The sequence below is a fragment of the Gopherus flavomarginatus genome, chromosome 2, assembly GCF_025201925.1.
Source record: "Gopherus flavomarginatus isolate rGopFla2 chromosome 2, rGopFla2.mat.asm, whole genome shotgun sequence".
Lineage (NCBI taxonomy): Eukaryota > Metazoa > Chordata > Testudines > Testudinidae > Gopherus > Gopherus flavomarginatus.
In genome coordinates this window covers 152,219,796-152,349,010 of record NC_066618.1, presented here as the reverse complement: position 1 = coordinate 152,349,010, position 129,215 = coordinate 152,219,796, and the positions used below count along the sequence as shown (strand labels likewise).

The 129,215-nt window shown below is 50.7% G+C and overlaps 4 protein-coding genes across 5 annotated transcripts in view; 2 read left to right on the top strand and 2 right to left on the bottom strand.

The window, feature by feature from the left end:
- The first annotated feature begins 8,555 nt into the window (after positions 1-8,555).
- ITPRIPL1 (ITPRIP like 1) lies at positions 8,556-10,166 on the top strand. The gene has a single exon (XM_050937482.1). It carries the CDS (start codon positions 8,556-8,558, stop codon positions 10,164-10,166), a length of 1,611 nt encoding a protein of 536 aa, XP_050793439.1.
- Positions 10,167-19,942: 9,776 nt separating this feature from the next.
- On the top strand, positions 19,943-40,238 carry NCAPH (non-SMC condensin I complex subunit H). Of its 2 annotated transcripts, XM_050937439.1 has the most exons (18): positions 19,943-20,008; positions 20,748-20,988; positions 21,248-21,341; positions 23,968-24,060; positions 27,326-27,464; positions 29,202-29,323; positions 29,712-29,901; positions 30,493-30,584; positions 31,451-31,656; positions 33,254-33,402; positions 33,991-34,097; positions 34,921-35,043; positions 35,399-35,506; positions 36,346-36,507; positions 37,165-37,281; positions 37,839-37,927; positions 38,605-38,680; positions 39,643-40,238. In XM_050937439.1, exons 2-18 carry the CDS (start codon positions 20,753-20,755, stop codon positions 39,700-39,702), a joined length of 2,163 nt encoding a protein of 720 aa, XP_050793396.1. In that variant the 5' UTR covers positions 19,943-20,008; positions 20,748-20,752; the 3' UTR covers positions 39,703-40,238. The 2 variants fall into 2 exon arrangements, with proteins under 2 accessions (XP_050793396.1, XP_050793397.1); XM_050937440.1 differs by lacking the exon at positions 19,943-20,008 and having other exon boundaries at positions 20,658-20,988; positions 37,842-37,927.
- A 6,858-nt stretch (positions 40,239-47,096) lies between these two features.
- LOC127043522 (serine/threonine-protein kinase 10-like) lies at positions 47,097-95,450 on the bottom strand. Its single transcript, XM_050937386.1, has 18 exons — positions 94,870-95,450; positions 82,031-82,195; positions 80,499-80,547; positions 77,121-77,270; positions 73,921-73,993; positions 72,910-73,104; positions 72,171-72,252; positions 71,775-71,891; positions 68,311-70,845; positions 63,673-63,803; positions 62,427-62,550; positions 60,878-61,057; positions 59,309-59,438; positions 51,445-51,569; positions 50,689-50,874; positions 48,912-49,037; positions 48,470-48,583; positions 47,097-47,823 (listed from the first exon to the last, which is right to left on the bottom strand). The coding sequence occupies exons 1-18, from the start codon at positions 95,014-95,016 to the stop codon at positions 47,716-47,718; spliced, it is 4,737 nt and encodes a 1,578-aa protein (XP_050793343.1). The 5' UTR covers positions 95,017-95,450; the 3' UTR covers positions 47,097-47,715.
- Positions 95,451-121,165: 25,715 nt separating this feature from the next.
- The window catches only part of NEURL3 (neuralized E3 ubiquitin protein ligase 3), a 15,976-nt gene continuing 7,926 nt past the window's right edge, over positions 121,166-129,215 (bottom strand). The window contains exons 2-4 of the mRNA XM_050937530.1: positions 124,753-125,253; positions 123,884-123,958; positions 121,166-123,267 (exon numbers count right to left, since the gene is read on the bottom strand). Coding sequence (XP_050793487.1) covers positions 122,735-123,267; positions 123,884-123,958; positions 124,753-125,253 — 1,109 coding nt within the window. The 3' untranslated portion in view covers positions 121,166-122,734. The remainder of the gene's footprint in view (positions 123,268-123,883; positions 123,959-124,752; positions 125,254-129,215) is intronic.

Below are 129,215 nucleotides of genomic sequence, written 5' to 3'. Positions count from 1 at the left end.
CCCCACAACCTCTCCCATCTCATCTCAGAAGCACCCCACAGACCAGGACACTCAAATAACCTACTTTTGTTTTATTATAAGTGCTACAAGGGCTGTGTGTTGTACGGAACAGTGGATTTATGGTCAAACTAATTAACTGGGCTACCTGCTCCTTTGGGGGCGGAGGAGCTGGAATTCTGTAATAGCCAGTGTTAGGTGCTGAAGATCGCGGGAACAATTCAAAGGGACTTGGTATTAGGACTGGGCTAGGGTAGTCTTGCCTAATGGCCAGGGTGGAAGGCTGGCCTAATGGTTGGACAGATTGCCTAGCCTAGTGGCCAGAGGCCAAATCAGAAGCCAAGTTTGCCAAGTCCAGGAAGTGAGTCAGAGCCAAAAGCCAGGAATCAGGACCAAGGGTCAGAGCCGAGTATCAGCTGGAGCCGGGGCAGGAACCAGAACAAGGGGAAGAAAACAGGTGTGAGAGTCAGGAACAGGAGGTAGGACCAGAACCACGCTGGGGGTGTGGAATGCTATTGAGCGTACCAGGGACCCAGGCCTGCTGCGGTTTAAAATTTGCTTGCCTGTAGTCTACAGACGGAGAGCAGGTATTAAGTTTTAACAGGGAGAGGAATTTGAAGATTGGAACATGTACCAAGGGGTGGTGCATTCACCATCACTGGCAAGTTTTAAATCAAGACGGGATGTTCTTTAACAGATCCGTGCTTGCTAGTCATTACTCTGGGCAGGTCTCTGACCTGTGCTATGCAGAAGGCAGACTAGATGATTACAAAGGTCCTTTCTAGCCTTGCAGTGTATGAACCTGGGAGGGTGGAGATCTGACTTCAAGTGTCCTGCCCAGTGAGGGAGTTCAAAACCTGGGTCTCCCACATTCCAGCACGTGCCTAGCACAGACAGGGAGTTTGCTGATGCTGACCCAGAGAAGTTTTTCTAGACAAAACTAATTGGGTCAAATTCACAAAGTTTCGGTTGATCACAACTGCAGTTTTCAATGATAAATCATTTATCTGCCGATGTCATCAGCTATAGCCAGCAACCTCTCCTGCCAGGCAGAGGAGCCCAGGACTGAAGTTTGCACCTTTATTATGCAATTCCCAGTCAGCAGTGATCAACAATGGGAACATACTGGGTCTGCGCTCGCTCAGTGGAGAACCCAGAGTATCTGCACACAGACAGATGTGGAAGAAGTGAGGGAGCAAAGCCAGCACCAGACAGCTACATGCTCTGGTTGTGTACATGGCAAGAGAGAAAAGCCCAAGTCAGCAAAAGGCTGAAACCCATTCCTCTTTAGCTCACACTGGAAATGAGGGAATTCCCACCGACATTGCTCTGTGGACTGGAGGAGAATCACTGCAACTCACCAACTTTGTCCTGATAATAGAGGACAGGGCAAAACCGAATCAGATGAAAAAGTGAGACTTACTTACTGATACAACTGCTCACCCCGTGAGCCAGGGACCACTAGATGTCAACTGCAGAGGGCTGCGTAGGATTGTACAGGTTCCTGGAGTCAGGTATCTGCATAATAGCTCACTAAAGAGGAGCGTGAGGTCTCTATGGAGAGCCAGTTGTCCACTGGTCATCATAATCCTTGTGAAATGTATGTACGGCTCATAGTTAAGACGTTCTGTATCTTGACTGCAAATGATGTTCTTAAGGTCTGTGAGTTAAGGTCCCCAGGAGCAATACACCTTGGAGATGTCCCTTTCAGGCAGGAGGCATCTATCTCCCTGTCTGGCCGTTTGTGTACTGTGATGTTGTAATGCCTCCCACCGTAGGCCTGTTTGCACATTGAGCCAGGTGTGAACTGAGACATTGCAGAATCTACAGAAGGGAGTGAGTGACTGTCATAAACAGATAGCTAGGGTTAATGTCTCTTTCACCTGAAGCACCTGACCAGAGGACCAATCAGGAAACCGGATTTTTCAACTCTGGGTGGAGGGACGTTTGTGTCTGAGTCTTTGTCTGTCTGCCTGCTTTCTCTGAGCTTTGGAGAAGCAGTTTCTACTTTCTAGTCTTCTGTTTCTAAGTGTAAGGACAAAGAGATCAGATAGTAAGTTATATGGTTTCTTTTCTTTGGTATTTGCATGAATATAAGTGCTGGAGTGCTTTGATTTGTATTCTTTTTGAATAAGGCTGTTTATTCAATATTCTTTTAAGCAATTGACCCTGTATTGTGTCACCTTAATACAGAGAGACCATTTGTATGTATTTTTCTTTCTTTTTATATAAAGCTTTCTTTTAAGACCTGTTGAAGTTTTCTTTACTGGGAAATTTCAGGGAAATTGAGTCTGTACTCACCAGGGAATTGGTGGGAGGAAGGAATCAGGGGGGAGATCTGTGTGTGTTGGATTTGCTAGCCTGATTTTGCATTCCCTCTGGGTGAAGAGGAAAGTACTTTTTGTTTCCAGGATTGGGAACAGAGAGGGGGAGTCACTCTGTGTAGTTTCACAGAGCTTGTGTCTGTGTATCTCTCCAGGAGCACCTGGAGGGGGGAAGGGAAAAAAGGAATTATTTCCCTTTGTTGTGAGACTCAAGGGATTTGGGTCTTGGGGTCCCCAGGGAAGGTTTTTCAGGGGGACCAGAGTGCCCCAAAACACTCTAATTTTTTGGGTGGTGGCAGCAAGTACCAGGTCCAAGCTGGTAGCTAAGCTTGGAGGTTTTCATGCTAACCCCCATATTTTGGACGCTAAGGTCCAAATCTGGGTACTAAGGTTATGACAGTGACCTGTTTAGGAACAGAGAAAAAGGATTGGCCTGGTGCAAAGAGACACATGGAATCCTTCACCTAGGTCCTAGGAGGTAAACAGGCAGTGTGCACATCTCCTGAAAGGAGGGTCACATCACAGGTAGCCAGGCTGCAAAGCACAGCATGGATTTGGGATGAGTAATACTTTATTAGACATGTATCTAGTTAACTGAGTCTAGGCTGTAGGATGCTTTGAGCAGGGGATGGGACTAGATGACCTCCTGAGGTCTCTTCCAATCCTGATATTCTATGAGTCTATGATTTTATGCATGTTATGATTTTATTTGCTATGTAATCTTTTGTTTCCAATACTTCTTGCTGTTACCTGGGCTTTGTTAAATAACCTGGCGCTTGAGTTCACCAAATCCCTCATCCCCAGCGCCACCCCAGAGCCCACAACCACACCCCAATCCCCTGCCTCAAACCACAGCCCCTCTCCCACATTCCGAATCCCTCAGCCCCACCCTCCAGCCAGGAGCCCCCACCCACACTCCGAACCCCTCATCCCCAGCCCCATCCCAGAGCCCACACCTCCAGTTAGAGCCCTCACCCCCTGCCCTAGCCCAGTGAAAGTGGGTGAGGGTGGGGGAGAGCAAGTCCTTGAGGGAGGGGGAATGTAGTGAGTGGGGGCAGGGTCTCAGGGAAGGGGCAGGGCTAGGGCATTCGGTTTTGTGCGATTAGAAAGTTGGCAACCCTAGGTTACATAGAAGCAGGGCTGTCCTTAGCCATAGGCAGAACAGGCAGCCACCTAGGGCATCACTAGGTCTGGGGGCACCACTCCGCTGGGAGCCCAGACAGATGGGAAGCAGTGGAGCATGTAAGAGCAGGGCTGCTGGGTCCTAGAGAGAGCCGAATGCAGCACAGTCTGAGGGAGGGGATTGGCTCCTGGGGTCTCTGGGAAGGGGTGGGGGAAGGAACTCACCTGTAGGGTGACCAGATGTCCCGATTTTATAGGGACAGCCCCAATTTTTGGGTCTTTTTCTTATATAGGCTACTATTCCCCCCACCCCTGTCCCGATTTTTCACATTTGCTGTCTGGTCACCCTAGGTGGGGGTAACTGGTACCTATATAAGACAAAGCTATGGTCTGTTGGGCTGGCAGTGGTGCCCATTGGTGTGTGATCAGACCTGAGGGTTTGCTGCTGCTGTTGCCACTCTGCACCCCAAGAGGTGGATTTTGAGGTCCTGCAGTTTTCCACCTATCTCCTCCTCTACTGCAGCTGTTGGACCAACATGCCGGGGGATGAGCCAAGCATGAAAGCAGTACTGCGTTGCCATTTAGATTGTCATTTAACAAATTTGTTTGCCAAAAATGCTTGCTAACAATCCTGAATTCAATTTCAATATTTTTTTTAAAAAAATCAGTATCTTAGCCAAAAAAACAGAAAATTAAGTTGTTGACAATTATTTGTGACAAGTTTGGTATGGGGAAGGGAGTGGGCCAGTTTTCATCAGAGAAACAAAAAATGCTGACTGACTTTCCTATAGCCCTGTTACTGCTAAATAGAGCTCTCCAACAACTGTAATATGCTCATCTCCTTACTAGTGTATAGAGCAGGGGTCAGCAACCTATGGCACATGTGCCAAAGGTGGCGAGCGAGCTGATTTTTGATGGCACACAGTGGTGGGCTTAGCGGCTCAGCCCGCTGCTGCCCTGGGATTCCAGTTGCTGCCCCATTGCCACCCGGGGTCCCGGCCACCAGCCCTACTCAGCGCCTGCTGCTGGCCTGGGGACCCCCAAGGAACCCCAGGCTGGCAGCGAGCTGAGCAAGCTGGCGGCTGAGACCCCGGCTGAGCCACTCAACCCACTGTCGGCCTGGGGTTCATTCACTCAGCTGGTAGCGGGCTGAGCAGGACTAAATTCAACGAAATAGAAAAACAAGAGCAACTAATGACAAAAGTGCAAGAACCTAGAGCAGTGGTCCCCAACCTTTTTTGTCTGTCGGGTGCCAGACGAAGGACTGTGGCAGTGGACAAGGATCCGCCAAAGTGCCACTGAAATTCGGTGGCATTTCGGCAGATGCTTGTCTGCCAGCCAGTACGCAGGTGCACTGAAAGCCTCCTGAAGCACAGCAATCATTTTGATTTAAATGAACTTGAACTTTATGAAGAATTGAAGACACTGTCATCAATGCTGCCACATGCAAAATCAATGATGGACATTGTACAGTTTACTCATACCAGCAAACTTGTTGACATATATCCTAATGTGTACATTGCCACTCGTATTCTATTGTCAATTCCTGTAAGAGTGGCATCAGGAGAACGGAGTTTCTGAAAACTAAAGCTCATTAAAAACTATCTCTGCTCTACAAGGGGTCAGGAACACTTGACTGGTCTTGCTGTTCTTGCAATCTAACAAGACATCACTTTGTCTTTGTCATACGATGACATTATTACTGATTTTGCAGCCAAAAAAGCCAGAAAGATTGCTTTTAATTAAAAAACAAATCCTTGTTTCAATACCTCTTCACAGAAATTTCCAATAAAATGTTGACAAATTAAAAAAATTATATTATTTGCATCATTCTGTCAAATCAGAATTTTTTCTATAGTGCTACTTCTTCAGTGCTAGTCCATCAGCATTACAGTGTGCTTAACTAAGTTAAACTGGTTTTAATAACATGCATGTGGCAAGTTTTCCACTAGTGTAAGCTTATGTTTGTATTGCTAAGAGCAAGACAGGCACGGGGCACCAGTTTAATAATCCCGCCTAGGGCACCATAAATCCTAAGGACAGCCCTGCATAGAAGTGCCCCTTGCACCCAATGAGGGGTTGGGTTCCGCTCTGACAAGGAGGGAAAAGAGCCACCTAATGAATCCCTCATGCCACTTCCCAAGCCCTTGGGATTTCTGAGGCAAGCGCTCCGTGTCCCCAGCCCAGGGGTGCAGATGGTAATAGAGACGCCATACAGAGCTGTGTACACCAAAGAGCTTGGCTCCCATTTAGCCTCCCCAATTAAGGCCAGATTTCCCAAACCCACAGCACTCTGCAACGCTCACTGTCAGCAGGTGCTGTGTGCATTCAGCAGCGGGGCTGGGCTTTCTAGGCAGAGAGCCAGGCCGCTGGGAGAGAAATGGGGAGCAGTGGGAGACACAGAGTGACTTCCCTCTGAGAGCTGCTTAGTGCCACGTAGCTGGGGTGGGACAGACGCCCTTGGCCTGCACAGGTGGAGCTAAGGTGACCAGATGAGAGGGAGAAAATATCAGGACACATGGGAGGGGACGGGAGGGTCCGCCGGCGGAGCAAATATCCCAATATGATGCCACATTGTTTCCCTCCTTTATTAAAAGGATTTTGCTACACTCAGATTCTGTGCTTGCGAGAGGGGAAGTATTGCCTCCTAGAGGGGCCCGCGAGGGGTGGTATGTAATTGTCCCAGGTCACTGGGTGGGGGCTCGAGCCGGTTATGCATGGTGTTATTGAAACTGAACCCCTGGATACTGAACCCGGCCCTTGTTGCTGCCAACTCAGAGGGGCAGAAGGGTTACACTCCGAATAACCCAGCATAAAGCACCCAGAGGGGTTTCCAGCTGCAACGCCCTGGAAGAGTGTCTCTTAGAGCAGATTGCTACTGCCAACTAAAGGGGCTGTTCCGGTAGATCTTGCGGCAGAGGTTTAAGGTTGGGGTGCTGGGTTCAAAGCCCCCCAGTGGCTGAGGTCACTACACTGCCAGTGGCGATCAGCAATCCCTAGCTGTTATTGCGTTTGCATCCTGCTTAGGAGAGACTGAGAAGAGATAGCGCAGGAGCCAGGGGAAGCCAGTGACAGAGCAGAGCGAAAATCAAAGACAGAGAGCAAAACCAAGGGCAACCAGACGGCCCTCTACTGGATACTGCCCCCCCCCGCAACTATGCCAACTCCCCTTTCTCCCCCCAGCGTAACTCATCTGAAATTGCTACGGATGGACCAAAAAATCATGGGCTTCTGCCTGGGTTCCAGCTGGTACTATCATCCGATCCAGACTTGCTCAAAATCCAGTTCATGCCACAGCTCTGGCTAGCTTTTCTCAGAGCTGCTCAGACTGGGGTAAACATTGCACTTCAGGCTGGTCACAAGTCATCCCACCAGCTTTGCCCTGCTCAGTCACACTTCTCGGCTGGGATCGCCCAAAGCTGGACACAGGCAATGGCAGAGAGGTGGAGGGCAGGGCAGGGTCTGACATTGCAGGGCACACATGGGGCTTCGTGTGCCGCCCCTTTAAAGGGATTCTGGCTGGTGTGACGTCACAGAGAGTGGGTAATAATGGAAAGTGGTTGGTATCAGCGAGCCGGGGCTGGGGAAGGCAGGCCAGCCAGCGCAATGCGAGTGGAACATCCAGGAGAGTTGCTCTGGGCGGGGTTGTAGCATGGGCCAGCCCTGGCTTAAGCTGCACCCTCCCTTAGAGAGTGTGACGCCTCCACAGAGTGAGTATGGAGAGGCTGGGTGGAGGCAGATGGAGGGGGAGCCCCAAGGCAAAGCTTGGAGCAGCGAACATGGACTTGGAGAAGCATCCTGACTGCTGGAGCACATGTTCCTTAAGAGAGTCCTTAGCATTTAAGAAGCATTGGACCAAATTGCCAAGAGCGGTCATTAATTTGAAGTGCCCAGCTTGAGACAACCACGCCTGGGTTTCATGTGTGCGGAGCGGCTGCAAACTGGAGTAGTGGGTGCTCCGCACTTCTGGACATCAGGCCACACGCTCAGAAATGAAGCCCCCCCAATCAGTGGCCTTAATGGCTAGTTAGTAACTAGCTGTTCCTAAGCTTAAGGGTAGGCAGAATTATTTAACTGCAAGTGGCCCAGATGCTGCCTATCAGCAATTTGAATTTCTTTGGCTCCGCTATAAATTCCAGCCCTTCGACTAAGGGACCAATTGTCTTGGAAAGCAGTTGGCTTTGGAGCCTGGGTCACTGACCCACATTCTAAGTGAGAGATGGGACAATCTGAACCGTTTGTACCCAGCTAACGATAGCCCCGTGGTTCCAGAGAGAGGAAACTGACAGAACGCAGCTCCTCAAGGCAATGAGACAGCGCTCAGCTTCCAGCTCCTGTGGGGCTACATGAGACTCATGGCTGTGGGGGCTGGGGTGGACTCCAAAGCTCCCCCACATCAGGGAGTTGTTTAGATCATGATCCCATTGACTCCAGTGGACTATTCCGACCTCCCTAATTCGCCAGCAATTAGCTTCCAAATGGTATAGCACTAAGATGTGTCTTGGCAGAGACCCGCGGTCAGACTCAGGCTGGTATCAAACAAATTTGCAGATTCAGGACCAAATGGAACAGAAAATCCCACCCATGACTCAGAGCCAGCATGCCTAATGCACCTGGAATTTGACCCCCACATTCTCCCACGACTCCAGCAGCACAAGCAACCTTCCTCCAAACCCAGGGTCTAGACTCCAGATACCCCACCCGGCCTCCATCCTCCTGACCCATCCGAGGGGCCCAAACCCCACTTACTTCATAGCTTCCTGCCCCCTAGACACCAAATCCCTCTCTCCTTCCTTCAGAGCCCCCAGGCTCACCCACTCCCCAAATCACCCATCAGAGAATGAACTCCCTGCTCCCACCCCCTCGCCTGGAGGGGAGATGACCTCTCCCAGTCCCAGCCTGGGCCAGGGTGTGTGAAACGCTGGCTCCAGGCCTGCGGTGCCTCGTGGAGGAGGCCGTGTGCTCTCCCAGTACAGCTCCTGCAGCACCCAGCCAGGCACCTGGGGGTGCTGCCCAAAGCTCTGGCAGAGGTGGAAGGGGGGGCAGGATACCCCTTCCCCAACCTTTCCCTCCTATGCCCCCTGAGTGGTTTTCTCTCCCCTTCTCCAGGCCATGGCTGTGGGCAGCCTGCTCTTCCTGGCAGTGCTGGTCATCGTGCACCACCCCCTGATGGTCAGCGACAAGCAGGACCCGGCAACGGTGCAGCGGGCACAGCAGCAGGAGCAGCAGCTGGCCCTGGAGATGACGCGCCTGCAGTTGGAGTTTGAGCAGAGGAACCAAGAGGAGAGGCCGGGCCCACACCAGAGCCTGGGGCCAAACCAGAGTCAGAGGGAGGAGGGGGCCACGGCGCTGAGGGTGGCAGCCAAGCAGGAGCCCAACGACGTGGTCTGGAATGGATGGTCCTGTGGGCTCCTGGTCATTATCCTGCTCTTTGAGCTCTGCAGGCCAAGCCTGGAGCCCGAGTCCAGCTACGACTCCAGCAGCGAGGATGCCAGCAGTGAGGAGGAGGAGGACGCTGCTGAAGCAGCGCCCGGGGGCTCCTGCACTCAGCATCCCGACTTCCCCGACAGAGCGGCCCTGGAGCACTTTTATGAACAGCACTTCCAGGGAGTGTCCGAGGACCTGGTCAGCACCTGCAAGTTTGTGGAAGGCCTGGTGAACAGCCTGCTGGAGGTCTGCCAAGTCCTCACCTACCAGACCTTCCTCCCACAGCTGGAGAACTGCATTGGCGTGGCCAGTGCCTTCGAAGGCTGGTGCCCCCATAGGGACTCCGAGGCCTACCGGGTGCTCGTGCCCCTGCTGCCACCCAAGGGGCACTCCTTCCGCCTGGAGATGGAGAATGTGGAGGGCGCTCTGGAGAAGCACGGCCACATCCTGGTGGAGCTGGAGTGCGTGTGCAAAAGGGAGAGGCTGCTGGGGGATGTGGTCTGCCTCCTGCACCATGCTGAGGAAGACCTGAGTGACAACATGCAGGGGCCCTTCCGCGTGCACCTCTTGTGCACTAGCTCCCACCTGGATGTGGAAAAAACCATCCTCTGGTTCCACAGTCTGGTAGGCAAGGCCTGGGCCCTTGTGGCTCATAACTACAGCTTCCAGCTCACACCCCAGCCCTCCACCTCCTCCTGCAAGCTCAGCCTGGCTTGCGAGTCCAGGAGGGCCCTCTCCATCGAGATCATACTCGGGGTGCAGCGGGGAGACTCTCTGGTCTTCCTGGCCAGCCACGGGGCTGAGACGGGCCCCCCGAGCAGCACAGTCTGGCTAGAGACCTTCGCTGTCCAAGAAATGATGTTCTTCCAGTTGGTGAGTAGGTACGCCCCAAAGGATAGCTGTCACCTGAAATGCCTCCAGATCCTCATCCACCTCAAGGAATGCAGGCTGCCCACCCTGGAGAACAGGATCCTTACCACCTACCACTTCAAAACAGCCCTGATGCACCTACTGCCCCTCCTGCCGCTGTCGGAATGGCGCCCGGAACAGCTAGCTCAGAGGCTGCAGGACATCCTCTCGTACCTGCGCCGTAGCCTGGAGGAGAAATGCCTCTACCACTTCCTGATTGGAAACAGCACCCTGGCCAGCCACATTCCTGTCCCCAAAGCCTTCCGGAATGCCGAGCCCCTCAACCTCTTCCAGCGTCTGGCACTGGAGCCTGCTGCTCATGCCCAGGCAACGAGAGAGTTCCTGGAAGTGATGGAGCAAGTCAGGGCTCTACAGTGCAGCAAGTAGCAAGACAGTGTGCGGGTCTGCGGCACTGAGCAGCCGATTATGCTGTGGGTCTGATAGCCCAGCCCATCATCTGCGGCACAGAATCACTACTGGGAGTCAGACCATGCCACTGATATCAGAGCGGAGCCAGAACAGCTTCACTGAGCCGGGGCAGGGCCATCAGGGCTTGCCGGAGATGCCACCCTGTGTGCCCCGGGCGTGGAGAGACCTGGGGACAGAGGGCATGCAGAAGGCGCTGTACATTTAAAGCCAAGTCAGATGAACTTCCTGGTCCCAAAAATGCTCCAGTATTTTTGCACAAGTGTACATCTGTTCTCAAGGGCTTTGCTCTACTGGTTCAAATAAAAGCTTTGGCAAATCTCCATTGATAAACACCTGACCCCATCACTTCTGGGCCAAGGGACTGAATCTCTGCCGAGACGACCCCCTCCCTCCAAACGTATTCCACTGACTCCCCAAGCATGCGGAGTCTGTTGTAGGAATTCGGATGGACTATATGGGCCAAAGGTGTTAACATAACCCAGTCACTGTCCAAGTTCCAAGGTTCAACAGGTTTTGTTTGCAGAGACCTCAGCCTGCTCCATACCAGGCAAACCCACCTGGAAACATTTTAACCATTTACTAAAGATACAGAAAAGATGGACAAAGCGACAGAGTCCTGTGGCATCTTATAGATGTTTTGGAGCATGAGCTTTCGTGGGTGAATATTCACTTTGTCAGCATTCACATCTCAGCTGCTAAAAGAGGGCCTCATCCTCCCTGATGAACTGACCTCGTTATCTCTAGACTGATTCTTGCCTGCATATTTATACCTGCCTCTGGAAATTTCCACTACATGCATTCGACGAAGTGGGTATTCACCCACGAAAGCTCATGCTCCAATACGTCTGTTAATCTATAAGGTGCCACAGGACTCTTTGCTGCTTTTACAGATCCAGACTAACACGGCTACCCCTCTGATACTTGACACCAGAAAAGATGGAAAAATCAGTTAAAGCCATTGAAATGCAAAGTGTTAAGTAAGGCAAGGCCTGGCTGCTCATGTCTCACAACTACAACTTCCAGCTCATGGCCAAGCCCTCTGCCTCCTTCTACAAGCATCTGTTTGAACTATATTCCTTGTTCCCTTTCCCTTGGGCTGGAGAGAGGTTTTAGGAGGAAAAAGCCCCATTTGACAGTCTCTTAGGCCTTGGTTACACTTGCCAGTTACAGTGCAATAAAGCTTCCCAGAGCGCTGTACCTCACTCCCCGTCCACACTGGCAAGGCACGTACAGTGCTGTGTCTCCTCGGCTACAGCGCTGCTGGTACTCCACCTCCCCGAGAGGAATAACAGCTGTTGCGTATTGGCTGAGACGCTGCTGCTCCAGTGTAAGCAGGGAGTAACGTTATTACACACTGATTGACCTCCGGAAATTCCCCATAATCCTTTTAACTGAAGCATCCTCTCTTGTTTTGTTGTGAACTCAGGAGGAAGGAGTGCCCTTTCAAAGCTCTGTTTTGAGGGCTGCTTATCAAAAAAAAACAAACACAGCTACCATTTGCTTTGAATGAGTAAGAGGGAGGCAGGGGGGCTCTGTTTGGAGTGCCGACAGCTAATGTTTGCTTGAAGAAAGCGGTGGCAGGGTGGGGGGGTGTCTGTTTTGGCAAGCGGCTGCTTTTCTGGTCTATGAGAAAGAAACAGCTGCTGTTTGCTTTCAGTGAGTGAAAGGGGTCTGAACTTACAAGACAGCGTGCTGACACACTCTCAGCACCCCAAAAACCCACTCTCTCTCCCACCACACTCCCAGTCACACTCCACCCCACCCCCCCTTTTGAAAAGCACATTGCAGCCACTTGAATGCTGGGATAGCTGCCCATAATGCACCACTCCCAATGCCGCTGCAAATGCTGCAAATGTGGCCATGCCAGTGCACTGACAGCACGCAGTGCAGTGTGGACAGACTGCAGTGCTTTCCCTACTCAGCTGTACGAAGGCAGGTTTAACTCAAAGTGCTGTACAACCGCAAGTGTTGCCATGCCCTTAGACGGTAACAACGACAGGCAATCTTAGGTGCCGACTCAGGGCTGGAGCACTCACAAAAAGAAATAGCAGGTGCTTAGCACCCACTGGCAGCCAGCTCTCCCCCTCCCCCTTAGCTCCTCCCATCTGCCTCACTGATCAACTCCTTCCCCTCTCTCCCTGTGCCTCCCGCCCACCACAGATCAGCTGTTCTATGGCGTGCAGGAGGCGCTGCAAGGGAGGGGGAGGAGCGGGGATGTGGCACGCTCAGGGGAGAACTGGGCAGGAAGAGGAGGGGCGGAGGTGGGGCCTTGGGGAAAGATGTGGAGTGGGGGCGGGGTCTGGGGCACAGTAGGAGCAGGAAGAGGTGGGGCAAGGGGTGGAGTAGGGGTGGGACCTGAGGGGAAGCAGGAAGAGGTGGGATAAAGGATGGAGTGGGGGCAGGGCCTGGGGCAGAGCAGGGGCAGGAAGAAGGGGGGCAAGGGGTGGAGTGGGGGCAGGGACTGGGGCAGAGCAGGAAGAGGCAGGGCAAGGGGTGGAGTCGGGGCAGGGCCTGGGGCTGAGAGGGGGTTGAGCTGATGCCTGTGACAGCAATAACTGTCCTTTTGGGGAAAAGAGGAGAAGCTAGTGGAAATGAGCTGGAGCTGTCCTTGCTGCTGCTCTTAAAGTCTGATCCCATTTCCTAAGACGACAAACCCACAAAAGGGGGGAGACAAGAACAGGGAAGGTAGAAAATGCAGCTTCTGTCTCTGATGTGACTCTCACTTACAACCATTTCAAGGCCTGGCAAACTTGTACCATCATCAGGCTGGATAGGCCGTTGCTTTTAGCTGCCTCTTTCTGGTCACAGGTTTACAGCAGTGCTACCAAATATCCTGGCTAAGCCAGACTCTTGTTAGGCAGAAGGGAAAAGGAGAAGACTAGCACAGAGAAGAACAAAGGGAGGGAAAGAAAAGGACACGTGGGCTGGAGAGAGAGAGACAAAGTTTCACATCCCACTTGGTGGTTGGGATTCAGCTGGAGCTGGGTCTGGGTCCCTGTCTCTGGCCTCGTCTGGTCAGGACATCACTCAAGATCAGGAAGGATGGCGTCCCACTGTCCCAGATGGTGGGGATGGCAACCATGGTGGTGAAGCTCGCTCCAGTAACCAATTTTTCTCCCCCAAGTCTCTAAAGCCCCACATTAGTTCGTCCACCAATTAGTTTCAACTCACCAGTTCTAGTTCACTGGTTTCCGATTCCATACTTTTCTTGTTACCAGGCATGATCGTAACACAGTCCTTGAGTTGGATCAGGAAGCCTCTCTGTCGGAACTAATTCAGTCTCCCATTCGGACTTTCACTCAGCAATGTTTGTTCTTATAGGCTGTTGTCACATCTTATAAATTCACTCTCATTTTTTACAGCTGAACTCACACGCAGGGTAAATTTGTTGGCCCAATTATCACAACAGTCTTCATCAAAACCAAATCACCCTCCAGCACCTATGGAAACACTTGGTTCCCCCTTAACACTAGCTGCACACTCCATTTCGCCCTTCCACGTATCCAAAGACAGAGCACAGCACATTGAATAGCCTCTGTGATAACCCAACATGTTATGCTTCATTTTGTGCTATTCCAATGCCGCCCCCTCGCAATATCCCACCATCCCTGCTAGTGATTCACTTCTCTCCACATATCCCCCTTTCCCACTGCCCTGCTGGCAAAGTCCCTGTCCCCCAAATGTCCCCACTGGCAAACACCCCTCCATGCTATCCCAACACCTCTGCCAGTGACCCCCTCCACCCCAACAGTCTGATGTCCCTGCCAGAGAAACCTCCTTCCTCAGGTATCCCAATGCTTTCACTGCCACCAAACATCTCCTGGATGGGGCACCTGAGGAAGTCTCACACACCCGCAAAGGGCCCTTCCCCCCCCCCACCAGTGACTCTCAGCCAACGTGTAACAAAGGTTTATTAGTCGCCAGGAACACAGCGTAGAACAGAGATTGTTAGCACTGAAATCAGGAAGATTTAGCAAAGTCCACTAGGGCGCGGGGGGGGGGGGGAGTGGGGTGGCAGTATCCAGAGCCCAGGGCCCTCCCCGCTGAGTCCCAGACCAGTAGCCCAGCCTGAGACACCCCTCTTGCCCCTCCTCCATCCTTTCTCTCTTTCCCAGGCAAACAGGTCACCTGGTCTCTTTGCTCTCCAACACCTTGGGCTGGCTCCAGCTCTCAGTTGCCAGGGTACAGCGTGGCTGTCGTTCTCTGTGCCCAGGCAGCCGGCAGTCACACCGGCCCGCTAGGGGTCTCTGCAATCATCACACACCCTTATATCACCACCTAGATACTTGAATGCCACACAGGGGAAACTGAGGCACATGCACAGTATTCAGAGAAAACATTAAGAACATTCCCACTTTGTCACAGGTGGCACAGCCCCCCACTGGTCTGGGCTGTACCCCGGTACATCACAGAGAGCGCCCGATATCTCAATGTCCCTGCTGTGTACCCTGGTGCTATATCAATACCCGATGGAACCCCAGCACATCCCAGAAGGTTTCCCACAGATCACACTGCAACACGATTGAGTCATCGCACCAGGAAGAGTCTTTCCAGTGCCCTTTTCTCATACCCAAGCATATCCCCCAGCTCAACAAAGCCCCATTACACGCTCCCTTTGATAACTGATCAGATCCTCCCGGGCACCTTCACCAAGTCACTGGAGCAAGCAAGGGATGAAAACCAACATCCAGTAGACAGAGGGTCCCTTGTTTCCTGTTTGTCCCTCACTCCCCTTTCTCTGGCTCACCTCCAGGAGCCCAGACAGGATGCAGGGAAGTGGTTCTCTGCCCACTTCTAGTGCCACCACATTACCAGTGCGAGGCATGGTCAGTGCCCCGGCAGCACTCCACTCGAAGCAGACTGTGCAGATCTCCATGGGATTGGCTCTCTCCTTCCCTACACGCTTTGGTCAGCAGGGAAACAGTTAACATTGACATTCAAATTACCAACTGGTTTATGGCCCAGCTGCCTATGCCTGAGGACGGTCCTGGGCGCCCCCAACACTTGCCGCCCCAGGCGGCTGCCTAGTTTGCCTAGTGGTTGCACCTACCTGGTAACTGCTGACTTTGTGGGTTTGAAAGACTGGATCTGGGTGTGAAAATTTCTTCCTTTCCATCATTGCAAGTACATATAGAACAGATTGCTGGGAGCACGACAGAATAGGTTAGGGTAAGAGAAAGCTGATTAGGGGAAAGAGGCCTCCAAAAAAATCTTGTCTTGAAAATAGCCACAGGACTGGTTTAGTTGTCAAGATTTTTGAGGTCGTGTAAGTGAGATACAGTCCCACTAAAATAATCACACAACATCCAAATTTTATACTACTTATAAGTTTGTTTGTTTTTTACACATACTTGGGGCTCAAACTATGGCTCTGATCCTGATATTACTCTCTCAAGATCAGTCGTGGATAATTTTCATCACCCCCTTCCCTTCTGGGGATGCAATAATTAAAAAGCTATTCAGGAACTGGGGCAGAATTTATGGTGCAAATTTAGGTCATTTGATCAAGAGGTTCCCAATACATGTCCTCCCTCTGCATTATGAGCTGCTCTTAATTTTCAATGTACTCTAAAATCCACATGCATAATGAGATTATCTAGGATATTGGTATGCCAGAACAGGGCCAATGGTGCAAGTTTGGAATAATTTGGCTCAGGTGTTCCTCGCATATTGTTCCCCCCAGTGAGAAGAAAATGTTAATATTCCAGTTGCTCTAAAACTGATATGTATCGTGTGATTACCTTGAACAATGGTATTCCATGACGGAGACTATTCATCTCTTTGGAGCATCCTAATTCATCTGAGCACACTCCACTGAATGGGCCATTCCACACATCAACATCACTCCTGTACTGCAGAGGGCTCAGCAGAGCCCCATCCTTTGTGCTAGCTCCCTGAAGTAGATACAAAGTCTGGGAGTCCCTGTTATTCCTCTTGCTGCCTCCAGCTGGTGGATGTGCTCCTCACAGCCCATCAGTTACCATCCTCCTTTCTTCCCATGGCCCTTCCAGCCCTACTGGGGGAATGGTGAGACCAGGAGGAGGGCAGAGGTGATAGCTAAAGTGGCAGATCATTCCCCTCAAACCCCCATGCCCACCCCTAGAACCCCTGCTGGCTCACTGCTCACCTCTTTGCCCACCTGCCACTTGCCCACCCGCTTGCCCACCTGCTCGCCGCCAAAGGCAGCCTGCCTGCCATGCTTGGGGCAGCAAAAAAGCTAGAGCCGCCCCTGCATACAGAGAACATCAAAAAGGTGGAAGTTGCCATACCAACTCTAAGAGGCTAATTAAGATGAGCTATTATCAGCAGGAGAAAAAAACTTTTGTAGCGATAATCAAGATGGCCCATTTCAGACAGTTGACAAGAGGTGTGAGGATACTTAACATGGGGAAATAGAGTCAATTTTTATAATGACCCAGCCACTCCCAGTCTCTATTCAAGCCCAAATTAATGGTGTCTAATTTGCATATTAATTCAAATTCAGCAGTTTCTCATTGGAGTCTGTTTTGAAGCTTTTCTGTTGCAAAATTGCCAACTTTAAGTCTGTTACTGAATGACCAGAGAGGTTGAAGTGGTCTACTGTTTTTTGAATGTTATGATTCCTGATGTCAGATTTGTGTCCATTTATTCTTTTGTGCAGAGACTGTCCAGTTTGGCCAATGTACATGGAAGAGGGGCATTGCTGGCACATGATGGCATATATCACGTTGGTAGATGTGCAGGTGTACGAGCCCTGATGGCATGGCTGATGTGGTTAGGTCCTATGATGGTGTCACTTGAATAGATATGTGGACAGAGTTGGCATTGGGCTTTGTTGCAAGGATAGGTTTCTGGGTTAGCGTTTTTGTTATGTGGTTGCTGGTGAGTATTTGCTTCAGATTGGGGGGCTGTCTATAAGTGAGGACTGGCCTGTCTCCCAAGATCTGTGAGAGTGAGGCATCATCTTTCAGGATAGGTTGTAGATCTTTGATGATGCGCTGGAGAGGTTTTAGTTGGGGGCTGAAGGTGACGGCTAGTGGCGTTCTGTTATTTTCTTTGTTGGGCCTGTCCTGTAGCAGGTGGGTCTCACTGCTGCTGATCAGGCTGGGTTTGTGCAGAGCAGAGGGGGCATAGGCGGCCAGTGACCTGGCCAGTGACCCAGCTGCCCAGGGAGACTAACCCCCGGTCCTTCCCCTTCTGTCCCCCACCCTTTCCATCTACCTCCCCCTCCCTTGCAGGAGCCCAAAGAACCCCAACTGCAGCCCCCAGGGGAGGCGGGGCAAGGCCCCAGCCCTGGTGTGCCACAGCCACAGTGCCCCAGCCCCGGGAGTCTGGGCAGCACGGTCCCCACACCCCCAGCCTTAGGCAGCCCCCAGCCCTGGTGCTCAGGAGGCCGGGCAATGCAGTCGCCGTGCCCCCAGTCCCGGTGCTCAGGTGGCCCCAGAGCGCCAGACGGCAGCACCAGACCCCCCAGCACCAGCCCTGAGTCCCTGCAGGAGGCAAGCTGGCCATGGGGTGGGGGCGGAGGCCTACTATACCCCCTGCCCATGAGAGGGAGCTCTGCGCTCCCCCCTCACCCACCCCTAACCCTGGCTGGAGCAGCTCCCTGAGGCTGCTGGAGCAGGGCCCCCCCTCCCCACCGAGGGCTGACACAGGGGTGGGTCAGCCTCTACTGCAGCAAGCCCAGAGGCTACAAAAGTTGAACAGCTCATAGGCAATTAATGCAGCCATCTACCAGCTGATCAGTGGGGGGCAGGGCTGCCTAGGAGCTAGGAACTGCTGAGCCCTGGCTGGGGCTGCAGCTAATTTTTTCCCCTGGGTGCTCCAGGGCTGTGGACGCCTATCCAGCTTCTCTCCCAGTCCTGGGCCATTTTCTCTCCTCTCACTCCCACCTCTGGCATTCAGGCCAGCTTTTCAGAGGAGCCCAGAGTTCGCTATCCATCTCCCAACACCCTGCACCTCCTTGGAAAATCCCACCCTTCCTTACCTCCCATTCAGTACAGGAAACTATAACAGAGTGAGAGAAGTATGAGAAGCCAGCTAGAATAAATGGCTATTTGCCAACACTAAACAGTCCCAAACTGGTGCTATGTTCCTCCCGGGACAAATGTAAAATTTTTATTAAAGCTAATATTAAAAAAACTCTAATGCATATGTTGGGAAAAGAACATCTGTATATCTAGGTGTTGCTGGCAGATAACTGCCTGAGGCCAAGCAACAGCGGTGGGGTCCGTCGCCTGGTGTGCCGCGCCAATAAACACACCAGGATGGAGAAGCAAACAGCCAAGTTTATTTGAGCTCAAATAAGGTGCAAGGGAGAAATAATAATCTCAAATCCTGAACCCCTAAAACAAGCAGTTTCTTCCTTTTATATCCCAGTTGTTTACTACAAAACTTTCTTGCTGACTAGCTGATTTCTCACTCCCCCCCTCCTTTCCCATCCAGCTGCAGTATCTTTTCTCATTCAATCTTTTGTCTTCCCCCTTCCTCCCCCCCCCCGCCGAGACATGTATACAGTATCTTAAAACGGCCTTGAGCATGCTTTAACCTAGCTTTAATGTATTACAGCAGAGAACTGGCTGTTACAACCGAAAACTAACTGCTAACACTACATTTTACAGTTCTTAACATATTAGGTTACACTAGGTGACACAAAGTGTTTTAACATGGAGGAACATTGATTCCTTGAGGCCTACAACAGGAGGGCTTCATTGACACTTGTGGTCTACCACCTTTCCGAGTTACCTAGGGTTATGCCAGAGTGCTTAGATTATCCACAAATACAAAGTTTGTTTTTAAAGTCACATGCTACATAGAGTACACAGTCAGCAACAGCCCAAATGTAGGTGAATACATTTAACAATACAGTTTAGATTACAGGTCGGCAACCTTTCAAAAGCTGTGTGCCAAGTCTTCTTTTATTCACTTTGATGTAAGGCTTTGCTTGCTAGTAATATATTAACATTTTTAGAAGGTCTCTTTCTATAAGTCTATAATGTAGAACTAAACTATTGTTGTACGTAAACTAAATAAGGTTTTTAAAATGTTTAAGCAGCTTCATTTAAAATTAGATTAAAATGCAGAGCCCCCCTGGACCGGTGGCCAGGACCTGGGCAGTGTGAGTGCCACTGAAAAATCAGCTCATGTGCCGCCTTTGACACCTGTGCCATAGGTTGCCTACCCCGGCTTAGATATTAGACTCCAAGTATTCAGTTACATCACTCATGAAAAGTTTAGACATTTGGTCGTGGAAAGCAAAATTTGTCACTGAGCAGAGAGTGTCCCTCAGTAGCTGAGGATTAGGCTGGTGTCTGTTTAAGAAAACACAACCCGCTAGAGAAGGGGTTGGAGCGTCTGCGTGCACCCTGGACAGGGGACCCGACCTGTGACACTGGCCGGGGCGAGCCAGCTGCAGGCAGGGGCTGTACAAGCCTCCCACAGCCAGAGCGCGGCACGTCCCTCAATCCTGCCCCGCAGCCCCCGAGATCCCAACCCCGGGCTCCCACCTCAGCCCTGCGGTGCCCCTCGCTCCCGCCCCGCCCCGCCCCGCCCCGGGCTCCCCACCCAGCTCTGCCGCTGCCCCTCGCTCCCGCCCCGCAGCCTCGCCTGCCCCGCGCTGTGGCCAGGCCCGGGGCCGCCCCGCTGTAACCAAGGCGACCCCGCCCTGGCTCAGGCACTCGGAAAGGGGCCCCGGCCCCCGCCGCCTCTCGGCCCCCGTAGCCGCTCACTCTCCCCCAGTCGCTTTACGTCATCCGCCTGCGCCTGCGCAGTGTCCGCGCGGGCCGATTCAAACCGGGAAGCGGAGGAAGTCGGCCGGGCCGGTGAGTGACGGGCCGGGCGCGCGGCAACGAACGGGGGGAGGCCCCGCCCCCAGCAAGCGCGGTTCGGAGCAGCCGGGTCCTGCGGGGGCGTGACGGGCCGGGCCGCCGGGTCACTCCCGCTGGCCTGACGCGGGGGGGGCTCCCAGGAGCTGTCCCGGGGCGGTCACTGGGGCGCTGGCTGGGGGCTGAGGGGGGGCACTGGGGGGGATCCCAGGAGCAGGGGGAGTAGCTGTCCCGGGGTGGTTAGTGGGGCGCTGGCTGGGGGCTGAGGGGGGCACTGAGGGGGGATCCCAGGAGTGGGGAGGGAGTAGCTGTCCTGGGGTGGTTAGTGGGGCGCTGGCTGGGGGCTGAGGGGGGCACTGAGGGGGGATCCCAGGAGTGGGGAGGGAGTAGCTGTCCCAGGGTGGTTAGTGGGGCGCTGGCTGGGGGCTGAGGGGGGCACTGGGGGGGATCCCAGGAGTGGGGAGGGAGTAGCTGTCCCGGGGTGGTTAGTGGGGCGCTGGCCGGGGGGCTCAGGAGGACACTGGGGGGGATCCCAGGAGTGGGGAGGGAGTAGCTGTCCCGGGGTGGTTAGTGGGGCGCTGGCTGGGGGCTGAGCGGGGCACTGAGGGGGGATCCCAGGAGTGGGGAGGGAGTAGCTGTCCCGGGGTGGTTAGTGGGGCGCTGGCTGGGGGCTGAGGTTAACATCTCTTTAGCTCATCACCTGCCTTCTCTATATTTCTCTGCTCTCCCTCTGCAGTGAAGATGAACACGTCAGCGCCCCAGCCCACTGGTCGCAGCCAGAGCGCCTCCTCCGACAGCGTGTTTGTGTCCCCCAGCACTAAGCGGCAGCATGTCAGCAGCTCGAACACCCCGGTGCTAGCCAGCTTCCCGGGGAACGACGACGAACAGGAACGGAAGCAGCGCCGACGCTCCAGGGTCATCGATCTGCAGCTCAGCAGCACTGATTCGCCCCTCTCTGTGCAGTCCCCTTCCAGCAGGTCAGAGTGACTTATGAAGCAGCTCTATTCACGTTTGATTATTGCCTGTGGGAAGTGCCCTGGGCTGTGTTAGTACCAGACTCAGTGAGGGTGGGTAAGTATATGGCTGGAGCTGTGCGAAAGGCCAGGGAGTCAGGGTGAGGAGGCGTTTCTAAGTTACAGCTGCTTTTTCCTGCATTGTTATCCAGGCAGGAGCTCTCTGCGGGAGCTCTCTATGGGCTGTGCTCTCTAAAGCAAAGGTTCTTGCTTGTTTCTTTAGGCCAGCAGAAACCTCCTTGCCTGTGATCCCGAAACTGACAAACACCCAGATTTCAGATCACTACTCCACCTGCATCAAGCTGTCAACAGAGAACGTAAGTGAAAGTAGTTCTGCATGTAGCACAATAAGCCGACTTTGAAGAAAGTCATTTCTTCAAGTGGAGCAATTCTGCACATGCAGATCACACCCAAACACAACGCAAAAAAGGACATTGTGCAGCCTGCTGGGGATGGTGAAGTTTGGGACTCTTAGGCATATGCTCAAGGCTGTCGTTTCTGGGCTGTTTAGCAACAGACTCAATAACTCCCAAGTTTAAGCCTGGAAGTGAAGAATGCAGCCTTCAGTAATAAGCACAAAGTTTTAAGCTTCAAAGCAGGGACTGTCTTTTTGTGCATCTTCAAGCACAACGGAGCCCTGACCCGTGGCTAGGGCTCCTAGGTGCTATAACAGTACAAATAAACTAGTGTAAAGCCCATGTGTTACCCGCACAAAATTCACTGTCACTTGCACATGTAGGGCACCCACCTCTACTTAGTTCCTAGGGCTCAGGGCATAACCCTCTTAATTTAGGCGCTCTAACTCTACTTCTCCGCGGGCTCCGGGCTCTACTCCTCTGCTCTGGGCAAACACCCATTCCCTCTGGATGCAGGGCTTAATCTTTTGTGGGTTTGTGGGGTCTTCTAAGAGTGAAAGAGCCTTACATAGTAATATCCTACTTCTCTTTATTAACAATCGCCAAAACAGAATGCACAGGCTACATGTACAATGCTCACCATTCCCAATAAGACAGATGAACTTTTCTTGATGGCCAGTCGGGATCAGGTCATCTGGGGACTCCAGTTTCTGCGCAGTGTCATTGGCAGAGTGGTGAGGTCTGGCAGCTCTGTTCTTGGGGCTGTGTCCTGGAGTTGATTCTCAAAGAACTTTCTTTTGGACCCCAGTTTATATAGTGAAACTTGAGTCTTGCTTGGCTGTATCGTAACTAATCATTTTTACTAAAATTTTACTAACCAATAACAAAATTCTCTAACCAATCATACCACACCACCTTAATTAATTTATACCTAGCAAAATTAATTATGTAACAGATAGAAACCATACAAACAAATAACAGAGAAGTGGGGACCATAAAAATAAAACAATAAAGAAATGAGGATTTCACAACCACAACTACTGATGAGTGATAACTCCTTGCCTGAGGAGGTTGTGAAGGCTAGGACTATAACAAGGTTTAAAAGAGAACTAGATAAATTTATGGAGGTTAAGTCCATTAATGGCTATTAGCCAGGATGGGTAAGGAAGGTGTCCCTAGCCTCTGTTTGTCAGAGGGTGGAGATGGATGGCAGGAGAGAGATCACTTGATCATTACCTGTTAGGTTCACTCCCTCTGGGGCACCTGGCATTGGCTACTATCGGTAGACAGGATACTGGACTGGATGGACCTTTGATCTGACCCACTATAGCTGTTCTTATGTGATTTCTTGCCAGACAGAATACTGTCAAACAAAGTTTTCTATAAACATCTTAAGATCTAGATTATCACAGGCTGTTATGTTTCACCAAGTTCCCCTTATATTGAGGAAAATAGCTTGGCTAAAGCATATATGATATTCATTACCTTCACCTCTGGGTTGAGAGAGACCGCATGCTTGCTGCAGTTTCTATGTCTGTCAGAGGGGCAGCTCCACTTGCTGCTGATAACCCGCTCAATCCCTCCCATCTTCCCTAGCCAATATTCAGTTCCCCTTCTCCATCATCTTCCTAGGTTCAGGTCTGGAAAGAGTAAATATTATCAGGCAATCCCCGGTTAATAGCTCCCCTCACTGTTCCCTTAAGGAGCTGTATCTCTCATATTTTGTTTTCTCTTTGCTTCATCTCTAACAATCTCCTTTGATTTGATTCTGTGCAGTCAGACAGGATCATATCAAACAGGTAAATGGAGGTACATATGGGTGCTGACCTGCGGGGATGCGTGTGTTTATCAGACCAAAACCATCATCGAGTGGGGGTGTTTCTAATGAGGTTCTGCTGGGATTGGTTCTTGGCCATACGCTATTTAACATATTTTATTAGTGTCCTGAAAGAAATAAAATCATTACTGATAGTTTGCATATAACTCAAAGATTGGGGGAGTGGTAAATAATGAACATGACAGGTCACTGCAGAGGGATCTGGATTGCTGGCTATGCTGGGTAAAAGCAAACAAACACTTCAGTATGGCCAAATGGAAGGTCATACGTGGAAGGTCAACAAAAAATATAGGCCATACTTGCAGGCTGGAGGTCAGGATTAGAATTCAAAATGACCTTGATGAATTGGACTGAAGTCAACAAGATGAAATTCAATAAAGACCAGCAAAGTAGGAAGGAACAATCAAATGCACAACTAGAAAATGGAGAATAACTGGTTGCTGGAAAGGATCTGCATTAAGACACAGTTTGTTTGAATAGGCCCAGCCTGCCAATGTATACAGTTCACTGTGTGACTGCCCTGTCATCCTCATTATTTACCTCTGCCAACTTTGTGCCATCTGTCTATTTTTATCAGCTGTGATTTTATATTTTTCTGATCATTGATGACAATGTTGAACAGTGTCGAGCCTAGAACGATTTCCAAAGACCCTCTGTTGATGAGATTCCCCACCAAGAGTTGCTCGTGTCACTGTGGATTGAAAGACATGATTTTCCAATAATAGAAGCTGCCTATGTGCTGTGTTTCAGAGAATCACCACGAAGAATGCGTTTGGCCTGCATCTCATAGACTACATGGCAGAGATACTCAAACAGAAGGACTCCGAACTGACCAACTTCAAGGTGAGATGGATGGCTGTTGCCCGCTTGGTGCAGTGCTCTGCCTCTTGTTCCCTCCTGGAGCAGAGAGGCCTCTTGTTAATTCCGGCCTCACCTCAAATGGACATAATGCAGGCAGACAGGAACCAAGTTCCCTCTAAGCTACATGGCCGTGCAGCAGGCTTTCAAGGGCGGTGCAGGTTGGGAGAGGCATCTCTCCCCCAGCTCAGCTCTGCCGGAGCTGCCACGGCCGGGGAGAGGTGCCTCTCACCCCACCCAGAGCTGCTGTGTCAAGAGAGGGCTAGGGGGAGTCCTCTTTCCCTGCCGCAGCCCTGAGGCAGCCTGCACCCCAAACCCTTCATCCCCAGCCCCACCCCAGAGCCTGCATCCTCAGTCGGAACCCACATACCCCCGCTCCCCAACACTCTGCCCCTCCTGCACCCCAACCCCCTCTTCCCCGCCCCCCCATCCAGCACTCCAACCCTCTGCCTGAGCCCCCTTCCAGACTCCAAACCCTTTGGACCCACCCCGCCACACATCACCTCCATATTGGTGCACATAGGAAAATTCATCCCACACATGGACATAAAAAATTAGAGGGAACACTGGACGGGAACTCCTCTGCTGTTCCTGATTAGGACAGCTAATGGAAATGACTGGACAGTAACTCCTAATAGAATTTGATGGGGCCAAATTCTCCTCTGTTACACCAGTGAAATCAGTGAGATTTCTGCACTGGTATAATCAAGCAGAATTAAGCCCACAGAAGCCAGGGTTCATTTATCAAGGAAAGGCTTGCAAGGTTTCCTGAAGTCCTTATTTTGACATTAGAGGCCAGCAATAGAGCAAGGCCATACCGAAAGAAGTTTGGTCAGAGACTTGAAGGCGGAGTGAATTAGACTGGAGTAGATGGACAGCAGGGAGGGAACCAGCGATATGATGGGAGGAGACAAAAGGAGGAACAGTTTTCTTTAGAGGGAGCCCAGCAGAATATTCACTTGGGCTAAGTGGACAAGGTGTGGGTAGGGGATTCTCAGTCATGATTTAAATAGCAGGGGGTCTGGTGACCCTGAGAATAGTACTTTGTATTTTGAGTGCTTTCTTTCCTCTGATCTCCAAGTGCTTTGTAAAGGTGGGCAGATGCGCTTAGCCCCACTCTGCAGGGCGAGCCTGAGGAACGGGGGGAGTGCTTTGTCTAGAGGCAAGTCACTGGCAGAACGGAGTCCAGATCTGGATGTGGGCATTGTGCTTTCCTGTGGGCATTCCTGCTTGCTGGTAACGGTAAGATACTTGCCTGCCAGGGCAGATGTCAGACTCCACAAGCCATGTTGCTGGGAGTCTGCACGAGTGTTCTGGAAGCAAAATGTAGATTACAAAGAAGGCTTCAGTAAAGGCCTCCCTGGTGATTTTCTCTGCACTGCTCTTTTTCTGAGGGCTCTGCTAGGCTTGGGTGGTCAAAAAAGCTAACAGTGTTAGGAACTGCTAGGAAAGGTATGGATAGATAAGATAGTAAATATCCTCATGCCACTGTATAAACCCGGGGTACTCCCACATCTTGAATACTGTTTGCAGTTCTGGTTGCTGTATCTCAAAAAAGATATCTTAGAATTGGGAAAGGTACAGAGAAGGGCAACAAAAATGATTAGGGGTATGGAACAGCTTCTGTATAAGGAGAGTTTAAAAAGACTGGGACTGATCAGATTGGAAGAGACATGACTAAAGGGGATATGATAAAGGCCTATAAAATCATGAGTGGTGTGGAAAGATTGACGAACTTTTACATTAGGCGAGAACCAGGGGTTGCCAGATGAAATTAATAGGCAGCAGCTTTAAAACAAATGAAAGAAAGTATTTCTTCACACAGCTCACAATCAACCTGTGAAACATGTTGCCAGGAGATATTGTGAAGGCCAAGAGGATAACAGGGTTCAAAGAAGAACTAGATAAGTTCATAGAGGATAGGTTCATCAATGGCTATTTGCCAAGATGGTCAGAGACGCAACTCCATGCTCTTGGAGTGCCAGAAGCTGGTACTGGGCGACAGGAGATGCCTCTGTTTGATACTTGCCCTGTTCTGTTCATTTCCTCTGAAGCACCTGGCATTGTCCACTGTCAGAAGACAGGATACTGGGCTAGATGGACATTTGGTCTGACCCAGTATTTCTGTTCTTATGTTGCCAGATGCCGATGGTGTTGAGGGACTGACCCATAGCAGGTACTGGCAAGGGTTCCTTGTGCTAAGGACGGGCGGTAGATGTGCCCTGGGTACCCCTGGGAAGCATCAACCCGCCACACCTCCCCAATCTTTTCAAAGCATCAGGTGGGTTTAGGGAGCTGGGCTTAGGATAAGAGCTGATATTTGCTGAAGGGCACTACAGGGTAAAAAATCTGGGTAGAATTCAGTACAGCAGTGAAACTGTCTCTGGTAGCAGGGGGTGAAATTGTAACAGGGCAGAAGAGGGACAAGGAGAAGCAGTTAATTAATGAAACTTTTGATGACAACATACAATAAAGTTGGACTCAGTTGCAGATAGATACTACGAAGATAGATCGTCACTGAGAATCCTCAAAGCAAAGCTGAGCTGGACCCGCTGGCGCTGGCAGGAGATGGAGCTCTAACTTTCCGTTTTGAAAGTGGGGGAATCAGTTTTGAAAGTGGGGGAATCAGGCTTCTGTAACTTTTAGCTAAAATGAGCTGTGCAAGATAGGTGAGCTCTGGGAGGTGGGAGAACAGCACCAAATGCAGAGTTCCAGCATGGCTGAGTCATAGGGTAATGGTGGCCTGACTGTAACTAAGTTTGACCTCCATGTATGAAGCTCCTGCTGAAAAAGAGGTCTGTGGCATTCAGTTCCATAGAATGGGTCACAGCAGTAGCACATAGGGTGGATGAGAAACAAATTCCATAGGCTCCACAGTGATATTACTGAAGAGCTGCCTTTTGTGGAAGGAAAAAGGTTGGAAGAGCCCAGTGTGGCTGAGCAGAAATGCATTGCGGTGATTCATGCTCATAAAATATCCTTTTTACAAATGGAATCCATCTCCAGTCGTGCTGATGGAATGGAACATGAACTTTATCCAGCAACATGGCCACTCTTGTACATCTCACCTTGGCAAATTCTACTTTAGCTTTTTGCTGGTCTCCAGTCACATCGGGAATATAAAAATAAATGTTCTCACTGAGATTTCAGTCCTGCAGCTCACATTTAGTGTTTGCTTCCTCTGAAAGCAACTTATTCCAGTGAGATTAGATCCTTTCTGATTATGTGTTCTGTTTGGTCTGTTTCACAGATAGCGGCCGGCACCCTGGATGCCAGCACAAAGATCTATGCGGTGAGAGTGGATGCTGTCCATGCAGATGTATACAAGGTTCTTGGAGGGTTGGGAAAAGACTCAGCCGCCACAAAGGATGTGGACAGCCAGGGTGCAGGTATGCTGCTTGCTGCTTTTACTTTGATGTACTAATCAAGGGAGTTGGAACAGTCATAACTCCCAATACTGGTGCAGGACCCCCATATAACAACCTTATGCTTGCACAGTATCTGTAGATTTCCAGGCCCTTTTTTAGGGATGGGGAGATGGAGGGAAGTAACTGCATAAATTCACACAGTAAATCAATGACAGAGATGGGATTAGAACCCAGATCTCCTGACTCTAAAGTACTATGCTCAGCCTGCTAGACCTTTCTCCCTTCTCTGAGCTGCGTGTGAGTACTTGGGTTACTTATTTTGGCAGAGTGGCCTGACTGAGAGATTCAGAATCGTAAGAGGAAGCACCCCCTTGTCTTCCTCCTGTCTTGTGCTACAAAAGCAGAATGTCCCGTTGAAAGACAAATTAGTCAACAAAAGGAAACAGCCTTTAGCTAATTTTATATAACTTCCCATTGCTGGGAATCCAGACATACCCAATATGGATAATTTTATGCCCAGTAACTTTTGTAGTCATACAAGCTAAAATCAAAATAATGGAATCTAATCCTTAGGATACATTCACTGCCCCAGATTTCCCACGCACACTGTGATCATCAGCATCGTATCATTGGTCAGGTGCATTATGGGACAGTTTTGTGTGCAGGTATTGGCCACAGATGGAAGTAGCATATTGAGCCATATGGACTAATGGTCTGATCTATTTATGGTAAACCTATATTCCTAAGCAAACTGGATGAATCCAGATTGCACGAACATGCTAGAGCAATGTCTTTTTCAGCTTCCCATTACATGGGCAGTAAGGGATTGGCCGAATGACATGGGTTTCTCATTCCCTGTTAGTTTAGGCATCTAAATGCAGTTGAATAAGAGATAATTTAAAGGATTTCCCCAAATGTCTAGTGCTGATCCAGTCTGGTTTGTGCTCCCTGCTTTCGTTTAGTGTACTGAAGGCTTTGCTATGAGTAGGTACTATATGGCTATTTTGGGGTTAAATTGATCAGTTGAAGGGACCTTGGTTTCTCACTTGTCTAGGCCTGTGTTCCCTAGTCAGTAATGGCTAGTGAAGTCCAGAACTTGTCTTCTCCTTGTGTTGGTCTGGGTGAGCAAGGAAATCGGGAGCTAGGTATTGTACTATCAGTCCTCTGTTCACTGGCAGACAAAATGCTGGCTCTGTTACACTGAAGCAGCTTCAGCTGAGCCCAGGGACTCATGTCACTTAGTTCCTACACTGTCAGCTGATGTGGGGCTGCACTGTGTGAAATCAGAGATGATATTCTCACCAGCGCGTGCAAGAAGAGTGTGTTAATTCTCACAAACTAATCTAAATGGGAAGAGATTTTATGGAGGATGGAGCTGGATTCTGTGCATCCAAGGAAATTTTCTTGTCTGCGTCTCTGCAGCATCTGCCCAGTGGGTTTGAGTACTGCCTTTTGCGATCAGATTTTTAAATAAACCTAGAATTATTTTTGTAATAATTCTGAGGAGATTTTTCAAAACTCTTGAACCTGCTCACTGATTTTTATGGTAACTCCTGATGAGTGTGTAGGGTAAAAGCCAAACACACGCCCAAGGCCTGAGGGAATAGAAGAGGAGGCAGAGATTTAGAAAGGAATGAGTGGGTCGGGTCTATGTTTGATGTACTCTCAACTCACCACTTTTCAAGAAGAGTCAGACCCCCACCATTGGTAGCTACATGGCTCTAGAGACAGCCTCTGCAGTAATTCTCCTTTTTATAGATGGAGCTGCTGCCGGTACTGAAGCTGCCAAGAAGCTCCAGACAAAGAAGAAGCACTCGTACAAAACAATCGAACAGAACCTGAATAACATAAACGTCTCTGAGGCAGATCGCAGAAGTGAGGTGGGGAATACTGCCCTGGAGTCTTCATGTAGCAATTGTTCTACTCAACCCTGAACCAGATAGACACTTCTCCTTCCTCACCCCCATGTAACTCCTCTTCTCAACATGGCAATCTTGAGTCAGGCTGTAGCATTCATATGCTTTCCTCTTGCCTATCTCTGCACTCTACTGTCATAGCAAGTCTCTCAACTGTCTCCACCCTGCCCGTCCCATACTGGTGTGCTTCAAATTCTACAGCAAGACAACTCAGCACTAGTTAACCCAAGTGTGAGTGTGAAGCTCATGTCTCTATTTAGAGCTTCTCTGTGATGGGGTCTTGTGTCCATCCATCATCTGTTTTCTCTCTGCCTTTGTTCCTTGATTCTTCTCGCTTTGTGTCCATGTGCAGGTCGATCCCATGTTCCAGAAGACAGCAGCCTCCTTTGATGAGTGCAGCACAGTTGGCATCTTTCTCAGCACCCTGCACACCCACAGCTATCGCTGTGAGCTCCTGTTGGATTCCAAAGTCACGCCTCTCCCATCTTCTGAGACATTGGAGTCCCCGAGCTCTACTCCTGTGAAGGTGGCAGACCTGAAGTGTAGGTGCAAGTAATAACTGTGAACTCTGGACTCCTACAGGCTCCCATTTCATCCCACCTAACCCCCTAATAAAGTTCTTATGCTCATTATCTCTTAGTGAAACAGGCACTATGTTCCCTTCGCTGGTTGGATCATCTTAACATTTTGGTCTCAGCTGACCTCATTCTTGCTTCAGTTATCTAATTCTGCCCCACCTCCTCCCCCTGTTAACTCTTTGGTGCTGTCGTGCATGTATTGCTTAGGGGGAGATGTTCCTATGTTTGATGCGTGGCATGTATTTTAGGGTAGGTTTCTTGGTTCCTGCTGCTTTTTAGGTTTAAACCATAAAATCATGGCCAGTATAGGGGGAAAGTAAACAGAGTGTGGCTTCAGGCATTTATTTCCTGGGTTAATCACTCAGCAGTGGGGCAATAGCTTTCTTCTCCAACCTTCAGCCCCCGTGCGTGTATTCTGAAATGCTCATCCATATTTGAGGTATGGTCATCTCAGCAGTAGTACAAATCAAGGTTGTTTGATGATGGTTGTTTAGGTTAATTGCTGATCAGTTAACCCTGTTCTTAATATCTCCTTACTTGTTTCGTGGTCTCTAGCTATCCTACTGCAGTGCATCGAACAGCGCCCCATCTGCCCTACATTGAGTGGCTTCCAGATTTCTCACTGGGACAGTGACTCCCATAATGAGGTAGGTCTGTTAGCAAGCTGCTCATATTAGGTCAGTGCAGTGCATGGTATGGGAGTTGTTCCCAGTGTGCTCAGCTGCCTCTGTCAAAGATCTCTCTGCAGGCTGGAGAGGAAAGGGAGACTTGTTCTGCAGGGTCGGTGCTATTCTGCCGGAACAGGACAGGGAAGTGGTTTGCAGTATTTCCCTGCGGTGCATCTTAGCAACTAGAATTCTGGGACTAACTCAAGCATTTGACCTACTTTTAAACAGAAAATAGGGGTTCAAAACTATTTGAAGGGACATCTCTGGAGAAATACATGCCATTCAGACATCTTATTAAGGCCCGGGCCTTTGCGAAAGGATTCCCTAGGATTATTGTAATCCGCACCCATTGGTGTGGAGCGGAGAGGTTGATTTCTCTTGCATCTTGAGGTACTGAGAAAACACATACTGAGTACAAGATGGGATCAATTCTTGTCCTTCTAGATTGGGAGGAGGGTGATGTACTCCGGGCTCAAATGGCCTGCATGTGCCTGAGGATATGCTCCATTCAGGAGCCATCACTTGAGTTTAGTTCTTCAGTTTCTTAACAATTTCTTTTCCTTCTCTGTTCCCTGAGGTTGATGTCCTATAGCATTTAATCTACAGGACTAAGGCTCCAAGGATGAGCAGGTTACCTGGATGTGGGTTTCTCTGAAGTGCCCATTCTCTGGATAACCAATCCCCTTCAGGTTTTTAGTTAGTCCGAGTACTAGGGCCAGAGTAGGGTTTATATTCTGGAGTAAATGTGTTAAGTCCTGCATAGGTGTCTTATTTTGCCTTGGAGGCCCAGGGTTTGGTATTGAATCCTTTCTGTGAGTGAGTAACCCGCTCTTTCTGTTCTGCAGTCAGTGTCTGCTCTGCTGGATAGATTTAAGAAAAGCGACCAAGTCTTTGATATCAACGCAGAGGCGGATTGTGACCCTGAAGACTGTGCTGATGCCCTAGTGGAGGATGACTTTGATGCAGACATGCCAGATAGGACGGTAGCAGGGGATGTTGGGGAGTTCTCAGACAAGCGGGAGGCCTGCAGGATGGTGCGTGAGAGCATGAGGTACGTGGTAGTGCTTTGGTCTGCAGCTGGGGTTTGCCACCTAGCCACAGCCTCCAGCTCAAGATTGCCATGTCGAACAGCAGTGTTTTGATAGTAGGTTTCCTGAGGCAATGAAGTTTACAAGCAGAGCTTGCTTTCTGTGCAGGTGGTATCCGTGAACCAAGCAGACTAATGGTCCAACTTCTCGTTATAGGATTCTAACTCTAATCTTTTCTTTCCCACGCCGAGAGACAGAAATGGGACTTGGTGACCAGAAATCCTAGAAATCCGTTCACCACGGAAAAACACAGAATTTGTGCTTTTACAGAGAATCTTTAAAATGAAGAAAAAAAAAAAAACACAGTAGAACCTCATTTATCCGTGTGTTCATTGACTGGCTCTCGGTATTAACCGAACCGACAGTGGTGAGGCTCAGGCAGCTGGTGGTTTGGTTAATACAGAGAGATGGATAACGGGATTCTAAAATATTGTGTTCAACTGATACCTCAGGGTAGCTAGGGAAACTAAAGTTCAGTGTTTCATTTTAATTGCAGAAAGACACGGCTTTGTGTAGTTTTTGTTTGCGTTTTTTTATTGGAGATTTTTTTTTTTTAATCATCATGGAAAACTAGGATCCCAGTTAATGATCCAATCAGGCCCGCATCCATCCAATATGTTCTCCAGGTTAAAAGTAAGCGGCACAGCTATCTAAAGGGTCTCCCAACGCTGTTTAAATGTCAAATGCAATTAAAATGGTTTTAAATTCCTCCCAGTCCCCCACCCTAATCATCCCAGCTGTGAATCACCGGAACCATCAGTGCTGAAGACATTCAGGTGGTTGAGCTTTGTTAATGAAGGTTAGAACTGGACTGTGTGTCACACCAGAGTATTTGTTACTTCAGTTCAAGCCACTTCAGTCTGTTGGCCACCAGTCCCTGAGCCCGTGTAAAACACCTCTGAAGGGCATCCTTACCCTGCATCAACCATTTGACCACCATGTCCAGAGATGTTTTTGTAGCTGGGAGTTGACAGCCCCAAACGTCTGTGGCAGGGACTGCAATGTGCCCAAACCGTTCCCTTGGCTAGAGCCAAAACACCTGCTCTTACCCCCGCAGACTTCAGAAAGAGGAATGTAAAACCGCCTTCCACCATCTGTGGTGGGCATCTATTGGGGTGGGATGGAATGAGACAAAAGGGAATGAAGCTAGGGAAATCACCCTTATTCAGCTGCTTATCCTGTACCTCCTTAAGGAGCAACATGGCAAATCGCCATCTGCTCCCCAAATCCCAGAACCCCTGTTGGCAAGTCAACTAACTTGTATTATTTTTGTGTGTGCCTCTACAACCAACACCAAGACAGTGAATAAGAGGTATAGGGATTAGAAGCCACGGCTCCCCACCTGCTTAAGATCAAGGGTTGTTTGTGTTAAGGGTTTTATACTGTTTGCAGATTAGCCACCGGATGGGGAAAAGACCCACATCTGAATAGGACTGATGCCATCCAACAGTGATGCATGCACATACTGGCTAGCCCCAGGGCTACTATAGTGTGTGGTGGTGGTGGTGGTGGTGGTTTTTTGCATGGATTATAACTGATTTTGGGGGGGTCCTCTTTCAGTAAGGATGTGATTCCCCTTGCGGAGGGAGACATCGGGACCATGTGCCTCCATCTCTCTGTGAAACCTGGAGAGTATTCCTACTTCAGCCCCCGCACCATGTTGATGTGGGCCGGCCCAGAGCACTGGCGCTTTAAGCCTCACCATAAACGTATGTATTTGTAGGATGCAGTTCAGAAAGTGGATCCAATTATCATAAACTTCCGGTGTGCCTAGAGACAGGTGGCTTTCTAGCCACTGAGTAGTGACAATCCGGGTAGAGACGACTGTGCACTACTCTCCAGTCGCTTCTCCAGCCAGTTTAGGAGTAGTGCTCTCTGCCTAGGGGAGGAGTCTAGCTTGGTGTGGGGTGAGGGGTAATATATCGATCTAATAGAATACTAGCTAGGTCCTGTCCTAGTGCAGTCATAGGGGATGACAGTTTAGCCTGCAACCTCCCTCCAACACAACAAAGTTCAACTGCATTTTCTGCTTGTGCTTCTTTAGAAAGACAAACAGTCCTTTAAAATACTAAATCTAGAATGAAAACTCCAGTGCCTCTGGTAGTTCACAGAAAAGCTTCACTGACAAAGCGGAGCACATACCATCTTCCTTTCCTTTAGCTCAAGAATACCTGGGTGTGGGTGATTTGAGGTCCTTTCCAAGTAGGCTAGGAACAGTGTCTGAGAAGTAAGCCTAGCAGCACTTGATTCTTCTCCCCCAAAGTGCTGAGCACTGACCATATCCTCCCTTTCTGCAGTGGACAGGGGTGCTGAGAATGGGGGCAGGAAGAGGAACATAAAGAAAGTCTTTGAACTCAACTTTGATGAAGATATTGACTTCACGACGCGTTTCCGTAAAACTAGGGTATGTACTGGGTTGTCACGGGGGCCTGGCTGTTTTCTGCTCCCTCCTCTGCGACGTGAGGAGTGTCTTTAGTACAAGCCATTAACAGATTTTTAAAAATGGAGTTCTGCAGTGAACTGGACTCTAAAATCAGCCCTGGAGGTCCATCCGTGGGGGTGTTCCTCACTCCAGACCAAATGACAATAGAGACTTTCTCTGCTAGCCCTGTATTCTGGAAGTCATTCTGGATTCTTCCTGGCTTATGCTGCTGCAGGCAGGGAGCTGCCCAGGGGTCAACGAGGGCAGTATGCACAGCTGCCAGTGGCACACAGCTAACATCTGTACAGTGGGGGTGCTAGCCTAGTTTCCATCTTGCTATCCCAGAGCTGTTCATTTTTTGAGACTCCCAAGAATAATCTGGATTAGAAGCATATTGTAGTCACTAAAGTGAACAAGTCTGACTGAATAAACGGGGGGCAGGTCTGTCAAGTGAAACGGTGCCTTTTCCCATAGTTACTTGTCAAGATGAGACCCATAGCTCAAGCATGTCGAGGCACTGTAGTGCCAGCCCCAGGCTGGTTGTCTTCCCATTTGCTCTCTGCTGCTGCTGATGCATTGAGCGTCCTCTTGAATATCCCCCACTCTCTTCTCTGGAACATGGAGCTCTGAGGACCCACTTCCAAACTCTGTGTGCTTGCTCCAGTGCTGTGTGGAACTCGGAGCTCCCATGCCCTGGCAAGCAAGGGAGTTCTTTGAAACAGCTCCCTGGTGTATTAGGCTAGGATTGGCCCTCAGGGTGGCAGGAACTCTGGTATAATATGGTGTTGACTTGGACTTTGAACAGGCAGCGACAACTCTGGCCAAATCAACTCTTGACAACCAGAACAAGAAGAGCACCACTCTCCCTGAAGACTTCCACTATGACCCTGACAATATCATCCGACTCTCCCTCAAACCAGCTATCAAGGTACAGTCCCTTCCTGACCCCGCTGGGTTCTTCCGCCCTGCCCGCTGGGCTGTGGGCTGCAGGACTCCCATGGTGCAGTCACTGAACACTCCTCCGGCAGGAGAGAGTCCGCTAAGGACTCATCTGGTTAAACCTGATGCCTTGTTGATACCAGGCGTGCTGTGCTCCCCAACCTGTGCACGAGGAGGAGGGGAGGGGAGGGCAGAGGGATAAATGGAGGAGGGCTGGGATGGACCTGGGAAGGAAGAGGAGTGCCATAGGCCTAGGAGAAAGGGAATATGGCTGTCTGGATGCTAGTCTGGGCAGTGCTCAGGATCTCTGTGTCCTTTTCTCCCCCTTGGCCTTGTCTCGGCAGCTGTGGAGGAAGGCTCTTCAGAGCAGCTCGTCTGACCAAGAGGATGAGATTGGAGAGTATGATTATAACAACCCCAATGACACCTCCAACTTCTGTCCTGCACTGAAGGTAGGTGGGGTAGGGGTGTCACTTGGCTGTGTACTGTCTGGTGAAAAATACCATCTCTCTCTCCAGCTGGAAAGATCTGCCTGGGAGAGCGGCCTCCAGCACCCCACAGGCCTGCCTGCTCTGACCAACCCAAATGTGGTCCCTGCAGTGCCACGAGTGGAACTGAGTGGACAGGCTTTGGCAGCTGCTTGCTTGTGAGGGACTGAACCAGGCGCTAACAAAGCCCCGTGTTTACCGGATTTCACTAGTGAAATAGCAGCTGACTCTTGCTAGTGACACAGTTGTAACCTTTCTCTAGGCAGCAAGAGCCTCCTCATCGCTCCACGCTCGCTAACCTTGGAACCATGCTGACTCTGAACTAGCCAGCTCCTATGTTTGCAAATGTGTCTCTCTCCATCTGCTGAAACCCTGGGCCGGGCCCCCGCCGCCCCTCCCATAGCCTCCCGTGTGTGCGGACCCTCGGCTCACAGCACAATTGTCACATCCTCCAAGGCCTCCAGTCGCTTCCCAGCTGTTTCAGGATCCTGTTCCAAGTGCTCTGCCATGGCTCTTTAAAAATGCCATGGACTTGCTTCAGTGCCCTCGGAGACCCTGTGCCGCATATTCAGTCACGCCCCCTGTGGTGGGCAATCGGGCATCCCTTTGCATTTCCCAGCTCTGGAAAACATGTGCTGCTTTGGTGCTGGGGTGTAGATGGTTCACCGGGGGTGTGGGGGGCGGGATATTTGAGCTGTGGTGTGGGATGGAGAAACCTGCATGTTCCTGTTGGGATTTGCAGGGAGGAGACGGACTACGGCATCTGCATGAGGTGTCTCCCTTTTCCCCCAATATCTGCTCAGGCTGCTGATAGCGATGATGACCTCGACCCCATTGACTTCATGGGCCAGGGTGGGCCCTTTGAACTGACCGTGAGGGGAACAGATCAGTTTGAGCTCAGCAGGGCCCTTGGGGTTGACATCACGACGTATGGCGAGTCCAATCTTGTTGCTGAGCCACAGAAGGTAAGAAATGGCCTGCTTCCTGTGCGGCCCCAGCTGGTATGTGACCGAGTACCTTCGGGGTTAGTCCTGAGCTTGCAGGGTGGGTTGGAGCCCTGGAGAGCAGTGAAGCCCCCTGTGTGCTCCTGTAGCAAGCTGCTGGCCAGTGCAGGGGAGGGGAGGAGCTAGTCTGAAGCTCCAGCTGCAGGAGGCCCATGGAAGGAAAGGTCTCTATGGGATGGAGCAGGCTTCCTTCAGGCCTCGCTGCCTAGGCCTGGGGGCCGTGTTCGGAATGGGCCGGCATGCTGAGGCACAGGGACTAACTGGTTGCCGTGCTCCATCCGGTGGCATCATGCCCTCCAAACCGCCCAGAGAGGGGATCCTGCTGGACTCAGCTCTCTGGTCAGTTTGACACAATTCTGCTTGTCTGGGGATGCTGCTGCTTTTTAATATAGAGATATACCTATCTATCTCGTAGAGCTGGAAGGTCATCGAGTCCAGTCCCCTGCCTTCACTAGCAGGACCAATTACTGCCCCTGACAGATTTTTTGCCCCAGATCCCTAAATGGCCCCTCAAGGATTGAACACTCAATCCTAGGTTTAGCAGGCCAATGCTCAAACCACTGAGCTATCCCTCCCCCCTTTCTCACCACCCTTCTCACCCTGCATATCTACCTTAAGGTGAATAAGATAGAAATTCATTATGCAAAGACGGCCAAAAAGATGGACATGAAGAGGCTAAAACGGACCATGTGGGACCTCCTGACTGATGTGCAGAAGGACCAGGTTGGGGCAGAGGTGAGTGCAAGGAGAACCCAAAGCAGCCATCCCTGGCTGGCCACCCACCTGCGTACCAGCTTGACAGCCCCTTCTCAGGCCTCCCTCTGCACCCTAGTGACCTGGCTGGCTGATTCCACTGCATTCCCAGCCAAGGTGTCTCTGTGGTGCTACTAGCAGGCACCTTACCAAGCCCTGGGGGATCCTGAATGTTGGGTAAAGTAGCCCATTCAGCGCGACCCTGCCTGCACTGCCAGAGTTGTCGTGTTCAGTGTAGGAGCTCCACGGCCAGGCTCTTGGCTTTGGTCCCTTTCTCTCATGCTGATTTGGCCCAGGGAGGGCTTCAGATCAATGCACGTGGCTCCTCAAGGGGCCAGACTGTCCCTGGCAGCCTTAGGAGAGAAGATGGCACCTTTCAGAAGGAGCTGTGTGAGACTCCTTTATGGTGTATCTTTGGGTTGCTCATGTCTGGGAAAGCAAAGACCTGGACTCCTGGGGTGAGGCTTTCCTGGCGTAGTCCCGGTAAGCACCGTGACCTGCCTGTGTCTAACTATCTTCCTTTCCTCCCTTTGCTGAAGCAGAATGAAGTCGCAGAGAAGGAGATTGACTCTGTAACGCTAGCAGGCAAGAAGGTCTTCAGTGGCATCACAAAAGATCTACTTCACAGGTACGTGGGGATAGAGACCCCTCCTAGAGAGGGCCTGCTGTGCCATGGCTGCAAGCCTCTGGATGAATCCTGGGTATTCCCTACTAACTCCATCTGCCCCGTGGTGGGATAATGTTGCGCTTGGGTTTTACACCGAGGGGGTGTCAGTCTGAACAGGGAGTGGCCTCCGAGGTGGGTATATGTACACTGCAATGTAACATCTGCAGCTGCCCCATGTCAGCTGACGGAATCAGGCTGGAAGCTGGGTTCTGGGACCCTCCCTCCGCCCAGATCCCAGAGCTTGGGCTGAGTCCAAAGGTCCACACTGCCATTTTATAGCCCCTGAGGCTGAGCCATGGGCCAGCCGCGGGTGCTTCATGGCAGTGTAGCATACCCTGAATGTCTTGGCTGCAGTGTGAAGTTCTCCCATCTGCTGCAGCTGGGGATAGCTTGATCTCCAGCTCTGGTTGCTGAATGTCGATCAAAGAGTCTGCTCACCCCTCGGCCCAGGTGAGGCCATCAAGGTGAGAGGTTTTGGTCTCCTTAGTGAGAAACAGGAAAAGCTGGAGAGTGGTGAAGGATCTGTCACTCACTTAACCAGCCTCCGCTGGCTCACCGGTATGCCCCATCACTGGTGTCTAATATGTAGGCTCCTGCTGTCTATGTAACCACCTCCCTCCCTTTGGCTGTTTTTGCAGACTACCTTCCGTGATGGCTCAGAACCTCTCTGTGCCACTGGCCTTTGCCTGCCTCTTGCACTTGGCAAATGAAAAGGTGAGCACAGTGTCTGCGTGTAATGCTGGGCAACTCCGATGAATCCCACCGGGCCTGCAGGGAGCAGTCAGTGAAAGAGGTGGGGTGCTGGGTCCAAAAGTTCTATGTGGGTAACGCCCACCACCCAGACACCTGGGAAAGAATTCTCTGCAGTAGCTCAGAGCCCACTCCAGCTAGTGTTCCATCACTGGCCGCTGGGGATATTTGCTGCTCGCAGTCACAGATTGGCTACGTGCCATTGTAGGCAGCACCCTCAGGCCACCTCCTCCATAAACTTAACAAGATCAGTCTTGAAGCCAGGTAGGTTTTTTCCTCCCACTGTTCCCCTTGGGAGGCTGTTCCAGAACTTCACTCCTCAGATGCTTCATAGCAACCCCTCCTTTCTTCTTGGGTTTTTTTTTTATGACCAAAGAACTTTTTTTACTGCTTTAATTTCCTTTGCAAGGGCTAACTCAGCTTGAATTTTGCAATTCTCTTTTCATGCCTATGCTTTCTGACTTCCAAGCTGTAGCTTTCTTTGCTGATCAATCCCATCTTCAAGTCCTTGTTGGAGGCTCTCTGCTTACTCCTGCGTCCTCTTTGAAGTGGTTATTAATCCAGAAACGAACACATTAGTCTTGATTTAAGGTTTGAATTTGGCCTTTCATCCTGTCTTCTGGTGGCTTAGCTCAGACCCTGCACTTTGCTTTGAACATCACTTCTGTGTTGTGGGGTTTTTAATTGTTTCCTATGTACTGATAAGAAATAAGCAAGTTGGCTTTTTGGCAGTGACTCTAAGATGGTTCCACCTAGGGACGGTTCTAGGTACAAAGCTGGAAGTCAGGGCAGACGAGGCTTATGACTAGTTCGACTACTCGTGCCGTTGTAACCTGTCAGTAACAGCTTTCCTGTGGGCTGGCTATGGTGGTCTCTGGTGGGAAGAGTCTGGCTTGTAGAACTAATCGGTTTCCTCTCCTTTTCAGAATCTGATGCTGGAGGGGGTAGAGGACTTGTCTGATGTCCTTGTGAAGCAAGGAGATTGACGTGCCACATGGGCGGAGCAGGGCGCTCTTCAGGAGCTCTTCGTCCCACCATGAGACTAGCCATTTGTTTCAGCGAGTGGCATGACTGCATCTCTCCCCTGCCAGCGACATCAGTGGGATTTCTCAGAACACCTTGTATGAATCATGGACACCTGCCTCTCCAAACCTGGGCTCTTAGGGTCTCTCAGGCAGATGGAGATTGCTACTCTTGTGCTTCCATGGGAACCGGAGCCTTCTTTGAACCATCAAACTGTCTCCCTTGTCTTTTTAGATGGGAACAATGACCCACAGATTCATGCTGCTTCTTGCCATAGCCACTGCTAGAGCAAAGAACTCTCCAGCATATCCCCACCTGTCTGTTTTAACACAGCTCTCACTTTCTGTACATAGGACTGGTTGTAATTACTGGGTTTTTACCCCCTTAACTATATTGTCTCTTCGCTTTACACATTATTAGGATCTCTCTGAAATGATTTTACCCTATTTTGTACAGAGCTTTTTTTAAAAAAAAAAAAATAAACTGCAATATTGGTTCAGATTTTGGGGGCTCTGCTTTGCTGGGGGGAGACTGGATTTCCCAGGGGTAGAACAAACCCCACTGCATCTCCCTCATCGTTTCAGAATTCATGGTGCTGGGAGGTGGTGAAGCAGAGAAGAGTAGAACAATGCGATAGGTGCAGCATCGGACTGAATTCCCTCCTGAACCTCTGGAAACAGACATCCAGGTGCCTGAAGAGGTTGCATTGGCAGACTTAGCATCAACTGCCTCTGTCCATTCTCCTAACTGGAGTAAACAAGAAGTGAAGCCAATATACAGGTGTGCTGCAGAGTTCTGGAGTGCATAGTCCTGGCATATGTATAGCCGTGACCTGAGTATGACCTCGCAGTGCTCCACTGGACTCAGGCTTTGGCTCTCCCCACCAGGAAATGTAGTTGTGATGTGTAGGTAGACCCAGTCCAATGTACCTCCTGGGCTGTGCATATCCAGTCTCATCTGTATACACAAGACCAGCTCCACTGAGCGGCAGAATTCAAGGCTGCAGGCCTGAGCCCCACATGCAATCCCAGGGGACCATGCATCTGTTCACGCTGCTGGTTGTGCAATGTAGGAACACGAGAAACACCTTCACTTCTATTGAACTAAATCAGGCAGAGAAGTCTGACAAACCCTGGCCCCCACCAGGGGGTGCTGTTCTCCTATTCTCAGTGGAGCTGGCAGTGCCCTGGGCTACAGGAGCGGTGTCTGGCAGTAAGCAGTGCCTTGCCCATCACTAGTTGAACTCTGTGCAGACAGCGGATTGGGGCACTGCTGGGAAATCAGTGTACCCTTGTTGCCAAGAAGGCCAATGGCATATTAGGCTGCATTAGTAGGAGCATTGCCAACAGATGGAAGGAAGTGATCATTCCCCTCTATTCAGCACTGGTGAGGCCACATCTGGAGTATTGTGTCCAGTTTTGGGCCTCACACTACAAGAAGGATGTGGACAAATTGGAAAGAGTCCAGCAGAGGGCAATAAAAATGATTAGGGGACTGGAGCACATGACTTACGAGGAGAGGCTGAGGGAACTGGGATTGTTTAGTCTGCAGAAGAGAAGAATGAGGGGGGATTTGATAGCTGCTTTCAACTACCTGAAGGGAGTTCCAAAGAGGATGGATCTCAGCTGTTCTCAGTGGTGGCAGATGACAGAACAAGGAGCAATGGTCTCAAGTTGCAGTGGGGGAGGTTTAGGTTGGATATCGGGAAACACTATTTCACTAAGAGGGTGGTGAAGCACTGGAATGGGTTCCCTAGGGAGGTGGTGGAATCTCCTTCCTTACAGGTCTGTAAGGTCAGGCTTGACAAGGCCCTGGCTGGGATGATTTAGTTGGTGTTGGTCCTGCTCTGAGCAGGGGGTTGGACTAGATACCTCCTGAGGTCTCTTCCAACCCTGATGCTCTATCTCACAACCTGGCAGCACTTACATTCTGCACTGCTGTGGTCAGCCAGGGTCTCAGGAGACTTGCTGCCATCTCTAAGATTCAGCCACTGGCCTGGAGTGCATGAGGTAAGTGCCAGTGGCTACCCTTTTGCTGAGCCCTACTTGAGTGTCAATGTCCTAGCTCCCTTAACACTCCAGTGGTGTCCCCAGCCCAGAGCCCCATGGGAGCAATCAGCTAGGATTGCCAATTTTCTGATCGCACAAAACCGAATGCCCCACCCCTTCCCTGAGGCCCTGCTCACTGCATTTCCCCTTCCCTCAGGGGCTCACTCTCCCCCACCCTCACTCACTGAGCTGGGGCGAGGGGTGTGGGAGGGGGTGAGGGCTCTGGCTGGGGATGCAGGCTCTGGGGTGGGGCAGGGGAGGAGGGGTTTGTGGTGCAGGAGGGAGCTCCAGGCTGGGGAGTGGGGCTGAGAAATTCAGAGTGCAGGAGGGGGGCTATGGGTTGAGACAGGGAGTTGGGGTGAGGGTGTGGGCTTGGGTGCACTGGGGATGTGCGGTTCAGGGTGTGGGAAGGGGCCCAGGGCTGAGGCTCAAGGTTGGGGTGCAGGCTTACTTTGGGCAGCTCCCAGTCAGCAGTGCAGTGGGGCTAAGGCAGGCTCCCTGCCTGTCCTGGCTCTGTGCTGTGCCCTGGAGCATCCAGCAGGTCCGGCTCCTGTGGGGGGGCAGGAGACTCCCTGTGCTGGTTTTATTGGCAGGCGCCACCCTCCCAGCTCCCATTGGCTGTGTTTCCTGGCCAATGGGAGTATGGAACTGGTGTTTTGAGCACGGTCAGCTCACGGAGCCCTGTGACCCCCCCTCCCCACGCACACACCTAGGAGCCAAACTTCCTGGCTGCTTCTGGGGCGCAGTGCGGTGCCAGGACAGGTTGGGACTAACCTGCCCTAGCCCCGCCGGCTGGACTTTTAACAGTCTGGTTGGTGGTGCTGACTGGAGCTGCCAGGGTCCCTTTTCGACTGGGCAGTCTGGTCAAAAACCGGACACCTGGCAACCCTACAATCCTCTTCCCCAACACTGCAGTAGCTGCGGCTATGAGTAGCAACAGTCACTAGCCTTTAAGCAAGTGGAATTCAGCATGAGACACCCCCCCCACACACACACACCAGCCCCAGCTGATGCAGAATGTCATGTGCTGTATGGACTGTAACAGGACTACTGCAGATTGTGGGAGGAGCTGGGACTCGGTCATTTGTCTCAAACTCTTTGCTTGTGTACTTTTGGAAATGTTACCCCTAGTTGTTGCGCTTTCGAAGGCAGTCTGGCAAGGTCATTAGGCAAACTTACTGGCCAAAGCACAAAAGAAGAAAAATGCTCTCTCTCCCCATGCATGTACGTCTCAGCTGCTTTAGTGTCACACTTTTCTTTGACACGTGTTGGGAGAGAAGTTTGCCTGAGTAACCCGTGTACCTTCTGGTGTCAGACATCACCGCTGTGATACTCTGCTCTATCCAATGTTGATAACCGTTGGCTGCATGTGTGTGTTCCCTCTGTGTACTGCCCCAGCTCTGCACAGATCGCTGGCTCAGCAGACCCCGAGAGAATCTGCGATGACCACAGACTCCGATAAGGCACGAAGGCACGCAGCCAGGTTTATTGCCACACAAAACACAGTCTCTAGCTCCCCAGATCAGATGTCTGCAGTTCTGCTAGTACATATCCCTGGCAATGGACCGGGTCAGTCAGTGCCAGGACTTACCCCTGCCTCCTAGGCCAGATAAAGCCAACCCCTCAGAGGTCCATTTTTATACACAGGTACAAACAAGTTACACCTCACTCCTGACATATTGAGGTACAATCCCTCTAGGTAGTAAAGTGCCACCTCTCATCTTGTACATGTTGATTCGAACAAAACAACTCTATCCCTCATATTATCCTTTTGACCCTCTCTTTAGGGTGGGTTAGCCTGTTCCTTGTTATCTGCGTGGAATGTGCTTATGCTGGAGGGTTCTGGTACCAACCTGGCACGTGTTTACATTGCTTGCGTAGTGTACCTCTTAGGTATGTGTGGGTTTGCAGCATCAGCCCTCTTCTTGCCAGATTCTGCGAGCAGGGCCAGCCTCTGGCTCACAACTTAACTTTGTTTTATATCAGCAACATCTTGACCATTACTTTAGCTCAGGTCTTAGGCCTCATACCAGGCCTCTGATACAATGACTTGTGTTTCAGGACCTTCCTCACCAGCTGGAGGAAACACACCAGCCCTGCCTTGGAGAACCAGTGTCATTACAGCTGCTTTGCCAAGACCCACACTCTCCCTTCAGACACAGGTTTCTCCTTAAACTAGGGACAAGCAAGGTTTGGAGTTGGGGGGTTGGTTTTGTTCCCAATAAAAAACGTGTTGATGGTGTTTTGGTTAAGCTCAGTGTGATGGTTCAGCACAAGCTCATTAAGTTAGCTCCTCATGGGTGCTCCCTACAATTCTGCCTGTGCACTCATGTGCCTAAGTGCCAGCGGCCAGAGTTCAGAGCACTAATAAACCCACGTGTGGTCAATGGACTGCACAGACACTCGGCACCTTGAATTAAAAAACGGCAAGTGTAGTGCTCCTCGTGCCGGGCTGCTCCAAGGCCTGGCTTTGTCATCATGGGTTTCAGTAAGGCAGGGGTAGTCAACAGGCAGACTATGGGCCAAATCCAGACCACCAGATGCTTTGGAACTGTGAAAGTAGAATGAATTATATAGTAAGAATAGAAAGGATTAAAGAAATGTTGTCTGTACCTTTAAGCAAAGTTGTTGAAATGTTGCAACCAGGTGTCAGGAATACAGACATTAACATAGAACAATTGCACCGTTTAAGGGCAATTGGTGAAGCATTAGCCTTAGATCGATAACAGTTAGTAAGGAAATAGGATATGCATGCTGTGCCCCAGGTGAATTTTACTGTTTTGATTTCTTTGTCCCTTTGTCTAAATTCCCGCTCTTTTATCTGTATAAATAAGACTGTTTGGGCCTTGCATGGCCACTCACATATTCTGAATGTTATTGGCGGAGCGCTGCGCTAATAAACAGAGTGGTCTGACAAATTGTGAGTCCTGATTCTAACTTTGACAATTTGGAGGTTCCACCGAGATGGCAAACCGTCTTCACTGGGGCTGTGTAATTCCTGACTGTTTTTGTAGGATGACTGTGGCAGCCGGCACCTGGGCATTTGGCCCAAGCGGTCCCCCACTAGAGCGGAAAGGCGCACAGCCACAGTGAGGTCTACGCCATCGAACGTGTTGGTTTCCACTCTGTTCTGGTAGGGATCCCGGGATCTGACATCAGCAATCTGGTCAGGTAATTATTTCTGTTTTTTGTTCGAACTGAGGACTGTCCTGTCTCTGTGTCTATCTGTCCTCTTGTGGAGTGTTTGAGTCTGGGTGCCGTCTCTGTCTGGGGATCGGCCGACCAAGGGGTTCCTGTCCCCGCGGTCTGAGTGAGTGGAATCTGCACAATTGCAGCCGCACCGCACTTTGGGTAAAACCCCTGGTGTGAAAGCAAGGGCGATTGAGGCAGTAGTCTGTGGGCTCCTTTTGTGTGATGCACTGGGCATCGCTCTGACGAACCCGAATTTCCTTCTTGTGTGATTGGTGTGTGAAGTCCTCCAGTATGGGTAACCAGACGTCTAAGTCGGGACAGTTCCCTAAATGAACGCCAGCTCATTTTATGTATTTAGGATGGGTCCAGACTCCTGTAAAAAAGGGTCCAGACTCCTGTAAATTTCTGGGAAAATGGTCTAGGCTAACTCAGGGGGATCCCAAAACTCAGTGGCCACTGTTAAAATCTTGGAACAAAGACTGAGTGGACATCTTAAAGGACAAACTCGGCCAACCTAAAACTAAATTGGCTAAAGGAGAGGTTAATTGTTTCATGCAGTGGTGGGAAGAGGCAAATCATAGGTGGACAAAATCAAAACTGGCCTCTCTCAATTATTCAAATAATAAGTTAAAAGCTTTATTAAAAGCCTCCTCTCCCACCACTAGACTGAGCACTCCCCTTTACCCCGTTCTCCAGACCCCGGATCGATCCAACCCCCTTCATACTCCCATCTCATTGTAAAAAGGACAAAAAGCTCCTTGTTCTGCTCCCCTTGTCTGCCTCAGAAACTGATTCGTTAGTGTTCCACTACCAATTCAGCAAGAGGGGGGACTCCTCAACTAGCTCCCACCCTTCCTGGTCCCTTTCTTTGAACATTTCTTTCAAAATTGTGAAGTGACCACAATAGCACTCACAAACGGTTCATTGGGAAAAAAAAAGCAGGATCGGGCCCAGAAAAGCAGGCAAGCAACAGATAAAGAAACTGAAAAACAGGTTGGAAGCCCTAAGGGCATAGTGTCAGGAGTAAGAAAAGCAGTAAGTGCAGGCATGAATCCCTGGAACAATACTTAAAATGGTGAAATCTGAGGTGATAAAGGTGTCATTTTGGGACATAAACAAGTGATTTAAGGGAACAGAGTAAAAAGTTAACTCTACAGAGGCTGGAGAGAATTAAGCAGTTAAACTTTGTGGAAAATGTTAAAAAGGACCATGTTAAAGAGAGAATTCTTGGTTTCTTTGCAGCCATTCTGAAGGGAAAATGGGCCCTTTTCCAGAAGAATGCCTGTAAATCATCCAAATATATATACAGCTATGTAAAAACAAAGTAGTGTAAAGAAATGTTAAGGAAAAAAAAAGTGTATGTATCTATTTGTCTGTGAAAATATGTAAAGTTCTAAGAATCTAAACCAGCACATCTGGTTTGTAAAACTCGTTTTGTAGGGGTAAGATAAATTGATTTTGTTTTTGTTTTAATGCCACTACAAATTCATTTGACTCTAATTCAAAGTTGCAAAACTGACAGACCTTTTTGCAAGACACAGGCAATTAGTGTTGTTTGGCTTTGGGATTTAGCATTTAACCCTTAAGGAGTAACTTCATTCTTTACAAAAATTAAAATGTTTTTAAATAAAGACCAAGTCATGGCTGCAATAGGGCAGTCAGAATCAGGAGAATAGGTAAAGATTCTGGAGTCTGTTTGTTTGTTTGGTTTGTTTTTTTGTAACAATAGCAGATAAGAGCTGTAGTGAAAGAATAAGAAATTAACAGTGACCCTCTGAAGCAACAGCAGAGGTCAGGTCCGCAAAACAAAAAGAAGCAATGTTAAAAACACTGAGCCTTAAAATGGCTCTGTGGAATCAGACTATCACTTTGATAAGGATACATGAAAACTCTGTAAGAACAAAAGAAACAGTTACACCTTATGTAAAAATTGATATGGCTAATGTTTTTAAAAAGTTATAGTATAGAAGGAATGTGCATTTTCCCTCGGACATGTGCGGTGTATATTGTAAAAAAGGGGTAAAAGAAATGCAAATGAAACATGCTGCTGAATTAAAATCCTATTAGGGCTCCAAAAAGAGCCACAATAGGCTGTTTTTTTCTTTTTCAGAAGACCCTGAAATCTTATTTACTTATCATCGTTGGGCTTTTTAAATATTTTTTTTCTGGAGTCTGGACCTTGACTAATCCTTGACCAAGAAATGTAGACGTTGAGAACAAATAATGGCCTGCCCCTGCCGTAAGCTATAACAGCCCCACCCCTAGCCCAGAGGGCAGGAGGAGTTCAGTCTCGCAGCTTTGGGAGCGGAATGTACTCAGCTGGGTGAAGGCTAACGCAAGTGAATCTTCTCCTCCAGCCGATCGTATTAATGGGTTGTCCCATATCCCTACAGGCTCTGTGTCCAACTGCCTGAGATGCACTTGTCTTCTCTTCTGCCCACCACTACATGCCACGTGTCTTTGCTTGTCTTGCCCTACTGACTGCAGAGCTCTAGGCCTGGGGTCCCCCTGGCAGTGTCACTGCAGAGAGCAGCCCACCCAGAGCTCCTTGGCACTGTCACATGGGGCCTTTCTGGTTGACTGGCACCTTGCTCAAACCCACTGACTAGAGGTACAGGAGGGATTTTCTGCTGGCAGCTCTCAGGCACCGTCTCTGCTCCAGCCAAGCTGTTCTGCAGCTCACGGGGAGAAGGAGCTTAGGACCCGTGCTGGCCACCCCCACTCCTACGCAGGCTGTCAGGAAGGGAAGTGGAAGAACCGGGATATCCTGCTGCCTGATTCGCTGCCACGGTGCAGCTCCTTCTGCTGCAGCGGGTTCATGTGAGCCAGCGACGCCTCAAGCATCTAGAGCAGACACGGGAACAAAGCGTTTCAGGTTATAGGCCGTGCAGTTAGGAGCCCCTGGGCAGGCCCGGGGAGTTGCACCGCTGGGCCCCCTGTGGCTGCTGATCAATGAAGCCTGTTGGGCTAGTCTTACAGCGAAGGCCCTTTCCCTGCCCCAGCAGGGAGATTCTGGGTTCAAAGCAGCAGTGGGCAGATAAATGAGGGAGTCTCCACAGCCGGCAGCTAAGGCTGGGCTGGGTGCCTGAAGCCGGGAGCGGAGAACACGGCTCTAAGCACGTTTCATTCAAGGATTCGATTGTGCCGAAGCTAGTGGGAATGTGTTGTGTGTGAAGGTAGGGAGCAGGCTCAAGAGCTCTGCTGAGATACTTCCGTGGTCCCCCTGTCTCTGCAGCATCGAAGCAGCTCCCAAGCACCAGCCCCTGCCCAGCAGGTCAGGGTCTGTCCCCCCGCAGTGCAGCTGCAGACGCTGTGGCACAGCACGACGAAGGACCTTGGGTGAGGTCCCACAGGGTCTGTGGCACAGCTGGGCCTAGAACCCATCCCCCTTTGCAGGGGTACTCAGGGCCGCTGCCCGCCCCCCCCCCCCCCCCCCCCCCCCGGTGATGCGATCGCCCCGGCTCAGGCTGGAGGCGCTCAGGCGGCTTACTTCTTTGCGGGTAGCGAGCCGCTGTTTCCACTCGCTCAGCTCCAGGGTGTGTTCGTCGTCCAGCCCCTTCAGCTGCTTCTTCTCCTGTTCGACCAGCAGGCGGAGCTTCTCAGTCTAGGGGAGACACGAGGCGAGAGCAATTACACGCCACGAACTCGGGCAATAGGCAGTGACCAGGAATGGCCCTGCCAGGGTCTGGGATAGTGACGCAGAGCAAATCCACGCCAGGCCCCGGGGCCCTTGGCACAGCCGCCAGGCCTGCAAACACTGACACCTGCAAGAGCCAGTTGGACGGTCCCACTTCAGAGGGGCTCTGCCCCACACCAGCCGTCTGGGCTGGCGGGGAGGGGGGAAGAGCCCCCCCACACACACGCAGCCCCCATGACCGCTGAAGGGGGACGGGAGCAGGATGGCGAGCTGCCCGGACGCTGCTCGAACTCACCTGCAACTGCTCCAGCTCACTCAGGTTCTCAGCCAGATGCTGCTGCAGGTCCTGCAGCTGCTCCTTGTGCTGCTGCTGCTGTAGCTGCACCTCTGCCCGCTGGCGCCCCTCCTCTTGCTGCAGGAACTGCGGGAAGCAGGTCGGCAACGTGCGTTACACTCAGCTGCAGCAAAGGGGTCACAGTCCCGGCCAGGGCCCCAGGGCTTGGGGAACCACTGCCTGAGTCCTGGAGCGAGCGTGGGCCCTTCCTGGCAGCTTCTGTACCCCTGGCCCTGCTCAGCACAGCCCTCGGTCCCCGGGAGCAATGGGGAGAGGTCAGCCTGGTTGGCAGGATGGGCAGGCTAATGCGGGAGTCAGCAGGCTGGGGGGAGGAGGGGGATGTCCTACGTGTGAGGTGGCAGAGTGGGCCCCAGCTAAGGCGAGAGCGGGGGCCAAGCTGAACTGGGGAGCAGGGCTGTGCCAGCCAGAGCCAGAGAGAACCACAGAAGCAGCCCTGGGAGCAGACCTGTGCTGGGAGCAGAGCTGCAGCACCCAAAGGGGCCAGAGAAAGCAGCCCAGGGGGCTGGAGGCAGAGCAGCAGCTGGGCTGAGGCTGGGGCTGGAGCAGTCCGGAGCCAGGTGCAGTGAGCAGCTGGGCAGAGTGCGGAGGACCCTGGGCAGTGGGCCCAGCCCAAGGAGATACCCCCAGCCCAGAAGCCCTGCAGGCGGACGTGTAGGGGGATCGTAACCCCAACGGGGCGGGAGCGACGCTGAGCAGAAGGGTCCTACCACCTAGAACCTGAGGGCGTGTGGCCACCACCAGAGCAAGTGTCCGACCCACAGCATCCCTACATCACAGCCAGGGCCTGGGACGTGTGAGGAGCAGACTGAACTTCTTTGACATCCCAGAGACACTGGTTGTGATGTCTCCGGGCCACAGAGCGGGGTAATGGGTTTTCCTTTCACCTTTCCCATTTTTCTTTATTTTTAAATTGGTTGCGGTTTAATAAATCATATTTTCTTTGAACTGTCTGTAATTATCAGTGGGTCAGAGAAGTGTCCAGTGCAGAGAGAGCACCCTGGAGTGGGGACACCCTAGCCCCTGCCCTAAGTGACCATGACAATGTTAGGGGTTGAGCCCCCCAGGAACTCTGGGCCCAGCCTTGTCAGGGTTACGAGGACTCTGCCACCCAGGAGATGGAAGGGGAGCCCTCGAGGTCAGGCAGGGCTCTGGGTAAAGGGAGTGGGAGCGAGGACTCGGATCCTTTCGCTAGCCCACTTCACCAGGGTCGTGTGTGAGCCAGGAAAGTTCCCCCCAATAGCAGGCCCATTCCCCCGCTTACACACAGCTGGGACATGGCTGCTGCTGGCCAGATGCTGCATCCCCTGCAGGATGCCCAAGGCCCGGCTGGCAGTCTCAGCAAGGCCATTCAGCGCAGAGCCGGGAGGGAAGTGGAGCTCCAGGAATCTGCAGCTCGGGGACCCCATGTGCTGGGGGGTTCAGCAGCAGGCCAGCTGCTGGTGACTTCATCCCATGGACTCTCTTGTCCTTCCCTCCTAGCAGAGGGGACATTCTCCAGCCACAGGGCTCACTCAGCTCTGGGCTGCGAGCTGTGCAGTGGCTCTGTCCCTGGGCCCACAGCTGAGACAGCGTCGTCCTCTCCCTGGCTCCCAGGCATCTCCCCAGTGCCCTGGTTACGTGGGCTCTGTGCTGGGAGCAGCCTTTGGCCATGCTGGGGCCCTGCCGCCCTCTCTGGAGAAGGCGCTTGACGGGTGTGGGGACTGCTGAGGGTCAGTACCTGCTTGGTCCTGTCCTTCTGCTCAGTGCCCGTCACCTCCTGGATCTTCAGACTCTCCTTGAACATGGCTAAGCGGAGCTTGGCGTCCCCGCGCTGGGTTTTCAGCAGTTGAGCGTGCTGCTGCGCCTGCTGGTTCCTCAGCTCGTCCAGCAGGAGGAGGTGGAAGCGGCTCATCCGCTCAGTTTCCTACCGGACAGGCATGCGCAGGCGTCAGGGGCCGGCCACCGGGATGGGACAGGCCCGGGTGCTTAGAAAGTGACCCACCGTTACCCCTTCCTCCTCCTCGCCGCCTTCGCATGGCCCCAAGCAGGGGGCCCCAAGCTGGAGATAGCAGAATTCTCCCCTCCCAGGCTGGCTCCCCCTCTGCCAGGCCTGGATAGGGAGTGGCGGGCTGAAGCTGAGAGGAGAGGAGAGGAGAGCTTGGCTGCTGGGCTCCCTCCTGCCTCACTACAGGATCCTCTTTCATCCGTAGCCCAGAGCCCCAGACAGGAGCCCAGCCTGGGTTAGAACCGGAGCCCTGGAGGAGCGGGAGGGCAGGGGCAGGGGCAGGGCAGCCAAGGGAGGAGGCTGTGTGGGGAGGGAGAGCGCTGCTCTAGGGTTGAGCATGCTGCCCTCCCAGGGCTCCTGTGTCCCACTGGCCCAGGTGGCTCTAGTCCTTTCCTGTTGATAGCAACCACACCAGAATCCCACTGGTCCAGCCTCCATTGGTTCCATGGCCATGGGTGCCAACCACACAGCAGCCAGCCCTGCGCTCACCTTCTCATGCCGCTTGCTGAGCTGCTGCCGCTGGAGCGAGTACTGCTCCTTCGCCTGCTGCTTGAAGAGATGATACTTCTCCTGCAGGTGACCTTGCTCCATGCTCCACACCACGGCCTCCCGGGCTGAGGAGGGCAGAGAAGTGCCCTCAGGTCCCTGGTCTCATCCCTTCTTTCGTCAGAGTCCCGCCTAGCCCCCATCCCCTACCGAGCCCTCAGCAGTCTCCTGGCTCTCCCTCAGCAGCCAGCATGTCTGGTGGGTTTTGCCCTGGGCAGTGAATAGCCACATAACTCCTATGTGTAGCTGATTCCCCAGAGCCATACAGCCCTGACGCGCCTTCTCCCTCTACACCAGCGTGAAGACAAGGGTCTTTAAATACGCTAGGACAAGGGTGGGCAAGCTTTTTGGCCCAAGGCCTACATTTGGGTGGGGATATTGTATACAGGGCTATGAATGTAGGGCTGGGACAGGAGGTTGGGTGCAGGAGGGAGTGCAGGGTGTGGGGCAGTGTGCGGTGTGCAGGTGGGAGCTCAGGGCAGGGGGCTGGGGTGTGGGGTGCAGGAGCGGTTTGAGGTGCAGGCTCTGCTTGGCGCCTCTTACCTCGAGCAGCTCTGGGATGGCAACAGCGCGCAGCGGAGCTAAAGCAGGCTCCCTGCCTGCCCTGGCCCTGCGCTGCTCCTGGAAGTGGCCAGCGTGTCCGGCAGTGGCTCCTGGGGGTAGGGGTGGGGAAGGCAGCTCCACCGTGTGCTACCCTCGCCTGCAGGTACCACTCTCATTGGCCGCAGTTCCCTGTTCCCGGCCAATGGGAGCTGCGGGGGTGGGCAGTGCCTGCAGGCAAGGGCAGTGCACAGAGCCCTCTCCCCTCCCCCCCGGCTTTCCCAGGGGCTGCAGGAACATGGTGCCAGCTGCTTCCGGGAGCAGCACAGGGCCAGGGCAGGCAGGTTGCTTGCCTTAGCCCCACTGCGCCACTGGGCTGGCAATTCCGCAGGCTGGATTGAAAGCCCTGATGAGCTGGATCATAGAATCGTAGAATCTCAGGGTTGGAAGGGACCTCAGGAGCTTAGGCCATGGCTACACTGGCGCTTTACAGCGCTGCAACTTTCGTGCTCAGGGGTGTGAAAAAAACACCCCCCTGAGCGCTGCAAGATACAGCGCTGTGAAGCCTCAGTGTAAACAGTGCCGCAGCGCTGGGAGCACGCTCCCAGCGCTGCAAGCTACACCCGTAGAGGATGTGGAGTACGTGCAGCGCTGGGAGAGCTGGCGCTGCGACCACATTCGAAACTTCAAAGCAAGTGCAAGTGTAGCCATACCCTTAGGGATAATGGTAGGATGACAAATGGGAATGAGGATATGGAGGTAGATATTACCACATCCAAGGTAGAAGCCAAACTCGAACAGCTTAATGGGACAAAATCGGAGGGCCCAGATAATCTTCATCCAAAAATATGAAAGGAACTGGCGCATGAAATTGCAAGCCCATTAGCAAGAATTCTTAATGAATCAGTAAATTCAGGGGGCTGTACCATATGACTGGAGAATTGCTAACATAGTTCCTATCTTTAAGAAGGGAAAAAACGTGATCTGAGTAACTATAGGCCTGTTAGTTTGACATCTGTAGTATGTAAGGTCTTGGAAAAAAATTTTGAAAGAGAAAATAGTTAAGGACATTGAGGTTTTTACAAAAAGGTAGATCATGCTAAACCAACCTGATCTCCTTCTTTGAGAAGGTAACAGATTTTTAGACAGAGGAAACACAGTTGATCTAATTTATCTCGATTTCAGTAAGGCGTTGATACAGTTCCACATGGGGAATTATTAGTTAAATTGGAAAAGATGGGGATCAATATGAAAATTGAAAGGTGGATAAGGAACTAGTTAAAGGGGAGACTACAACAGGTCATACTGAAAGGTGAACTGTCAGGTTGGAAGGAGGTTACTAGTGGAGTTCCTCAGGGATCGGTTTTGGGACCAGTCTTATTTAATCTTTTTATTACTGACCTTGGCACAAAAAGTGGGAATGTGCCAATAATTTTTACAGATGACACAAAGCTGGGAAGTATTGCTAACACAGAGAAGGACTGGGATACTATACAGGAAGATCTGGATGACCTTGTAAACTGGAGTAATAGTAATAGGATGAAATTTAATAGTGAAAAGTGCAAGGTCATGCATTTAGGGATTAATAACAAGAATTTTGGTTATAAATTGGGGACACATCAGTTGGAAGTAACAGAGGAGGAGAAGGACCTTGGAGTATTGTTTGATCACAGGATGACTATGAGCTGCCAATGTTATATGGCCGTTAAAAAAGCTAATGCGATTTTAGGATGCATCAGGCGAGGTATTTCCAGCAAAGATAAGGAGATGTTAGTACCATTATACAAGGCACTGGTGAGACCTCATCTGGAATACTGTGTGCAGTTCTGGTCTCTCATGTTTAAGAAGGATGAATGAGGGCATGGTGTGCTTGCTGCTTGATTGAAATATACCATGTGGTCTGTTTGTCTGGGGTGGGCTGAGCCTAGTGGCCTGCTAGGCAAGACTGAGAGCTTCTTAACGAGGCTGTGATCCCTCAGCCCTTTAGCACCCATCAACCCTTAACCAAGAGGCGGGGCTTCTCAGAAAGACCAGGGATTTAAAAACCCCTCCTAAGCGCCCGGAGGAGCTAGTGACCAGGAATGGCTCACAGGGGAGTTTTGCGAGTTCTCCAGGTGAAGGAGGAGCGATTACGGGACCCTTGGGGTAAGTTTGTTGTCTGTAGTGTGTGTGTTTGTGTCTGTGGTGTGTTTGCTTTAGAGGGGGTTTATGTGTGGGGGCTAGACACACTTAACATTCTTTAAACTTAAAACCAAAAACACTCCCTGATAAAAACAAAACATCAACAAAGGAACGAGCTGCAGGAGTATAAAGAAAATGCAGGCAGACACCCAGCAACAGAGTGGCGGCTACCCAGTTTATTGCACCCAGTGCAGCATATATGATTACCTGCCCTATGGGCAGGTGGCATTTGTGTGCATTCGGTGCAAGGAGCTCCTGGCCCTCACAGACCATGTACGGGCTTTGGAGACCGGAGTGGCTGAACTGGAGGAGCTAAGGGAGACAGAGAGGTTCATAGATGAGACTTTCTGGGACTCAGTAGAACAGTCCCATCCCCGGTCTGACAGCTTCTGTGCTGTTGAGGAGGAGGAGGAGGAAAGTGTCAGGAAAGGAGAACATCCAACTGGAGCAGAGGGAAACGATCCTATGGTTGGGACCCTCCTTCCAGACGATGTTGTGATATCCTCTCACACTGAGGATACCTCTCCAGGGGAGGGAACTCCAATCATTAGAAAAAGACAGGTGTTTGTAATGGGGGATTTGATCATTAGAAACGTAGACAGCTGGGTTTGCGATGACCAAGAGAACCGCATGGTGACTTGCCTGCTTGGTGTGAAGGTTGCGGATCTCTCGAGGCATCTAGACAGACTTATGTGTAGTGCTGGGGAGGAGCCAGTGGTCGTGGTACAAGTAGATACCAATGACATAGGGAAAGGTAAGAGAGACGTTCTGGAGGCACAATTTAGGCTGCTAGGGAAGAGATTAATGTCCAGAACCTCCATGGCTGCATTCTCCGACATGCTCCCTGTTCCATGCGAAGGGCCAGTGAGACAGGCAGAACTGCAGGGTCTCAATGCGTGGATGAGATGATGGTGTAGGGAGGAGGGGTTTAGATTGATTAGGAACTGGGGAAACTTTTGGGAAAGGGGGAGCCTATACAGGAGAGATGGGCTCCACCTAAACCAAAATGGAACCAGACAGCTAGCACTTAACATTAAAAAGGTTGTAGAGCAGTTTTTAAACTAAGGGCTGGGGGAAAGCCGACAGGTGCAGGGGAGCACATGGTTTGGACAGAGACACCCCCTAAGGGAGGGTCTCTTAATGGAGATTCTCTATGTCCTAGTAAGGAGGAGAGGATGGAAAATGATGAAATACAGGTAGGATCTGATGAGAAACAGTCAAATGAAAAAAGTCTCATTCAATTAGATCATGTAATAGCAGACAGCTAAAAAGTGACAAGTTTTTAAAGTGCTTGTATACAAATGCTAGAAGTCTAAATAATAAGATGGGTGAACTAGAGTGCCTCGTATTAAATGAGGATATTGATGCAATAGGCATCACAGAAACTTGGTGGAATGAGGATACTCAATGGGACACAGTAATACCAGGGTACAAAATATATCGGAAGGACAGAACAGGTTGTGCTGGTGGGGAAGGGGCACTATATGTGACAGAAAGTGTAGAATCAAATGAAGTAAAAAATCTTAAATGAACCAAACTTTACCATAGAATCTCGAGAATTATCCATGCTCGAATAAGCAGAAGATAGCAGTAGGGATATATTACCGACCAGGATGGTGATAGTGACTGTGAAATGCTCAGGGACATTAAAGAGGCTATTAAAATAAAAAATTCAGTAACAATGGGGGATTTCAACTATCCTCATACTGACTGGGTACATGTCACCTCAGGACGAGATGCAGAGATAAAGTTTCTTGACACCTTAAATAACTGCTTCTTGGATTGGCTAGTCCTGGAAGCCACAAGCAGGGAGGCAATTCTTGATTCAGTCCTAAGTGGTCACAGGATCTGGTCCAAGACGTGAATATAGCTGAACTGCTTGGTAATAGTGGCCATAATATGATTAAATTTAACATCCCTGTGGTGGGGAAAACACCACAGCAGCCCCACACTGTAGCATTTAATTTCAGAAAGGGGGACTACACAAAAATGAGGAAGTTAGTGAAACAGAAATTAAAAGGTACAGCACCAAAAGTAAAATCTCTGCAAGCTGCATGGAAACTTTTTAAAGACACCATAATAGAGGCTCAACTTAAATGTATGCCCCAAATTAAAAAACATAGTAAGAGAACCAAAACAGTGCCGCCATGGCTAAACAACAAAGTAAAAGAAGCAGTGAGAGACAAAAAGGCATCCTTTAAAAAAGTGGAAGTTAAATCCTAGTGAGGAAAATAGAAAGGAGCATAAACTCTGGCAAATTAAGTGTAAAACCATAATTAGGAAGGCCAAAAAAGAATTTGAAGAACAGCTAGCCAAAGACTCAAAAAATAATAGCAAACATTTTAAATGTACATCAGAAGCTGGAAGTTTGCTAAACAACCAGTGGGACCACTGAACGATCGAGATGCTAAAGGAGCACTCAAGGACAAAAAGGCCGCTGCAGAGAAACTAAATGAATTCTTTGCATCGGTCTTTATGGTTGAGGATGTGAGGGTGGTTCCCAAACATAAGCCATTCTTTTTAGTTGACAAATCCGAGGAACTGTCTCTGATTGAGGTATCATTAGAGGAGGTTTTGGAACAAATTGATAAACTAAACAGTAATAAGTCACCAGGACCAGATGGTATTCATTCAAGTTTTGAAGGAACTCAAATGGGAAATTGCAGAACTACTAACTGTAGTCTATAACCTATCATTTAAATCAGATTTTGTACTAAATGACTGGAAAATAGCTAATGTGACGCCAATTTTTAAAAAGGGCTCCAGCGGTGATCCCAGCAATTACAGGGTCAGTAAGCCTGACTTCAGTACTGGGCAAACTGGTTGAAACGATAGTGAAGAACAAAATGGTCAGACACATAGATGAACATAATTTGTTGGGGAAGAATCAACATGATTTTAGTAAAGGGAAATCATGCCTCACCGATCTACTAGAATTCTTTGAGGAAGTCAACAAGCATGTGGACAAGGGGGAATCCAGTGGATATAGTGTACTTAGATTTTCAGAAAGCCTTTGACAAGGTCCCTCACCAAAGGCTCTTACACAAAATGAGCTGTCATGCATAAGAGAGAAGGTCCTCTCATGGATTGGTAACTGGTTAAAAGATAGGGGAAAAAGGGTAGGTATAAATGGTCAGTTTTCAGAATGGAGAGAGGTAAATAGTGGTGTCCCCCAGGGGTCTGTACAGGGCCCAGTCCTATTCAACACACTCATAAATGATCTGGAAAAAGGGGTAAACAGTGAGATGGCAAAATTTGCAAATGATACAAAACTACTCAAGATAGTTGAATCCCAGGTAGACTGCAAAGAGCTACAAAAGGATCTTGCAAAATTGAGTGACTGGGCAACAAAATGGCAGATGTAGATAAATGCAAAGTAATGCACATTGGAAAACATAAACCCAACTATACATATAAAATGATGGGGTCTAAATTAGCTGTTAAACTCAAGAAAGAGATCTTGGAGTCATTGTGGATAGTTCTCTGAAAACATCCACTCAATGTGCAGCGACAGTCAAAAAAGCAAACCGAATGTTGGGAATCTTTAAGAAAGGGATAGATAATAAAACAGAAAATATTATATTGCCTCTATATAAATCCATTGTACGCCCACATCTGGAATACTGCACGCAGATGTGGTTGCCCCATCTCAAAAAAAGATGTATTGGAATTGGAAAAGGTTCAGAAAAGGGCAACAAAAATGATTAGGGGTATGGAATGGCATCCGTGTGAGGAGAGATTAATAATACTGGGACTTTTCATCTTGGAAAAGAGATGACTGGGGGGATATGATTGAGGCCTATAAAATCATAACTGATGTGGAGAAAGTAAATCAGGAAGTATTATTTACTCCTTCTCATAACACAAGAACTATGGGTCACCAAATGAAATTAATAGACAGCAGGTTTAAAACAAATAGAAGGAAGTATTTTTCCACACAACACAACCTGTGGAACTCTTTGCCAGAGGATGTTGTGAAGGCCAAGACTATAACAGAGTTCAAAAAGGAACTAGATAAATTCATGGAGGATAGACCCATCAATGGCTATTAGCCAGGATGGGCAGGGATGGTGTCCTAGCCTCTGTTTGCCAGAAGCTGGGAATGGGTGACAGGAGATGGATAACTTGTTTATTGCTTGTTCTGTTCATTCCCTCTGGGGCACCTGGCATTGGCCACTGTCCAAAGACAGGATACTGGGCTGGATGGACCTTCGGTCTGACCCAGTATGGCCACTCTTATGTTCTTATGTATCTAGTGGGGTCCTGCAGGAGTCAGTCCTGGGTCCGGCGCTATTCAATATCTTCATTAATGACTTGGCTATTGGAGAGGAGAGTATGCTTATAAAAATTGCAGATGACACCAAGCGGGGAGGGGTTGCTGGCACTTTGGAGGATAGGATTAGAATTCAAAATGACCTTTGACAAATTGGAGAATTGGTCTGAAATCAACAAGATGAAATTCAATACAGTCAAGGGCAAAATACACATAGGAAGGAAAAATCAAATGCACAACTACAAAATGGGCACTAACTAGGTAGGCCGCCTTAGTGCCGAGAAGGATCTTGCGGGGTTGTCCTGGATCACAAACCCAACAACAATGTGATGTAGCTGTGAAAAAGGCTACTGTCATTCTGGGGTGTACTAACCGGAGCATCGTATGTAAGACATAGACGGTAATTGTCCCGCTCTACTTGCCATTGGTGAGGCCTCAGCTGGAGGACTGTGTACAATTTTGGGTGCTGCACTTTAGGAATAACATGGGAAGAGGTGCGGGCTGCAGGGACATGCTGACCACCTCTTCCCGCAGCTCCCATTGGCCGGGAATGGTGAACTTCAGCCACCGGGAGCCGCGGGTGCCCATGCACACGAACAGTCAATGTAAACAGAATGCCAGCGGATTACCGTGATGGGCTGCATGCCGAAAGTTGCCGACCCCTGGTCTAGGTTTACTTGGTCCTGCCCCAACACAAGTCCTGCCAAGTCACAACTCCTGCCTGGACTTGATGACTTCCCAAGGTCCCTTCCAGCCAGACATTTCTCTTATCTCTGCATCTCAGCCCTTATCCCTCCCAGAGCTCAGCTCTACCTCTCCTGAGGCTGTGGATCTTGCTGACGCACTCCCACTCGATAGAGGTCACTTTCTTCTTGTGCTCCTGGACGACTTTCTGCAAGGCCAGGTTTAGCTCCTCCTGCTGCTGCTGCAGAAATCTCTGCTCCTGCCAGAGGGAAACATATGGGTCTGGCCCCAGAGCAGCCAAATTCTCAAAACCATCACAGCCCATTAGCTCATTAACTGGCTAGTGCAGATTCCCCAGCTCAGTTGCTGTGGGGAGCTGCTGTCATATGTCAGCTCCATCAGCTGGGACCTGTTATGGTCAGAGGCCATGCATCTAGGCTGCCATGCCCCCTTTATCAGCCTGCTTATCTCAAGTGCCTGTGGGTCAGTACCCACAGGGCTAGTGGGACCATTCCTGCTCATCTGCTCTGACTGCCTGCATCCGCAGGGCAAGGAATTTCACATAGCAATTCCTGCAGCAAGCTCACGGAGGGATGGTGTTCCACATGCTCCTTGCTAGCTGGCATCTAGATGTGGACATTGACTAAACGTTGAACAAAGCCTGTTTGGCAGGAGGCCAGCTCAGGTTTGCTGTTACAGTGTCTATGCAATGGAGCTCATTCCCTGAGGCCTGGGCTTTTCCATGGGCCCAAAGGAGCTGCATTATCTCCCCCCCTTCCGCCCTATGGAAAATCCCAGCTTTGCAGCTAAACTAGAACAGTGCATGGATCAGCACAGATCGAGGCTGGGATCTCTGCCCTCTGGGCTCCAGTCATTATAAATCCTGCCTTTGTGCTAAAACAGCAATACAAGGACCATCATGGGACCCAGAGTTACCCACAGCATGAAAATAACCCCAGCAGTAGGCACAGGGAAAACTTGCCACCTGAGCTTAGATGTCATAGGCTCAGTGACCAGGATTCTTATAGTCTGGGAAAGGGATCCTTGGATCCTATTGGCTAAGCGAGGGATCCTTAGATCCAGCTACATGGAAAGGGATGCAGAGATATGATTGGCTAAGTAAGAAGGATGCTTAGAGTACGAGCAGCAGGATTCTTGAATGTCATCGCTTCAGAAAAAAGACCCGTAGTTCCCACTGGCTCAGGGGAGAGGGGAAGGGGAGGGGAGAAAGATTTCTAGATCCCATTGGCTCGTTAGTATTTATTTAATTAAAAATATTAAAAAGGTCTCTATCTGTCTCCAAATCAGATTCTGGGGGGTCTGTCACTTACCCCTAGATCCCCTTGGCTCAGCAGACAAGGATCCTGAGGTCCCATTGGCTTGGAGGAGGGGGAGGATCCCCAGTTCCCATTGGCTCAAGGGAGGGGGAGGATCCCTAGTTCCCATTGGCTCAGGGGAGAGGAGGGAAGGATCCCTAGTTCCCATTGGTGAGGGTGAGGATCCCTAGATCCCATTGGCGAGGGGGAAGATCCCTACTTCCCATTGGCTCAGGGGAGGGGGAGGATCCCTAGTTCCCATTGGCTCAGGGGAGGGGAGGGGATGATCCCTAGTTCCCATTGGCAAGGGGTGGAGGGAGATCAAGATCCCACTGGCATGGGGACAGTAGGTTCTGTGGTCTGGGTCTCTGGCAAGGGGTACCTCTCTCCTGTTGCCCCTGAAGGCCGACAGCTTCTTGCCATAGTCCTTCTCCTGCAGGGCTTTCAGCCGCTTGGCCTCATCGCGTAGCCTGGTGGTGAACTCGTGCTCCTGGCGCTCCCGGGCCTGCTGATGGTGCCGCTCCAGGATCTCCACCTCATGGTCATAATACTGCTTCTTACTCTGTGCGTGTGCAGAGCAGGGAGCTTACATGCGTTTTCCTCCCACTCACCGAATCAAATAATATTGGGGGACATAAGAGAGGATGAACACCAGACAGCGTCGGCCTCTCTGAACTGCAGGGATTGCAGTTCCTAGGCAAGCACCTAGCTCCACACCTCTGGGCTCCTACCACACTGGGTGTTCCTCGAGGCGCTGGGAAGTGCAGCCACACAACACTGGGGACATGAGCCGGTGCACGTCTCCAGTGGGATGGTGAACTCTGTGCAGAGCATAGGCCCCTGGGCCAGGAGCTCGGGAAGGGTGGATGTTGGCAGAGCCCACTGAAAATGATGATTTATTAGTCTCACTATAGTGTGCATAGGAGCCCCAGTCCTGGCTGCTTACAGCTACAGAACACGGGATGTGACCTAGGAAGTGTCTGGAGATGTTGACAGCATGTGAACAAATAGATTGTCAGCTGTGGCTGGTGCTTTCTCAGACGTGGCCACTGATTTGTGTGCCCAGCCTGGGACACTGCTGGGATCCTGATCTGCCGGTGGGCGGAGAGCCTGCAGTGCCAAAGAACTTCAGTGACCCTCAGCCCTTCTGGAAATTAGACTCAGGGCATCCCAAGCCAGACATTGAGAAATGAAGGCCCCTCCAACCTCAGGCGGCTTTGAAAGTTGGGGCCCAGGCCTCAGGCAGTTGTCACAAAGCATGTCTAGGGTGATCATATGTCCTGTTTTGGCCGGGAGAGTTCCTTTTTTAAGCCCTGTGCTGGCCAGCCCGAAGTTTGTGGTAAAAGGGGGCATTTGTCTGGTTTGCTCTTGCCAACTAGATCAAACAAGATCAAACAGGAAAAATACCCACCTTTGTCAAAAAAGTGGGGTGCGGAGGAATGTGCAGGCGAGGGAAGGGTGATGCCAGCTCCCCACAGGGAGGAGGCAGAGTTTGGGTGTGGGACAACCAGGGCTCGAGCAAGCAGTGCAGGGAAGGGAGGCAGGGCTCAGGCCAACCCCTCACAGGGAAGGGGACTCAGGAGAGCAGCGACACCAGTCCCGCATGGGAAGAGAGGCTTGGGTGACGGCTCAGGCTAGCCCTGCACCAGGGGAAGGGGACCTTTGGCTAGCCCCATGCGCTGTCCTGTTTTCCCTTTGGGAAATATGATCACCTTAAGCACGTCCTATGTGGGATCCGGAGCAGTGCTGGATTGGGAACTGGGAATAGGAGGGATTGAGACCTGTGATGATTTTCAGTTCCCCAAGCTCTGAATGGCATACGACTATGCCATGGAGATGAGAGCAGTCGCACCCTGCCCCAGGGGCTGTGGGCCTGCCCGGTCTGGCAGCGCCGCTCGCAGGGCCCAGCTGACAGCCACTAAGGTGGTTACCGTCATTTCCTGCTCAATATGGCGGAACATCTGCTCCCGCTGCTGATGGAGCTTCTGCTCCAGCTGGCTCTGGGCTCGCTGCTCTTCCTTCTGGAGAAGGCGGAGTTCATGCAGCTCCTGGCGCCTGGTGACAGGGAGACAGACCCACAGACGGCAATGGTGGGGAGATGCACTGGCAAGCAATAAGCAGCCTCCCGAAACTTCAGGCATTTTCAGAACCAAACTCGACCCCGAATGGTTTTTATTTGTCTCCTCGGGTGAGACTGACCCAGCTCTGGCTCTAGCCACACTGACAATTTCACAAGAAAGCCTGCTCAAGTTTTACCACAAGTTTGCAAACTCCACTGACTTCAATGGAATGGCGCCACTGGAGAATCTAGCCCTGTGCAGATATAGAAGTCACTTGTGTTTGGAGGGTTTCCTGCCTCTTCCCACTGGAGCCACAGATTGGCAGGGCGGCTGCCACCCTGAGTGTAAATGTGGTCATAGAAAAAGGTGTGAAACCTTTAGGCCAAATTCATTCCTGGAGTAACACCAGTGTCCTCAGTAACTGGGATGCAATAACTGCGAACATGCATGGGGATTAGAAATGATCCCACACACACTCTCCTTTACTTATGATGAGCTACTGCCCACAACAACGACGTCCAATATTTGTACAGAGACGTCCCTCCCAGACTCCAGCGCACACTGTCTGCAGACGTCCCTCCCAGACTCCAGCGCATGCTGTCTGCAGACCTCCCTCCCAGACCCAACATGCAGTCTGCAGACGTCCTTCCCAGACCCCAGCGCACACTGTCTGCAGATGTCCCTCCCAGACTCCAGCGCACACTGTCTGCAGACATCCCTCCCAGAATCCAGCGCATGCTGTCTGTAGATGTCCCTCCCAGACTCCAGTGCACGCTGTCTGTAGATGTCCCTTCCAGATCCAACGCTCAGTCTGCAGACAGCCCTCCCACACCCCAGCGCACACTGTCACCAGATGGGGGCGCTTTAAAACAGAAGGTGACTTGCTTAGTCAGTCAGAGGCAGAGCTAGGAGCAGAATCTTACCCTCCTTTCTCATACTCTAACCCCTGTGCTTCTCACCCTGCCCAGGTGATGTTCCCCTTTCTGCATCATGACTTGCCCTTCCCATCTCCTATTTAACAATATAGGAAGGGCAGGATGCTCTCAGCCCCCACCCTGAGAGCCCATGCTGTCATCATTCAGCTATATCCCCTCCCAGTCGGCTAAGTGCCCCTTACCGAGCCGAGCGCATCTTCTCGCCCTTTGTATCCACCTCACTGATGGTCTTTGAGGTTGTCACGCTGACCTCCTTCCCATCCACAACAAACTTCCTGGTTTTCTTCACTGTTCTTCTTAGGGAGACACCCTCCTGAGACCAGAAACAGAGGGTTATATTCACAACAAGCCTAGAATCCACTCATTCAAAGAGACAAACCCAACAAAACAGCTGATATGGAGGCAGCATGAACCTCTACCACATAATTCCACTTGCTTATGTATCACTCAGACCAGGGAGATGCTCTGTTCTTACTCAGTGGAGCTCTCAGCAAAGCCAAATCATAGCCTGAGCAAGGACTGAGTAAAAACTCAGAGTCATAGACTTTAAGGCCAGAAGGGGCCATCGTGATCATCTAGTCTAGTTTGACCTCCTGCACATCACAGGCCAAAAAACTTCGCCTGCCCACCCCTGTAATAGATCCCTCACCTCTGACTGAGTTACTGACGTCCTCAAATCACACTTTATAGGCTTCAAGGTATAGAGAATCCACCATTTACACTAGTTTAAACCTGCATGTGACCCGTGCTCCTCGCTGCAGAGGAAAGCTAAAAAACTCCAGGGTCTCTGCCAATCTGACTTGAAGGAAAATTCCTTCCCGACCCCAAATATTGCGACCAGTTAGACCCTGAACCTGTGGGCAAGATCAACCCAGCAGATACCTGGAAAATAATTCTCTGTAGTAACTCAGAGCCTCCTCATCTAGTGTCCCAACTAAAGCCTTTGGAGATATTTGCTTCTAAAAGTTGCAGACTGGCTACATGCCATTGTAGGCAGTAACACCGTCCCATCCCCTCCATACGCTTATCAAGCTCAGTCTTGAAGCCAGTTAGGTGTTTTGCCCCCAGTGCTCCCCAGAACTGCTGTTCCAGAACTTCACTCCTCTGATGGTTAGAAACCTTCATCTAATTTCAAGCCTAAACTTGTTGATGGCCAGTTTATAGCCATTTGTTCTTGTGCCAACATTGCCCTTAACTTAAATAATGCCTCTCCCACACTGGTATTTATTCCTCAGATGTATTTATGGAGAGCAATCATATCTCCCCTCAGCCTACGTTTGGTTAGGCTGAACAAGCCAAGTTTTTTCAGTCTCCTTTCATAAGATAGGTTTTCTGTTCCTCAGATCATCCTAGTAGCCCTTCTCTGAACCTGGTCCAGTTTGAATTCATCCTTCTTAAACATGGGAGACCAGAACTGCACACAGTATTCCAGATGCTAGGTCCAACTCTGCTTGGCTCTTGGCAGTTCTCACTCTATCTCTACACTTTCTGACCTCTGAGTGGTAGCTTTCCTTGCTGATCCATCCCTTCTTCCATTCCTTGTAGGCTCTCTGCTTTCTCTTAATTGCCTGTTTGAAATACTTATTCAGCCAGCTTGGTCTGTAACCCTTCGCTGCGAATTGTTTCCCCTTGCTTGGGATGCAGGCTTCAGAGAACTTCTGAACCTAAAGTAATTCCAGGCCTCTTCCACGTTCAGATCCTTGAGTTCTTCAGTCCAGCCCGCTTCTCTAACTAATTCCCTTCATATTTTCAAATTTTCCCTTTGGAAATCAAGGCCCCTCGTTGCAGATAGATTTGTGTTTATTCTTCCATTTAGTTTAAACTGAATTAGCTCATGATCACTCTAACCAAGGTTGTCCCCTATAAACAACTCTTCAGTGAGGTCCTCACTACTCACCAATATCAAATTTAAAATGGAATCGCCTCTCGTAGGTTCGGTGATTATTGGGTGAAGACTCCGTCAGCTGTCACATCTAGGAAAACCTAGGCCCTGCTGTTATTAGCAGCACTTCTCCTTCAATCTATATCTGGGAAGTTAAAGTCTCCCATAATCACACAATTCCCAGTAGTATGTATTTCATTAAAAATAAAAGAGATTTCTATCCATATCTAGATTAGATCCTGGGGGTCTGTAGCACACCCCAAGCATTATCCCAGTGGAGCTTCTGGTACCTCTCTTCCCCAAAGTGTTTTTACCTAAACAGATTCTTTTTATCCATTTCATCACTTCTAATTTCTTTACAGTCTACCTTGTCATTAATATACAGTGCTACTCCACCACCTCTACCTTTATTTCTGTCTTTCCTGAATAGCAGGTACCCTTCAATACCTGTGCTCCAATCATGACTACTATCCCACCATGTTTCTGTTATCCCTCTCACGTCTGGTTCAATCTTCCTGCATCAGTAGCTCTATTTCCTCCATTTTGTTACCCAGCCTCCTTGCATTGGTGTACAGTTATCCAAGTTGTTTCTGCTCTGCTTCGTCCAAATTTCTCACCAGATCATCGCCAATTTCACCTACCAGATTTAGTGCCGTTGGTATCAGCACCGTCTTTCCTCTTGATGTCCACGCTCTTGCCCTCTGTTTTTCCTTTCTCCATTGCTGTATCCTCTCTTACTTGATTTTCCTCCCTCTCAATATTAGAATCAGGTGTTGAGATTACATGAGCATCTCCCAACCATCTCCCCCAAATTCCTAGTTTAAAGCTCTTTTAATCAGTTGTGTCAACCTCCATCCCAGAAGTCTATTTTCCTCCCCACTCAGGTGGAGTCCATCCAGGAGAACAGTCGTCTGTCAGTGAATGCTTCCCAGCTGTCAACCATCCCAAAGCCCTCCAGATGTCTGAGCATCTGCTGATCATCATCTTGTCTCATCTTCACTTTCCTCTTCTGGGGACAGGTACAATCCCACTGAAGATCACCTAAGCCTCCATTTCCTTAAGTGTCTGTGTCATTTGTTCCCACATGAAGGACAGTCAGCGGATTCTTTCCTGTTCACATTAGGATCTTCTTTGGCCTCAGGTCCACATCCCGTATCTTAGCTCCCATCAGACAGTGCACCCTTCTGTTCTCTGGATGAATTCTGGTGACAGGCCTGTCTGTTCTTCTTAGTGGGGAGTCCCCAACTGAATAGACCTTCCTCTTCCTGGTGTGGTGAGATTCTCCGGCCTTCTGTTCTTTCCGGTTGCCTTTTGTCCTTTGTTCTCGCTTGCAATCTTCTGCGAATCATCCTCTGTCCTAGTTGTTTCCTCAGCTTGTTCTCACAGTTACAAGCTTCCACTGGCCCTTTTACCCTCACAGTTCTCCAATCCAGCTTGCATCTCTAAGTCTTGAGTTTTCCTTTCAGCCTCCTTCCTCTTGCCTTCCCTTCTTCATCCATTCAAATCCCCTTTGAAATTCAACCATAGTTTCTACCTGCATCTCCAAATCTTGGATCGTCTTTTCCATCACATCTATCAGCAGCACTTCACACAAACAAAGCTCTTTTCAGGTACCTGCTCCAGGATAATGTACATCCCGCAGCTTCCCCATCCAGTCATCTTCATTGACTCTTCCACTTCTTGGGTCACTACTACTGCTGCGTCTGTAGCTGTGAAGCTCTGCTCCTACTACTGCTCTGTAAGGATGGCAGGGTTTGGCCCTCTGGAAGGTTTGCCTATTCACTCTGAGCAGGACCAAGCATGAAAACAAGGAGCAATGAACTGTACCGGGGAGATCAGTTAAAGCGTCTGGTTGGCAAACAGAGCAACTGGCACAGGTGTGGATGTTGCTGACTATTTTCGGAAGGGCCTAGAAAACGGGGATCAGGACAGGACCTTTGCCCAGAAAGGGTGGAATTGACATCTCCTGGCACAAGAAAAGGGAACCTGGACCAAACCTTAGTGAGACTATCCTGCTCTGAGCAGGCCTTGTTCCTCACCGCCGGCATGGGGGGATGAAGATCTGTTGATTAACCGCTACAATGACAAACCACCAGTGCAGAGTCTGGCACCAGAGACCCCAACACACCAGTTCCCTGGATAATGTATTTGCATAATTATCATTTTCTTATGGACCAAATCTGGAGGGCCTCACTCCAACTGAGTCACTGGACTAATTCCCCAAGTCCATGCTCAGCCCTTTCTCAGGCAAAGCCCCCAGTGAAGTCAGCCACAGATGCTGGAACAGATCCTCAGCTGGTGTAAATTGTCCTTGGCCCTTCATCGCATGACAGCATCTGAGGATCTGTCCCACAGAGCACAGACAGAGAAAAAGGCTGCAGAATTCGGTGCTAGCAGTTTAATCTGTTTCTGCTTGAAACAGTCTATGGTTTCTCTGCTTTGTTATATCCTCCAGACAAAGTAGCAGTTAACCATGAATGTGAGACAAACCATACAGCACTGCGCTCCTGGGCCATTCTGCACTGCTTGCCGGCACCAGCCGCACAGCCTATCCATAAAGCATGGATTTTATACAGCCTCAGGGCTCAAAATGGAGTTAGTGCTGTTCAGAGTTGCCAGGGGGAGAGCCCAGAAAGATGAAGTCCTGTTTGTAGGCCTGGCAGCAAAAGTATCTTCCCCTTTCCCCATGGCTCTGCCTCAGCCCTGATCTAAAGGGATCTCCCTCCAGGTTTCAGTCAGTTCAGTCCCTCTCCATTCCAGGGAGCTGGTCTGTGTGGGGCCAGGTGGGTAGGAGGGTTTTTTGGGTATGACTACAGGACTAAGAGCCTCCCAGCCAGGCCCTGAGACAGCCCTAGAGACGAAAGGCCCCACACCCCAGACCCTGGCATCCTGCCCCCCCATTCAAAGCATTCTAGTCTCACGTGTTGAGCCAGCCTACCTGTGACATGTCTTGTGCGCAGCGCAGGGTTTGCAGTCTTGCTGAAGGAAGGTGGCGGTGCGTGTCAAACTCTGTATTGCCTGGTGAAGTTGGCGTCTCTTCTTGGTTGTGTATTAAACCATCATTTAAGGTTGAATCGCCCTTACCACTGGGATCTTTTCCGTTCCTCATTGCTCCTCCATTAGCTACCTGTTTCAGGGAGGCAGGGCAGCCCAGGGGTGCCTCAGCAAAGCTAATGTTCTTCCTTACCTTTGGGTGCCCAATAGGTTCCCCCTGGGGCTCCAGTTCTGCTCCATTCTCCAGGGGGGCACTTCTCTCTTCTCTTCCAGCTCCATCCCCTGAGGCCCCTTCTGGACACAGAACAGCCTCTGCCAGACCTTCTCCGGGTGGGTGTCTCTCTTCCTTTGCTGTTTCGTTACCATTTCTATCTTCCCTAGCTTCATGGTCTCTGTTCTCAATAACATTTAATGGGCCACCCCTAGGGCTATCTGCAGTGTCTTCCACTTTCTCCCCTGTGTGTGCCTTAGCTGGCACTAGATTCTCCTTGGGGGAGGTATCCACCACTGGGTTTTGATCCTCTAAATTTAAATGACCAAGTGTTATATTTTCTATGCTGCCTTCCTGGGCTTCCTCTCTTGCTGGTACCAGTATCTCCTGACTGGATGTGTCCATCACTGAATTTTTGTCTCCCTTTAAATGCTCCTCTACAACCTTGTTTACAATATCTCCTTCTGACTCCTCATGCGCTGACCCCATGATCAATGTGGGGGAGGTGTCCGCCCCTGAATGCTGATCTTCATTTAAATGATCCCTTATATTATTGTCTATAGTTTCTTGCTCATTCTTCCCTGTTTCCTCATTGGCTGGAACCACTGTCTCCCTAGCAGAGCTAGCGACCACTGTATTGTTCTCTCCATTCTCAGTCACTGCAATCTCTCCCATACAACACGGCTCTTCTAAGGTTGCTGATCCCACCTTTGTGTTTTCATCCGCATTCTCCATGTCTCCTGCTTCATTCTTTACTGAGAAGGTTTCTACCTGCTGCCAATTCTCACCACTCTGCTCTAATTTCTTGGGCAGTCTTTCATTCTCAGTTTCACAGTGTGTCTCTTCTGCTAGCTCCCCAGAAGTCTCTGGGCTTCCACCTTCTTGTGCTTCTGCTCCATTTGAGCAATTTTCATTCTGTAATCTAACCCCTCTCACTTCCTTATCTGTACACGCTCCAGCACCTTTGGGCTGGAGCTGTCTCAAGGATTCTTTGATGCTCAGAACTTTAATACTAGTCTGACAAAGGTCAAGAGCGGCTAATAGTCGTGTACCCTCACTCACGTCCAGGTTTGCAAGAGGGCTGCTCACTGATGCACAATCCAAGTAATGTTTCTTGCCTAGACGTCGTATTTCCTCTGTCCTTTCACCCTGACTCCTCCATTTCCAGGAACTGGGGGGAGGATTCTCATCCACGGTCTGCCCTTCTCCCATCCCAGCTGAGCCTTCAGACAAGTCCCACTTAGTTGCTCTTGTGCATTTCTGCAGAGCCAGTAAATTACTGGTAGAATCGCTATTTGATAGGTTTTCCATATTTCTCACTGAGAGTAAAGTGGGGCATGTCTGGGTTCTGTCCTCCAGGCCTACAGCTGCCTGTTGACTTTCTGCTTCTGTGAAGGAAACTCTGTCTGTTATGTTTGAGTCAGGGAGTTCAAAACCTGCCTGAGTTTCTCCCAATACAGGCTTGGCCTGATCATCAGCAGTTTCTGCTTCTTCTGTTTCCACCTCTTGCCCTTCCGTTGGATCTTTAGATGATGCTAAATGATTTAGCCCAGTACAAAGTTCTCTTGCTTGGGCTGGGCTCTCTAGAGGGCTGGGCCCCTTTTCATAGTTCCCTTTAAAGTCCTTCTCTGCTTCTGGTTTGAGTGCTGCTGCGCGGAAGGGATCTGGCACGGTCTCCTTCAGCCCCACACATGGCTGAGGTTCAGGACATGAATGCAACTGCTCCTCACCTTGATCTTTCCCACTGGCTGTATGCACCACTGGCTCTCCATTGATCCCACCTTGTTCCCTGGCATTTTCTTGTGACTTCAACCCACCAAAGAACGACCTGCGTCTCATCAGCTTCAGGACATCGGTGGGCCTCCGGGAGGGGAGACTCATGGAGCCGCGCAGCTCCCGGGAAGCCGCAAACATGGGTGCGGACTTTCGCCTCATTTGTTTCAGGAAGTCGGATGTTTTTTTCGCCCTCATCCGGGGACCATCGGGGACGGAGTCCCCCTGGACACTGGGGTTGACCCCAGGTCCTTGGAACTCAGGCTGGCCAGCAGGGAGAGGGCTCCCAGTCTGATTCTTTGGCGAGCCCATTTGCTCTTCCCGTTTGCTCTCCTCTGCTGGCAGAGCAGGCTGGCTGGCTGGCTGGGCCATCATGTCCATCTCCCTGCCAGCTCCTGCTATGAGGAGGGATTGCATTTCCCTCCCATCCAGGTTCTGACAGGGCTGGGGCGGCGTTTCCTGCTTGTAGAAGGAGTCTTTGTGGTCATGGCGTGGCTGTTGGATCAAGAGGAGGAGAAAGGTTAGGAGATAGCTGCAGCCTCTTGTCGAACACCCAAATCTAAACCGCAACCTTATGAAACCCACCCTGTCTAACCCAGAGAAGCCCTTGGGGCAGATCCTCAGCTGGTGCCAATGAAATCAATGGAGCTGTTCCAGCTGACACCACCAAGGACCTGGCTCAGAGCATCACCTGATCCAGAATGGCCAGGCAGGGAGGCAGGAAACACCCAGGCACCGAACATGCAGCACAGCCTATGGAACGTTCCCCCCCTGCTGAGACAGATGACAGCCAAGCGCAGGGAGAGCTGAGGCCCAACCCCCTGCCTGCTGTCGCCCCCCCTGCACGCCCAGTCCTGCCCACTCTCCCCCCCGGCATAACCACTCCAGCCCACTCTCCCCCACAGCATGCCAGGTCCTGCCCACTCCCCCCCCCATACCCGGTCCCACCCACTCCCCCCCCAGCATGCCTGGCCCCACCCACCCACCATCACGCCCCCAGCATACCTGGTGCCGCCTCCACTATTACCTCCTAGCATGCCCAGCCCCCCCCCATCCCCCCCCAGCATGCCCGGCCCCACCTACCCACTCACCATCGTCCCCCTCAGCATGCCCGGCCCCACTTCCACTATTGCCCTTCCCCAGCATGCCCACCCCCACTATTGCTCCCCCCCAGCATTCCTGGCCCCACCCCCACTATGGCCCCTCCCAGCATGCTGGGCCCCACCACTGCTATTGCTGCCCCACAGCATGCCTGGCCCCTCCCCACTTCCATGTCACACCAGGCCCAGCAGGGGTTGTTTGAGGGGCAGGCAGCCTCGCGCCACAGGCCACATGATCACCGATGTTCTCCTTCCTGCGCGGCCCCCTTGGGGGGAGCCAGCCTGGCCTCTAGGAAAAGAGGATGAGCTTCGGTTGCTGCTTACTGATGAGACATGTCCTTCTTCCTCCTCCTCTTCCACCTCTTCCATCACCTCTGCCCTGGCCTCTGCAATCAGCTCCCGCAGGGGCCGCTTCTCTGACACCTCTGCCACGAAGGGGTGCTGAGGGGAAGCAAGGGATCGTAAGGTGCAGAACTCCACAGAGACAGTCTCTGTGTGCCAGGCTGGGGCCGGGGCCAGAGCCCAGCCGTCCTACATGCACCTCTTGGTGGGAGCTCCGCACGTGCAGGTGGGAACGTGAGTTTTGCTGCTGAGGGAAGTGAGGGGTTCTCTGGGACACAAGAGTGCACAAGGTAACACAGGAAACTCTCCTCCCCTCCCACCCCACTCCCTGTCCCTGCCCCTGTCCTGTGAGGACATGGCCACGGGGGGATGTCTCACCTGCAGGAGCTGGCTGGCTGACCACCGGACCTCAGGATTCCTCTCCAGCGATTTTCTCAGAAAGTCTTTAAACTCCTCCGACCTGCAGAACACAGTGATGGATTGAAGAGGCGAAAACGCCTCCATGCTGCTCGGCCCCTGCTCTGCTTCTAGCTCTGTGCTCCCCCAGGTAGCCCAGCCCAGGACCCCTCTTTAAGCCTAGGCAGGTGGTGGGAAGAAGGCTCAGTTTATGGCTAAGAAGTGGCCCGGAAGCTAGAACGCCCAGAGTCTAGTCCCAGCTCTGCCACTGATTCACTGCATGACCTTGGCCACATCCCTTGCACTTGTTTTGGCTTTGTGCCCCAGCAATGCTGTACCAAGCCCCAGGCTGTGGTTTGCCATACCTCTGCTCCCTGGAGCTATGGGTTCAAAGCTCCAGATGGGGGGTTCAGCCCTTCATCCTTCCCAGGTGGACAGCTGGATCCCTTGCTATTTAAGGGCCTTGTGAACGGAGCCCTGACTGCTGTGAATGGACAGCAAAAGCCTCCAGGCATTTTTAGTAAGAGTCAAGGTTCACGCTAGTATTGGTGGCCAACCTTTTCCTTCCTCCCACTTGCATGCTGGTGCCCACCCAGAGGTGCTGCATGTCTATGCAGTTTGGGAATCGCTGGAGGTGAGCACCCTTGTAAATCACTGTCGTGACCGTGGAGGTGGGTTCCCAGCACTACATGTGTTAGGGTTCCCTGGTCAATGGACTCACCATCGCTTGGGACAGCGCAAGGTGGGTGGCTGGGACTTGGAGATTTTCAGCAGCACCCTCATGGGGTTCAGCTCGTGGTAGGGAGGTTCCATCTCAGCCATCTCGATCAGGGTGATCCCCAGGGACCAGATGTCAGCCTTGTAGTTATAGGGGTTCTCCTTTGAGGTCTCACACTGCACCACTTCTGGAGCCATCCTGCGCCCAGGGAGAGAGATGAGCTCACAATGACCTCTGCCCCGGTGCACATGTGTGTTTCCCCATCAGCATCTCCCTGAGCATTTGCTGTCACCAGCCCCATTAGAGCAACATACAACGAGAATGTCAGACTGTCTTGGAAGTGGCACAAAAATCAGGATGTGTTCTGCATGGAGTCCCATCCAGCCCTGCCCAGCTGGGGGACAGTATCTGTGCCATGAGTGGGTGCCAGGGGTCTCCTAAAGCGAGGAGAGTGGGGACAGGGGCATCTGCCAAGGTGAGGTGGTTCCCTGTGGAATGCCCCATTTCCATGCTCAGGACCACAAGCTATGCTCATTCTGCGCTCTCCCCAAGGCTGCAGATGCCATCCCAATCTCTTCGGGCAGCTGGAATTCACCACATCCTGCACCTGCCAGAGCTGGTCAAAAAGCCGTGAAGTTATTATGGGGAAAAAATCGTTGTTTCTGTTTGGTCAAAATTGCCTGTGAAACTTTTCACATTTTTCAAGGAAAAGCCAGACTCAGAAACAGACAAAAATTGTTTTCTGAAAACCATTTTCAGTTTTAAAAAAAAGCGTTTTTCAAAATTACCAAGCAAGTTTTTACCAAAAGCCAACAATTTTTACCAAAACGTTTTCAGCTGCTGATTTTTCATCCAAAACCCTTTTTTCTGCTACATTATCCTTTTAAACAAAAAGCCACTTTTTGCTGAAATTATGTACAGAGAGCATTTCTGATCTGCCACCATGTCCACAGGCTCCAAAGTTCCCACATTACCCACAATGCCCTGCTGTTCCCAGGCAGTGCTTGCACATACCAATATGGTGTCCCAAGAAAGGATGTCCGTCGCTGCAGGGTTTGGGAGTTTTTGGCAGAGACTCCAAAATCAGCTACATCATAAAGAGAAGAGAAGACAATCAATGACTATGCGTGGGTGGTTTTACTGTCTCCAGGGCTGAACTCTCTGTGGGCGTAACTCCATAACACAGGGGCATGGCACAACTCTGCTGACTTCAGTCACTTCACTGCTGCTGGTGGAGTTATGTCAGCCGAGCATGCGGCCCAGCAAGAATCAGGGCCGCCCGGGGGGGGGGGGGCAGGTGGGGCAATTAGCCCCAGGCCCCCACGAGAGTTTTTCAGGGCCCCTAAAGCGGGGTCCTTCACTCGCTCTGGGGGCCCCGGAAAAGTCTCGCGGGGCCCGGGCCCCTGGAGCTTCTTCCACTCCCAGTCTTCGCCAGCGGGGGGTTCTTCCACTCTGGGACGGAAAGACCCCCTGCCACCGAATTACTGCCAAAGCGGGACCTGCCGCCGAAGTGCAGGCAGGTCTTCAGCGGCACTTCGGTGACAGGGGACCCTTCCGTTCCAGGACCCACCACCAAAGTGCCCCGAAGACCCGTGGTGGGGGCCCCCTGCTGCCGAATTACTGCCAAAGACCCGGCTGCACTTCGGTGGTGGGTCCAGGAATGGAAGGGCCCCCCTGCCACCGAATTGCTGCCGAAACGGGGGCTCCCTGCCACCGAAGACCCCAGGCCCCCGGAATCCTCTGGGCGGCCCTGGCAAGAGTGTGACCTCATGTTCACACAGCCCCCTGCTACAGCCGCTCTGGGAATATGGTGCACCTGGCTGGCTGTGTCCTATATCACCTGCCAATAATTCAATGGAATGCGTCATACAGTAGAACCCGAAGGCTCTTAACTTCTTCTAGTTACACTAAGACTCTGTGTCATAAACAGATAAGTAAGAGTTAATAGAACAGAAGTACTTCATATCTCTTTTACCTGTAAAGGGTTAACAAGATCTGTGAGCCTGGCTGTCACCTGACCAGAGGACCAATCAGGGGACAGGATACTTTCAAATCTTGAGGGAGGGAAGTTTTTGTTGTGTGTGCTGTTAGTGTTTGGTTGTTGTTCACTCTGGGGGCTCAGAGGGATCCAACGTGCAACCAGATTTCTCTCCAGTCTCTCCGATACAGGCTCTTATAAGTTCAGAATAGTGAGTACTAGGTAGATAAAGCGAGTTAGGCTTATGGTTGTTTTCTTTATTTGCAAATGTGTATTTGGCTGGAAGGAGTTCAAATTGGTATTTTGCTGAAAAGATTTTAATTTGTACTTGTATACTTAGGCTGGGAGGGTATTCCCAGTGTCTATAGCTGAAAGACCCTGTACCTATTCCATTTTTAAATTTACAAAGATAATTTTTACTGTTTTTCTCTCTTTAATTAAAAGTTTCTTGTTTAAGAACCTGATTGTTTTTTTATTCTGGTGTGAGACCCCAGGGGACGTGTCTGGATTCACCAGGGAATTGGTGGGGAGAAAGGAGGGAAGGGGGAGAGAGAAGCTAATTTCTCTCTGTGTTAGGATTACTTTCTCTCTCAGGGAGAGTCTGGGAGGGGGAGAGAGAAGGAGGGGGGAAGGTGCATTTTCCTCTCTGTTTTAAGATTTAAGGAGTTTGAATCACAGTGATCTTCCAGGGTAACCCAGGGAGGGGAAGTCTGGGAGAGGCAACGGTGAGGGAAAGGGTTTACTTTCCTTGTGTTAAGATCCAGAGGGTCTGGGTCTTGGGGTTCCCCGGGCAAGGTCTTGGGGGGACCAGAGTGTACCAGGCACTGAATTCCTGGTTGGTGGCAGCGCTACAGGTTCTAAGCCGGTAATTAAGCTTAGAGGAATTCATGCTGGTACCCCATCTTTTGGACGCTAAGGTTCAGAGTGGGGAATTATACCATGACACCCTGTCTACCCTAGAGAGGAACCTCTACCAGGAAAGCTACGCTGGCAACAAGAGTCCTTTTTCTGGCATAGTTTATACCAGTTCCTCAAAGGAAATAGGCTATGTGCCAGCTGGCAAAAGGACAGTTTTGCCAGCATAACTGTGTCTACATTGGGGCTTTTGCTGGCACAGCTATGTTGGTTGGGAGGGGATTTTTTCACACTCCTAACCATGGGTGGCAGGTTTTTAGAAATTTTGATGGCAGCCAGAACCCGCCTCCCCCCAAACTCCACCCCCCAACTCCGCCCCCGACCTGCCTAAGGCTCTGGGAGGGAGTTTGGGTGGGGGAGGAGGTCTGGGGTGCAGGGCCTGGTCTGGGGGTTAGGGAGCAGGAGGGGTGCAGAGTGCAGGCTCTGGGACGGAGTTTGGATGGGGGAGGGGGTCTGGGGTGCAGTCTCTGGGATGGAGTTTAAGTGCAGGCTCTGGGCTGGGGCAGGGAATGGGGGGGCAGGAGGGGGTGAGAGGTGCAGGCTCTGGGATGGAGTTTGGGTGCAGGAGGGTGTGTGTGGGAAGGGGGAGGGGGTGAATGCTCTGGGAGGAAGTTTGGAGATAGAAGGAGGTACAGGGGTGAGGGCTGAGAGGTTTGGGGTATGGGAGGGGGCTCAGGGCTAAGGAAGAGGGTTGAGGTGTTGGGTGAGGGCTGTTGGGTGGGGCTAAGGATGAGGGGTTCATGATGCAAGAGGGGGCTCAGGGCTGGGACAGAGGAGTAAGGTGCAGAGAGATGAGGGCTATGAAGATCTCCTCCCTCCTGAATATTTGGGCCGTGCTATTAAACCAGCCTCGCAAACCTCCTTACAGAGGACGCAGAATCCACTCCCCTCTTTCCCCCTCCCCATGGGCTGCTGCTCATAATGACCAGGTTAATAGCTGAAACACCAATGGCTAATGAGGGAGGAGGAAGGAGGAACCATTGTACTGGGGCCCTGAGCTCATGGGGCTCCCCAAAACATATGTAATGTCTGTGTAAATGAAGTGAAATGGGCAAGGCTGGGGCCTCAGCAAATGTAATGGGCCAGGACATCCTAATGGGTTTACACCAAACACAAGTTAAGGCTGACCAACCTCATGCACTTACTGTGAGGAGAACAGGGACTGAACCTATTGCCTGTATATTTCACAAGCATTGGGGAAAGATGGCACAGGCAGCTCCCTGCACTCCAGCTAGAGCAGGATACTGGGGTGTTGTACTGCTACTGAACACATGACAGACCCCACACTCAGCCCGCCCGCGTATCTTCCCCACAGTCTCACCCAGCTTTACATCTCCTTCCAAGGTCAGCAAGACATTCCCAGCCTTCAGATCCCTGTGGATGACCTTGCAGCTGTGGAGATATTGCAGAGCCAGCAGGATCTGCTTACAGGCCACTTGGATCTGCTCCTCCGTCAGACCCTTCTCCAGCTCTGCAATCAGAGACACCCCTGGGGAGTTAGTGTAGTAGCTAAAGCCCCACAGTGCCATGGGCATGGGGCACAGCGGGAGACACAGAGACAGATTCAGGTCTGGGGTTACAGTTGGCCCAATTAGTATGGGCACTAAGCTAGTACCTCACCAGGGATGGGGACTTCATCAGGGATCAGGGTCCCATTCTCTGGGCACTGCACAGCCGCAGAGCCAAAGCCAGGCCCTGCCCCAAAAATCCTGCGCTCTCAATAGACAGCCAGACATGAGGGGAAACTGAGGCACAACACAACTTGCCCAAGGTCACAGGGAGCCTGCAGCAAGACAGGAATTTCAGCCATAGAGCCCACGTCCCTGTCCCAGCCTTAACCACAAGCCATTCTCGTCTCTGTGCCTTCCTTTAGCCATCTGTCAAATGGGGAGGGTGCTCCAGGGCTGTTGTGATATGTTGTAAGGAGCAGGAAGCTTGGGGCTGAAAAGCACTCTAATTAGTGCAAAGCACACTTGCATTTTCGCCCTGTCTGGGGTTTGGTGACACAAATCCTAGCAGTCAATGGCTGGGGGATGTGGCTGGGAATGAATATGACACTGGAGGGGGGAAAAGGGAATTCTGGGGCTTGTCTATACAAACATTGAGTTGGCGGCAAGCTGGGGTGTAAATCTGTGCTCTGCTGGCCTGCCGTGTACTAAAGGTCTGTGTGGATCCTGCTGCCATGCACTAGAACATCCCTACAGCACCTTGAGAGGGCCTGGAGCACTGGGCCTGGGACAAGATCTGAGGCTGGAACCAGAGGCTGTGAACCAAAGTCAGGCCATGGATTAAACCAGATGCTCTGAAGTTCACTGTCCAGGACATGAACTTGGCACAGTCGTTGCTAGCGATTTACGTCAATATAGCCCAGCCAGTGCAGATACAGGCCAATCTAGTACAGCTTAGATGGTTTGACAAAACAATGGATAGGGCTGTTTTGTCCAAGATACCAGGAACAATGGGAAGTAACAAGCAGATGTCATGAAACATCTTAGGCGGTGTATAAATTGTGTATTCCAGTTGTTTGTCTCAGCCTATAAATATCGGATACTTCGCCTTAATTCTTTGTCCAACCAAGGAGACAGCGGAAAGTCCCACCGCTGACTGAGCTGAGTCCACTGTAAGAAGCAGACGTGTTAGTGTAACTGTAGACACTGATCCAGGGAGCCAGTCCTGTGCTTCGTTGACAATAAGCCTGCCGAGCACCTTCGCCACCAAACCATGCTTGTGCTCTTTCTTCAGGAGTAACATCAAGGCCTGCTGAACTAACACGCTGCACTATCTGCTAATGACATCGGAGCTCCAAGGACAGAAGCACTGGGCAGTCTAAACACCGTTACCAAGGCAATGACATTCCAGCATCTAGCACTTAACCACACTGGGAAGTACTAAAGTCAGCTGAACCAGTTGTCTGCGCAGAGCTGGATGGCACATGGAGAGAACACACACATGCAAGCCAACTGACAACACTTGCATGTACTATGTGATTGTGTAGACAGGCCCCAGGACAGATGCCAGGAGAATATTTACTTACCTGGAGACCCTTTTAAAGGGACAGTCCTGTATTTAAGCCCTCATGCCGGTGTCTCGACTTCTTCTTAAAAGCAGGCAAATTGTCTTGTATATTCTGTCTCCCTCTATCAGTACTGGTGGCTCCTGCTTCTGGCCAGATTCCTGCTCGCCAGCCGCCCATCCACCAGCGGGGGTCCAGTGGCCAATGATGAGGGTGGGTGTGTAAGGCAGGTGGCAGGGTGAAGATGCTGGTCTGTGGGCACAGCCCTGCTGCGTGCTGGCTCTCGGTCAGCAGGGCCCCACCCCACATCCCATTTCCGGCTGGCGATGGCTGATGAGTGCAGGAAGGTGCCACGCAGCAGCTAGTTACATGTCACCTCTGCTGCCCACTCATCCACCCTTTACATGCTCCCCTCTCACTGTCCTTTCCCTCCTTTGCCCCTTTGCCCCCCTAGCCATGCTGCTCCTCCATACCCCCCATGACAGGGCGCATCCTGCTCCCAGTGCTGTGCAGAGAACCAGCCCCTGCTCAGAGCGCTCAGCTCACCAGCAGCCTAGCCAGCAGGCTCCTCCCTTCCCCCACTGCCTCTGGCTGGGCCGGCCCCCTGAGAAAGCCCATGACCCTCTGGCCTGGGGTGCTGGCCAGGAAAAGCCAAGCCCTGTACGTGCCAAAGCCCCACACAGCGCTGGCACGGGGAAGCCTCCTCGCCCCTCAGCCAAGCTGTAGAGTGCCCAGGAGAGGGGTAGGTGGAGAGAGAGACGTTTTCTCCAGCCTGTTCGTGCCCTGTACCTGCAGGCTCCACAGCAGCCCCCAGGGCAGGGGCTTAGCACCCTCTTCGCCTCCACCCTGAGTCCTGCTTCCAGGGACCTCGGGGCTGCTGCATCCCCCAGGAAACCTCCCCTGCTGAGCTACCTCTTGGGCCGGGTTCCCTGAAGCCCCTGCAGTCTGGTTCCCTGGGCCCTGGTGCACAATGCAGCCTTAGGGGGACAGACAGTGGCTGGGTTATGTTGGTGGCCAGCAGCAGCCTGGAGGTGTTAGCTGCCTTTCGACACTGTGTAGACAGGAAGGGACAAGCAGCTTCCAGACACAGGGGAGCTGGGGGTGGGGGGTGGAGGAAGAGATGAGCTCTGCAAAGACATAGGCCAGGTCATGCCTCCCCACCTCCTCCCCAGTGGCTGGAAGCAGCTCCCGTCCCATCCCTTCCCTCCCGCACAGTGCCGAAAGGCTGCTCCTGGCCACGTTCTGGTGTGAACTCTGGCATAAATCGGAAGGGATGTGTGCGTGATCCTGCATGCCCCCCCAGGTACCGGGAGAGGCGAGTCCATCCCGGGGGCCCAGCCAGGCATGGAGGGTGGAGAGCGCCAGGCAGGGAGAGTCGAGTCGGTCTGTCACCCCCCTTGTGTGAGAGAGGCGTACAGGTGTGTGTTTCTGTCACCTCTCCCCATGTGTGTGTGGAGAGGGAATTGGGGGGCTGTCATCCCTCCCCTTGTGAACCCTAAAGCCTTAAAGATAAGAAAGTAAATAAAAAGAATCCAGCTACATAGTATTTCTTTTTAACAGGGGCTCAGTCAACTCGACGTTAATTTGAACGTTTGTCCTGCCTAGTTCTGATCGACTGCCGTTGAACTCGCTTGAAGACGACTAATTTTACCAGGTGTCCCGTATTCAGCGTAGGAAAATACTTACCCAGGATTGCTGCATCCACTGCTCCTCCTGGGCAAAACTCAATCAGGATCTGAGGAGAGAGCAAAGTATCAGAGCAGAGAGCCAGCGTCATGCCACAGCTTCCCGTCTCAGCGTGCCAGGGGTGGGGTGGGGCAGCGTCAGCAGAGGGTGCTGGCTTGTATACTCCACCCAGGGGGAGTCCCTGGTCTTCCCACCCAGAGAGCTTCACCTGCCTGCTAGTCTCTCCTTCATCGTCATCACAGCCTCAACCATTCCCCTTTGCTGCTCGGCTCTGATTGCATTGCAGTGCCAGTGACACCAGTGCAAAGGCCAAGCTTTCCTAGACTCCCTGCCTACATCTCTGCTTTTGGTCATGTCAAAAGACTGATTCCCAACCCCTACTCACCCACCCACTCACCTATTCCTGCACCCACCCTTCTTAGAGGCTGGCTGGTAGAAATATCCATTGCTGCCTCTGGTTGCTACTAGAGCCGGTGGCAAAACCGCCATTTTCCCCATAAGAAATGTTGAATGAAAAAAGTCTCTCTCTGAAACATTTCAGTTGGACGATGTTGGGTTCCTGCGGGAAGTTTTCAGCCTAATCAGAACGATTGCAAATGCAGGGGCTAGGAGATTGGGTCCAGCTGGCGTGCGTGTGGGAGGAGTTCTGTGAGTGACCCTGAGAGGAAGCAGAGTGACCCTGATGGAGCTTCTTGGGCACAGAGACTGTGGGATGGGGAGGCTGGGGAATTCCTGAGCGTGGAGCTGCATGCTGCTGTTCATTCCTACTGTATTCAGGGAACCAGGCTCTGTGAGTATGTTTTGTAAATAACCAAGTTCACACCAAAAATATCCCTGATTCATGGCATCGATTTCTCATGCTAATGGGAAGAACCCTGCGTGGCTCGGAATTGTAGCACCCAGCTCAGGCCCAAGGGGCAGCAGCCTGATTATTTACTAAACTGACCAATTTTAAAAAAATATATCTATTCTGTGTTAAAGCTCCTGTTAAATCGCATGCCCTGGGGTTACCTTTGTGGGATCTCTCTGCTCCCCTGTGGATGTTTAAATGGTCTTTTGAGCAGAGAACCACACATGCTCTGCCCCACCCCTCCTTCCCCTCTCTGTCCACACCTACCCTGCTACCTCTTTAGCAGCAGTTTCAGCTTTGCTGCTGCATTGCTGGGAATGCTCCCTGTGGAGGCCTGGGAAAGGGCCTGCCCAGAGCAGCACACAAGAGAAAAGTTATGGAGGTAGGAAGTGTGGTTGGCCAGCAACAAGAGTGAGGCAGACACCACTTGTTGCTGGGAGTAGCTGTTCCTTTGTTACCTGGGAAGGAGCTGTGGGAACGCTCTCCTGCTCAAACACTCATGCAGCTGACTGGCCCCATTCACCTGCCTGTGTGGGTGGGGTCAGTTAGCTCTTTCCAGGGCTTTGACTCCTCCCTCTAGCTTTCATCCTAAGGCTCACCCGGGAACGTGGCCTGGGGCACGCCTGGCTCTGAGATCACCCACCCTGAGAGGTTAGGCCAGCCCGCCTGCCCCACAGCTCACCCACAGCCTGCTGTCCCAGTACAGTGCATCCAGCAGCTTGACAATGTTTGGGTGATCGCAGCAGGCAAGGATGTCTATTTCCACCACGTAATCTTCCAGCTCCTCCTCACTCTGAGTGTCAATCACCTTCGCAGCAGCCAGAACCCCTGTCACCTTGTTCTGTGCCTGTTGAGAAAGATTTAACACGTACAAAGCAACGTAGTTATGAATCAGCCAAAAGCCCTGCCCAGCCACCTTGGCAACAGCCAGAAGCTGAGGGTCAGCAGTGGAAAGTCTCCCCAGCACTCTCAGTTCACATTACTTAGCATTTTTCATATGAGGATCTCAAAGCACTTCCCAAAGGTTATACTCGCAGTGTCACTGAAATGCAGCCACTTCTGGAGTGGAGGCTGGCAGCCAAGTAGTGCACAGCACAACTGTAGGGAGAGGGGAAATCTAGCAAACTGGCAACAGGGCAAACCCAAACTCTCACACAGAGCAATCTGATTGCTAAGGCAACTCTCTCAAAAGCGCACGCACGGCATGCAAAGTATCTATCAAGCTGTAAAAACTAAAGGGTCAATTTCTTCCCCACTGAGCTGTGAACTCTTGGTTCCCAGCTCCTATAAGTGAATTTGGCTCCCTCCTTCAGGGAGCTGAGTGACAGTGTAAGCAGCCACACAACTTGTCACTGGAGGAGGAGGCGGCAATTGTTGAAGGCTCAAAGAGGAACCACAGAAGGCTCCACATATACGGTGTCTCCAGATCAAATCTGCTCAGCCTACAAGTAAAAAGCCGTTTTCCCTCACAGCTGCCCCTGCAAATGCTGTCCGGGATCTGAGAGTCAAGCTGGGTTCTTCCTTCTTGCGCATCCTCACCAATAAGAAAGCTCCTAGCGTCCAAAATATGGGTGTTAGCATGAAAACCTCCAAGCTTAGTTACCAGCTTGGACCTGGTAATTGCTGCCACCAGCCAGGAATTATACAGTGCCTAGCTCTCTGTGGTCTCCCCAAAACCTTCCCTGGGGGACCCCCAGACTCAGATGCCTTGAGTCTTACAACAAAGGGAAATAACCCCCTCCCCTTGTTTCCTTGTTACTTCCTCCCAGGCTCCCCTCCCTGGAAGACCCTAGGAGATTCCCTGCTTCCAGTCCTGGAAACACAAGTACCGAGAAAGCTAATCTCTCTTCCCCCTCACCCAGAGGGTATGCAAAGTCAGACTTAGTAAATCTAACACAAAGAGATTTTCCCCCTGACTTCTTCCTCCCACCAATTCCCTGGTGAGCTGCAGACTCAATTTCCTGGAGTCCCCACTAAAGAAAAACTCCAACAGGTCTTAAAAAGAAAGCTTTATATAAAAAGAGTGGAAAAGGACATAATATATAGTCTCTGTATTAAGGTGACAATATACAGGGTCAATTGCTTAAAAGAAAAATGAATAAACAGCCTTATCCAAAAAGAATACAATTAAAAACATTCTAGCAACTACACACATGTAAATACAAAAGAAAACAATATAAACCTATTGTCTTACTAGCCTTGTACTTACAACTTGTAATTAGAAGATTAGAAAGCCTGGAGATAGAAAAATCCCTCTCAGAGCCGAGAGGGCACAGACACAAGACAAAGGACTCACACCCAAAACTTCCCTCCACCCAGATTTGAAAAAGTCTTGTTTCCTGATTGGTCCTCTGGTCAGGTGTTTGGTTCCCTGTGTTAACCCTTTACAGGTAAAAGAACATTAACCCTTAGCTATCTGTTTATGACATGTCCGGGATCTGAGAGTCAAGCTGGGTTCTTCCTTCTTGCGCATCCTCACCGATAAGAAAGCTCCTGCAGGTCACATCCTATGCTCAGCCCCATTGGTGCCACCCCCTCATGCCACTGCAGCTTAGTGAACAATTCTCTTGCTGCGGCTCAGTGCTAGCACAGATAGCTTCCCAGCAGGGGCTGTTACAGCATGAGGACATGCTCACATCTAGAGTAACATCTAGGGATGTTCAGGAAGTGCTTAATCACACATCTCAAGGAGCTGGTGACCAGCTCTCCCATCCTGAAATGTGAAGAGGCCGCCATGCAACATAAGGCCAGTGAGACACGTTTGGGGCATCAATCCTACCAATGGGACTGCTCGTCGTTTTTGCATATAGGTGACTATCACCAATGGACCAAAGACACTTCCACACTGAAAAGACATGTCTTGCAATACCATTCCCATGTGTGTTCAAGGATGGAAAACCTTTTGAGTAGACAGTGACTCTACACCACCAGAGAGCATTTTTTAAAAGCCACTGCTAGCGGCCCCAGAACGCCTTCAGCACATGCTACTGAAACTGCAACTATAGCTTAGCTGTACACTACAAGGAACGGGCTGAGATGGACGCAGCTGGCTGTTTATCCAGAACAGCCCTGCAACAGGAAACTACAGTCACTGAACCAGAATGTGAGACAGAGAGACATAGTTCTCTGCCAGTTTCAAGGCAGGAGCTGGAAAGAATCTGAGAACAAACTATACAGATTTACCAGGGCTTATGTCTGCCATTCTGTCAGGATGGCCAGACGCCAGGTGAGAAGCTGCACCTGCCTCTCAAGTATATTCAAACTACTGAGATGATATGAGTGTACAAGACAGCATCATATATAAAGGGAGTTGAATCATAACATGGAGAACATAAAAGGACAGGAGTACTTGTGGCACCTTAGAGACTAACAAATTTATTTGGGCATAAGATTTCTTAGGCTAAAACCCACTTCATTGCATGCATGCTGTGGAAAATACAATAGGAAAATATATATACACAAAGAACATGAAAAAAATGGGTGTTACCATACCAACAATAACAAGACTAATCAATTAAGGTGGGCTATTATCAGCAGGAGGAAAAAAAAACTTTTGGAGTGATAATCAGGATGGTCCATTTCCAACAGTTGACAAGAAGGTGTCTGAAGAATACATCAGTCATTCTATAAATCGAAGCCTGTCTTGGGAAAGCCAGAGATGCTGTATCCTGGCCAAATATGACCAAGGATATCAGAGACCTGGTGAGCAGTTGTGACAGGTAGAGAAATGCAACAAAAATACACAGTGAAAATGCACAACTTCCCCATAGAGCTTGGAGCAAAGTAGGGATGGATCTTTTCACGGCAAATCTCACACACGACCTCATTGTTGTAGACTGCTGCTCAGACTCCTGGGAATAAGACGAACTGTCAGAAACTATCACAGGGACCATCATAGACACAACAATGAAGCACTTCAGTGAGCATGGGACTCCAAACTGCCCTGTCAGACAATGGACCCAGTTTACTTGCAGTGAGTTTGTGCAATTTTCCCCGCAATGGGAATTCAGTCCTGTGACCAAGTGTGACTGTTCTTAATGTTTCCTCTGAATACTGTGTGGGTGCCTCAGTTTCTGGCCAACACTCTGTCTCCTGGCAACTAATGGCCTGGACCCTTCCCCCCTGCAAGGAGATGCTGAAGGTGTGGGAGAACAAAGAGGTCAGGTGACCTCCTGGCCCAGGAAAGAAACTCTGCAGAGAAGGAGGGGCTTTCAGTTGGGAGCTGGCTGAGGATGGGAAGTGAGGGCAGACGGGGTTATCTGGCTCGCTGGGCCCCAGAATGGACCCAATTGAGCGGTCCCATTCTCTGTACCTACAAGTTCTGGTTTAGACCGTGTTCCTATCATCTAATAAACCTTCTGTTTTACTGGCTGGCTAAGAGTCACGTCTGACTGCGAAGTGGGGGTGCGTGCAGGACCCTCTGGTTTTCCCAGGACCCCACCTGCGGGAAGCACACGGAGGGGCATATGCTGAATGCTCCAAGGTCAGACCCAGGAAGGTGAAACCATGTGAGCTTCTTGCCCTGAAGACAGTCTGCTCCAAGGGAGAGGAGTCCTGACTGGCTTTGTGGGGAGCAGTTCCAGAGCATTGCCTGGGGACTCCATGACAAGTCCCATCACAGCATCACCCACAGATAAGCACATGGCAAAGCTGAACTGACAGTGAAACTTGCTAAAACTCTTTTAAAGAAAGCGGTACCAAACAAAGGAAGCATATGACAAGTCGTTCCTTGGCGAAAGAACACGCCAACAGAAGGAATCAGCAGCAGCCTGGCATAAGGCTTGATGTCAAGAGACACGTGTACCTTGGTGCCCATAGCCCCAGCATTACTATAGCTGGCAGGGTTAGAAGGAGTAACAGACATAAGGAGAGAGACATGCAAAGGCCAAAGCTGACTATGACTAACAAGCTAAAGACCTCCCAGTACTACAAGTGGCAGATCCTGTCAGGATCAGACCATTTCCTCAGGACAAACATGCACTTGGAAGCAAGCTCCATGTGTTGAACAGATGACTCCTCGTTCGTATAATTCAGCACTGGCTGAGGATATATTGCACTGTACACACACAACGAACACAAGAGATAAACAGATGTGAAGGATGGTGCCGCTAAGATCTGATCAGCAGGACAGGGAAGGAACACAAGCCAGTGACCTGACTGTTGAGATCAAAATAGACCCTCAAAAGACTATGCCCAACAACAGCCACGTGCAAGGCTTCTCCTGTCATCACAAGAAGGATTTGCACTTGCTCCAACATCAAACTGCCTGCAAGTTATACACAAGACTTGGTGCAACATGAAGGCATGAAAGACCAGCCCTCCTAGACCCAGATGGAAAATACCCACATTGCCAAGCAAGTTGGTATATATACATAAAAAGCTGGTAGGAAGTTGTGTTACATTACATATACGATGAGGCAGATTGGTAGCTTTTTTGACTGCCACTGCACATTGAGCAGATGTTTTTAGAGAACTCTCCACAATGACTCCAAGATCTCTTTTTTGAGTGGTAACAGCTAATTTAGATCCTGTAGTAGGAAGAGAGCCTGAGACACAAGCCCTTGTATCAGAGGCCTGGTAAGAGGCAGGACCTGCTCACAGAATCTGACAAGAATAGGCTGATATTGCAGAAATACACATTCCTAAGAAGTGCTAGGCACAGAGCTCTCACGCAAACACATCCCAATATCATGTGGTACCAGACCATTCTGATATGAAGGATGGTACAAAAACATTCCCTGAGGATAACAAGAACACACTGACCCCTGCTAAAGATAAGGTCAGAATGACAGTACGTAATAAAAATGTTTTTAATCAAACCAACATGTACAAGGAGATGGGTGATAACTCGCCATGTCTGGGGGCAGTAACTAACTATGTCAGAGGGGTAGTACTAGCTTGTTTGTACTAGGGTATAAAGATGTATCTCAGAGAAAGTATCTTTGTCTAGCCTAGTGAGGAATGGACAGTCCTGCCATTCACTGAGCTGGTCCATCATTACGGGCATACATGTATTAGTGGCCCAGCAGAGTCTGTGGGATACTAGTACTGCGCTTTGTCAACAATAAACCTGGCTGAGTGCCTTTGTCCCTTAACAGATCTTGTGGTCATTTGGGGGTTCACATGAGGTCTCCTGTGTGAGCTGTCTGTGCAGGGCTGGGGAAGCACACATGCAGCTAAACATCTATCGACATCTAAGCATACTGGTGACCCTGACCACTGATCTGGTAAGTAAGTGAGCTTTTTGCATTTTAGATTAGTAAGGGATTTGAACTGACAATGAGCAAACAACACACAGGTTTAACAGTTAGAATAGTCCCCCTTGAGCTATTCAAGGCCTGTAAGGCAGAGCTCACATTCCCTTAATGTCTCTTTCTGTACACCGTCCGCGTTCTCCAATTGGCATATGAGCCAGAACTGCCTGGTGCACACGTCTGTGGAGACCCAAACTTTTTTTTGTAATAACACTAACTTGGTTTCCCCCACAGAGCCAGTGAGTGGCATGGTCTCTGTTGGGGTAGCCCTCAAGGATCTGGGACACTGGTACGACCCTCTCAGGCTCAGCCCTGGTTTGAACTCTATCCGTTGTGACAGACCCAGGCCAGTGGGGTACAGGAGTCTGGTAGAGGGCAAATATGCTGGTCACTGGGTGAGTAGTTTTCTGTTCCCTGAGTGACCAGAGCAGGGGCTGCAGTAGAGTAGTCAGAAACCTGCTAGAACCAATTAAGGCAGACAGACTGATTAGATCACCTGCAGCCAATCAAGGCAGGCTAATCAGGGCACCTGGGTTTATAAAGGAGCTCACTCCAGTCAGGCAAGGAGGAGCCAGAGGAGAGGAAGTGCATGTGAGGAGCTGGGAGCAAGAGGCACAAGGAGCTGAGAGTGAGAAGATGTGCTGCTGGAGGACTAAGGAGTACAAGAATTATCAGACACCAGGAGGAAGGTCCTGTGGTGAGGATAAAGAAGGGGTTTGGAGGAGGCCATGGGGAAGTAGCCCAGGGAGTTGTAGCTGTCATGCAACTGTTACAGGAGGCACTCTAGAGAGCTGCAATCCACAGGGCCCTAGGCTGTAACTCGGAGTAGAGGGCGGTCCTAGGTTCCCCCCAAACCTCCCAACTCCTGATCAGACACAGGAGTAGTTGATCCAGACTGTGGGGAAGATCACTGAGGTGAGTAAAACTGCCAATAAGCGCAGGACCCACCAACGTAGAGGAGGAACTTTGTCACACCATGCACAGAAAAAGTTGCCAAAACATGTCAACTTTAAGAACAGCTGTTTTTGGAGGGCACTGTAGCTCAGAAATCACTTGGGCAAGTGGCCCCAAATTAGGATCACTGACCAAAACTTGGGGCTCCATGAGGCACTCCGAATTTCAAAGCGACCTGAGTAGCCATGTAAACTTGAGAGCACTCAGAAGGGTCAAGCTTTACACAGTGAGTTGGTCTGAATCTTAACTCTAGCATCTGGGAATGTGGAGAACGCTCCTTTCAGGATGTGCTTGAGGGGAGAGGCCTGGAGGTGTAGAGGAAGGAATCAAGCCTGGATTTTGCCCGACCTTGGCTCCCTCTCCCAGAGCAGGGCTGACCCGGCAGGGCTGGGAGGAGTGAAAGGCAGCAAAGAATTATTTTCGGCACTAGAGTCAGCAGTTGTGACTGACACATGCAGAGGGTGGAGAGCTGCTGACCGGAACGTCAGACTCGCTCTTGAACTCTTCCGGGCACCTGGGCTCTTGCCAGCAGGTCCCTGCTGTGCAGCTGCAGTTTGCTGGACTTGCCGGCTCGTGTTCTCCTTGGTGGAGCCTATGCCTCTGTGAGAGATCAGCGCTCCAGGAAGGCTGGGTGTAGCCGGCAGCGGCACCAGAGTTAAACCTCACAGCCGGGCTGTGTAGGAGAGCGTGGAGCTTGGAACTGCCTATGGAGGCCACGGTTTTGGGGCAGCCCTGTTCTTTCCCCTCCCTGAGACTTGGCTCTCTCAGCACAGAGCACGGCAGAGTAGCCGAGACACGTGCACTCTGGTGCGTGTTCATGGCCCAGCGGAAGTCATTGTGGTTTCTTAATTACCAGCGATTCTTGCTCTTCTAGACGCCTGGCTAGCTGCTGGCAAGCGGCGCCGCTATGGTAACAGTTCTCTGCACACACTGGGGCTGATGAAACCCTTCACACTAGGAAGTGATTCCAGAGAGTCCCTGCTTCCACCAGCCCATCCCTGGTGCCTCCTGAGCAGCTTCCTGCAGGGAAGTGACTGCACAGCGCCTGGTTTGCACTGTCGGAGGTGGCAGGTCCCCAAGTCTCGGCTTCCATCAATACACTGCTGAGCGGGGGTGGCCCAGGACGGGTCCTCCCAGCGCTTTGTCCAGCCTAACAGCAGGTCTCAAAGCATGTCACACAGGAAAGCTGTATCCCTGTTTGCCACAGAGTGGGGAGGGTGACCTACCAAAGCTTAGCTGGCAAGGCCCAGAACCCTGGGGTCCTACTCCCGCACCATTACCTACCTACTAGAACACACAGTCTCTGTGTGACCTGACCAGATCCGTGGGGACTGTTCCACAATCTAGTCATCGGGCCAGAGCCCCAGCTGGTGGAAGCAGCCTAGCTGCAGGTCACACCCACTGAGGACCTGATCCCTTGATTTAAGGCCAAAAGAGTCCATTTTGACCATCCAGACTGACCTCCTGGGTCGCACAGCCAGTGCCTTGCAGCCAGTCAGTCTCTGTCATTGAACCAGCCTTGACGCACCATGTGCCAAGGAACCATTGCCTGGGATCTAAGCCTCCTGTGCTCCCAGACAGCTCACCCCTCCTAGCGTGGACATCCTTGACCATTTCCTCTCCCCTGCCCCACGGCTGTGATACTCCTCTCCCCAGAGGCCGGGCCAGCCTTGTCGTCTTCCCACACAGCCACCGCCCTCCAGGCCCTGGCTCAGTTTGTTCAGTGGCCGAAAAAGGCACCAGAGAGCCCTAGGGCAAGACTCAGTTAGGAGCTCCCTTCTGGAGTCTGAAATCCACCTGCTTAGCCCCCGTAGCCCCACTCCAGCTGCCCCACAGCCCCAACACAGCCCTCCCATCCCCAGGTCCCCTGACAACCCTCCATCACTTCCAGTAAAGAGCCCTCAGTTCTCCCTCAACCCCTCTCCAGCTTCCTTCAGGCCAGACCTCAGCTCCCCCAGCCCCAACCCAATCCCCCTCCAGGTCCTTTTAGCTCTCTGACCTACCCCCACTCCCCAACCCCACCTCGGGCCTTCCACCAGCTCCCCACCTTGGTCCCCGCCAGCTCTGATCTAACACTCAACTTTCCCCTTCTCTTCCCCCGTTTACATCTTCCCCCTCCCATGCAAAGCAGCTAATGCTTTTACCTTGCGCTCCAACTTTAGCAGGGCCATGTCTCTGCCCCCATATACATCCCTGAGTGCTGCGAACCCCCTCCCCCCCCCACACACACCTTTTCCACACAGCCTCTCTGGCTGCTTACACCCAGGGCCCAGGATTGGCCTCGCCAAAGGGGCCATCATCCCAGCCATCCCCTTGCCCTGGGGGACTAGTGGGCCCTGTTTCCCCAAGGGCCCATCTGTCTGGATGCCCATTACCTCGTGGACCCTGGCACAGCTCGCACCTTTGTAGCTACACCTCTGGTTTTGTTGCTCTGCTCAGAAGTCCCTCTGATCTGGCAACATCCTCCTGGGAGCAGGGGCAGCTCTAGACATTTTGCCACCCCAAGCAAGGCGACATGCCACAGGAGACGCTCTGCCGGTCGCCAGTCCCGCGGCTCCGGTGGACCTCCCGCAGGCATGCCTGCGGAGGGTCCGCTGGTCCCATGGGTCCGTCCCCCCCGTGACCATCAGAGCACCCCCCGTGGCACGCCGCCCCAAGCACACGCTTGGCGTGCTGGGGTCTGGAGTCGCCCCTGCCCGGGAGCGAGGTGCCCAGAACTGCAGTTGGTGTTTGAGGGGCGGGGCAGGGGGTCCCGCCAAACAAATTAGACAGGGGTAATACACCTCTCCCTGGAATGTCCACCAAGGTGCCTGCGACTTGGTGTCTAAGTGCAGAACACATTTAGGAAGGAGTCTCAGAGTTCAGCAACATAGACTCATAGACTTTAAGGTCAGAAGGGACCATTATGATTTTCTAGTCTGACCTCCTGCACAATGCAGGCCACAGAATCTCACCCACCCACTTCTGTAACAAACCCCTAACCTATGTCTCAGTTACTGAAGTCCTCAAATCGTGGTTTAAAGACCTCAAGGTGCAGAGAATCTTCCAGCAAGTGACCCATGCCCCACGCTGCAGAGGAAGGCGAAAACCCCCCAGGGCCTCTGCCAACCTGCCCTGGAGGAAAATTCCTTCCCGACCCCAAATATGGTGATCAGGTAAACCCTGAGCATGTGGGCAAGACTCACCAGCTGAACATCTCCTCCCTCCTCTGTGCAACTGGGAGAGGATGGATGGATTTCACTTGTTCATGGGCCTCATTCCTAGAGATCACCTTTGTGCCTTCCATTAGCTTACGATGCCAGTGGCCTGACCACCCCAGTGCCACCACCATTGCTCACAGAGCCATGCTTATGGTAGAGCAATGGTCAGAGACTGGCTGAGAAACCACAGTGCCCACCAAGCCCAAAGACAGTCAGCGCGGTCCCAGGAGCCACATCCTCAGCTGGTGCAGACTGCCAGAGAAGGCATGAAGTCAATGGAGCAGCATCAGCTGGGGATGCAGCCCCTTGGCTCTGCAAGGTGTTTTCATGAAGGCACTCAGCAAACCTGGCAGGAGAGTGTGGCTGCTTAGTCCTCTTTTACTCAAGATCTTGAGGTCCTACTGTTCCCACAGTGTGTAATGTCCTGCGTACAGCGTGTCAGCTTCAAGGCAACGTGGAATTTCCCACATGGCTCTTAATGCTTCCGTTTGTACCTCTCTTGGCCCTGGTTCCTCAGTGCAGCATTCTGGTCCTAGGCCAGGCCAGTTCACTCCAACCCAATGGCAGCTACTGCCAGGAACCTGCTGCAACCCAGTGCGGAATAAGCCTGTTGTTTTGATACATAGCCCTCCACTGAGAATTGAACAGATATTTACTGGCCACCCCCCGTCCCCATTACCTTGGCGCACTCACTACTATCTAGCAACCTGGAGGAGGCCGAGGCTCTGGCTCAGACACCACTCCCCAGGGGCTAGAGGACACATCCAAGGGCATGTACCCACACTGATGGCCTCCATGCCAGCTGCTGTTCCTGCTGCGCCTGGCTATGTTGCATTTGAACCTATAGATGTGGGTGTTCTGCCTTCTCTCTCGTGTTGCATGGGGCAGGGGGAGGGAGGCCAAAGTCAGGCATGGGGCATGCCAGCAAGGCTAAAGCCAGGGGAGTCCCTGGGATAGCAGCTAGTCAATTAAAACCTTCCGAAGGCCTCTGTGCTGCTAGCTGGGAACCACCCGCAGCTGCACTCTTCTTAGTATCTTAGGCCAACTTCTGAGGGTGGGTGCCCAAGTCTAGAAACACCACGGGGCTGCATTTCAGAAGGGCGGAGCAGGGGCAGCAGGAGGAGATGGAGCCCTTGCAATGGAAATATTGGGGGGGTGAAATCTTTGTCCCCACCACATTTTCCACCCCCAACACTCTCACGTAGGCAGGAGCAGGACCTGGCAGAGGGCTGGAGTGGCCGTCACAGCGCAGATCAGACTGGCCACCAGGGAGCAGGTAGGACTCCCCTGCCCAACCTGGTCCCACCTTCCAGCCATTGCGGGTGCCAGCCAAGAAACCCGACCCTGGAGAGGGGAAGACGCATTTGCACCAGTTGTCAGGGTAGGATACAGGCCAGGGCACTGGGCCCTGGGCGAAGGGGGGTGGTGAGTATCTCAAAATCAGAAGCCACTTCTGACAGCATAGGTGCAAACCTCTCCCAGCAGAGCCATTTCCTTTTCCAGATACATGCTCAAGGGCTCCAAACACCACCCTGACGCAGGCTCCAGCGCCCCACTCCTGGGGCTCTTTCCTCTAGCTCTCCGGTCCTCCCATGTGCTGTCCTGGGGATCCTGCCCCAGGGGAAGCCCAGTTTCGTGCCGAGCTCTCATAGCCACCGGCCCAGTAGCCTTGCTGAGCCCTTTGCTGACGCATATGCCAGGCCTGTGTGCTGCAAGGGCACGGAGCAGTAGCACTACCGGCAGTTTCCTGTTCAGAGCTCATGCTTTGCACTGTGGTTTCACTGCACATAGACCCCCCCCTCCTCCAAGCTCTGTAGCACAGCCGAGAGTTTATAAAGGGGCCAAGGTCGGGCCCTCACTTAGTTCCTTCCAAAACACAGCAAGACCTAGTCCTGCACCGAGGAGCCAGACAAGCTGCTTCTTTCCCGCTATATGATGATCATTACCCACCGATGTACGTTTCACCTGCCCGCCAGCCTCCACCTCCACACTTTGCCCATAACCATGCCTCCAATGGAAATATTTCTCCCCGCAGAGTGGACAAGGGGAGGCAGGCACCTGCACTCACAGTCTGACCCTATGTGGACCAACATGTTCAAACCTGGAGGGCGGAAGGCATAGCAAGACTCGTAAACAAGTGCTCTGAACCCCGCAGCTCCCTTGGGCCTGCGAGCAATCATGGCAACTAATTACATCCAGCTCCCAGCTTTACGCTCCCAAGTTTAGAAATGTTGGCCCTGGTCTCCAGAAGCACCGAGTTCCTGGGACTACAATTGACAGCATCGGGGAGTTTGCGCCTCTGAGAGTCAGGCTCTGGGGCTCAAACCTCCATGCCTCAGTTTCCCTATCTGTGCAAAGGCGTTAATATGCTGCTACTTAACAGGGCTTTGTGCAGATTAGTGAAGGATTATGGAAAGCCATGGAGGAGCTCAATTATGAGGCTTTTTAATGACTATAAGCTCAATAAAGAGAATTTGGGAAATGTCTCATTGCACATTATTAAGGTAGGAGTACAGGATATGAGCCTAGTAAGAAGGAAATATCAGAGCCCAGATTTCCAAAAGTGACTAGTGATTGTGGGTGCTGCCCCTGAGCCTCCTTCAAGGGGCCTGATTTTTGTGGGGGAGGGGGGTTTGATGGGGGGTTGCAGCACTCTCTGAAAATCAGGGCCCTTTAAGGTGTCTCAGCTGGGCACCCACAATCAGGACTCCCTACTTAAAACCATGGCCCAGAGGTTCAGTGTTACACTCATGGATCCATCCTGTCACCAATTTGTATCCCCCTCCTCCAAATGTGGTGGTGACAGTCTATAGCCCACCCACCAAAGGCCACGGGAGTCCAGGAAGTGATAAAGGACATTTCTCCTCAAGTGTCTCTTCCTTCCTGGGCCACCCTAACCAGAGACAATGGAATAAACTCCTTCACCGCATCTCTGGCCTCAGCAATGGATGATGCACCTGGGACAGTTCTAAACACATGGCCCCTGTGCTACGGGACCAGCTCTGTACCCAGCTGGGCTGATCGCTCACTTCGGAGCAGCACTGAGCTGGGCTTCCTTCCACGCAGCTCGGCCTAGCGATTGGGTCTACCCCAGCCCTTCCCCCTCAACTTACCTTGAAGACTTTCCCAAAGGCGCCATCTCCCAGCTCCCCCAGCACTGTCCATATGTCCTCTGGGTTGACATCTCGCTTCACGTTCTCGTAGTGTTTTGCCTTCTTCTTCTCCGCGCCGAAACGGAAAAACTTGAGGAGGAAGGCCATGGCCCTGGGCCTGGCGGGACTGGTCCTCCTGGGCTCAGCCTGGGGAAGAAAGGTGAGGACCAGAGGAGACCCCCATTCAGAGCCCTTGGGGAGAAAGGAGTAACCACTAGAGACGTCGTCACTTCATAACCTGTGTGTGTGTTTGATGGATCCCTAGACAGAAACCTCTGGAGCATACGGGCGTCAGAGCACTGGGGAGGATGACAGCAGATGTGGGAGGGAGCAGGAGGCTGAAGGCAGAAATACCGACGTTTTTCCTCTCAAAGTCCTGCTCCTCTGAAGCGCCGAGAATCTCTTCCAGCCGTGGGGCCACCAAGATACCAAACTAGACACCCCTGCTCCATGGGCTTGTGGCTCCAGTGACCTCTCCCTCTCAGGAATCGATGCTGAGGGACAGAGCTGGGAGGGAGACGTCTGGAGCTCCCTCACGCTTCCTCCTGCGTTTGCTGGCAGAAATGCTAGTGCAGGAAACAGGTTGAACCGAGAGCGAGAGAGCGTACTGCGCAGAGCCTAACGGTTCTCACAGGATGTGCAGAGCCTGTGGGTAAATATACCCTGCTGCACGAGAGTGTGCTGTGGATTGGCCTAAAGGACATCTATGTCACCAGGGAGCTGGCTACAAAATGGCAGTTCATTAAACTCCTGCATCAGCCCCAGCAGGTTGGGACACAGGTGACCCTGTACTTATGGACCAGATGCCTCTACCCGTCCCTTCTGGCCCTGGTGTCTATGACCAACGTCTTGGGATCTCCTCTCCCACACCCCAGCACAGAAACTGCTCCCAGCTCACAAGCCTCCTTCATGATTCCCTCCTACCGGCTGGATGTGGCTCTGGAGAATCCCTGCCCTAAGTCACCACAGAACAGCATGGTCATTCGGGGAGGTTGAAACCAGCACCGTCATCGTTAAAACCATGAGTCTCTAGTATAGAATCATAGAAGATTAGGTTTGGAAGAGACCTCAGGAGGTCATCTAGTCCAATCCCCTGCTCAAAGCAGGGCCAACACCAACTAAATCATCCTAGTCAAGGCTTTGCAATCCAAAGTGCCTTTTCAGGAACCAATGTTATGTTTGTCATTTGAGTTTTCTGTCAATTGTATTCTTCTTTCTTTAGCTGAAAAAAGTCTCTGGATTTATTTTTATGCTCCACGTGCCTTGTTGGGAGGAGTCATTCCAACTTTGCAGGTTTCATTGCTTAATTTGATTGGATTTGTAAGCATACAACGCATCGCAGTCATCCATCCCTAAACTCCATAAAACCAAAATCAGTATAATTTTTGTCAAATTTTCTGTTCGTCATGTGTTTCTTACTACTTGACTCTGCATTGTCCAGGGCTTCAGCACAACTAGCAGTACTAATATGTGGACGTTTTCTCCATTGTTATTGTAAATTGCTCACACACTGTACAAATATATTCCATTTCCACCCGCCAAAGACATCTCAGTCACCCAAAAAATGGACATCACTTCTGATTTGCTGTCGCAAAGTAGTGAGGTTTTTTACGTTGACGTTTATGACATGCAGGTCACAGGTGCCAACTTTTCCCAGCATCAGTGGGTGCTCAACACCCCCCTCGCCCTGACTCCACCCCTGCCCCCAGCCCCACCCCCAGCCCCGCCCCCATTCTAACTCCTTCCTCAAAGTCCCCTCCCCAACTTTGCCCCCTCCCTGCCCCATTAGACCCCTTCCCTAAATCCCCGCCCCAGCCCTGCTTTTTCCTGCAGCGCACCGCATTCCCCCCCCCACAGCGCTTGCCGCTGCGAAACAGCTGTTTCACGTGGCACACTTATCTCAGAAGTATTTGGCAGCTACACCCTTTTCACCTGCTCTGCATGTGTTGGTACATTTGTGTGTGTGTTTGTGGTAGGTGACTATATTTTCTTTAAGGGAAAACAGGACGCTGCATGGGGCCGGTATGTGCCCCTCCCCCAGTCCTCCCTACCTCTTGCATGCACGAGGCCAGCCCAAAGCCCCCTTCTACCTCCTGCATACAGGACTGGCCCAAGGCCCCCTGCTGCCTGCCCGCGCAAAGCTGGCCCAAGCTGCTCTCTCTAGCCCTCCCTCTCGCACAGTCAGGGCTGGTCTTTCTGCTTGTCCCCCTCCCCCCAAACCTTCCTCCACATCCCTCCAGGGGTCGCAACCCACTTTTTGGGCAAAACTGCATTTGTCCAGTTTGCTCTTGCCAGCTGATGATCAGTTGGCAGGAGGAATGGGACAAATGTCCACTTTTGCCAAAAAGAGTCATGACATCCAGGATAGGGCTTAAAAAAGACACTGTAGGATCACCTTAGTGTGCGTCCATAGGTGCGTTTTGCACTGATCCCTATAATACGTGTGCATGTGTGAATACACACCTGTATGCACGGATGCCTACATGTGCATGTGAAGGGGCATATGTGCAGGTGTGATCTCACCCTCTGGTAGATGAGCCCACCAAGAGTCTATGAGGCTTGTCACTGCTATAGGTTAAAGGAGCTGCTCTCTTTTAGCTCTGAAGGGAGAGCACTGTGCATTTGGGTGCATGTACCTAGGAAGTGAGTGATCTCCGCGTGCAGGGCACGAAGGGCACCAGGACCTTTCTGGATGGAAGGTGCTAGGTCAAGCCACAGTTATTGCCTCTGCGAATCTGGTTCCCATTCACGCAGACCGGGGAAACTGCACCCTGTGCCAAGGGCCAGCACAGGCCGGTGCACCAATAGAGCCCTCAAAATGGGAACTGAGTGGCACAAGTCAGTACATCGGCCCTGTGCTGGGCTGTGCCACTGCTCTGCATGGGGTGAATTTCTCTCCTGGTGCCTGTTCCGGTCCTTCTGGGGCCACACTGGCCTATGTATTTTTCTCGGTTCTTGGACCAGTGCTTGGGATTTACTTTCCACCGGGGCTGGACTTCTTGTATATTTGACTCTTTACTAATCTGTTCCAAATAGTCCTGTTTCCTCTGCAGAAGTAAAAATATCCACCGAAGATACAGATGCTAATGGAGTTTGCCTAGCAGAACAATACCCGATTATACTGAATACGACACAGCCTGAGTCACACGGGGAAGCAATTCATGTTGCCAGGCAGCAGGTTCCAATTCCCAGAGGGAGTTGGAAACACAGAATCATAGAAATGCTCGGCTGGAAGGGACCGTGAGAGGTCATCTACTCCAGGCCCGTGTGCTGTGGCAAGACCAAGTAAACTTAGACCATCCTGGCAGGTATTTGTCCAACCTGTTCTTCAGAACTTCCCAGAGATTCCACCACCTTGCCTGGAAGCCAGTTCCAGAGCTTCACTACCCTTACAGTAGAAAGTTTTTCCTAATATCTACCTCAAATCTCCCTCCCTAAGCTGGTCACTTCTTGTCCTACCCTCAGTGGACAACCGAGCACTGTTCTCTTTATAACAGCCCTTAAGACTTTTTCCAGGTTGGAGGTCCCCTACTATCTCTTTTCTCAAGACTTAAACATGCCCAGTTTTTTTAACCTTTCCTCACACGTCAGGTTTTCTAAACCTTTTATCATTGTTGTTGCACTCCTCTGCACTCTCTCTCCAATTTGTCACATCTTTCCTAAAGTGTGGTGCCTAGAATTGGACACAGTACTCCAGCTGAGGTGTCATCAGTGCCGAGTAGAGCAGGACCATTGCTTCCTGCATCTTACAGGCTACATACCTGTTTATACACCCCAGAATGATATTAGCCTCTTTTGCAACTTCATCACGTTGTTGGCTCATATTCAGTTGGTGATCCACTACACCCCTCAGATCCTTTACTGAGGTATGACCATCTAACCAGTTAATCCCCACTATCATCTAGTTGTGCATTTGTTTTTTCCTTCCTATGTACCTTTGTCTGTACTGAATTTCATCTTGTTGATTTCAGTCCAATTTCTAGATATATGACCTTCCATTTGGCCATACTGAAAGAAGAGGTTGCTTACCTGTAACTGGAGGTTCTTCAAGATGCGTGATCCCTATCTATACTCCAACTGTGGGTGCGTATGTGCGCCATGCGCTTGAGCTGGAAGGTTTTCATAGCAGCGTCCATTGACCCACACCTGTGTCATGTATCTTCTCATGCTTCCAGCTGAGGTTATAATAGGCCATGCAGGTCAATGCCTCTCCAGTGACCGTATCACCGCTGAGCATGCTAGTCCACAGCAGAGGAGATGGAGGGCAGGTATTGAAATATAAATGGGGACCACACATCTCACCTACCAGTTCTGAGTTTGTCACAGGCTGCTTCTTTGAAGTCCATTGTCTTTATTTTGGTGCTCTCACACCTTCCTTTCCTTACAGTAATGAAATCTCTCTTTCCATGGTCGCTTTCACCCAAATTGTTTTCCCATCTTCAGATTTGCTACCAATTCCTTCCTGCTAGTCCCAATTAAGCTTAAAATGGCTGCCTCTTTGGTAACATACTCCACCCTCTGAAACAAAAAGTTGTCTCTAATGGATTCCAAGAGCTTATTGGACATATTGTGTTTTACTGTATTACTATTGCAACAGCTGTCTAGGCAGTTACGGTCCTGCATTCTTCCAGGTCTTGTGTTTGGATATTGCTGTTATTTGTTCTAGACAAACCTCATCTACTGCCTTCTCCTGAATGGGTGGTCTATAGTAGCCCCTTATCATGACATCCATCCCCCCTGTTTTTTTTCCCCACTTTTATCCTCACCCACAGACTTTCAACTGGTCTGCCTCTCACCTCCTTCTGTATATATTCTAGATGTATGCAACACCTTCTCCCTTTATTCCAGGCCTGAACTTCCTGAGCAAGCAAACACGCTCTCTACCAATATCCCAGTCATGAGATTTATCCCACCAAATCTCTGTGGTGCCAATTAATTTAGCTTATGTACTAATGATTCCAGGTCTCCCTGTTTATTCCCCACACTCCTTGCATTTACGTATAAACATCTCAGATGTTGAGCAGGTTCTTCCACTGTTATGCTTCTTGTTGCTTCTATGATCCTACTGTAATTTTCTGTTCCCCCCACCTAACATTTAGCGCTCTGTAAAGGTCACTTTTTTTAATATACCTAGTGTTATGCTTATAAGAAGCACATGGGATTTTTTTCAGGGGAAAAGGCAATAAGCCACTTTTATTGAAGATACAATTAGCACATGCATTCACACACACTCTCACACACACACACACACACACACACACACTCTGTCGTGCCACTCGATGTTATAGTTACCAGTTTAGATTCCAGATCAATTTAGTGGCCAGCTAGGTTGATCACAGGTAGGGAGGAGCTGGGTTCTGTCAGTTGCAATATGATGCTCCAGGGAAGTCTTGGCAGGACAAACCCAAGGTTTTATGGCAAGGCACCTTGTTTATGGCAAGGAACCTTGCCTTAAAAACCTCTAAGGATGGAGATTCCACCACCTCCCTAGGTAACCCATTCCAGTGCTTCACCACCCTCCTAGTGAAATAGTGTTTCCTAATATCCAACCTAGACCTCCCCTACTGCAACTTGAGACCATTGCTCCTTGTTCTGTCATCTGGTACCACTGAGAACAGCCGAGCTCCATCCTTTTTGGAACCTCCCTTCAGGTAGTTGAAGGCTGCTATCAAATCCCCCCTCCCTCTTCTCCAGACTAAATAACCCCAGTTCCCTCAGTCTCTCCTCATAAGTCATGTGCCCCAGCCCCCTGATTATTTTCATTGCCCTCCGCTGGACTCTCTCCAATTTGTTCACATCCCTTCTGCAGCCTCACCAGTGCCAAATAGAGGGAAATGATCACTTCCTTCCATCTGCTGGCAATGCTCCTTCTAATACAGCCCAATATGCCGTTGGCCTTCTTGGCAACAAGGGCACACTGACGATTCATATCCAGCTTCTCATCCACTGTAATCCCCAGATCCTTTTATGCAGAACTGCTGCTTAGCCACTCGGTCCCCACCCTGTAGCAGTGCATGGGATTCTTCCTTCCTAAGTGCAGGACTTTGCACTGGTCCTTGTTGAACCTCATCAGATTTCTTTTGGCCCAATCCTCCAATTTGTGTTTAATATTACATTTATTAAAAGTATTTTCTTATACCATGCCTTTTATTTAGGCAATTTGTTTGAGGCCAGTGCATTTAATGTATTTTTGCATAGGCTTTTTAATTTAATTATATTTTGAGGGGTTTGGTTAATTAAAAGGTAGGGGTGTTATGCATATAAGCAAACCTCTTTTGTATTGTAGATTTTAGCATTGCTCGTACACACACACAAGCACATATTTTTTTAACTTCGGGTTAACCTTTTCTTATTTTTAGGTTTGATTTTTATTTTTATTTTTTGAGGGTTTATAATTTGAGTTTTTGGGGTTTAGGTAGTTTGTTTGCTGATTAGGTACATTTTTTTAATGTGTGGTTTTTTTTGTGCTTCCATTTATGGGCAGGTTTTTTTTTTATTAGTTAGGTAATTTGCATTGATACAGATGCTTTTTGGCTTGCTTTTGGATTTAAAGCCATTAGCAGAGCTCACTTTGTTTGAAAAGGGACACAATTAACTTCTACCAGAGTTTTGATTACTTTTTATTTTTAATTTTTGCTTTTAAAAACACACAGTTATTTGAAAAAGAAAACACAACCTATAAGGAGTCCTAATAGGATTTTAATTAAGGAGCTCGGGTTTTTAAAAAATTATTTGTACAATATACATTGCACGTGTTTTGGAAAGAAAAGCACATTTTTGGACAGTTTAACTTTTACAAAGTTTTATTAGCCATATTAATTTTTACATAAGGCGTAACTGGTTTTTTTTTGTTTGTCTGTTTTTTTTTGGTGCTTTTAGAGTTTATGTACCCTTATTAAAGTGGCAGGCTGATAGGTGGCTCTAAGAAAAGGCTCAGAGTTTTGAATGTTGCTTTTTTTGTTTTGTGCACCTCACCCCTCCTGTTGCTCCAGAGGGGCACTGTTTTTTGTTTTGTTTTTTAATGTTTAATTTTTTTACTATAGCTTTTATTTGCTATTTTGTTACCAAAAAACAAATTTAGAATTTTTCTTCTTATTTTTTTTTGGTTTTGACTGTCCTGCTGTAGCCACGACTTTGGTCTTTAAAAAGATATTGAATGTTATAAAGCATTAAAGTACCTTAAGGGTTAAACGCTAAATACCAAAGCCAGATAGAGTGACCAGACAGCAAATGTGAAAAATTGGGATGAGGGTGGGGGGGTAATAAGAGCCTATGTAAGAAAAAGACTCAAAAAAATCGAGACTGTCCCTATAAAATTGGGACATCTGGTCACCCTAAAGCCAGACAACACTGTGTCTGGCAAACTGTGTTTATTAGTTTTGCAACTTTGAATTAAAGAGTTAAAAGGATTTTTGTGGTATTATTTAAAAACAAAACAAAACCAATTTATTTTAAACCTACAAATCAGGAGTGTTGATTTAGGTCAGTGGTCTCCAAACTTTTTTGATCGCGCACCCCTATCAGTAAATTTTTTTTTCAGCACACCCCCCCTTCCGCGCTGAAGCAAAAAAACCTGCTCCTCCTGCCGCGCACCTCCAAGGATCCTCTTGTGCACCCCCTGGAGTGCACACACCCCACTTTGGAGACCACTGATTTAGGTCCTTAAAACTGCACATATTTACATAATATATTTACACATATTTTTTAAAAATATTTTTATATTGCCTTAATTTTTACACAGCTGTACAGAGATTACATTTGTATACATTTGGGGGAAGTTAAACTAAATTGTTTATAGTCAAATGATTTAAATTTTAGATTGTTTTTTTTCTTGGCTTATTTACAGACATTCCTTTGGAAAAGGGCCCATTTTACCTTCAGAATGGCTGCAAAGAAACCAAGAATTTTCTTTTTATAAAGCTTTTTAAAAATATTTTTACAAAGTTTAACTGCTTGATTTTCTTTAGCCTTTGCAGAGTTAACATTTTACTTTTTTTTTTTAATTACTTGCTTTTTTTATTTTTTAAATGACATCTTTATTAGCCCAGATATTACTATTCCAAGTATTGTCCCAGGGATCTGAAATCCCCATGCCTGTACTTACTCCTTTTTTACTTTTGCCACTATGCCCCTCAGGGCTTTTAACTAGTTTTTTGATTTTTTTGTTTATTGCCTGCCTGCTTGTCTGGGCCTGATGCTGCTTTCCTTGCTGAACTGTTCCCTCCCATGGGGACAGGCTTTGTTCCACTAACCATTTAACAAAGAGGGTGGGCTCCTTAACTAGCCCGCACATCTCCTGGTCCCTTTTCTTAAACATTTTTTTTTAAATTGTGAAATCACAATATTCCACACTCCTACATTCTTCAGAGTGAGATCTTCAAGAAATTAATTTTTTATTTGCCCATGATTGTGCTGGGACTTAAAAAACACAAGAAGTCTATACCCACTAGAAACTCTGCCTGATGGGGTGGGGCGGGGAAAACCGCTAAGCCCCTGACCTTTTCGGCTTGATCCTGCTACGATCAAGGGTTGGTCAGGGGAGGGATAGCTCAGTGGTTTTAGCATTGGCCTGCTAAACCCAGGGTTGTGAGCTCAGTCCTTGAGCAGAGGGTTGGACTAGCTGACCACCCTGAGGTCACTTCCAACCCTGGTACTCTATGAAGGGTATATTTACCTATGCAATTTTCCCCAGACAGGTAGGAGCAAGGACTCTAATACTCCCTATGACAGGTCAGGTCACAGAGACCCACTTGGGACTGCCACCTGATGTGCTGAGACTACTTCTGACTTTGTTTTCTCTGCCAGCTTGGGACTTCAGAACCGTGTCTTGTTGAGCGAGACATGCTAGCCTGCTGCAAACACAGACGCAGGCCTGAACCACATCCCCCCAAAACTGAAGACTTAACTGAAAACAATTTAAGTGCTCCTGCCTCTAGCACCCAGATACCCAGTTCCTAAATAAAACCATTTTACTCTGTATAAAGCTTATACAAGGTAAACTCATAAACTGTCCTCCCTCTATAACACTGATAGAGAGATATGCACAGATGTTTGCTCCCCCAGGAATTGCTTGCTTACTTTGGGTTAATTTATAAGCAAAAGTGATTTTATTAAACGTAAAAAGTAGGATTTAAGTGGTTCCAAATAATAACAGACAGAACAAAGTAAATTACCAAGTAAAACAAACAAAAACAATCAAGTCTAATCCTAATACACTAAGAAACTGATTACAGATGAAAGCTCACCCTCAGAGATGTTCCAATAAGCTTCTTTCACAGACTAGACTCCTTCCTAGTCTGGGCCCAAGCCTTTCCCCTGGTACAGTCCTTGTTCCAGCTCAGGTGGTAGGTAGGGGATTTCTCATGACTGCAGCCTCCTTTGTTCTGTTCCATCCCCTTATATACCTTTAGAACAAGGCAGGAATCTTTTGTCCCTTCGGGTCCCCATCCCTGCTTCTAAATGGAAAAGCATCAGGTTTAAGATGGATTCTAGTACCAGGTGACATGGTCACATGTCCTGTGAGACCCCAGCCTTCATTCTTCCCAGCTGGACTCACAGGAAGGCTTGCAAGCAAACAGAACCATCTACAGTCAATTGTCCTAGCTGACAGGAGCCATCAAGATTCTAAACCAGTATTAATAGACTCCACTTTGCATAGCTACAGTAGGACCTCAGAGTTATATTTTATATTCTGAGTTTCAGATACAATAATGATACATTCATACAGATAGGATGAACACACTCAGTAGATAAGCTTTGTAATGATAACATACGAGAGACCTTTTGTATGAAGCATATTCCAGTTACATTATATTCACACTTATTAGCATATTTTCATAAAATCATATGGAGTACAACGTCACACTCCCCCTTATGGCCAGTACTTCTATGACCAGGGGGGTGTAAATACCTAGACAGGTTTCAGAGTAGCAGCCGTGCTAGCCTGTATCTGCAAAAAGAACAGGAGTACTTGTGGCACATTAGAGACTAATGCTCAAATATATTTGTTAATCTCTAAGGTGCCACAAGTACTCCTGTTCTTTATATCTAGACAGTTTGTACAAACAGTTTATATATATTTGTATAGTTTTTTGTGACAGACAGATCGTAGCAAGGACTTTAATCCTCCCCCTATTGCTCAGCATCTCTATGACTGGGGGTGTGCACATCTGAATGATTGATCACTATATACGTATGGGATACCTTTTAGCAGTGTTTTCAGCAATCGGTGCATGTCTTCCCCTTTTCGCAATTCTCCACCTAAAATGTTATGCTTATAAGAAGCACATGGGATTTTTTTTTTTAAAGGGGAAAAGGCAATATGCCACATTTATTGAAGATCCAGCAATTCAATCACACACACACACACATAGTCCCGCCAGTCAATGTTATAGTTACCAGTTTAGAGTCTGGATCAATCAAGTGGCCAGCTAGGTTGATCACGGGTAGATAGGAGCTGGGTTCTGTCGGTTGCGACACGATGCTCCAGGAAGTCTTGGCAGGACAAACCCAAAGTTTCATGGCAAGGACCCTGTTTATATAGTGATTTTCCTTCATTGGGACCAATGAGTTTTGCACAATCATGCTGTAATTAATTGTTGTTTGACAGGTGCTTGTTTTTTTCATTTTTTATTTTGGTTTTTTATTTCATTTTTTTTAGGGAGTTTTAGGGAGTTTTAGCTGGTTTTGATTACAGCTATTTTGTTCCCATTGATACGTTCCGGTTTTATTTTTAGTTGTTAATTTGCCCCATTTTGACATTTCAATAGGGGTGTGTTGCAACCTTCTGGCGCCCTTGTGTGTGTTTTTGGTTCCTTTCTAGAACATTTGATTTTGTGATGGTGTTTACACTTGTTTCTTAACACACACATTTGAACAGGAACATCAGATTGCAATGGAAGAGAAAACAATCATTGCATTCTTTTACTTATTTTAAAATACTAAACCTACAACAAAGGGGTGACCCTAAAAGGTCTATTACTGCCTTGAAATCAGCTCAAATACAAAATTATACAAAATACAAACATAAAATTCTACTACACTAGCTGTAGATTTTTGCCACCTGCCCCCTTTGAACCTGGTTTAGGGCCCACTGTGATTGTTGACCCTAAACACTTATATCTGAGATTAAATCATAGGGTATTGTGACATTTTATAAACTTTTACATACTTTAATTTTTTTACCTGCTTGGGCATTAACTGTGGAAAATAGGTCAAGGTGTTTTCAATAATGAATGTTACGAACAAGTGCAAGAAAACCAGACAGAGACTAAATTAATCCAAACAAAAAAAATCAGTCCCTGTCTATGCTGTATTCTGTTAATTCAGAGATCAAAAGAACATCTTAATATTTAAATAAACTGTAAACCTAGGATATCGCTGTATTCACCTCTCTTCGAAATGCAAAGCAAATCATCTGCGAATGGTGGAAAAACAGGCAATTGCCTTATGTTGATCTGTGTGAAAAATTACCAGCAACATTTAGGAAATGAGTGTCTATTGTTTACTGAGGGACTCCGAGCTGTCACAAGAGGGCCTCAAACTGTATAAAAACTGGCTTGGGTCCTGATACTATCATTTTAGATCTGCTTGAGGTTTCATGCAGGGGAAGCTTAAGCCACAGGGACTGAGTTCCCAGTTCTGACTGGACCACCCTGAATACAAACATTGGACTATAACCCATGAACCATTTCTGAAAGAACTGCAAAGCTCTCCATCTGTGTTATAACTCTGAACCTCGAGAATTATACTCATGTCTGTATGTAAACTGATTTTTAACCAACACTCATTCTCTTTTCTTTTTTAATAAATTTTAGTTTAGATCATAAGAATTGGCTGTAAGCATGGATTTGGGTAAGACCTGGAATATTCATTCACCTAGGAGGTAATGTGTCCGATCTTTTGGGATTGGTAGAACTTTTTTACATCTCTTCCCAACATATGTTAACTCAATGAATCCCAACTCCAGTCATCTTGTCCCAGCTCCTGTCACCCCATCTCATCTTTCCTGATCCCAAGACAGAAAGAGCAGACCAAGCCGAAGGAATTTCTTTCCAAGAGGAAGGCCATTAGGTCTTACTCTTGTTTAAGGAACTTTTGGTTTTCCCCTTGAGTCCTGGATGCCATTGTACCATCATGACATCCAGTCCTCAGTCATCTGTGGGGCTACCTAATTTCCAGCACTGCAGAGGCACCTGATAGATCATGTTCTGTTTCCTTCTTTGTGTTATTTTCAGCCCTTCATCTTTCCTTCTATTGCTCACTCTGAAATCAGCCGCACTGCATCAGCACAGTGAGATGAGATGTCCGCAACCCTGCCCTGCCTAAGAAGAAAAGACACAACAAAATGATGTCCCTAAACAAAATGTGAACCAGGGTCCAAGCAACAGATGTTTGCGGTTGACCTACCAGCCAAAGTATCCAGTCATGACCGACCAGCCATCTAGTGCTTTAAAGATATCAGCTACTCCTGCAGGAATTCTGCGCGACTGCACACATGCAGAATTTGTAGAATATCAGGGTTGGAAGAGACCTCAGGAGGTCATCTAGTCCAGCCCCCTGCTCAAAGCCCCCTCCCTATATTTTTTTTTCTCCACAGAAAATTCATTCTGCCGGAGAGGCACTGCATTTATGCCGTTTGCCCACCAGGGGAAGCTGTAGTGCCAGAACAGAGGGCAGCCAGCTCACTGTAGCAGCCAGCAGTTGACAGGGAGAGAGCAGAGGTTGCTTTTCTCACAGCACGTCTCTGCGGGGCCAGGTGGGGTGTGATGGGATATGGGTGGTGGACAAACAGAGTGGGGGCACATGGGGCTGTTGGGGGGTTACATACGCTGGGATTCAGAAGGGCTAGTGAGGACAGAATAGGACTGGGGCTGAATGGGAGTGGGGGTGCAGGGCCACATAGGGATGGGGGCAGGGGATGGCTGAGTGGCAGTGCAGGGACACATGGGCAGATGTGCCGGACTGAATGGGAGAGGCTGGGGTCATCTGCGGTCTGCATGGGGGAAGTGCCCAACTCCCTAACAATCCCTTCCCCCCAAAACCCTATTCTCTACTTCTCCCACTTACTTCCCTCTCCCCCAGTTCCTCCATTACCCTGACACCCCCAAGCCTTTGCACTGCTTCTGAGGGGTGCAGGAAATACATTTCTATATTGTAGTTTAAATTAATTATTAAAAGTTTTGTATTAATATGCCTAGTAAGGAATCTATTTGTCCTGAATTTTTGTTATCTGTATTGTTACAGACACTTGCTGATAGGTATATTGAAATAAATTCCCAAAATAATTGAAACTGGTGTGACTATATTGTGTTATTTTGACAAATAACATATGCAGAGTTTTGCTGAATTTTAAAATATTGTGCGCAGAACAACAGAAGCCATATTTCCCCCACTTGTTGCCGTGTGTTTGTTCACAGAGAAGTGAATACCCTTCAGACATCAGGACTGAGAGTAAATTAACTCTTTTCTTTTCATCAAAGAAAGATTGTTAATGAAAATAGCAGACTCCAAAAGGAGAGAGACTTTAATGGGCTTTTATTGTTTGTTTTGCATAATCCCTCCATTCCAGTTTCTATGGGAATGCTTGTTTTTGTTTTTGCATGTTGCGCATTGAATTTTCCACTTTAGAATGAATGCTTTTGGGTGTTTGCCTGTGTAGCCCAAGGCCTCTGTAGAACCCACCCTGGACCCATCACTGTTTGAATGTGGGACAGTCACAGAGTTTATAAACACCTTTAATTTTTTTTGACCCTGGAGATTGATACAACAGACCCTCTTCACCAGGTTGGCAAGTCAGTGTGTGAAGATGCTCTTCCCCTTCATGGTCAAAGGGACCCCATCTCTTGACTTTCTTCATCCTGAAACCCCATCTTGTGGTCAAGGAGAACTTGAACCAGTAACAGCCTGAGCTGCGGTCAAATCCTCTTTCATTATGTTACACCCCATTTGATAAACTAGTTGCTATGTTATCTTGTTTGCCCGCCCCTGTTCTAGGGCCACCATTTTGGCCTGAGGGCCACATCAGCTTTCAGAAATTGTACGGAGGGCCAGTTGGGAAGGCTGTGCCTGGCCCCGCCCCCTATCCGATGCCCCCTGCTTCTCACCCCCTGATGGCCCCCCTGGACTCCTGTTCCTATCTAACACCCCCATTCCCTGTCCCTTGACAGCCTCCAGAACTCCCGCCCCTGAGTTCTCCCCACAACCCCATCCAACTCCTCTTCCTATTCCTGACTGCCCCCCTGGGACCCCTGCCACATCCAACCAGGCCGTCTCCCTGTCCCCTGACTGCCCCCAGAACCCCTGTCCCTGACTGCTCCCCACCAGCCCATCCAACCCCCCCTTCCTGACTGCCCCCCAGGCTCCCTGCCCCCATTCAACCCCTGTTCCTCATCCTCTGACTCCCCCAACCCCTATCTACACCCCTACTTCCTGACCACCACCCCAGACTCCCCTGCCTTCTATCTAACCCCCCTGCTCTCTGCCCCCTTACCGTGCTGCCTGGAGCACTGGTGGCTGGCAGCGCTACAGCCGCACTACCTGGCTGGAGCCAGCCTCGCCACCACACAGCACAGAGACCGGGTCAGGCTGGGCTCTGCAGCTGCGCTGCCCCAGGAGCTCACAGCCCCACTGCCTAGAGCATTGCACCAGTGGTAGGGTGAGCTGAGGCTGCGGGGGAGAGGGAACAGCAGGGGGCTAGCCTCCCAGGCCAGGAGCTCAGGGGCCAGGCAGGAGGGTCCCGTGGGCCGGATGTGGCCCGAAGGCCATAGTTCGCCCACCTCTGCCCTAGAGCGCATCTGTGTGACACTGTATGCGTGAGATTCCTAGGGTTTGACAGGTGTTCTGGAAGAGGGATCGGTTAGTCTCGCGGTTCTGTTGCTCAGTTCCACATACAGTATATTACGCCATCTTGCAGAACAGTAATGCTCTAACAGTCAAAAGCCTTGTTGCTGACGTACCCCATACATTATCCAGTATTGCCAGATTTCCTTACAAGTCTCACACTAGTTGCTGTTTTTCTGAAAACCCCCAGCTCCTGGATCACTGCGATTCTAGGATCTCGGCTTTCATTAAAAAACATTTCTCGCCCTCATAATTGTGGCAAAATGCTTGAAGACATGACCCCCTAAAGGCAGATACCAGAAGGCAAAGAAACAGCCTGACATGTAGGATTTTGAAACCAAATCTCACAATTTGGAGGGGAACTTGCCTCCTGATTTCTGAACACTGAGGGTTGGGCAGTGCTGATCTTCACTACCATCTTCAACCCTGCTCACAAGCACAGTACTTCAATCACTTTCTGAACGAGGCTTTCACAATAACTTTTCTTATCGAATGGCCCTTCCCAGGAGGAAATGTTTTCCTTTAGTTCCAAGTTAGTCTTTTATTAGTTTAAAGCCATTACTTCACCTGACACACCTTGGACAATCTTGGCACTGCTACACTATAAACAACTATTTCTTGTAAACTATTCGAGAGGTCTTTGGACCATCCAGGATTTTAATTCAGTTAGGGGAGCCTGGTCATACTGCTTCCACACTGCAGACTTTAACTGGGTCAGGGGCGTTGGAATGAAGACCCCCAGCTTATGGAAGAGTTCACAGTAAACGATCTGTGGTTCCTTTGAACCATCTTATAAAATGTAATTGTAGCACGTCGAGCACTCACCGCCACGGAGACTTCTGCTGGTCAGTCTCAGGAATTAGTGCCTCAGCCTCAGAGCATCCCCAGCTGGCCAGTGTCTCGCCTGCCGCAGGCCCCAAGTCCCTCCCAGACCCCGGTGCCCTCTCACCCTGGGGTGCTGCCCCATGGCAGTGCCCCCAAACTCTGAGTCTTCCCTCCCAGGGGAACCCCAACCCCTTATACCCACCTTGTCTCAGTGGCTACTGCCAGTCCTCATCTAGCCCCCTCTCCCTGGGGCAGACTGCAGTCTGTCATGGCCACTTATCACTGGCAAGGGGATTGGACCAGCTGCCTCTGCCTATCCCCAGGTTGCTCCTATGCAGCCCTTGTACCACCTTTAGCAAGGCCTTAGCCTAGGGAGTTGCCAGGCTGGAGCTCCCCAGCTCCTCTTGCCCTTGCCCTTGTCCCCAGCCCTGCTCTGCTCTGCTCCAGGTACCCTGTGCTCCCAGACAGCCAGGCCCTTCCCACTCCAAGGCTGGAGTGAGACCCACCCCTGCCTCACTCCCAGCCCTCTTATCAGGGCCAGCTGTGCCCTGATTGAGCTGGCCTCACCAGCTCCCCAGTCAGCCTCCCTCAGCTGCTCTCACTGCTTTATCCCAGGAGTGGGGTAACTGCCCTGCTACACTCATAAATATCCCTGCTGTAGAATTCTTTAGAGCCACTCAAAAAGGCCTATGATTATTGACTATTCAGTTCTATAGGATTTTGGAATCACGGCCAAAGGACCCAGTTACCTCTCTACAGACCTTTGTGCAGTTCATCTCTTTTCCATAAGGGCTACAGTACAATAGCTGTTGGTCAGAGTTTTCAAACACAGGTACCTAAATCCTTATTTAGATACCTTAAATGAACAGCCTGATTTTCACAGCTACTGATCACCTGCAACTGCTCTTGCCTTCTGTGGAGTTACTCCAGATGTACACTACCAAGAGAGGAGAATCAGGTTCTTGCTGCAGTAGTGTACTGTCATGTATTCCTGTACCAAATATGGACTGACTAGGGAGCTGGCTTGTGCACCCCAGCCTCGTTACCCGGGGTCTTAAAACCCAAAGCAGTGGTAACAACTGTTTCACTCCAGCCAACATCAGGAATAAATCACTGGGAACACAGCACTTCCGGCTGATAAATGCACGCTTATTTGTATCAATCCTCTATCTAAAACTACTGTTTATTAGATTTAAGCACACACAGACATAAGCAATAGGGTTAGGACGTCCCAAATAATTAACTAAAATCTGAGATGGTATCGAGTAATTAGCAGCAGGTCATGATGGCCGGTCGCTTTCCCACCAGGGAGTAGGGTGCCAGGGAAAAATCTCTCAGGTTAGCTTCAGAGAATTGTGCCCAAGTAGACTCTATTATCTAGTCTTTTTATAACCAGCTTTTACAGAACACACAGCTCATAGTCCCTTACTGGGTCATAAGCTCTCCTGACTTCAATCAACAAAACATTCCTAACAATCTGAGACATAAGCTTTTATATTAAAGATGCCCAAACTAAGGGTCTCCACTCACTTATTTTCTTTCAGTCTCATCAGTTGTTGACTTTTCTCCCCTCCTCTCATTCTGATTAGCAAAAACTGCAAACCTGCGGCTAGCATTTGACCTTGCCTCAAGAAACCCTGCTTGTCCAAACTAACCCTTAACTACAGAATCATCATAGAATCCTAGGACTGGAAGGGACGTCAAGAGGTCATCTGGTCCAGTCCACCACACTCAAGGCAGGGCTAAGTATTCTCTAGACCATCCCTGACAGGTGTTTGTCTAACCTGCTCTTAAAAATCTTCAGTGATGGAGATTCCACAACCTCCCTGGGCAATTTATTCTAGTGCTTAACCACCCTGACAGTTAGGAAGTTTTTCCTAATGTCCAACCTAAACCTCCCTTGCTGCAGTTTAAGCCCATTGCTTCTTGTCCTAGCCTTAGAGGTTAAGAACAATTTTTCTCCCTCCTCCTTGTAATAACCTTTTATTTTATTAATTCATGGCTGCTGAATGCACGCAATATGGCTGTGACTAGCTTGATTAAATTCTGGGGTAACACGCCCCTCAATTCTGGGGTAACAAGATGTATTCATCATAAGAGCCTTTAATGCCCTGCCCCATATGGCTGAGGTTAGCTTAAATAGGGTATTTTACACAAAGTGCCACCTAGTGGCAGAACAGTATAATACAGCTTAGCAATCCATCACAGATAGCCCAGAATGCATTGCCCCACCTGCTGCTGGGTGGTACTGCTCTGCATGCACCTCCCCCTGGAACTGGGCATCCAGCTGTGGCACTGTGGGATAGCTGTCCAGAATGTCCCACAATGCATGTTACACGCATGGCGAGACAGGCGAGTTGGTATGGCTGCACAAATGGGTTGTGAAGCAGCCACTTTGCAGCCCCTGCTCCACTGTGTTTGTCACACCCTGGTAGAATTACTGCTGAAATGCTTGGAGTCCACTCTTCAGCGGGTGTAAATTGGCGACTTCAGTCAGCGACGCCCATTTGTATCAGCTGCAGCACTGGCTCATGTAGGAATCGTGCCCTGATTAGTAGAAGGTGCTTTATTTTTTAATGAATTGCTGGAAACAACTGCATAAAAAGTTTGGAGCTGAACAGGAGACCTTCCTTGGAATGCCCTCCATGTAAACACAGGCAGCAGTGCCTCAGCCACCCTCAGTGTCTTGTGAAAGGAAAGGCCCAGTGGGGCACTCAACATGAAACTCAGTTCATAGACTATCTAGTCCAACCTGCTGCTCAAAGCAGGACTGATCCCCAACTAACTTTTAAGGTTGTTTTTTTTTTTTTTTTATTTTTATTACCCCAGATGCCTAAATGGCCCCCTCAAGGTTTGAACTCACTCACAGGCCTGGGTTTAGTAGGCCAATGTTCAAACCATTGAGCTATCCCTCCAGTGGTTTAGCCACAGTTTGTCTGTGTTTGTCCATGGTTCAAAGAGAACAAAAAAATGTTTCCATCCTACATAATTACAGGACTCCAGACTTCCTGAGCATAGGGCCCCTCTGCCAGTGCACGTCACTGGCCCCCTGCGTCTTCAGCATGATGCTCCTCCCAGTGCCTGCCAATAGCCTTCAATACACCTGATATTTCTCTCCAGCGCCCTCCACTTGACTCCTAGAAAGCCATGGAAACAGCTCGCTTAGGTTGGTCTGGGGTGACCAGATGCCTCATTTTACAGGGATAGTCCCGATTTTTGGGTCTTTTTCTTATATAGACTCCTATTACCTCCCCACCCCCATCCTGATTTTTCACACTGGCTGTCTGGTCACCCTAGGTTGGTCTGACTGCATGGGAATTTCCAGCGACTCGGTTGGATTAGACCAGGGGTCGGCAACTTTTCAGAAGTGCTGTACCGAGTCTTTATTTATTCACTCTAATTTAAGGTTTCGCATGTCAGTCATACATTTTAAGGTTTTTAGAAGGCCTCTTTCTATAAGTCTATAATATAGAACTACACCCTTGCTTGTATGTAAAGTAAATAAAGCTTTTAAAATGTTTAAGACGCTTCATTTAAAATTAAATTAAAATGCAGAGCCCCCTAGACCGGTGGCCAGGACCCGGGCAGTGAGAGTGCCACTGATAATCAGCTCGCGTGCCGCCTTCGGCACGCGTGCCATAGGTTGCCTACCCCTGGGTTAGGGTCAGCAGTGGTCCTGTCCAGATGAGAGTAAAAGATGTGATTAGCATGGGCAGAGTTTGGGGTGGGGCTGGGGGACACTGCACTTCCAAACGGCAAGTCTCAAGTGTGAATATAATGAGCTCTGCAGAGGAAACAGGAGAATTCTCCCAGCTTGGGCTCCTGAGACAGGAAGTCAGAATTTTGTTTATAAACAGAGTGATTAACAGGAGACTGAGATAAGAAAGGGCCATTAGGATGTTTGTTAAATTTCAACGATCTGTTCCAAGCTTGGTGAACTGCAAAAAGTGAGTAGCCGAAATGATAGAAAGTAATTGTAGGTTTTTCTACAGTTGTTTCAGTTGTTGGATTCAAGAGGTGGTAACAGGTAGTGCTACTCTCTTTCTTTGAGAAGAGAACTGATTTTTTAGACAAAGGAAATGCAGTAGATCTAATCTCCTTGGATGTCCATAAGACATTTGATACAGTTCCACACCAGAGATTATTAGTTAAATTGGAGAAGATGGGGATTACTATGAAAACTGAAAGGTGGATAAGGAACTGGTTGAAGGGGAGACCACAATGGGTCGTACTGAAAGGTGAATTGTCAGGCTGGAGGGAGGTTACTAGTGGAGTTCCTCAGGGATTGGTCTTGGGCCCAATCTTATTTAACATTTTTATTACTGACCTTGGCACAAAAAGTGGGAGTGTGCTAATAAAATTAGCAGATTACAAAATTGGGAGGGATTGCCAATACCAAGGAGGCCGGAATATCATACAAGATCTGGATGACCTTGTAAACTGGAGTAATAGAAATGGGATGAAATTTAATAGTGCAAAGTCGTGCATTTAGAGACAAACAACAAGAATTTTTGCTATAAACTGGGGATGTATCATTTGGAAGTGACAGAGGAGGAGAAAGACCTGGGTGTATTTGCTGATCACAGGATGACTATGAGCCATCAATGTAATGAAGCCGTGAAAAAGGCTGACATGATCCTGGTATGCATCCGGTGAGGTACTTCCAGTAGAGACAGGGAAGTGTTAGTACCATAAAACAAGGCACCGGTGAGGCCTCATCTGGAATGCTGTGTGCAATTCTGATCTCTCATGTTTAAGAAAGAATAATTCAAACTGGAACACGTGCAGAGAAGGGCTACTAGGATGATCTGAGGAACAGAAAACCTATCTTATAAGAGGAGACTCAAAGAGCTTGTCTTGTTCAGCCTAAGCAAAAGAAGGCTGAGGGGAGATGTGATTGCTCTCCATAAATACATCAAAGCAGGGCCGGCTCTAGCCATTTCGCTGCCCCAAGCACGGTGGCACGCCGCTGGGGGCGCTCTGCCACTTGCCGGTCCTGTGGCTCCGGTGAACCTCCCGCAGGTGTTTCTGCGGACAGTCAGCTGGTCCCGCGGCTACGGTGGACCTGCCGCAGGCATGCCTGCGGCAGGTCCACCGGAGCCACCTGCCGCGCTCTTGGCAACCGGCAGAGCACCCCCCGCGGCATGCCGCCCCAAGCACGCGCTTGGCACGCTGGGGCCGGCCTTGCATCAGAGGGATAAATACCAGGGAGGGAGAGGAGTTATTTAAGTTAAGCACCAATGTAGACCCCAGAAAAAGAATGGCTATAAACTGGCCATCAACAAATTTAGGCTTGAAATTAGATGAAGGTTTCTAACCATCTGAGGAGTGAAGTTCTGGAGCAGCCTCCCAAGCAGAGCAGTGGCGGCAAAAATCCTACCTGGCTTCAAGACTGAGCTTGATAAGTTTATGGAGGGGATGGTATGATGGGACAGCCTACAATGGTGTGAGACCCATTGGCAACTGTCTGTAGCAAAAATCCCCAATGGCCAGAGATGGGACACTAGATGCGGGGGCTCTGAGATACTACCGAGAATTCTTCCCCAGCGGTCTGGCTGGTGCATCCTGCCCACATGCTCAGAGTCGAACTGATCCTCAGATTTGGGGTCAGGAAGGAATTTTCCCCTCAGTGAGATTGGCACAGACCCTGGTGGTTTTTCAGGGAACAGGTCACTTGTCGGTTTGAACGAGAGTAAATGGTGAATCCTCTGTAACTTTACGTCTTTAAACCATGATTTGAGGACATGAGTGACTCAGCCAGAGGTTCAGGGTCTGTTACAGTAGTGGGCGGGTGAGGTTCTGTGGCCTGCAACATGCAGGTGGTCAGACTAGAGGATCATGATGGTCTCTTCTAACTTTATTAAGAGTATCTGAGTAAGAATGTACATTACAATTTTAAACCTAGCCTGTGTCCCTTATGTGACTTCCCACAAGATGTCAGAACATATTAGTATTGGAGCTGAGTGGGTCTAATATTTAATTTTCTTTCTTGCTATAGGAAGTAGATGCAGTGCTCCTTTCAAATATTTCTAAGTTATTATCCACAAAAAAAATTGAGTTTTCAGTTGCCGAAGAAGCCCCTGGAACATGGTTAAATTTGTCCACACCTCCAAAAAATCTGAAATGGTGCCCCTGTGGGCCAGCACAGAATTTGCCCCTTTTCCCCCATGCACAGCCCCCATTGACTTGACTGGAGCTTCCCCCCCGCCCAAATATAGAAGTCAAATTAAATCTCTGGCTATTAGCATGTGTAACCAATACGCTCTAACACACTTGAAAAGTCTAGTGTAGACAAGGCCAAGCACGGCAGAGCTGGACGAGTTCAGCTGAAGCACCTGACTGATGCTGCTGCAAGTGTTAAAGGCCGCAGGCGAGAGCCTCAGCTGGAATGTTTTTCTAAGAGCTGCTCTAGGCAAACAGGGATTATTTCAGGGCAGGTCTTTGGCCTGTGTTCTACTGCAGTGGTTTTCAAGCTGCGGGTCGCAACCCAGTACTGGGTCACGGCGGCTCTGGTCAGCACCACCGACCAGGCCATTAAAAGTCCTGTCAGTGATTCTGCCCGGCTAAGGCAGGCTAGTCCCTACCTGTTCTGACACCGCGCTGTGCCCCGGAAGCGACCAGCAGCAGGTCCAGCTCCTAGACAGGGGAGCCACTGGGATCCGTGAGCTGCCCCTGCCCCGAGCACTATTCCTGGCCAATGGGAGCTGGGGAAGGCAGGGCCTGTGGGCAAGAGCCATGCAGAGCTGCTTGTGTGCCTCTGCCTAGGAGCCAGACCTGCTGCTGGCCACTTCTGGGGCGCAGCACGGTCCGCGGTGCCAGGACAGGCAGAAAGCCTGCCTTAGCCCTGCTGCATTGCTGACTGGGAGCTGGCTGAGCTAAGGCCATGACCCAACCCTACCCCAGCTGTGAGCCCCCCCTCGAACCCAGAGCCCCCTCCTGCACCCCAAATCCCTCATCCCACACCCCAGCCCAGAGCCTGCAACCCCAGCCCACAGCTCTGACCCCCTCCTGCACCCCAACTCCTTGCCCCAGTCCAGAGCCCCCTCCCACACCATGAACCCCTCATTCCCAGCCCCACCCCACAGCCCTCACCCCCAAACCCCTCTGCCCCAGCCCCATTGAGTCATGGCCATCAACAATTTTCTTCAACTGGGTCACCAGACTAAATCAGTGGGCCCCAAACTTCTGAGGGTTGTGCCCCCCTTACCCTTGTCTTTGCCCCCGCAAGACCTCCTGGAGCCAGGGCCGGGAGTGGGGCCACAACTCGGTGGGGGGGGCAGACAGGGGTGAGGAGGCCGAGGCTGGGGACACAGCCAGGGGCCAAAGCTGGGGTGGGAGTGAAGCTGCAGCCAGACGGCAGTGGCGCCGACAGCTGGGCTTGCAGTTACATGTGGCTCTGCTCCCAGCCTCACTCCCAACCATGGCCCCAGGCTGGGATGGGAGCCATGGCCAGCTGCTGAGGCTGGGGGCTAACGTGGGGCCGGAGTGGAGCCGCTCTGAGGCCTGGGCTAGGGGCTGGGGATGGGGAGAGGCTGGGTGATGCTCCCTCCCCGCCCACATGGGGGCTGGCCTGGGCCCTGCATCCCCCCCCCGACATGTTCCTCCATGCCCCCCTATGGGGAGCACGCCCCACACTTTGGGGACCTCTGGACTAGATGATCACAGTGGACTTTCTGGCCTTGGCATCTATAACTTTTCATGGCTCCATTGAAGTCAACATCCCAGGTGCTACTGCAAGACACACAATACATCAACATGTGTGGTGGAGCCTCGCCGAGCGCCTGTGGAAATTAGCACACGCACTCAGAGGAACTTGTCTGTGTTGCACTTTTCCAACATACCCAGTATGGCCATGACCAGGTGTTTAAACCCTGCCTCAGGCCTCGCACCATCACAAGGTTTTAAGGGATTCGTTGGGTTTCTGCAGCTCTGGGGAACACACAAGTCATGTTGTGGTTGGACAATGACTCACCGGTGTGGCGCCTCCTGCTGGTTGTCCAGGGAATTAGCTCTTCCAGCCCAGAGTACCCTCTGCAGGCCAGTGTCTCACCTGCCACTGGCCCCCCATGTCCCTCCCAGACCCCAGTGCCCCTCTCTGTCAGGATTCTGCCCCCAGCAGTAACTCCACAATCTGGGTCTCCCCACCCTCTAGCCCCACCTTGCCTCAGTGGCTACTGCCAGTCTCCATTTAGCCCCCGCTCCCTGGGGCAGACTGCAGCCTATAAACCACTCATCATTGGCAAGAGGGGGTTGGACCAGCTGCCTCTGGGCTGCCCCTCTGCAGCCCCAGTACCCTTTGTGGGCCCTTAACTCACCCTTCAGCTTTTCTAGGCTGGAGTTCCCCAGCTCCCTCTGCCCTTCCCCAGCACTGCTCCACCCTAGGTACCATCCTCAGCTTCCCAGGCAGTCGAGTCCTTCTCTTTCTAGGGAGCTGGAGAGAATGTCTGAGACCTTCTGCCCCACTGCCTTCTTATAAGAGCCAGCTGGGCCCTGATTGCATTGACTACAGCTGTGGCTGCTTTCCCAATCAGCCCAGCTTTTCCCCTGCCATAGCCCTCTCCCAGGGCTGCTTTAAGCCCTTCAGGGCAGGAGCAGGGTGACCACCCCACTACACACGTGTTTAAACTTTTCGCCACAACCAGAAGGGTTAAAAACATACTTTAAAATATGTGAGCTGAGAGTCTCATGTGATCACATGACTCCAGGAGCTGGAGTTTGAAGAAAACCAAATACCATGAGACTTAGTCACTCTTTAAATTCTAGTCTAGTCATGGTCTGAGAGGGTCAGTGGGCCCCAAACCAATGACAGATGTCACGTGAGGAAGAAAAGAACACGATTAGGATCCTCCCCTGCCCTTTACGCCATTTGGTCAGGTGGCCTCTGAAGCTCTTCTTGGGCCGGATCCCCTGCAAGTGCTAACAGGCAGCCCCATTGGCTTCAGTCCTGATTTACAGCAGCTGAGGTTCTTCCTCAAAGCCTCCTGCAGTTAGGATCCTGGTAATAGGAAACCAATTCACAGAGTGATCAGTGTGGTGTGTTTCCTCTAGGCCAGAGTCCACTGAGGACAGTCCTGTGTGCAGGTGATTGTGGGACTGATTTATGGGGAATTGGTTACTCACAGCCTGCCAGAGGGCATGAGTAACAAAAAAATCCCCTGCACAGGCCTCCTGCAGTGACCATGCATGCCCCAGGGATGAGGCACCCGAGGCAGTGAGTGCAACTATTGTTTAAGCCCTGAGGAAGCAATCAGGTTCCCCTCTTGGGGATGGGAGGGTTTCCCAGAGATCCGAAGGAAGGAAGGAAGGAAGGACACTGCTTCTCCAGCTCAGAGCAGGTCCTCGGACTCTACTGCAATACAAAAAACAAACCAGCATAATCAGCGGGACCCTGGAGTTGCAGCCTGGTCAGTACATTCCCACTCTGTCTCACGTGAACACAGCTTTGTCCATTGCAAGGACACACTTAGGTTTCATCTGCGCTGTTTGCAGCTACACCCATGCAAACCTCTAGCACAAGGTGCAAAGAAAGCCCTTTGGAGACAAGCCCCTCTCTCTGGGGGTGGGGGGGAATGTGTCCAGAGCATGAAACAAAGTGTTTTGAGGCCAGGGTTCCAGTCCCAGCTCTGGTGCTGACCCACTGCATGACTTTGGGCCAGTTGTTTCACCTCACTGTGTGTTTTCCCCACTGGAGGAGGAGTCTGGGACCCAGCCCTGCCTTTGCTGTGTGTTGCCGTGGCTGTGCCAGAGCAGCCCAGCTACGCCGCTGGAATGTAGACTGCAGTCCCACCCCTGTTCCGCCCCTTCTTTCTGCAGCCCCACCCCATTCTGTCCCTTTCCCCTGTGGCCCTGTGCCCATTTCACCTACAGGTCCCTCCCATTGCCCCCCCCATAGCAACACTGCCGCCTCCCCCCCACACACACTTCTGCTGGGGCACGAGGTCAGGGCGCTGGGGTCTCCCCTGACTGCCTCGTGGCTTCTGCCAGGTCTCCAGGCTTCCAATTTCTGCTGGGGCTCCCATTTCCCATGGTGCCCCAATTGGCTGGGGCCCCTGGGCATGGGCCCCATGAGCCCATTGGATAATCCGCCACTGTGCCTATGCCAAGGCGTACATCTCTCAGGGGGTGGGGTGGGGTGGGGTTCATGCATATGTTGACCTAATTTTTAGGGTGTAGACCAAGCCTGGGATGACAAGTGCTCCGGCAGCAAGCAGGCTCCTTGATGCTGTTCACGAGTCTGATGGTGCAGGACCGGCCTGTTTCGTTGTTGTGGGGTCACTCCGCAACACTGGCTGCTCCCATTTGCCTTATTAGTATAAAAATGGTCTCAAAACATCTAAGAACCTCGGAAGGAAGGACCCAAACTCGGGAAAAAGGCAGAAGGAAAAGGAAACTGGACCTCTCTGGCCTCAGACTCCAAGGATCTGATGTGGCCGATAGCCCCTCCTCTTCCTTATACAACAAACCTCTATTCACAATACCAAACCTGGCAAGCATTCCACACCTCCCATAACGCAGGAACTTCTGAGTCCTTAGCCTCGCTGTGGGTGGAATGATCATTGAAGACAAACAGAAATCCTCGGAGAGACCCAGGCCATAAGAAATACAGTTTATTAACAGTAACAGACAAGCCTTTGGCAGCATGTCCATATGGACGCGAACGGCACACCCTTCTCCCATCGGCATGCGGGTGGTTTTAAAGCTTAAGGTGTGAGATTTTCAAAGGAGTCACCGAAACACCCCGCCCAGCTCATGATAGTAAGGTATAGTGGTCAGGGCATGCTGTGCATGGGGCGTTGTCTTCACCCTGGATCTACCCTGGGTAACTGGGGACAGAATCTGGCCCGGGGCTTTACGTACTGTCTTACATTTGATCCCAAATGCTGGTGCCTGATCCAAAGCCAACAGTAAACAATACCCAGCACTCAGATAGCACTTCTCAAGCATAGATCTCAAAGCACTTTACAAAAGGGGTTAGTGGTATTACTTTACAGATGGGGAAACTGAGGCACAGCGAAGGACAGGGACTTGCTCAAGGTCACCCAGCAGGCCAATGGCAGGGGCTGGCATAGGACCCAGGATCAGGCCCTACCGAGTGACATTTGTGTGACAGTTTGTCACCAAGGTGACTGTAAAGCAAAGGTCCACATCTCCCTCCCATGCATCCCTGGGTGTGGGTCACATGAGTGCCTAGTGTAGGGAGGGCTGGCTCCATGGAATTCCCCTCCCCAAAGCAGCAGGAAAGTCCAGGTATTTTCCACTCCCCCAGGGTGCTCAGGCCCCTGTGGTCTGGCATCCCTCCCCCTCACTGCAGGAGGTAGGAGGAATTCCCTTGCGTTAAGAAAAGCTGCTGTCCCAGTTCATCCCAGCTTCCTGGAACCTGAGGCCCCCGGCTGACCCTGGATCCATCTGCCCCGACGAGGCCCATCTCTGTCATTCAGGGCTTCATCAAAAGCCCCTCAGCACAAATGGAAAGGCTCCCACTGACTCCCATGGCATCTGGCCTGGCCCCAAATTCCTGAGTAAGTGAAAGCCGCCCACTTGGCTGTGACGCTCTGGGCAGGCAGGTTGAGTTCACTGGGGGAGATGCTGAGTGCACGTGTGCGTGAGACACACCAAGCTGCACAACGGAGCTAGTTACCCGCTGCGGGGAGGGACTGAGAGCCCATTACATTTACATACATTTCAGCATATATACAGCGTTAGCCAGAGCTGCTCTCTCCAGACATGGGTGGATGCTGCTGGGACTGACGTTACTACAGGCAGTAGTGCTATTTACATGGGCAGGAGATGAACTGGGCAGACTAATTCTGGCTCCCATGAAAATTTCCCTGCCTCCCCACTCCATTCTCCCTTCTGGCTGACATGTCCCTGCTCTCCCCAGGGAACAGTGTCCACCCCACTCCAGGGGCGACAGGGGGCAGAGGAAAGGCTTGGTGGGGCCAGGAAGGCCTGTCCCCAGAGACAGGCCGGAGCAGTGGAGTTCAGACCTAAATCTGAGTCCCACATAGTGCTGCTGGGGTCTGGAGCTGGGCTGTGGTTTGGGCTCCCTGCATCTGAACTCCCGTTCCTGGCATTGACAGAAGGCTAGAGATTTCTCAAGGGCTATTCCCCAGAATACATGAGAAACAACAGGAAATTGGAGCCTCCTGATTTTGGCACATCACCTTCCTTGTTTCTGCTGGGCTGAGTCCCTCGTCATGGGGGCTGCCCCCCGGCTCCCCTGCTCTGTGCGAATTGCTTGTGTTAAGAACAGCCCAGCCAGGGAGAGTATAGGAGAGTCATCACCTGTGCAAGGTGCAGAGAGTGAGGGGGGAGAAGACATGGCCAAGACCCTCACAGCAAGGGGAGCCAGCAGCAGGGTTGTGCTGGGGGGAAGAGCTCTATCCTTCACTGGGGCAGGTTTCAGAAACCCCTCCGCCCCCGCTTCCATCCATCCGCCTGGCCATGGTTGGTTCCCAACAGGAGGACATGATCCAGGAGCTGGAGCTCCCAGGATGACCTGGACGATGTCCTGTATCTTCTCCCGACAGAAGGGGCAAGGCTGGTTGTTGTGGAACACCTCCTGGGCACAACAGTGGCAGAGAGTGGCATGGCCGCAGGGCTGCAGCAGAGCATTGGCCTCGTGTGAGCAGCAAATGACACACTCCTTCGCGTCACCTCCCGAGAGAGAGCTGTAATCTCTGCATGCCGGCGCTGCGGAGACAGGAGCATGGCGTTAAAGGGTCAGGCGAGGCATCTTCCCCTGCTGGGCTAATGTCCTGCCCTATCCCACCCCTCCCAGCCCTGGAGAGCTCCTGGGCACTAGTGAGCTAGGACCAGAGAGATTTCCCCTCCGTCTTGGAATGACCCCCCTACACACACACACAACCGCTGCAACAGTGGTCTGGTAAGCTGTTTGTAGACACACCCTCAGCTGACCCAGTGACACAGCCTGTCCAAGGGCTGTCCCCTTCGCTTCCGACCCTGCACCTGGGGCTGCAGTTAACAGTCCCTGGCTGCTCAGGTGACCCTCAGTGGTTAGTGAAGGTGAGGGAGCCTGTCTCTGCTGGGACTTCCAGAACGGACAGATGGGCAGCGCTTCCACACTGCCAGAGCTCCTAGGGCTACAAGGGCCTTCTGTCCAGGAAGGCTGACCACAGGCCAGGCACAGCACCCAGCGATGAGATCCTGGGCTGACTGGACCACTGAGCTGAGCCAGTCTGGCCGTTCTCATGTATGTTGGGACATGGCCCATCCCGGGTTGGCTCCATGCCCCAAGAGGAAATGGATCAGAAGGAGCCGGTGGTCAGAGCCACCTTCAGCCACTGACCATGCGGCCTGGCAGGATACGATGGCCTGGGGGCTGGGGCAGGATCACAGATGCCTCCACTGGGCCTTGTGGGATCTAGATGAGGAAAATACAGAGTCCAGGATTAGCCTCAACAAATATAAACCCCTCTCAACGGACCCCAGAGGGAACGAGTCCCTAGATGCTCACTCCAGGGGGCCAGAGTCCACCCTGCAACAGCCCCCTGAGCTGCCGGGCCAGGCCCTCCAGGGCAGGTGTCTGTGCCGAGCCCCAGAGGGTCAGGAAATCGGATCGCATCTCCCAGGGAGATCGGCGTTCCTGCAATGTGGGAATCCCCACCCTCTCCTCACACCCACCCTCTCCCTGCCCCCCGAGACCTCCACCATGGGCAGAGACAGGAAATGGGCTGGGATTAGCCAAGGGCACAAGGGGGGGCAGGGGCTCAGGGGCAGCTGGTCACATAGATCCTTCGGCCTCCTCTGAAATCCCCCCCAGCCAGGGTGTGGGGCAGTGTGGGCAGCCCCCGCTGTTACTGGGGTGTGAGGTGGGACAGTCCCTGCAGTCAGGGGTGTGTGAGGTGGGGCAGTGAGGGCAGCCCCCACAGTCAGGGGGTGTGAGGAGGGGCAGTCAGGGCAGGGCATTCTGCCTCTCTATGCCCACACTCCAAAGGGTAGCTGTGCCTTGCAGAGCTCCCCCTGTCTGAGCCAAGCAGGGCAGCCAGTCATCGCCATGTCTGTCATCCCCTGGCTTTCCTCCCTGTGCTGCCGTCAATCCCACCCCTTGTGGGGTGGCCCCTGCAGCTCAGGCAGGAGGGAATGAAAGATCTCCCCAGATGTGCTGTGTGGACCATGAGCCCAAGGCATCAGTCCCCAGCGCTGCTGCATGCTCACCCAGAATCTGAACCGCCTTGGTCTGTCCATAGACATCAATGATGGCCCAGAGACGGCCATTCACGGGGATGCCCTTCAGCAGGGGCAATTTCCGGGCCTCTTGCTGGCTGCGGAAGAAAACTCTGCCTCTGTGGTCCACCCAGAACGTGAGGATGGTGCCTTCCTCTATGCACTGGTCCGGCAGGACTGCAGCCCAGGTTTTCCCCTGCATGACCAGGTGGGGGCATGCAAATGGAGGGAGGTGACCAGGGTCCATCTTGGAGGGGTCCATGGAGGTGAAGCCCACCCTCAGCCCCCCATGCCAATGGGGCTCCTTCTTCAAGATCTTCAGTGTCACCTTCTCATGGAGCTGGATGGGCCGGTTGGTGAAGACGATGCCATCATGGAAGCTGCTGGCCCGCTCAGCCACACGGTGGAACTCATCCAGGAGGACCTGGGAGCCATGGGTGAAGGGGTGGAAGAAGAGGGCCTGGGAAGTGTCCCCGTCACTATTCTCCACGCCTGTGTGAGACACAGGAGGAAGGAATGAGCTAGTGATGCTCCGTGCAGCTGCTAGAGGTTCTGTGCCCAGTCCTGCCAGGCCAACCATCTGCAGCCCCATCTAACCAGTGCACTCCACCCCCTGCCACAGGCCCTCCAGGATTGAGGGGCAGAGTGCTGAAGGCTAGGCTCCAGTGTGACACCATGGCCCCCCACTGACTGCCATGGGGTTACTCCACAGCTACGCCCGTGCAGTGTTTGCAATGTAGGGGTCACAGCCACCTTGCCCTTCCCATAGTGTTAAATGGAAGGGGGTTCTGGCGAGATGGGGGAAGTGTCTTTGTCTTGGAGAGTCTGAGAACCCCTGAGAGCAGACCCCTACTTATCTGTAGAGACCAGCCTCCTCCCTGTGCTGCTCTGCCTCTGAACCACAGGGCACGTATCTTGCTCCCACCATCAAGTTCAGAGTGTACTTGGGCCCATCTTTCTGCAGGGTTTCAAGAGCCTGACCCCAGTGCTGTCTTCCCCAAGCCACCAAGCAGAGGGGACCATGCCAAGAACTGTCTGATCTGTCCGTTTCAAAACCCCACCCACCAATGCCAGCAGGGTCCTCTGCCCTCAGGGACTACACCCTTCTTGACCCACTCCCCATGTTCCTCTCCCCACAGCCTTCTTCACATTATGCACCAGGGATCCCTCAGCATACCATGGAAGCAACACTATCTCCCGAGCACATCAGTTCAGTCCTTCCTACCTCGTCTCCCTTAGCCCTACCCTGGAAGGGCCCGGTCTCCTGGGTTGAGAGGAGAATTCAATCTCCTAGGCTGGAATTCCCCTCCCCTAGGGAATTCCCTGTGTTGATCTGATCCTTTTCCCAGGCTGTTTATCCCAAGGAAGAAAAGCCCATCTCCCTGCTGTGCACTATCTCTCTAGGCCAGCTGCAGCTGCAATCCTTGTTCCTCCTTGGCCAGGAGTCCTCTCTCTTGAGTCATAGATACTAATCATGTTGAGAGGAAAAACAACCGTGGGTCTTATCTGAATTCACTGTGGATTTTACTTTAAGCCAGAAAGAAAGTGAAAGGTTCTGAGCCGGGCAATGAGAGATCTGGGTAACCAGGAGCACTGGGGCACTGTCAGGGTCATTCACTGGGAGAGGTTTGACTGCCCCACTGGGGAAGGATATTAGGGGCTTGGTCTTATATAGGCAACTATGACCTCTCCTCTCCTGTTTCCAGATTTATCACCCTTGCTGTCTGGCCAATCATGGGGAGCAGCAGCTAATCACAACCCTAGAATATATCTGCAGCCTGGTCTTGTGACTCCACTGGCTCCTGAACAGCCAGCTGGCACACAATCTATGTAAACAAATGCGGCTTCCTCCCCAGGTACTACGCTGCCGGGAAGAGGCATTTGAGCAGCTAGAAAGCTGTTATGGCTACACCTACACTACAGCCCATGGCGGCAGAACTTACATCACCCAGGGGTTTGAATAAACCACTCCCCTGAGCGACTTCTGTTACACTGACCCAAGCGCTTGTGTGCACAGTGCTATGTCGGTAGGGGAGTGTCTCCTCCCGCCAAATAGGTCCTGCCGCTCACTGGGGCTGGAGGGGTTAAGCTGATGGGATAGCTCTCTCTCACTGGCCTGGGTCCAGCTGTGCCACTGTAAACCCTAGAGTAGTCAAAGCCTTAGGCTGGGGTTTTCAAAGGCCTAAGGGAGTCAGGCACCAAAACCCCACTGGTTGTCAGTGGGAGCTGGGCCTTCTGAAGATTCCAGCCTTAGACACGATGGTGACGGGCGCCAAAGCGAACTCTAGCCAGACAGGCAGCCAAACGATCTGCGATTTTGCCTGCTTCTCCACCCCCTAAAGATTCTGGCCTGTGCCCGAGTGAAAGAGCCCTCTAGCCCTGCGGCTCTCAACTGGAGGCTCAGGGGGCCGTGAACAGGTTTTGGGGTTTGTCACAGAGTCCCCGGGCGGTGCTCTGGAACTGCTTCCCACCAAGCCAGTCAGGACTTTGGGGAGCCTCCTCTCCCTTGGAGCAGACTGTCTCCAGGGCAAGAAGGTCACACGGCTTCACCTCCTGGGTCTCCCCTTGGAGCATTCAGTATCCTCTGCCCTTCCATGCGCTTCCCACAGCGAGTCCACCCTGGCGGGGTCCTGGGGAAGCCAGAGGGTCCTGCATCCCCACTTCGCAGTCAGATGTGACTCTCAGCCAGCCAGTAAAACAGAGGTTTATTAGATGACAGGAACACGGTCTAAAACAGAGCTTGTAGGTATAGAGAACCGGACCCCTCGGCCGGGTCCATTCTGGGGGCCAGTGAGGCAGACCCCCACGTCTGCCGTCACTCCTCATCCCCAGCCAGCTCCCAAACTGAAACCCCCTCCAGCCCTTCCTTCTCTGCTGAGTCCTTTCCCCGGGCCAGGAGGTCACCTGACCTCTTTGTTCTCCCATACCTTCAGCATCTCCTTGCAGGGGGGAACGACCTGGGCCATTAGTTGCCAGGTGACCAGAAACTGAGGCACCCACACAGTATTCTGAGGAAACATTAAGAACAGTCCCACTTCCTCACAGGATTCCCCCAAAATAAGTGTGTTCATTTTCCTGAATGGTACACTGGAACCTATCGGCTACAGCAGGGCTGGCGTTAGGGGCCAGCAACCAGGGTAATTGGCCATGTCCCCATGCCACAGAGGGCCCGCATGGCAGGGCTCAGGCTTCAGCCCCGGGCAGCCGGGCTCAGGCATATTAATATTTGAACATAATATTCAGGTTTTTTTATTTTTGTACCTATATTATCTTTTTCTTTTGTATATTATCCAGGAAGTTTTTGGAGAGTGTTGGGGACAGCTTCCTGGTGCAAATGCTGGAGGAACCAACTAGAGGCCGTGTTCCTCTTGACCTGCTGCTCACAAACAGGGAAGTATTGGTAGGGGAAGCAAAAGTGTGTGGCAACCTGGGAGGCAGTGACCATGAGGTGGTCAAGTTCAGGATCCTGACAATAAGAAGAAAGGAGAGCAGCAGAATACGGACCCTGGACTTGAGAAAAGCAGACTTTGACTCCCTCAGGGAACTGATGGGCAGGATCCTCTGGGAGGCTAATATGAGGGGGAAAGGAGTCCAGGAGAGCTGGTTGAATTTTAAAGAATCCTTATTGAGGTTGCAGGAACAAACCATCCCAATGTGCAGAAAGAAAAGCCAATATGGCAGGCAACCAGCTTGGCTTAACAGTGAAATCTTTGGTGAGATTAAACACAAAAAGGAAGATTACAAGAAGTGGGAACTTGGACAGATGACTAGGGAGGAGTATAAAAATATTGTTCCAGCATACAAAAGTGTAATCAGGAAGGCCAAAACACAACTGGAGTTGCAGCTAGCAAGGGATGTGAAGGGTAACAAGAAGGGTTTCTACAGCTTTGTTAGCAACAAGAAGGTGGTCAGGGAAAGTGTGGGAACCTTACTGAATGGGGGAGGCAACCTAGTGACAGAGGATGTGGAAAAGCTGAAGTACTCAATGCTTTTTTGCTTCGGTCTTCACAGACAAGGTCAGCTCCCAGACTGCTGCACTGGGCAACACAGTATGGGGAGAAGGTGAGCAGCCGTCAGTGGTGAAAGAACAGGTTAAGGACTATTTAGAAAAGCTGGACATGCACAAGCCCATGGGGCCAGATGCAATGCATCTGAGGATGCTGAGGGAGTTGGCTGATGTGATGGCAGAGCCATTGGCCATTATCTTTGAAAGTCATGGAGATCGGGAGAGGTCCCGGATGATTTGAAAAAGGCAAATATAGTGCCCATCTTTTAATAAAGGGAAGAAGGAGAATCTGGGGAGCTACAGCCTCACCTCAGTCCCCAGAAAAATCATGGAGCACGTTCTCCAGGAATCCCTTTTGAAGCACTTGGAGAAGAGGAAGGTTATCAGGAACAGTCAACAAGGATTCACCCAGGACAAGTCATGCCTGACCAACCTGACTGCCTTCTAT

Excerpts from the sequence above, each read along its gene's own strand:
- ITPRIPL1 (XM_050937482.1), top strand. The coding sequence starts at position 8,556 with ATGGCTGTGGGCAGCCTGCTCTTCCTGGCAGTGCTGGTCATCGTGCAC.
- NCAPH (XM_050937439.1), top strand. The coding sequence starts at position 20,753 with ATGAACACGTCAGCGCCCCAGCCCACTGGTCGCAGCCAGAGCGCCTCC. Across the intron at positions 20,989-21,247 it reads GTGCAGTCCCCTTCCAGCAG|GCCAGCAGAAACCTCCTTGC; the intron begins GTCAGAGTGACT and ends TTGTTTCTTTAG. Across the intron at positions 35,044-35,398 it reads CCCTCAAACCAGCTATCAAG|CTGTGGAGGAAGGCTCTTCA; the intron begins GTACAGTCCCTT and ends TTGTCTCGGCAG.
- LOC127043522 (XM_050937386.1), bottom strand. The coding sequence starts at position 95,016 with ATGGCCTTCCTCCTCAAGTTTTTCCGTTTCGGCGCGGAGAAGAAGAAG. Across the intron at positions 51,570-59,308 it reads GATCCACAGCCTCAGGAGAG|CCCGGGAGGCCGTGGTGTGG; the intron begins GTAGAGCTGAGC and ends TGCCCTCCTCAG. Across the intron at positions 50,875-51,444 it reads TCAGCAAGCGGCATGAGAAG|GAAACTGAGCGGATGAGCCG; the intron begins GTGAGCGCAGGG and ends CCTGTCCGGTAG.